General features: G+C 38.6%; 2 protein-coding genes and 1 long non-coding RNA gene across 3 annotated transcripts; all 3 read right to left on the bottom strand.

The window, feature by feature from the left end:
• Positions 1 to 7,182: 7,182 nt before the first annotated feature.
• LOC140002348 (uncharacterized) lies at positions 7,183 to 17,200 on the bottom strand. Its single transcript, XR_011808727.1, has 4 exons — positions 16,993 to 17,200; positions 16,137 to 16,184; positions 10,974 to 11,056; positions 7,183 to 9,521 (listed from the first exon to the last, which is right to left on the bottom strand). It is a non-coding gene; the product is annotated as an uncharacterized lncRNA (long non-coding RNA).
• Positions 17,201 to 79,821: 62,621 nt separating this feature from the next.
• Positions 79,822 to 112,548, bottom strand: CPZ (carboxypeptidase Z). Its single transcript, XM_005016191.6, has 11 exons — positions 112,313 to 112,548; positions 101,369 to 101,392; positions 99,738 to 100,112; positions 98,729 to 98,941; positions 96,472 to 96,668; positions 95,299 to 95,460; positions 90,155 to 90,313; positions 86,390 to 86,525; positions 85,195 to 85,334; positions 82,090 to 82,189; positions 79,822 to 80,268 (listed from the first exon to the last, which is right to left on the bottom strand). Exons 1-11 carry the CDS (start codon positions 112,413 to 112,415, stop codon positions 79,913 to 79,915), a joined length of 1,965 nt encoding a protein of 654 aa, XP_005016248.1. The 5' UTR covers positions 112,416 to 112,548; the 3' UTR covers positions 79,822 to 79,912.
• A 15,074-nt stretch (positions 112,549 to 127,622) lies between these two features.
• Positions 127,623 to 135,608, bottom strand: GPR78 (G protein-coupled receptor 78). The gene is made up of 3 exons (XM_005016228.6): positions 134,170 to 135,608; positions 133,586 to 133,699; positions 127,623 to 129,596 (listed from the first exon to the last, which is right to left on the bottom strand). The coding sequence occupies exons 1-3, from the start codon at positions 134,835 to 134,837 to the stop codon at positions 129,359 to 129,361; spliced, it is 1,020 nt and encodes a 339-aa protein (XP_005016285.1). The 5' UTR covers positions 134,838 to 135,608; the 3' UTR covers positions 127,623 to 129,358.
• Positions 135,609 to 144,179: the final 8,571 nt, after the last annotated feature.

Genomic DNA, 144,179 nt, shown 5'->3' with positions numbered 1-144,179 from the left:
GTACTTGTTATAGGCAATGGTTTTGTTAGAAAAAAATCCTAGGAATACTACATCTCATTTTTTTCACAATCAGCCCAAGAAAAGGTAGCCTAAAATAAGACCAGACTACAATCATTCTTTGAAAGTTTATTGAAAGATAAGAAGAGAGGTAACTAATTTTAAGTCTTTCAAAACTGATTACAAACATGAGTCCATTTTAGGAATGAGATAGTTTAAGTGGAATAAGCATTTTTTCTATATTTAGGATTTATGACAATTTTCTAAACAAAGCTGCCAAGTAGGAATAAAATTTTACTTGGCAAATTTAGGCTATGTTTTGTTTCAAAGCATATGGTGTAGAAATTTATGAAACTCATTTCACGTTGCTCGAATTCTCCCTTTGACTTCCCTTTATAATTAGATTAATCTAGATAAGCTCAGAATATTTTACCTGAATATATCGTCTTTCTCCCTTCGTCCTTCCTTCCCCTCCTCCCTGCCTCCCTCCCTCCCTTTTTCCTTTTCTTTCTTTCATTTGGTTTCTTTTCCTATCTTTCTCTCTAAATTATTTTTTGTGTTTTCCAGTAGTCTGCTGCAATTTGCCCCTATCCAACCTTTTCTCAAATTCCTAAAAGAATCTAATTCCTAATAGATTCCCAAAATTTAATTCCTCCAACTGATGGATTGTTGGAAAGCTGACAGAAGAAATGTCATAATTTTCTTTAAAGAAACCAAACTGATTGTCGAAGTGGGATTAATTACATGTACAGTATAGCTATGGGTTTTCTTCATTTGGGGTTATAATCTTACATTTGCAAAAATTCTGGAAAAAAAACAAACACCTATGTACTCTCATGTAATTCCTTCCACTTCAGTACTGCATAGAGCTACCAACATCACTATGGAGAGCAAGGAATATCTTCTTCAAAGGGGAGAAACTTACTGCAGTAGTGTTCCTAGCTGTTCCTAGCTGTTTACCTTTTCTAACATAATTGTCCACTGATAATACTAGCGTTTATGACCATGCTTCAAATTTATTTTTTATTTTATTTTATTTTATTTTATTTTATTTTATTTTATTTTATTTTATTTTATTTTATTTTATTTTATTTTATTTTATTTTATTTTATTCTGATCCTGGTATTAAATGCACAGAGTTTTTTAAATAAGTAAGAAATCACTGTCATCATTGTTTATCTAATTCAGCAGGAGCTTAGTAACCACTAGACTGCATTGGTGGTGGTATTCTGGAATCACTTGAAGCATTCACAGAAGGTCCTTTGCAATCTCTAAGTAGCAGTGGCTGGTGAAGAAAGGTGTCCAGGGAACACTAAGTCAAGGCTTGGGTGTAGCCATTTATAGTCTGGACATCTCCAATTGCCAGATGGCTTGTTTGGAAGTTGCTTTGAAAAACAATACTGCTGTTAAAACATCTTTTATTTTTGTTATGATTTCTTATAAATAAAACTGTGGCTTTACTTTTTCCCTCAAGTACTTAAATCTGCTTTTCTTCTCTTAGAAATTAACAAAAATGTCAACATCTTCTGGCCTCCCACAAATTAGACTTTCTTTTTCCACTTCCTTTTGCCAGAGATGATGTCCTAATCCAGTAACACATTGTTGTGTTCCTCTGCTTTTTGTCATGTCCAGGTGTTGGCTGTCCCATTTCTTTCACTTCCATTGGAAATTATCTTGAGCAATGGCCAGATACTTGTTCTTTGCTCAGTGCCCAACAGGCAGAAGCCTGGGCAAAAGAGATTCTGATTTGTCCTTATGCACAAATATATAGGTTGGACATCTTTTATTTTGGGTAGACATAACTCTAGAGTTCTTCTTTATCCTCCTGTTTGCATGTTTTGCAGCAGTGGAACTTGATACTAGCAAAACTGGTAAGCATGCTATAGACATTCGTCCACAACATTACAATGAAGAAAAGGATCTGCTTGGCTAAAATGAACACATTCACTGCAAATTTAATTGATAAAAACTCTAAACAAAAGGATTTTTTCCCAGCATTTGTTTTATGAGAACTAGTAAATTGGAAACTTTTGCTTTGTTTCTTGCAAGATCTTGCTGCATTTTGTCTACTTACTTCTATAAATACAGCCAAAAAACATGGAAAATTGAAAGGCTTAAAGTCAAGAAGGGAAAGGAATGAATTCCAAAGCTTTAAGGTTGTATCTTTTGGTCAAAAATGAAAAGCAATTCCATGTATCAACTGACAATCTATTCAAAAAAGTGAAATAAAAATTATATAATAAATTATGATTAAAAATAGTTATAAAATATAATGATTATTATAAGTAGGAATATTCATTAAATCCTTGAATCATACTGGATTTGGCTGCAAATATCCCAAAAACTTCAAAAACATGATGTTTCTCTATAAGCTCTTGTCCTGTTTACCACAACAAAAGTACTTCTTCCTTATTAAATAATAAAAGTACAAAACACCAGAGAAAAAAAAAAAAACACAAAACAACAACAATAACATCAAAAACTTCATATTATGTTTCTCCAAAGAAAACCAGAACTGTTTGAGCAGACTGGCCTTGATGAAATATTGGAAGAATAATGAAGTATGAGGTCAAGTTTTCCACTAGAAACATTTGTGTGCGTGTGTGTGTGTGCATGAGACTGTATGCGTATGTTATATTTATATATATATACCATATACATGTTTGGCAAGATACATCCAAACACAAAGCCTCAGCTGATTCCACAGAAAGCTGTGGAGATTTTCTCTATTTAAAAGTGAAACAACCAGGAAAGAAAATTTAAGGCTATGAGTTGTGTATTTAAGGTTCCCTGGTGTTTGTATGGGAACATACCAGAGTATAAATACCAATCATTCCTTTATGCTTCTGATTTAGAATGTTTTATTTATTTATTTAATTTTCCTTTGGTTAACAACTCCCCCCCCCACCTTTAAAAAAAAAAATAAAATATTTCTTTATTTTAAATTTTATCCTTGAGAGAAGAGAGGGAGCTTTTACACAGCTAATGTTTATTAGTGAACTAATTGACTAGTTCCCCTCCCCAGCCCTTAAGTGTTCTCACATTTTAGACAATCACTCTGTGTCTAATTTGTCCACTTGGCAAATCACTTTCCCAACTTTCGCTGATGAAGTCAATAGGTTGCAAGACCACCATGACTGCTTCTGCTGAGAGCTCGGCATGGGGAGAGCGCTGCATGTTTCAGCCCTGATAGCCTGGAGTAACTATTAGTTCTAATTGTTGAATGGTTGAACGCTTTGAAGGACAAACGTATGTCCTAAGGCTGTGGCCCTGATGAATGCAAGGGTTTCTTTCACTTGTCATTAGTAATTGAGGGTAAATTAATATTTACTAAGCAGAGTTTCACAGGAAAAGGGAATGCATGAGAAATCTAAGGCAAAAAAAATGCCATGGGATAAAATGTTGGTTCCTTTAACACTTTGAACTCAGTTGACAGTAATTAAAATACTACTAGTGGAAATGTAGGATAAACTTAATCATTTTATCATTTTTTTCCCTCTTACTATACCAATCATTTTCTCTCCTTTGGTCTACACAGACATTAATTTAGACATTATCAAAATCAGTGCATAATGCATATCTTTGGTAGGTGATATCCTGCTAGTTAGAATGTTTACTGAATAAATTTTCTTCATAATAAGTGAAAATCCATCATATCTCTATGTATGTACGCAGAGAAGCTACATAGGCACGCACTCCTATGTAGCTTTCTATTTATTTAATCAATCTGAAAGCACTACACAGACATGTTTAGTAGACCTAAACCGTGACCACTAAACATCAGAGGTCTTGTCATATACACATATGCATTCACACTTTTGCTTGATATTTCATTAAAGTATCATTAAAGTCCTGAAGTGATCCATATGAAGACTGAATACTTAATGTTGATTGAATTAAATACGGAGTAGGCACTACACAGTGCAAGTCTTCATAGTCAGCTCTGTAAGATTTCACTTTTATGTTCAGCTATTCAGTAACATTAAATGAAGGGTCAGAACTAAAACTTGCAGTGTGTCCAGGACTGCCTGATTACTTCAGGGCTAACCAAAAATTAAAGGATGTTATTGAGGGCATTATTCAAATACCTGTCTAGTATGCCTGTTCCAGGATTTGACCAGACTCATGGCAAATAAATTGTTCCTAATGTCCAGCCAGAACCTCCCCTGGCTCTGCTTTGTGCTATTCCTGTGCATCCTATCATCAGTTACCAGTGAGAAGAGACTGGCACCTCTCTTTCCACTTTCCCTCAGGACATTCCAGAGAGCACTTAGGACACCTCCTGGCCTTCTCTTCTCCAGAATAGACAACCTCAGAGTCCTCAGCCTCTCCTCACAGAACATAACTTTGAGCCCTTTTACCAAATTTTTGCCCCCCTCTGGATGCCCTCAAGTATCTTAACTTTTTTTTTTTTTTTTTAATATTACAGAGCCCAGAACTGCACCCAATACTCATGGTGAGGCCACAGCTATGTTAAATATAGCAGAAGAAGCACTTCTTTTGGTTGGCTATCCTGTGTTTAAACCAAGTGCTCTTGGCTTTCTGGGCATGCTGATGACTCATGCTGAAGCATTCATCTCCCAGTCTGTACCTGTGTCCAGCATAACTCCATCTCAGGTATAAAACCCAGCATTTACATTTGTTGAACTTTCTTACTGATGATGATTGTCCAACTCTGTACCTAGATCTCTCTGCAAGGCCTCTTGTCTCTCAGAAGAATCCACAACACCTCCCAGTTTAGCATTCTCAGCAAATGGGATCATCCCCATTTGAATGGGATGAAGCAGTATAGAGCAGAAGCAACACAGGTGTATGCACCCCTCATACAGTCCATAAACCCAAGCCCAATCAATGGAAACCAAGGTCACTTTGCAGAACCAGGCCTTCAGTTGGGTTACCTTGAGAGCTAAACCATGCAGAGTTTATTGCACAAAGAGTGAAAGTGGTCAAGTTCAGGTTGGACAGGGCTTTTTGCAACCTGATCTAGTGAAAGATGTTCCTTCTCATGGCAGAAGGTTGGGCTGGATGATCTTTAAGGTCCTTTCCAGACAAAAACACTCTGTGATTCTATGATTCTGTGATTCTAAAGATTAACTCACTGAAGGCTTCCTACAGGTCTCAGGTCTGTCTGCTGCAGAGGGAGAGGGTGCTAGCCTGGAGGCCTCAAAAATATAGAGTTCTTGGCTCATACCTGATTTAACATTGAAGATATAAAATGGATCCAACATTATCATAATTATTCACCCCAATGTGAACTTGGCTCAGTAAAAAATGCAACTCCAAAATAGTACCAAAATACAAAGGTGCTTCTTTGGAACCATGTCTTACATTATTCAGTAAACTCAAAAGCTTGACTCTGCCACTGAACCTCTGCTGCTCAGCATTGCTGACTGATGCCAGAGTAGAAGAAGCCCCTCACAAAGGCTGACTATACAGTCAGGAGCAGTTTTCTACCAGCAGCACAACCTGTCCTCCAGACAGACACCAGCTTGGACGCTTTCCCTTGGCAGGGACACATCACATCAGGAGCAGGACTGAAAAGTGATAAGATATAAGGGATTTTCTGTGCTCAGACATGCCTATTTTATACAAATTTTACAGCACTGATATGTTGTAAAACAAGGTAGGGTACACTCTTGAGAAGACAGAGAAAGAAACTTTATATAACCTGTACATTTCCCCAGTCCTAGCAAGACAAGAAACCAGTATGTCCCCAGTACCACAGACTTAATTGAAGCGTCATGAGGACATTGTGGCACCTGACAATCCATGTATTTAAATGTCTTTACAGCCACATCCTTCTATCCCTTGACAAATGGAGCAGGAGTTAGGATTACACATGTCTTATGAAAGCAGAAGATATTTTCAGATGAATGAAATAAATCCTGGCCAGTTAAACCAGATCTAAGGCTGCTATTGCTATGAAAGCCACATGAAACATCCTTATTGGAACTTAAAATCCCCAAATTAAATGCCGTTATACAGCACATACATTGGATTCTTCTGCATGAACTTTTTCAGAATAAATCAAAAACTTTATATATATATATATATATATATACATACCTATATATATATTTGATTTGAGAAGAAAGATTTTTGACAAAGCTGGCGTGACATTGCCTCTTTAATGTGGAAGAAGCAAAAGTCACTGCTAAGACTGTGTGAAACCTCAGCTTAATCCTCATTAGTCATACAAATCTGTTCTTTATTTCTAGTTATTTCTGCTCCTTAGTGAAATGATTTCACAGGTAGCCCTGTTAGAACTTCACTTCCAGACATGTGAAATCCCCAAATATTATTATTTTTTTTTCCCCTGGTGTATATGATTCTATGATGGAAGATCTTCCCTAGGTTTCTCTAGTTTAGAAAGAACAATACAAACCCTCCATCCAAAGTCACAGTAAAAACCCATCAGACACCACTATGTCCCGGTCACTAACAAAATAAATGTTACATGGGAAGCAGTGAAATTTACACCCAGTACCAGCTCCTGTGCCACCCTGCCTGCAGTGCTCCAGGCCAGGTTTCTTGTTGATCAAAAAGGTACCTCTCATTCCAATGCAGTACCTAACTTTTCTTACAGCATCTTTTTTTTCTTTTTTTTTTTCTTTCTTTTTTTTTTTTCCCCTTTTCAGACATTGTAATTGTTTTTTCTTTAAAAGTGGAAAAGTGAAAATGTTTCCAAGGGTTCCATTAATATAGTATAACAAGAAATTAGCCAAAAATGAGGAGGAAAAATATAAACAACAAAACCACCACCAACAAAAAACAACAACAACAAAAAACCCTCTCACATTAACTCCTGACACTGCGCTACTTCAAAAAAAAAAAAAAAAAAAAGTGTCTTTCTAGGGGTTTTAAGAGCTCAACTTCCCATTAACACCACTAATAAAAATGTAATTAGAAATGTAGTTGCATTTTCTCCCTCCAGCAGAGCGTTATTGCATTCCTCTCCTGCACAAGCTCAGCCTTTTGGAGGTTGTAGTTAGCAGCCAGCAAGATGTGTCCTTTTGGCGGAACTTACCACTTTATGAAAGATGTGGTCAAGATCCTGAGAAACTGTATTGATACCAGATGTAGTCTTGTCACTAAGTCTTAAACCAAGACTCTCATGAATCTTAAGTTTCCATTTTCTCTCTCTGCTGTTACATGGAAAAGAGTCTAAGTGAATTACTCTTGATGTCACTATCAGAAGCAGTTTTTATTTGAAAACAGACATCATAATGGGAAAATGTTATACAAGAAACTATGTCGAAACACATTTTTACTAAATTAGGCAAGCTGAAGTTGTATGGTTTAATTAAATGAATGCTTGCATAAATATGCTAGTATCTCTGGTCAGAATCAGTAGTCCTCAAACTCAACCCTGTGTTGCCAATTTAGTTTCCAGACAATAAAGGCACTGGGTTTTTAACATTAGTGCTGTACGTGTTGCAAAACAAAACAGAAACAATTCTTATTGGTGAAGGATTTCAATAAACGTTAATAATATCCACATGTACAATAAATATTTCTGGGCCCTCAAGCACTTATATTTCCTTTTGAACTTGTGAACAAAAATTGATTCAAGGTGACAAATTTGTAATCTATTATGATGGATGGAGCTGTGCTTAAAAAAAAAAAAAAAGATAATGGTATATCATTTATATTTTCTCTGTGAGCAGATTTGTAAAAAGATTACCTAAAGGAATGCCAGAAAGGGAATTCATCCATAATGGAAAAAAGTAAATAGAAGTCAACTGTAATATTATTTTTTGTTAAACCAAGTGTCAATTAATTGCATGTTCAAAGAAAGGCAAATGGTACAAATATTGCTTTTGGCTACCACAACAATCCTCACAGTCACTCGGACTAAAACAAATTATTAATTACATATCTAGCTTTAATTAAGTAAATGATAATCCTGGAATTAAATTTTCAAGCTTGAAAAACAAGTGTCATGATATAAAACAGAAATAGCTGTATGAATATTTTCAAACATATTTGCAAAGTACAGCATTTACCATTATAAACTTGGATGCTATAGCTTTGCAATAGATAATGGAAAACAACTCTTGCACATGTAGATTCATAACAAAACTTGATTTCTTAATGGTATTTAGAGTATTTACATATCTATTCCCCATTACCTTGTAGTTTTACTAAAGCTTCTTGCATCAAAATATAAAACATTTTATTAACACATTCTGAAGGCAGAGGAAATTGCACACAGAGCTCATGGTCAGGGTACACACAACACGATGCTGAAAGACTTTCAAGGAAAAAATTATGTTACAAAGATGCAGGATGGCAGGAAACGAGTAACTCTCAGTTCACTTCTTTTCACCCTGATGATGAGTGGGTGTCATGTTGAAATAAAGAGAAGCAGAGTTTGACCACAGGTTTGAGAGAAGGCAGGCCCTGCACTGCACTTGTTTATAAGAGAATAATAATATGCCCAGGCTAAGGTGACTAGAATGGATATCTGTCAACACAACATGCTTTTGTTTAAATAGAAGAGGAGGCTTTCTGAGAAAGATCCCATGAATTAAAGGCCAATTGCCAGGTAAATGCCACTGGCTTGTTGCACTGCCTTGCTCTATGTGAAGAGCAGACATAACCAAGAGGCTTTTCCTTCATCTGTGTTCCATAATATAATATAATATCTAAACTAAAAAGAGAAGATAACTATAGACTGTATTTTTAACTAAGTTATTAGAGGTGCCACACAGTGGTGATCTGAAGAAAATGTATGTGCTCCCTATTCTGCAAGGCTTTTATGGGCTTTATGTGAAATACAAGAGAAAGATGTAAAACCAACAATTATGTGTAGCTAATAAGAGCTAAGAAAAGCATAGGAAAAGTATGCAATAAGTAGTCAGTGATATAAACCATTACAATGAAAACTTCTTATATATCTCAAGCCAGATGCTGTTCCAAATTACATCACTGTAAATCCAGAATAGTTCCACTGAACCAAATGAATCTACTCCAGATGAGAGAAGAATTTTGTCTGCGATCTATTCACTTCAGATCAGTTCGTGTCCATATGTCCATAGTTTACTGCAGTATTTTTTTTTTTAATGCAGAAAATGTCTGAAATAATACAATGATCTCTAGCATAGTGTTTGTCTGAAAAAGCAAGTTTCTTTAACAGGTGAGTTTCTGCCTACCACATCACTATGAATTTATTGCCTGAAGTCAATAGAAAAAGTTCATGTTGAAAAAGGGGTAATATTAAACAATGTCTTGTTTCTAATTTCATACATATAGTGGCTTGAAACCAGAATCCAGAATGGGCTAATTAGAGAGCCTGCCTGCTATACATGGCTGTCAAGAGTACAGCAGAAATTGGAGAAGTTTATGGCATGTCACAGCCTTCTGCCTTGCACATGCAGTACATTCAGATCTACAAAGACAGTGTAATTGCAGCAGATCTTCTGTTCTTTAAGTGCATGTACATAGATGCCAGGGCTCCCTTCCATATTGCTTTCATGGTACTGCAGAAAATCATCATCACAGAAGACTGCAGACTTTATTTCCTGCGGAGAAAATGACAAGAAATAAGGTACAGACTACAGAAACTCAAATGTATGTTCAGCATACATGATGGTGAGTGATGTCATGTTCTGTCTATGTTCACAGAATGATTTTCTCCCTGATTTGCTCATAGGGTTGCCCAGCTAGACATTGCATTGCACAAAGTAATTTACTTTGCATTAACCCGGCAGATGAGATGTTTTATTAGGAGCAGAGAATTAACATGGGGATTTAGGATGCTTAAATTAGGAATCTTTCTCTCCTGCCATTATTAATAGTCAGGTGTCTCCAAAGGGTTAGGGGACTATGAGTAAATAGCAAAAATTGCAGGAGTATTTCTTGTCTGTACCTTGAGGGAGTTCAGACTTCTCATAGAATCATAGAGCGTCTCAAGTTGGAAGGGCTCATTGAACTCCTGGGTCCACACTCCAAAGCCAGACCAGATGCCTGACAGCATTGTCCAACCACTTAAATTCTGGCAGACTTGGTGCTGTGACCACTGCCCTGGAGAACCTGTCCCAGTGCCTGACCACCATCTGGGTGCAGAACCTTTTCCTAACACCCAGCCTGACCCTCCTCTGTCCCAGCTTCTGGCACGCATTTCTGCATGAAGGCTCCCTTCATGCAACCTGAGCAACTGAGATACTCTCAAGTCCCAAATGGAAATGCAAATGTAAGGAAATCTAGGATTAAAGATTGCTGAAGACAGTAAGGCCAGGTCTGAGGACCTGTACCCCCATGGTCTCAGAGTGTGCATTCAGGTGCACACCTGAGAAGGAAACTGATAACTACAGCCCAGGTGGGAGGTATGGTGCACTTTGGCATTTAAGGGTCAGAGAAGTAAGACTCCAGCTCCCTTCGAAGCATTTAAATAGATGTTAAAGAGAGTTACTGGGTCCATTTCCCTAGTGTTATTAAGTAGAGGTTATTCCTCTAATCTCTGAACTCCAAGATGATTGTCTAAATGGAAGTGTCTACAAGATATCCATCTTTATTATAACCCTATTATACAAGACTGAATTCATACAGCTTTGTGCACAAATACAGATATTATCTTAAGCTTGGGCTATTACTTTTCCTTTCCATTGTTTTGCAGTTTGCAAGGCTCACAGTCAGTTTATCTCCCTGCAGAGCACAGATAATTCCCTTTGATTTGAGAGGAATTACATGTAACAAATACAGGAGAATAGCACCTTTACATCTCCTTTAACAGCAATCAAATAAATGCAAAACAAAGGCTTTAGTTTTACACTGAAAATTAAGTTTGAATATTTGAGTTGTTCAATGAAGGAGACAGAACTGTGATCTTTTTCTAGTGCTTCTGCTATTAGACTGAAGTTATATGATTCTTAAAAACTCACATACAAAACAGCTTATGCATTTCTCTGTTTTGTTCTGTAAAGTTGTGCTGTTGAACGTCATCTTTTTGGCAACACATGGCAACAACAACTTACAGTGGCAGAAAATATTCTTGAATGCTCTTGTAGAAACAGAATCTATTCATGGTCTTGACTCTGGCTGGAATTCTGCTGGACTCCTGCAACATCAGCACAGAAAAAAAACACCTCTGTGTGCTGATTTTCATCATTTTCACATGCTGCACAATTCAGCTTCAAATTGGTCCTCATTCCTGGTAGAACACTGATTTTTTTTTTTTCCTACTGGGCTGCTAACCAGAGGGAAAAAAGATAAGGTAAGTAATATTACCTCCCTAAAACTCTGAAAATGTCTTTTGAGAATAAATACAAAGAATGAGCATAATGCATGAAACTTGAATCACACAGAGCTTGATGTAATTACCAGTGACAGCTGAAATGCATGTGCTCTACTATATGATGCTATTAAATAGCAAGAGAAAATTCCAAATTTTTATCATTTATAAAAATTAGAGGAGCCAGAAAGTCCTTCAGGGAGGAATGCCTAAATATTTTAAGACTATATTAGAAATCAGGAAGGTGAAGAAGAAAGCAGAGGAAGGAGCACAGCACATTTTTGCAGCACATTGAAAATTCTTTTTCTTTTAGGTGATATTTTTATCTTTCCTTTAAACAATATTTTCTAACCATAAGTAATCTAGGACAGTATTTGGCTAAATATTTCACTGGGCATACATTTCAAAGTTATCTTTCCTTATGTATTACCTGCCTGATGAAATAAACAATCATTGACCTTGTGGCTGGAGGCAAGGGTGATAAAACAACTGGATGTAGATTAAAAATATTTTTCTGAAGCACACCAAGGTCATGCATTTTAAGAAATTTATTTCAAGCTTTACAGCAAAATCTCTCGTGTTTGTTTCCAGAGTTTTGTGCAGAACACCTACTTAAAAGTAAACCTTAAACTGCATCTATTATTGGCTTAAAGTTAATAGTTTGGCTCTCCAACTAATGTGACCACAGTGCAGTAAAGTATTTGATGATGAATTATTTTTTTTAAGCTGATCTTTGGCCACTTTTATTTCTGCATTTTTAAACTCTAATAGCTGAAAGGCGTCTGTGATGCTTATGTTACATTGATTTTAAAGACAAACACGCTTATTTTATTCATTAAAGATTATGGAACCATATTTTTTCCTAAAGGAAATTTGTATAGCTGAAATCATCTGGATGACAATCTTGGCTTTAGGTATGATTGATGAGGACTATAACTGATGTGCACAGCTATGTGCATCCATCTCATGTGCTTTCAGATCTAAATCTATTTGGAGAGTATTCTGCCTGTTTGCCTATGTTTGCTCATTCTCTCACTTTTTCTTAACATATATTTGAATTGTTAAGACTTCAGCTGATAAAATGTGCTCATTAATATACAGAATATACCCTAGGCTGGTAAAATCAATCAAGCTTTTGAGGGTGAACTGGCAACAGTTTTCTGCAGTTGGTCTACTGGGACAGATATCAGGTATTCAAAAACAGGCATTACTGCAGTTTCAGATATGACAGGGTATGCTGGCTGACCTTCAGAAGAGTATAAGTCTCCTATAAAACACCATATATCCACCAACCTCAAACACGTCCTAAGTAACACAAAACATCCAACAACAGGGTAGGTGCTTATACATAGGCTGGTGAATCCAACACTTAGCATCTCTAAATCAGTTCTGACTTGAATTAAATTGTCTTCATGGTAAATGAAGGCAGGTGGTGATTTGAAAATTGTATATCATCCCATGGCGCAGTGAATTAACTAAGCCAGAGTCTACACAGAAGGTCCTTCTTTTCCATCTACTTTGGAAAGTGATTGTGATGCAGATCCTGCTCAATGAAGCAATCAAGAGGATCAGGGATTTCCTGGTGTGTCATTTACAGAAACACACTAATACAAAAATCAGCCACAATCTTTTCCTTACTAAGGATCTTCAAAATGCATTGCATTGTATTTTGGGACTTTTCAGTAAAGAGATTTTAAGTAAGAAAATGTAAACAGAATTTATCATTGGATAATAACACCAAAGGGAATAGCTGTGAACAGACTGGAAGAGAATTTATAATTTATGTATGTCACATTGTCTGCTCATATCTAGTGCATATTGTAATCATCATTATTTGAATTATTCTTTTTCTTTCTACTCGACAGGCCTATCCATTATGAAAATTGTTATTGTTTCAATGAGAATACAAGTTGTTCTGAGTTTTGGGAAGCAGATTATAGCTATTGTTGCCAGTTCTTAAAATGCCTGTTGGGCATTACTATTTTATTCAGTAAATAAAGAGTTTAAAACAATAATTGTTATTTGTTAGAATGAACATATTTGAATCCCTTCTTCTTGTCCCTTCAGCACAGGGCTTTCAGTCAGCATTTTCTATTTCTAGCTGTTCTTGCTGGAAATCTTACCAGTATTTGCAAGCTGAAAATGCTTTAACAACTGGCATATAAAGATGAGAGATGCCATAAGTTAGTGATGAAGGAATAGTTCATTTTCAACTACTATTTTTGACATCTGCCAGGAACAAATGTTGGATTTTTAAGAACCAAAACTTCCAGTATTGAAATTAGAGGCCAAATTCTTTAAAGTAGGAATGGGAGAAGCCACCTCCACTGCAGAAAAAATCATACTGGGTTGGTGGTAATTTACTTGAGTCGGTACTGCTGTTTGGTAGTAGTATCACCTCTTTGCCTAGATTGCCAGTTATGTTTGTTCTTCTCTTGATACTGATGGGAACGAAATACCCCAATATCTTTAGAGGATTTCACTACCTAGAGATTTCTACTCCAGTCTGCAAACCCCCTGGGAGGAGCTCCCTATGGTCTGATGAAGTTCCTTACACAGGAAGTGTGAACCACCAGACCTTTGAAGAGTTTTTGTTTTTCAAGACATTCTTTAAAGACATTTTTTCTTTGGTATAATTCAAAGAATCATCCCTTCCCTTTCTCCTTCCCCTTCCCCTTCCCCTTCCCCTTCCCCTTCCCCTTCCCCTTTCCCTTCCCCTTCCCCTTCCCCTTTCCCTTCCCCTTCCCCTTCCCCTTCCCATTCCTTTTCCCCTTTCCTTTCCCCTTCCCCTTCCCCTCTCTTTCATCCCATTCTTCTTTTACTTCCTCTTTCATGAATAAGCGAACCATTCAAACAGTATTAAAGGAAATTAATTGCACATGGTGTTAAACTACAGGAGGCCAGCTCAAAGAATTTCCATTTTTAATTTAAAAAAAAACAGTCCCCCAAACACTGTAGCTGGACCTCACCTCACTTGAAGTCCAGTTTCATAACCATTTGATAACATTGAGTCTGAAAAATCGTTGACATACTTGTTAAATTATGGGACTAATCCATACAGGTTTTTCAAAACACCAGGTTATCCTACAGAGCCCTGCTGTCTTTAACTGTACTACAGTAAATAGTTAAATGTATTTAAAATCAAGTTGTTCATCAGGACAGTATCAATTGTGAAACTGCCAACTACATCTCATAACACTGAAGTTTTTCATTGTATTCAGAATTTAGGAAAAGGTAATGACATAAGTAGGCAAATGGTACAAAACCACGTCTGAAAAAAAATGAATAAGTAAATGGATGCATCTGCTCTGGACCTGACACTGAGCTCAGTAAGTGACCCTCAGTGAGAGACTGTCCTCAGACAGCATGGTGAGAGAAAAAGAAGTGTGGAAATTCCTTGTGGTAGAGGAATTCCAGCATGCCTGTGGATGATCTATGCTCCACAGAGCTTCAGATGTTTCCAAGCAACATTTGTGTCCTGACATCTGGATCCGTGCAGTTCCTATCCAAAAGAAACAGCACAGGATGACCAAACTCTTAACTTCAGGATTAGAGACACAGATACCTGCAACAGGTGGTATGGCTGCTCTCATTAAGCTGGCTAGTTGAAGAAAAAAAGACTGACTCTCAGGACTCCCTAGAACAAGAGAGGGATGGACATGTTGCAGCAAGTCTGGTGAAGGACCACAAAGATGGTTAAGGCACTGGTGCATCTGCCTATGAGGAGAGACTGAGAGAGCTGGGACTCTACACTTTTGTCTCATTCTGAATATTTAACTATCTAACACAAAAAAGACTCTCAAAAGACTTTATTCATTTCCAGTTAAGCATGTTGACAAATAAAAAAAATAATGCGGAGCTTGTCATTAATCTATTTTGAGAGAAAAATGTTGTGAAAACGAATGTGTTTACCATTTTATTTAAAAGGAAGACTAATATTTTGACCTCAACACATTTACTGTAACATACTTTGAAGTCAGAAAACTGAAGCTGTTAAAAACTGGAGTTTCATAAAATCACCTTAGAAACGTATTTTCCATACAGAAAAGCTTGCTTATTTTTTTTTTTTTAAATAGGCTGGCCAAAGCAACCAAGCTCATATTTATAATGCCTGTGGTAGCATAATTCTATATGCAGTGTTTCTACTACCAAAAAGGTAACATAGGTAATTCATAAGTTGCATTTAATTTCAGCGTACAAAATTGCTCTTTAAGCAGGAATTGGGATAGAATAAGCCAAGAAAATATCAAGGGCAATACATTCCTCTGTTGTTACTGGTATCAGCTGTTGGCAGTGTGAAATCCTCAGGGGGATATGTACCCTCAAGGTCTGATTCTGTATTATTACATACAACATACAGGTACATTACTTACACTGTCTTTCTCCAACACACACCATGTGGTATTCGAATACCAATTAGCATTCTACATTAAGCAAAGAGCATCCTGGGGCTGCCTGTATTTAATTATTTTAGTGTGTTATTCTGTCTGATTATACTTCTATCCGTTCAATTTACCTTGTGACATATTCTGTATGAAACAGTTAGTGAAGATGATCTTCAAGTTAAACACTCTCCCTGTGGGTAACACAGCAATGTGAGTGACAGAGGCAGATATCATAATCTCTACATGGCCCTACTTTTTCAGCAGGCATGCTCCTGAATAACCACGCTGTCCTTGTGTAATTTTGTATTTCTATGCCCATGTCTCCTCACTGGGTATATGTTCATTTATAATTTTCCACTTTCATTTTTCCTGCATTTAAAGCTCAATTACATATGGTAATAGAACCTTATACTGGTGCAGCTTCTCCATTACCTCTCTCAGGACAGGTATTTTATGATCAGTTTAGTACCTCTGAAGCTTCTTCACAGCCTTTAGCAGGATCAGGCTCATCATAGACTCACCATGGCACAGTGTCCTCTATTTTTGCCCCTGTGCTGGCATTGTAGCACCTGTGACACACCATCAAAACATCAGAACTACTGTTGTACATGGCATATAGAGAAAATAACAAGGAGAAACTAAATAAATCACAGAATCATAGAATCATTAAGGTTGGAAAAGACCTCCAAGATCATTACCCCATTGCCAATGTCACCTACTAAACCATGTCCCTAAGCACCACGTCCAACCTTTCCTTGAACACCCCAAGGGACTCCACCACTTCTTTGGACAACCCATTCCAATGCCTGACTGCTCTTTCTGAGAAGAAATGTCACCTAATTTCCAACCTAAACCTCCCCTGGCATGACTTGAGGCCATTCCATCTATCACTAGTTATCTGTAAGAAGAGTCCAACCCCTAGCTCCCCACATAACAATACTGCAGAGAGGATGAATTAGTCTCTTCCTGCTTAGAAGAAAGAAATGTAATCTTTAATTAGAGATGATCTCCACATTAGCCTAATAAATATCTTTCCCTAAAGGAGTTTGGTATGTAGATTGGAAAAATTACTAACAGCTGACAGGGAAAACTGCCAGTGCTCAGTAGCACCTCTGAAAGACAGTCCTTAAGGACATATTTCTGTTGACATTGGACTTGCTCAGCCTGTGCTGAAAGCAAGCTGGATGCCATACAGCTGCAGCTCACATGCCAGAGCCATTGACCCATACAGTGGCACGAGGCTGAAGGGGACCATGGACACCAGGTCCATGCCAACCTCTGAGCAATATAAAGTCACCTCCAGGGCACAAGGGATGCTCCTCTGTTGGACTCTCTCCAGTTCATCTAGATATACTTTATAACTCAGACAAAACTTGCCTTGGTTCCTTTTTGCCACCTTCCCAACATCAGCTATCTCCTCCCTCCTCAGCATGCTGTCTATGGAGCTAGGTGTCCCAGAGTCCCACATTTGCTAAGCTTGGCAACGAGGAGAACCAGTAACTACATGGAAAATGTAGCACAGGAAATGGAGGGCAAGAGCACAGGAAGTGGAGCACACAAAAATGGAGCACAGGAAGTTCCACGCCAACATCTGAAAGAACTTCTTCACAGTGAGGGTGATGGAGGACTGGAACAGGCTGCCCATGGAGGTTGTGGAGTTTCCTTCTCTGGAGATATTCAACGCCCGTCTGGATGCCTACCTGGGCAACCTCCTCTAGGGAACCTGCTTTGGCAAGGGGGGTTGGACCCGGTGATCTCTGGAGGTCCCTTCCAACCCCTACAATTCTGTGATTCTGTGATTCATACTATATTCCTTGGGAAATGTAACCAGAAGCTTCTCTGTGTATCTCATATTTCTGAAGGCATTCCTTGTGTCTTCAGAAATCTGCAGAATGATTTTAACAATGAATACTTGTGAGGAAGAACCCTTTGATTTTTCTTTTTCTTTAATAAAATGTTACCAAATGTCACTTCCAGAATATAAATATTTTTATGTCATAACTCTTATGTGTATTTGTAGAGGAAAAACCTCTCATTTAAAAAAAGGCAGGCAACAACAACAACAAAAATAAATCAATTACTCAAATGCCATAGCAAAAAATGCTAAAGTGGCATAAACTTGTGCTCTAAACCTGATCTTTCTGTTAAAGGACAGAAGATTTCCTTATACCATTAGTTGGAGAAAAAAGAAACCCTGAAAGTGTTCCATCCACAAACTAATTTTGTGAGGGTGACTTTTGGTTTCAATTTTTTATAAAAGCAAAAGTCTTATTATTCTAAAATTAGCAATATTATCAAAACTCCCCCTTTGTTTCATGTTTTCCCCACATTAATTTGTCTCCTTTTTATTTTTACTATTGTTTCACAAAAGTGTATTTTTAGTGATGATTGAAAAAAAAATATTACAAGCTCATTGGTTGAAGGTTTAGTTTAAAAACCGTACAATAGAAAATGAAAAAAAAATAAAAATAAAAATCCACAAAACAATCTAGTTTACTCTCTCTCTCTCTCTCTTTTTTTTTTTTTTTTTTTAACATAAACACTTCCAGTTCTTTCAAAATAGCTTCTTTACCTTGGCTTCTTCCAATATTAATGACAATCACCTCTTTATCAACTCTGAATTTGACCCATATTAAACCATTCCTGTACACTTACTTCCTTGTATTTACTTCCATTTTTGCACTCTGGTAGAAAAATAGGGATACAGAAATAAAAATATATATGGGAAATGCAGTATAGTTGCGTATTGTGTAAAAGAAAAAGAAATAATTTGTGAAGCCAGAAATAGAGCAAAAATCATGTTTGGCTTGAGCTAGCAAAATGCTTGAAGGGTCTGAAAATTGAGTCTAGGTAGAAATGAAATAAAAATTTGAAAAAAGAAATAATAATAAAAAAATAGTGCAATGTTATGAAATCTTGTCAGGGTTTGAACTAATGGATTTTTGTAATAATTTTAGCTAGAAAATTTATGTATGGCTTTTGCTTGATCAACCCTCCATTTTGCCTGTTCTTAAGACCTCTCCATTAATATGTAGGACATCCTAAACTTTAAACACTAGTGTGAAAGAATGTGCCAGAAAACAACTGCTTGCTAGGAAAGGGGTTTTTCCTCCCCCACGGGCAGAGTATGACCATATGGTTATAACACAAGCCCAAGATCCAGTTGACCAACTTCTTGATACAACTCTGATCAGACACATAAAAACTGCACCAAGACAGAGCAACTCATAGCAGATATTTATCCTCCTGGGAATAATTTGGGGAATAGGTGATTCTGGCAGTGTTTCTCTCTAAAAATAGAATTCTATTCTATATATTCTATTCTATATATATATATTATATTCTATTCTATAATAGAATTCTAACCTCTGTTGTGGACATGGATGCCACCCACTAGATCAAATTGCCCAGGTTCTCATCCAACCTAACGTTGAACACCTCCAGGGATAGGGACTTCTCTGGGCAACCAGTTCCAGTGTCTCACCACCCTCTGAGTGAAGAATTTCCTCCTAACACCTAATCGAAATTTATCCTCTTTTAGTTTAAAACCATTCCTCCTTGTCCTGTCGTTATCTGACTGAGCAAAAAGTTGCTCTCCATCTTTTTTATAAGCCCCCCTTTAAGTAGTGGAAAGATGCAATAATATCACCTTGGAGCCTTCTCTTCCTTAGGCTGAACAGCCCCAGCTCTCTCGGCCTTTCGTCACAGGAGAGGTGCTCCAGCTCTGATCAACTTTGTGGCCCTACAATTTCTGTACAAAATGTACAGTTCTTACAGTTTTTGTCCTTAGTTTCTCATTAGCAGTTTTCTTCTTTCCATTCTGGTCTTTTCTCCACAGCTTGTCTACATTTGTTCCTACTTTTGAAACATTTTCTGCATGTTCACCCCAGAAATGCAAGCTCAATATTATTTTAATTGAACATAAAAAACAAAAACAAAAACAACAACAACAACAACAAACAAACAAACAAAAACATAATTTCTGCAGACTTGAAATCAGGATCTTGCTTCCTCACCTACATGAAAAATACTAGAACTGAGTGCTATAAAATGAAAAAAAAAAAAAATCGGTGAAAAGCTCTAAGCTTCAAGCAAGACACAATATCCTTTTCCACCTTTTGACTCTAAGGTTTCTATCACCCTCAATGATTTCCCCAGCTTTCCAGGGCATTTATATTTTACAGATTTTCCCACAGAGTTATTTACTGCATAATGTCTTCACTGAGGACACTTAACTTTAAGTCATAAATGGAGACTTGTTGTTTTTATTATTCTGTAAAAGCCTTTTGTCCACTTTGTTTAGCATCATGAGCCCTTGCCTACAGTAAATTCCACTAGCACTACAACTTGAGTATCACAGCCAACAACTCATATTATACGTGAGCCTTGAATAAGGCTGTGGACTAAGCCATGCAAAGAATCAGTGAGTGGTGTTCTTCCCTCAGTTGCTTGCCAGCATTATTTAAAATCGGTGCCAGAGCATTTTTCACTTAAACCCTATAAATATAGCCCTTTGAACATGTTCTGTTGTTGATTTGAAATTTAAACATTTCATTTAGCTTCCCATTAAAACAAAATCTTGCAGGCTCCTCTGAAATGGAACATGCTCTGAGACAGCTTTCCATTGTGAGGGAGAGCAACAGCTAAAAGAGATTTTTTTTCCCCCTAAACTGAGATTTGGAAATTATTTTAAATGGCATTGTTTACTGTAGTGAATAAGTAAGAGCACTAAAAGGATGGTTCTGCATTCAATATACTCTGGCAACTTCTACTTGAAGGGCTTTTCATTTTTTGAGTCACTGAAATGAAGGACAGGATTGCTACTGATTGAAAAATGAGTGGTACCATGCACTACGAGCTCATGGAAAGCTTTACACTGGCAGTGCTGGGAAATGAGACACGTGTCCACTGGATCATCGTGGAAATACATCTGGAGAAGGGCAGTGAGTGGGGAAGACCCCTCTCTTCTTCTCTCAGAGCTCTGAAGTCTGCTGGGAATGTTCTCAAAGGGGATCAAAGTTTGCTCATCTCTGAATAGTGCAGGAGTTGGGAGTGGGGAAATTTGGATCAAAGCCTCGAGACAGAAGAAAGACCTCTGCCAGGTTTGCCTTCCTCCTGCGGTGTGCTTTTGTTGCCTGTTCCAGAGCACTCTAATTCTTCTCCATAAAATATAAACAATCCACTTTGAAAGCATTGGGTTGGTTTCTTACTGAAACAATTCCAGATCCTGCAACTTTTCCCCCCACCCCCCACCCTTTCAATACAGAGCAATCACAATTTGAAAACTTCCAGCCTTAAAGAGTAGACAAGAATATCTTAGATATAGTAGTCTCTTTTTCAAAGGGTGTTCACTTATGGCTGCTATTATTTGCCTAATTTCCCTATTCCCAGAACAATTTATATATCCATCTAGTGTGCCAAGATGCAGTGAATGAGCAACTGCTTATGCTTTAATGAGTACAAATGAAATTAAAAACCTACATGCTGCATCTTGTTTCAAATTATAACGAGAGCACAGACCGTGTCTTTCTGTGTTCTGAGTCTTCTGCCAACTTGAACCCAGCGTGTAGTGAATTTGAAGTTGAAGTGATAGGAACTCAAGGAAGAAATTGTAAAGGAAAAATACTGGTTGAAACAAAAGTATAGGAAAATGTACAAGTCAGTGAATATGATTCTGTTTTCCTTAGGAGTTCATTAGCAAGTAGTGGTAAGAGATGTCAAGTATCTCTGCATTTTATGTGGAACAAAATTTAGGATCAAGGATATTTATGCCATATCTAAGGTCTGATTTTAAGAGACACACTATTTCCAGGATGGTATTTGTTAAGATGAATTCAACTAAATTTAAGACATCTAAAAAGCCTTTATGTCAGCTAATTTCTCACACAAAATGTTTCTTACATCTCTCCTTCAGAAACAGTTATTGGAAAGACAAACAGTCTTTACAGTATTTTACAAATTATATAATTGCATGTCAAATATGTTATACAGCCTTGTGGCGCAGCTTAACCCTGCAGAATACTAGAAAGCCTTTTGACAACTCCCACAGAAATGGTTCAGAAGAATGGCCAACTTGGTTAGAAATTCATCTGTGGGTTCAGGAACTGCTACACCTAACAGCTCCTGTATATAACTATAAAAAGAAATATAACTATTTCCCACTTGTAACTAGATACAATGAGTTTAGGAGCTCTTGGCAATACCCATGTCTTGCAATTGAACTGTTGGCATGGACAAACATGCTCAGGGTCCCAAACAGCTGAGCTCAACCTCCAGGGTTAGATCCAATGCTAAAAGCTCCTTCTCTCTGTTTAATTTAGAGGTCAAAGTATTTTCATCTCTTTGGAAGTAGGAGAGGGAGGAGGGAGAAGAGGAGATGGTAACTGGTGGTAGGCAGCTCTTGTGTTTCACAGTCTTTTTTCCTAATCCAGACTGGGTTGGTGGTTTCAGGAATATGAAGGTCTTGAGAATTACTGCTTTGCATATATATTTTTTAATAAGTTGCTCAAGTAGACTAATTGCATATTGATGTTTACAAATATTTTTGTGCACCTGGTGTATAAGACCAAACATATTTAATCCCAAATATTTTGGAACATGCTGGCTGTCATTAGCAGTGACATTTCTATTCATGCAAAATAATATGTTATTATCCAGTCAAATGTAACCTGCTCATCCTAGTGTACAATTTTCTTCTGACAAAGAGCTAAAAATTAAATGATAGTTCCCCTGTGTTGCAGAGTTTGAAAACACACTGTGTTGTCAAACAGCCAGCCATCCTGGACCTGGCAAATCCAACAGCTCAGATGACCCTACCACATGACGCACATCCAATGAAGGAAGTCCTCATTTGAAAACAAGTCATGGGCTGAGAAAGACCCCCATTGCAGGGTCGCTGGCGTGATTCCCTCGCGGGGTCACATGGTGGGGGCGGTGGGCACACCTTTCCCTGTTCCCCACACGGCAGCTGTCATGGGAATGATCAGCTGCCTATTACACGCATGCATGCACTTCCCTGCCTTGCAGCACACAGCCGTGATGTGCTCTGCTCACAAGGAAAAATTTATATCCCCAGTTTGGCACAGAAGGGCAGCATCCCCTTGCTAGGCAGCCCCTGCAGCCGCCAGGCAATTAATTGAGTAATTTTCCCTGCTTTGTTGAGTGCAGTGGGGAGAGAAGGACAAAATCTGCACCATCGGTAGCAAATTTATTGTGGGATGAATTAAGAAGCTCAACCAGCCCTGAAGGATTACTGTGTGCACATAAGTGTCAACAGACTGGGGTCCACCAGGCTCCCTAGTCATCCCAAACGGCGGAGAAAAGCATTTTGCTCCTGATCTGCTTCCTCAGAGTAGCAAAAAGCCTCCCACTCCTCTTCATGTCCTTTTTTTTTTTTTTCTTTAACCTCCTATTTACAGTAATTCATGCCATATAAAGAGGAGGGGGCCTTTTAGGGGTACTGTGTTTTTTTGCAGTAACCTTGTGAGACAGAGCTGTTAAGGGGATGCAGCACACGCAGAGGCCCCCGATAATGAATTGCAACTGAGAAAAATGGTTTGAGTGGGAACTCACTTGGAAAGCAGCAAATGGGGGATATTCTTTTCCTTCGTGAACTGAGATGTCCTGGGGGCCTACAAAACTTTGAAAAATAATCCTTTTTCATAAAGCAATGCTGCCTAACTCAAATTGAAAACAGATACAGGTGTACAGTAACACAGACCTGCCCTCCAAAGGACATGGCCTGAACACAGAAAATGGAGATCAAAGAAATCAGCTGGGCACGAGGCAGACATCTCCAGTGGCAGGCACGTGCACTGCCAGCAATCTCCTGTCATGAAGTGTACTGGATGGTGACCATGCATCACGGGTTAAGGCCCATAAACTATCTTTAGTGTAGGAAATTGAGCAGAACATGTTTAAACTGCACAACCAGATGATATTTATGCTACTACAAGCTCTGTTTGCACAGTCTAACCACTTTTTTTTTTTTTTTTTTTTTTTTTTTTTTTTTTTCAAGGGGTGGAACAGAGTCCTTTTGCTGCCTTTGTAAGTATTGGAAAAATATGTCCAGGTATCTAGCTAGCACCTACTGGCTGGTAAGACCTTGACCTTTCAAGGGATGGATAATCATTTGGTTCACCACTGATTTTAAATTGCAACACTAGCAGACTTCTCTTCCTGTACATAGTTTAAAAATTGAAGGAGCATGTTTGCATATTTCTGTTAACTACAGGGGAACTGTAATCAATCTCCTTATCTGAAAGCTGTCTTTTGGTTCTTTCTGTAGCTTCAGAAAACTGTGAGGCAAAGACAAGGTAAAACGTCTACCAGTTATATGCTTAGCCCTCACAGTTCATTTCCACAGCAGTGCATGTAACACTGATACAACCCACTTTTTCAGGGGAAATGAGAGTTACAGGCATGTGTTACATGACTGTTGTTGAAGTTGTGAACTAATTACAGCTGTAAATCCTAAGAGTAAAAAAAAAAAAAAAAAAAAAATCACCTTCTTTTTGGGGGATTAAATGCATGAAATAGTGAATGTCTGATTATTTGTGCACACACACTTCTTAATGATTGCAGTCCCAGCTCTGCAATTACAGTGATCTTCAGCATCTCATAGTTAGCAAAACAGCATACTCCTCCATTGAAAGGGCTCAAATCTGATGAGAAAGGAAAATCTGTGATCTTGGTTTCCCTTGATTTTTTTTGCTGTTAGACCAGAGCCGGAAGAATGAGCAGAGCCGCAACTCCGAGCCTAGGGTAACATGTGGTTTCTGTCTACCAAGATAAGTGACAGACCAGTCATGGCCTGTTCTTATCACCTTTGAAATTTGAAGGGTTTGACTTTGGTTCAAATGTATCTCTGTGTTTTGTGGGAGGTTTTATTTTTTTATTTTCTTCCTGGTTGCTCAAAAGGAGTTGGCAAATCCTGCTGATACAGTAAAGCAATATGAGACCATATACTTCAGAGTCTGAACCCAGAGCCCTGGGCTTGAAGTTATCTTTTGTGGAATATGCTCAGCTGATATGCATGGTTGATTTTGATTAGTGCTGTTGATTTTTTTTATTTTAATTTTTATTTTATTTTATTTTATTTTATTTTATTTTATTTTATTTTATTTATTTTATTTTATTTTATTTTATTTTATTTTATTTTATTTTATTTTATTTTAATTTTCCTCAGGAGCCAGGTAGAGCTTTTGCTTAGGGAGCACCACAAAGCTCTGGGCAGACAGAGCTTTTCTCTTGCCCCAACATCCTGTGGACCAGTCCTAGAACAGGGCACAACACTCTCGAAGGGAGCAATGGCTACTGTTAGAAATGAGCAGCCCGCTCTTGGTGATTACTAAGTTCAGACCAGTTTGGTCTGCAAAATCTGGCAGCTAACTGCATGCAGTCTGGCAGGCCAGTCTGTTGCAACCTCCTCCTGCCTGGCTGGGAACAGTGAATGCAGAAAACAGACAGAAAAGACTTTCCTTGAGATAAAGTCCTTTTGCTTGCTTTCTGGTTCTCCCGGCACTCTTCCACTCCAACTCAAGAAAAGCAAACCAAGCAAACCCCCAGATGTTCATGAGGAATTCCAGGGAGGTAGAATGCTTCAGCATCCACAAGCTGTGTCTCTCTATATGGCGATCTTCTGGCAGATAAATATGAGACAGACTGTAGCTGTTTCTTTCTTGGTTGCTGACTTTGGCCCTGTCTCACACTGAGGCACAGGCAGAACATTTCTATTCCTACCCCTGATCTTGAAGAAATTGTAGATTCCTATGAAAAAATAATCATTTCCATGGGAAAAAAAAAAAAAAAAAAAAAGCAAAACAAAAACACCATACGCAGACCAATTGCCTGATCTTATCAAGGCACAGAAAAACTTCAGATATGAACAACTTAAAGTCACTCCTGATTCAGCAAACAAACTGGAAAGTATTGATACAAACATGAACAATTACTCTTTGAAGACTGATCAGCAGGGAAAAAAAGTGTCTTACCTTTTTTTTTTTTTTTTTTAACTGATTGTACTAAAGTGTGAACAGATATACGTCAGTTATTTTCTATTTTAAAAGATCCTTCCTGTAACATTGATCCAGGAGGTCTTGACTACATTTCTGCAAACTTCTATGCTCTAAACTGTGTCTAAATGAAATATCTTTAGCAGCCCCAAACTTGGGTTTGGAGCAATTTTATAAGATGGTCTTAAGCTGCACAATTTAATTTGGGGCTTGCAGAATTTGAGCCTGGATCTAAAATCAGATTTTGAAGGTGATCTGCCTCTCCTTTCCCTCCTTTCTAAAAAGTTGAAGAAAAGGGAAGTTCTAGCTTATGATATGATTTGGGAAAATTTGACACCAGGCAACCTTTGCCAGATACTGTTAAAGAGCAAATGGGGCAGTAAGGTGGAAATGGTTTGTTACACAAAAACTGTGACTGTGCTAAGCTTCATAGGTTGGAAGACACATTTTGAAAGTCTGGGCAAAAATGTGACAAGAAGCCAGTTTAAATACGAGCACATAGGTGTGATATGTTCTGAGGGCCAGGTGTGACTTGGGAGCCTGGCAGCTTCATGCATGTTGTAACTTTGACATTGCAGATGAAGAGAGACAGGCTAACAATGATTACTGATAATAAAGTCACGAAAAGATATGGCCCACAGTGTTATTACTCCCATGAAACATGGTGAACAAATGCACTATGAAGGGTTACTTGTGTAAAAGGCAAGTGCATTATTTGTGGCATACCCACGAGCAGTTTACAAATGCACTTATTTTGTCTTGGTACATCTCTACTTGTGAGCACTTACCTGGTAATAACCAGATTTGAATAATGCTCCATGCTCCCAGATTTTCTGCATGAGGAAGAGGACAAACAATAACCATCATTCTCCTACTCTGCTGGCATTCCTTGCTGCTGTTATAATTTACTGTTAAAGAGGCTCTGAGCACAAACAAGCTTAAGGATCACGAAGAAAAATATTCTTACATGAAAGCATATGTGGCAAGAGTACATTTTTAAAAAACAGTTTCGTAGCTTATAACTAAGCCAAGTGGTACTGACACTGGTAGGGCTCCACAGGCAGAAAGCTAGCACAAATTCAACCATATGAATATTCTGTTTCTATTCCAGTCATAGAAAAATGATGTATTATCCATCTATGTTACTTTATGGAAAAAATACCCCTGGTGTGATCTGGGCATGAGGAGCTGAAGGTATATCTGAGAGGAACATCTGTTTCTCATGGCAATATTTCCCATGAAAAGCATTATCAAAAAAAAAATTTATGGTGTATATGTCTGTGTGCATTTTCACTTTCCCTTCTGTCAGTTCTCATCTGCACTCAGAAATATTCCTACAGCAAGGGAGGGCTTTGTCTTGCATAGCCATTGGTTTGGAAAAGTTAGGTGTCAAATCTCAGATAGTTATTTAGGCTCTCTCCATAGTCATTGGACTATAAGTAAGTGCTAAGAAGATGCTGGAGGAATTGTCCTCTGCAGGTGATTTCATTCAGTGCAGAGGGAGCTTAGATAGCTGGTCAGAGGAGGGATGTATGTAGTCAGCCGAAGGCAGGAGAACCCAGAGTCTGCTTAGACATGGTCAGCTGGGGCTCTGGTTATATGTACAAGTAACCAAGTGCATACAGATGACTAGCAGAGCTTTTTGCTGCAAATCTTCACTGTGCAAAGAGCATAGCTTCAAAAAAGATCTAGAAATTACTATGAATGTATTAACATTTTTGAAAATAATATAACTCATTTTTTATGTCTGCAGAGTAAAATAAATAAATAAATAAATAAATAAATAAATAAAATACCACACCTCAAACTTAAAAATGTAGTCTAATGAAAATATATTTGAAGTTGGACACATAAACAATATTACTTATATTTATAAAAACTTTTTTGATTTTAATACAATACAAAAACTAATACATTAATACAGTCCAAAAACTGAATGTGTCAGTTAGGTTAGGTTAATAACATACAGCTCAACCATTACACATAGTTGCCAGCACTTTTTGCATATATATTAAACACTTATAAATCAATATAGCATTGATATATGTATTTGACTAAATATATATTATCCATGTGCAAACAGTTGATTGGAGAAAGAGTATGACCAGCATGAGAAAATGAATTCCAGAAGATTACTACGCGGTCCATTTCTAAAAGGACTGCATTAAGGAAAAACATACGCTTATCAAATATTGAGACAACTTGGGCTCCATTTTCCATCTCTGGAGTAGGATTGCTGTAGTCTGAGGAATTTTTTTTTTTGCTTTTGTTTTTTAATCTTTCCAACCCTGAAAATCACTGTATGGAGGAAGAGACACAGATCTACTATGGAAAGAAATTAATCTTCATTACTTTACATGGGTAAACAACTTCCTTTGCTTCCTGCCTTTCCTCTTCCTCCTTTGTCCTGGCCTGACAGCTCAGTGCAAATGCACTAGGCACGGCACAATGTGACTACACACAGATCAGAGATCAGGATTATGTGTGTGCAGCACTCGGACACTTGGGCTGGGTCACCCAGGCACTCCTATCAGGTCTGCTATCAGTGATATGGGTTGAAGTGATGTTATTAATTACAGTGTACAAAGAATCAGGGTCCAGAATTTTGTGCAGAAGGTAGGCTTTAATTTTTGGCCCTAGTGTGAGCTCTGAGAATAAAAAAAGCACACCAGTGTTCTGACGATGTATGTACATGCTGAGCTGTTGAGGTTTTTTCTTTTTTTCTTTTTTTTTTTTTTCAGGCTTCTTTTTCATGCTTCAGAAATTCCTGTTCTTTAGAATTGCATTCCATTTTACATGATCTTAAATTCCATCTCCTAGTTTTTATAATGCAAACACTGTTTGGTGACTGTAAGTTTCACATTGCTAAGTATATTTCATTTGACACGTCTTATTATTGTCAGTTTCTTACATGCCTTATATGTTGCTCTCTCCCTCCTGGTGTTCCTCTCTGGATGCTTAATGCTCCTTCCTGGAGCTTCCTTAATTGATGCGTTTGGTTATGTGTTACATTACAATAACAACAACAACAAAGCTCTGACTTATCAAGTTCCAGCACTTCTACTGTCACTTGTTGTTGGGTATTGTCCACTGCTTTCTTTCCTCAAGGATAAATGGAGTGAAATTACTAATATGATTTCCTTAAACAGCTATTCTGCATAAACTTTCTGAGGGGTCAACACTAGCTTCAAAGGATTTCTTAATAAGCACAGAAAAACTGTCTGAGTTCAGTTCCTGTCATGTTGGAAAAAGATGTGATCAGCATTGGATTCATGAAGTAATACTTGCTTTTTGATTAAAGACGTGTTCAGATTGGAAACAACTTCTTTTCAGTCCATCAATGGTGGGCAAGAAACACCATTGTGACTGTGAGCTATGTGGAAGAGGCACCGTCAGCTCTGAATTTAGGCAATGCATAGGAAAAAGTATTTGACTGGTGAGTGGATTCTTCTGATCGTCATAATCAGCATTATTCATAATAACCTTTAATCCTTTGTAAAAAAGGGCAGCTGTTTCCTCAAGCATCTGGAGGATGACTCCCTAGACAGATTGCAACACAGAGGCAGCAGCTGGAAAACCAAAGCTGAGCCACTGTGAGCCCAAGACCGGGAGAAGTAGTGGAAGTTTGTCCAAAGAAGAGAAAACTCTACTGATCCAAACCTTTCTGTTTCACCCAGTGGCTTGCAGAAAATAAATAAATAAAATTAAAAATAAAATAAAATAAAATAAAATAAAATAAAATAAAATAAAATAAAATAAAATAAAATAAAATAAAATAAAATAAAATAAAATAAATAAAATAAAATAAAATAAACAACAAAACTTGTTAACAGAGAGCTTGTACTCTTTACTTCTAAGCTAACTGCTTAGAATTCATACATCAATATTCAAGCATTCTGGTCAAAAATCCCTTGTGGGTCAGTTTTCTTAGTTAATTTTTAGGAACTTACAGATTTCCATCTCTGTGGTTAGACAGGACCCAAGTACCTTATCCTGTTTGTTTTTCAAAGATCTTTCTCAATGTCTTGGTAGATCAACATGTTTTAATCAGCTTTTGGTAATGGCCTGTCAATACCAGATTTTTTAAAATATTTTAATATAATGTAGAAATACACCACACTGTACATATGTATGATATTGGCAGATCTTCATTTAAATATGCTCATCTGCTGGGACTGTGCTCCTTGGTACAACAAGCATATGGGTCAGCTGGCAAATTACTATGAGCTTGTGGTGAAAAAATTAACTCCATTTGCACACTTAATTCAAGGGTAAGAACATGGAAGCTGTGCTCCTATGTCAAAAGTGCCATTTTTTCTGAGATGCAGAAAAAATCATGCTGGAATCTATTCTTACAAACTCACACAGATTGTTTGAAAACATTAGCAAAATGTGTTTAAAAACATACACCTAAACTCTGCCCACATGAAATCCTTCTCTAGAGAAATATAATACATTTTTGCATGTTTAGATTACATTTTTAATCTCATTTCTGGGTTTCTTTAGCATTAACATCAAACACATGTCACTTATGCAGTCCATTTGTATTTTAATTTAGTGTCTGCATATCGAATGTATAATGTACAGCTGGATTCAGCACAATATTTTCTATGAAATGCAAAAGGAGCTATTATCCAATAAGAAGTACATCTGGCTTTGGTGTAGCAGAGCTTTCCCAAAGGCAGAGAAATCAGTGTGGTAATTAAACCTGAGACCCAGAGGAAGGACAGGATTCCTGCTGGAGTATTAGAAATTGCACGAGGAGCTGGATCCTGGTGAGACATTTTTATGGCTACAACCTATTGCACATTACTAAAATACTTAAGAAAAGGCACGGCTAATTATTTGCAACTGACACTTCATGACTCTGTCTAGGTATTAAACAATCTTTTACAAACTGGCTTAGGGATCTGTCATATTTTTGCTTGTAGTCAACCGAGTCCTGAGCAGATGACTGTGTTAAGCTGTCTGCCCTAGTGCCTCCATACAAAAGGGCTTTTAAGTTAAAGTAAAAATTCATTTTAACGGTGAGGTTGTGTTTTCCCTTGAGGTTTCTAACACTGCTCACTATCAGTACTGAGGATGTTTCCTCTTTCACATTAAAAGCTTTTCTTTTTTTTCTTCTTGTCACAGCCATTGTTAGACTGTTAGACTAGACCAAGGTGCTAGTGGCTTCATATCACTGAGGGGCCAGATCCTACAGCCCTCATGCCTGGCTGGGGAAGGCAGCAGAAAAGCTGCGTGCTTGAGGGGGCCACAGGTAAAAAGAAGATAGAGATAGAAAAGGCAAATTGTTTATTTTGCCTTCAACTTATTTGCCAACATTTACAGATTCCTCTTAGTGAACTTCTGGCTTTGTTATTAAAGCAACATTGGCTTCTCTGGAAACACTGAAGTACTTTATTTGGATTGCTAATTTTTTATGCAAGAAATGTTGGTTTCTTCTCTCAAACACCAGTAGACAGATGGCAGAAAATTATAGTAGACTCTGGACTCCCACTGAAAGCTGACCTAGTCTCACCCCTGGCTTTATTGTTTTCCTTTCATAATTAGCTTTTGCTCAGCTTTGTCATTTTCATAAGCCTCGATATTCTTCAATTAACAAAACAGAACAAGAACAACAAGAGCTTAGGCAGCTCATGAGGTCACTTCTTGCAGGGGCTGGATTATGGCACCAAAAGAAGCCTGAAAAGCATGTATTGATCCAGTCTGACAGTTCCTGCCACATTAAGCCTCACCACAGCTGTGATATAAAGGCGCTTAGAGCTGTTATCATAAATACCATCCACTATCTTTAAAGATCATCAAAATTGCTTCACATTGTATAAGAGTTATTGTCATATAATTTGTTCAATGCATTTTAACAGCATAAATTGGTTTAGCATTTTAATACTAGCTTAAAGGTCAAATGCAGATAATTTAAACTAACATTTATCCTATGAAAGTTATCATCTAAGCTCAATTTACTGAATATGTTGAACGAAAGACCATCTTCTTCATTTTTCCCTTCATTTATCCAAAAGCTAAATACATCCAATAAAATTTGTTTTTAAGTATTAAATAAGACACATTTATTTAAATTGTCAAATAACATATTTGTGATTATTTTGTGAATGCATATAGTATTCAGGATATCTTCTTAAAAGTAAAAATGAATTTTCTATCCTTCTTTCTGTAGAAAATCTGTAAGAAGACAGTTATAAGAGAAAAATATTTATAAATAGGAAAGGAAAAATACAACTACAGCCACTAACATAAACTGAAGGAACTTATTAAGAGTAAACCCATCTATGTATCTCCTAACCCAACCTACAGCTTAGCTTCTGCCCATCCATGGTCCTGTTAGGCACAGAAAATTCTCTTCTGACTTGTGGCTCCTTCCCTCTGCTCATTGAACCAGTAAAACATGAAATCAAGTACTTGTTTAAAAGAGAGGAAGGGGAAAAAGATAACTGCATCTGATCAAGCATAAGAGGGTAATGGTGGAAGGTATAGCTGATAGCAGCAGTAAGGACAAACAGGTAAACATTTATAAGAAAGTCTTGCATTTTTCTGCTGTAAGCAAGAGATGTAAGATACTGGTATGACCTCTAATAAAATTTCCACTCAATAGAGGTGGAAGAGCTCTCAGATCCCAAATGAAATGCTTAGTCTGACCTTGGATGAGCTGGTGGCCTGCCAATTACACTGTCCTGATGGGACAGGGTGGAATTCTGTAAATGGAATGGAATGGACAGGGTGGAATCTGTAAATGTCGGCAAATAAGTTGCAGGCAAATAAACTATTTGCCTTTCCCATCTCTATCTTCTTTTTACGTGTGGCCCCCTCAAGCACCCAGCTTTTCTGCTGCCTTCCCCAGCCAGGATGGGACAGACCAAGACGGCTTCTGTTGAGGTACAGTCTTAAATTTTACTTTTATCTTGTAAGGAGTTTGTCCTAAGGATATGGTTTATTCTGGAGTCATTACCTAGAGTCCATTTTGTTTGCATAAACAAGCATTTGGTGGAACAGGAATTGGAACACAGGTGTCCAGCATCTCAATGGTCTTTAGTCATTAGGTTACAGAAGTCATTTCTTAAATGAGTTGGTCAACTACACATCTGTTTTTTTTTTTTTTTTTTTACTCACTGCTTGGAGCAGAACCGGGTAGAGCACTGAAGTGAGCCCACATTCTTTATGTCTCATGTAACTTCTGAAGCCAATTTCTTGGGTGGATCTGTCCTTGTTTTCTTTGGTTGCATTTTTCCCAAACCATGATATCTGTCCAGTACCTGTTTACAGCTACAGTGCTGTTTCATTTTCTGGAGTGAGAGGCAGCAAATCTGTGCTGACCAAAACTTGAACTGGTATCCCTGCAGCCCCACCAGTCTTGTAGGGCCTCTCTGACTGACTCATCTTTCCTGGAGGGGGTGCAAGTCCCAGGACCTGCGTTTTAGGGTCATCACCAAACCCTCGTGCTCCTTGTGAGGATATAGAACTGTATGCACAAATGTTCAGAGTAAAAGCATCTATTATGGTGAGGTTTGTTGAAAGACCAGAAACAGTTGTTCAGAGAAGAGTAAGAAAACAGGAAAGCCCACGGTGATGCTCCCCTGAATACTTGTTCAGCCTTCAATGGTTCGTAGTCTTTCCAAGCCAGAAGTGTTCCCCGGGCAGAGCAGAAGGATAAGGATGTGGCTGATGGGTGCAAGCTGGAGGAGCTTATGCTAATGCATAGCAATATCTCTTGGAAGGCTCCTTTGCTTGCTGCTTCATCTAATTAGCCCTAATTTCCCTCAATCTATGCAGAGATTTTTATTAATTTTCTACTCTCTTTCTTTCACTGCCTGAGCAATCTGATCTGCTCCCCGTGAGTCTTACCCTCACATATTTTTTCTAATGTGATACTTGTGAGCATTTCTAAACAACTTTAAAAAACCATACACATTAGCTAATATAATAAGTATTATAAAGGAGTGTGATTGTCTGCATTACCAGAGGATCTGGTGAAGATGGTTGGTTATGATATTGTGAAATGAAAGATCGAGTTTATGAATTATTTGTAATTAAAAATATTACTTATTCTATTCATGAACGGTCCCCAAACCAAGGCAGTTATATCAAATGATTGTATAGTTGGAATTCTTTAGATTTTTTTCTACTTCTCATTGTTTTTATAGCCCTGAAAATGCAGGAGTGGGTGAATAATTTCCTTGTTTGTTTTGTTGTTGTTTTTGTTGTTTCTTTGTTTTGGTTTGTTATTTGTTTCATCTCCCCCCATTAGAGATTATAAAAAAATGAAAGAAAATCACTATAGAAATAGCTTTCCACCTTTAAATTTCTTTCACAGTGATTAAAAAATAACAAAAATAACACTCTTACTACTTTATCTAGAGGTAATAACAAAAGAATTGAAGAATTATCTCATTGGAAAAAATAATTCACAGTATTGTTATTTTATTTTTATTTTCAGAGGAAGTTTTTTGTATTGTTCCTTCAGTGTTATTCAGAGATAGAATCAGTGTTTTCCTAATGATATGCAATATTTACTAGTATTCTGGTTAAAATAGTGAAGGTCAGTTAAATTCAACTAAAAAATAATAAGCCCATTTTTATAAATTTTATAAGTTGTAAATGGAAAACTAAGAAAAAAAAAAAAAAAACAAAACAAAACAACAAAAACCAAACAAACAAGCAAAAACACAAACTCAGCTTAATCTAAGTAAAACAAAATAAGCTGTGGAATGTTCTAAGAGAAAAGACCCTTCACTTGGATCTTCTAAAATTAGATTAGACAAGACAATGAAGCAATGAAGGATACACTGTAAGGCAATGATTTTTTGGGAGCTAAAGAAACTTTTCTGACACACTAATAATTCAATTTGTCTCAGTATTCTGAGTTCCTTAAAATATAACTTAAGTGTAACTTTATCATATTTTCAAAGTATATTTTGCACACTTTTATCAACTTTTGTAAGATGATTCTGATTAATGGCAGATTTGCAATAATTTGCTGCAAAGCAGTAAAGAAGAATAATTGGAAAAATTGAGAAGAAATATCAAATTAAAATGGATGGTATAGACATGATCAGTACTGTTTCACCAGTTTAACAAATTACTGCCCATCAGCAAAACTAACATCTCTATTGCTGTACATGCTTTTTGTCAAAGCCTATGGTGAGACTGCAGTTTAGCCTAAATTTTTATTGGCTATACTTTTACTGTCTCTGTATTTTGCTCCTGGATAGGAGCCTTTTCCCTTGGCCAACTGACCAAGAATACCTCATATTGACACTGAGAGCTGTGCCTGTTTTCATTGTGCAGAACATTTTAATAGTTCCTGACTCTGCACTTGACCCACACACCCGTGTGCCTCTTCAGAACAAGGAGTATATCAAGTATATCTCATGTCTGCTCCAAACTCCTCACACACTACACCAACTCTCTTTGTAGGATAAATTCATTCAACATTGATTTAAAGTGAACGTTGATCTCAATGCTAAGCCACCTCATTCTGACTGTATTAGTTATCAGATAAATTTTTGTAGTCAAGACTTCGTTGTTTTCCTCAGTTCTAAACTAGATCTCAACAGGGCAGATCTGTTGTCCTATGGGACTGACCTTTGCCATGGGTTCCTGAGACATCTGAATAATTAGAAATATATATGTATATATACTTAAGATTTAATATTTGTTAATAATAGACTGAAATAGTAAGGATTGCCTCAGAGTTTTCACTTCTGTGTTTTTGTTTGTTTGTCTGTTTGTTTTAATTATTGTGTTCAGAGCAGTGAGGTAAGCAAATGCATGGGTGAAAAGCCTGCAGGAGTTGTAATGGAGACTTTAATGACAGGAGCAAGACATGGAGCGGTGTCTGTTTCATTTTGCTGTGGTAGAAAGTTATTTGCATTTCTAAACATTAGAAAGTAAGAAGCAATGGCACATTGTAGAGGTCGATGCACCCATACCCTTCATTCCTCCGGCTGAATGGCTGTCCAGAACTGATGGAGCCTCAACCCCTTGAACTCACATGGCAAATGCTACTCACATAGACCTGAAAATTTCAGTCGGAATTGGCCCTTACAGTTCACTACTAAATTGATCACAGAATGTCCAAATGGTTGAGGTTGGAAGAGACAATCCCCCTCCATCCCCTTTACCCCCCACTCAAGCAGGGAGGCAATATAAGCAATCAAATCATCATTTCAAAATTTGGAAATTTTATGAATATAATATTATACATGAATTAGTGTTAGAATACAGAAAGTGAAATTAGCCCATGTGTAATCATAGGTATAATAGATTTAAGGAAGCAAGTTCCAAACTTGTATCTTTCTTTATAACACCTAGGGCCATAACAACAGATGAACATTTTCCATGTCTTCACTGCCTCCCCATACCTTAGAAATACACACGTGTGTACACACGAATCCATACAGCATTTCACTGAGACAGAAACCAGTTTTGACCATCTATGTTCTTACCCTACGTCCCATATGTTCAGCTGTCACGTCGCCTACGGCACAATCCGACATGCAAGGATGAGAGAAAGAATGAGAATGCTTTGAAGATACTCTGTCAATGTTTGAGAGTGAAAGATTATCCAACTGTTCTCAATAGTGTAACCAGCTGCAATGTATTCTCACTTAGACATTGTTGAAAGCAAAGGGGGCTGGTCATCTGGAAAGGTGAAATATCCCATCATTTTACTCCCTCACTGAGGGGACATTGAGACTGTGATTGATATGAAAAGAGTCCTAAAGGAGAGGTCCCAGATGATCTCTGAGGTCCCTGATTTTTTTCCTTCCATCTTTGTTGACCAAGGAATGTAGGTGTCTTATGACTGAATCAAAGACCTTATGTATGACTTACCCACATTTTATTATCCACCTTACCCACATTTCAGGGACATAGCAAGGGAATCATGGTTTGGTAGGAAATGTGAGATTTAGTTAATAATTTTTACTTTGTTGTTTTGTTGCATTTTGCTTGTAAGCTTTTCATGAGAAATAGATAACAATTTTACTAATTCGATATGGAGTTTGTCTTCAGCACCTTAGGAGTAAAAGGGACATGCAAGAGTGGACTATTTACCCAGGGGGAAAAAATATATATATTGCAAAGAAAGAGATCATCATTCAGGATACTGTCACAAGGTCAAAGACATTTACACAATATGTTTGGGATTAAGAAACACAATTTTAATACAGAAAATGGAGGTGACACACAGTGATGTTTGAGAATGATGGATCCCTCACACAAAAGACCTTTCCAGACTCATCACTTTTCCATTCTCTTGCTGTGCTCTTTCAAGCACATCCCCAGCATTTCTCATGATGCTTCCTTGAGGTATTTCAATTTTTCATCTCCTCCTGCCTTTGCTTTCTTCACATACTTCCTCAATCTCCTTTCATCTGTCCAACTCTCTGGCTCAAGATCTTGTGCCAAATAAATGATAAAACATAACTAAAAATATATATAAAAGAATAGACATTGACTGCAAGCATAGAGTAGATGTGTGTGTGTTACAAATTGGTGAGCTCGAGAGAATATTATTTGTAATCCTTGACCTCTCCTTTGCTATTCCAGTCATGCTTATTTCTGTCCTGGACATTAAATCATGACAGCTACATGTAGAGGGGAAGGCATTTTAATTATTGTTTTTAGCCTTTCTGATCCTTTTGTTCTGGCTCACATTTACAGTTATGATAATGTATAATTGCCCCTTCTGACACACACATTCCATTCTGACAAAAGTCTCTTTCCACGGAGCAACAGTGTAAGCCTGAGGCCCTGTAAGTCCACTTTGCAGGGGTGGAGAAGCCAGGGACAAAATGTCACTGGGTATGTTCTAACTATACATTGTTTGTTTACATATAGAAGCCAGGCCTGGTATTAGAAATGGTAAAACAGCATTTTGGGCAATTATTTCTTTAAGGAATGTTTGCATAACACCTGTGTTCTCCGAGAATAGCTATCTCAATTATTAGTATTTAATCAGAGAAGAAAAGACATAAATACCAGGGCCCTCTACCTTTTTCCAGACTCTTATACAAAAAAAGCAATGTGACATGTCTTCTCAAATTGAAAATTTGCACACATGCTGAGAATATGGAAAGCTAAATGTAAAAGTATCACCTAGAAACACTTGCCATAATACTATTTTCTTTTTTAGCCAATATTCCAGAGCATTTCTTGCTAGTCATTACTTCAAACCTTTGGACTTTGACCCTCCTTTGAAGTCTGTGGCATATGCTGAAAATTAAGCATGTTCTTAAGTGCTCAGAGGATTGGTTTCACTTAGAAATAGTCAGAACATTTAACTTCCATTGCTAATTCTAAACTTCTGTCTTTAGCAAACTGTGTCGCTAGATGACATTAAGTGCATCCATGTTGTAATGCCATGACTTCTTGAAGTCAGTTGTGTCCACCGCTTTTACTGAGATTGTACCCAAAGGGGCTTATGATCAAAGTGTAAGATAGTGCAAAGCCGTGGTACAAAAGCTGGTGCCACCTTCAGCTGACAGTGACAAAGCTTTTATAGGAGTGCAGAGAGTAGGAGCACGGAGATCACAGTATCTAGCAAACTACAGCCTGGGTCTCCTAATAAATACATTTGATTAGGCAAGAACTAATATGTGGAGATCAAAATGTCAAGATTTCTTAGAAGTAGCTAATAGAAATCAAGATTTGAATTGAAAATCACAGCAGGTTTTTTTTTTTTTTTTTTTTTTTTTTTTTTTTTTTTGGCAGAGTAATAATATCTATCTCCTATTCCTCCCAGTCCTTGAAGTTCTTGCATCAGATTTTTTTTTTTTTTTAATTATTATTATTTTTATTTCACCCTCCCCCCCCCCCCCCCCCCAGGATAGTTTCTTTACTTCGGGAGACAAATAGGGAGCCCACTCCCTTACTCTAATAGGTCTCAGCTGAACAAAGATCCTGTTTATCCTTTGAAAGAACTGAGGGTATGGGGTAAAGGGGGAAGCAGCAAAGAGTCTTCACTGATTATCTGCATAAATTTTCTCAGGGATGAGCAGAAGGGATGGGTTATGCCTTTCTGGATAAAACTTTACATTTTCTAGTCACTGTGCCCTTCAATGTCATTTCCATCTCTATGGCACAGATGGTGGATTAAGACTTGGAAGGACTTCAGCAAAAGTGGTCAAGAGGATAGGAGTTCCTTATTCCCATAGTTCCTTATTCCCTTTTCACAGGACTTTTCTCCACAGGAAGGTGCAATCAGAAATGGAAGACCTAAGTTACAAGCTGCAAAACAGCTGTTTTCTAGTGTGATGCATTGTCTCATTCACGTCAACAAAATACCTCATACAGGGACCTCACAGTTGCATTTAGGAACTGAGCAATGTAGTTTTATGAGGCTTGTTGTGAAGTCTGAAGTCTGTTTTTCTATGTATATGTTGCCATCCAAGCAGCATAGCACTCAAATCCTGTCCTCCAGATTGGTACATCCCATTTCAAAGCAAACTGTTTTCCTCCATAAAGTCACACACCAGCTGAAGACAGTTGGCCATAAATAGCAAGTTACATGCCAAAGTGTCCTAAGCAGAATACAAAGATATTGAAGACAATAAAATGATTGCAAAATCCTTAAATCTTTTCCTAGCATTAAGTCTGTTATTATCCCACTGAATAAATGGGGTTGCTATCATAATTGAAGTCAGGCATTGCTTTGTTATCTGTCTATCATCACTCAGCATAAACAAGATGGTTACGGATTACCTTAAAAATATACAGCATTTTATTAGATTTATTTATTTATTTATTTATTTATTTATTTATTTTCACAGTTTCACAATTTTTCACTTGGAAAACCTATGTCAGCCTCAAGTCACAAATAGCCCTTCTGGGTATGGATATGGAGCATCTACTTTTGGAGATAACATGAATGTAGAAGCAAACGGACTGCTGTCACACCTGGAGGCCTTTCATTTCTTGTCCTTATTGACCTGGAACCCTTATGGTGCTGTCTGTATGGGCACCTGTCCAGAGCTGCACTTAACACGACTGAATGTGTAGCAAGTTGTGTTATCCACTGTGGCACTGCATCTCCTCCTCTTGGGCAAATGGCAGCAAAACCAAGGTGCAAGAGTTGTTCCAGAACCAACCATTTCATGAGTTGTTTCATGTTCATTTTTGCAAGTTAAATACTTCAAACGAGATATTTGAACTGAATAATGTAAATCACCTTAATTGTCTTAAACAGTGTACAACAGTCAACAAATACATGGCCTGGGGTTAAAATGGTTAATATGAATGCATATGTATGCATTCACATACGTATTTATTCAGTCACTTGGCAAGATTTCCTGTGTATAGCATAGGCCCTCTCCTGTAGTCAGGGAAATCAGCAACAAACTTCCCCACAGATTTCACTGTGCTACAGAGGTCTATTGGTTTCTGCTGAACACTGCAAAATGAAAAATGACTTAGACAATAAAATCTAATTTAATTCTAATTTCATCGAAGGTATCCTTTTTTCAGCACTGAAGTACCCCAACATGGTTTTATTTTAGATAGGTTAAGGATGGAATTTTTTGTCTTGTGACCACAACAGAAAAAATCTGCTCCATGTCAGAATCAAAAAGGGTTTTTGTTCCACACATAGCAACAATATATGTGAACCAGTAAAAATGAATGGTGAACAAATGAGAATTGCTTTGTTCAACCTAAGCCCTAATTGTTTTTCATTTTCTTTTATATCTTAGGTCAATTTGAAAGCTAAAAGTAAGCCACTAGAAATTAAAAGACTATCAAAAATAATAATAATAAAATATTTGGTCATTTTTATGTTAAATGCTTCAATTTGAAAATGCTTCTATTATTTCTTATTTCTTTGACTAGACTGAGCCTCAGTGTTTAGACGTTTTGCTGTTTTAATCAAGTGATGATTTCTGTTGCATGTCTCACACCAGAACTCAATTTCTGAGAGTATATTGCTTGCTTACAACCTCATCACCAGCTCAACCTCTCAATCAGAAAGGATATGTAAAATGTGGAGAAAACACTTTGAAAAGAATAGATTTTATGAGTAATTAGAATAACCCAAATGTGTTTTTGTGAACTGGACACTATATCTTATGAGTAGTAGGTGAATGGTAATTTTATTAAGTAACCTGAAGCCTAAATACAAGGAGGAAATTAGAAGATTTAGAAGGCCTTCCACCTTTGACAGAACAGCCAAGTACTAGGACCTGACAGGTACGATAAAGAGCTTAGATGTTCTTCTGATATTGTTCTTAGCCATAAGCCCTCAGGCTTTGTTCTACATGCTTAGTTAAACTGTTTTTATCTTACATAAATCCTGGTAAGCTACTTTAAGACCCATCAGACTACCTCAATTGCCATTTAAGTGTTTTTTTCTGCACTAACTGCTTCTTGTTAAATAGTTTGACATTTATGTGTCTAGACTTGGGTTGTTTTGATATTGATTTTGTTCAGAATGATAATGGAGCATAGTGGCAATATTACTTTTGCTGTCATACCTAGTAGCAATATATCTCTTTGAACTTCTTATATTGGAAGCAAAATCTGCACACACGTAGGTTTAAATTTAGTGAGATCTTCAAAGCTAGGATTTTGCCTTGCTAATTTTTTTCCCCTGCAACTACAATTTATTCCCTTACAGTGCCAAAAACCTTTCCTTATGGTGCCATAACCTTTTATTTTTATTTAATCATTATTATTTTTTTAATTATTATTTTTTTCTGTTTGAGGGAAATCTCTGAAAAAGTGAAGATCCAGCTCAGCGTTTGAATGGGAAAGACTATTACGGTATCTGCTAACTCTACCTCTAACTCTCCCTCCCTCAGTAATGACTTTAATGTGGGCATGGAAAACTGTTTTCAGATGTTTAAAGTATCCATAATAAGCCAATTACTTTTAAGATACTTACTGCTATCTGTTAAATAAGATGAGCTTTAGGCTTCTTACTCTTTTTTTTTTTTTTTTAATTTTATTTTTCCCCATTCATATGTCTTGTTGTTTGGCATCCTCTCTGTTCAGTTGTTACTGCAAATAGAGTTACATAATGTACACCACAACTCAGAATAAGATTTTTAGGTAGAATTTAATTAAGAAGCTTAAGTCATTACTTTTCAGTAAAAAAAAGATATACAGTAAATAAGATTCAGTAAAAAAAAAAAAGTATATACAGTAAATATACAGTATATACAGTATATACAGTAAAAATGATTCAGTAAAAAAAAGATATACAGACCAGTAAAGCTAAAGCAAAAAGCCATCAACGTTTTAGGAGCAAAATAGGTTTATTCTTAAGGTGTACACATTAAATATTGTACTAATTTTGTATGCTAAAACCTTCAGAACCAAGCTGATGACAATGTTGACCTTCAAACTGTCCTGGTATTTACCTCAGCATTTGTTTCAGGCCTTTGATAGTTTGAGGATCTGGAAGTCATCTTCTCTGAGTGGAGAGAAAGAAATTTCACCTGGAAACAGCTGAGTTAGACCTTTTCATGTCTTTCTTTTCTGTTGCCTCTTCTCTCAGTGTAGAGGAGTTTATGTTCTGTCCTTCTCAGACTGATGTCCTTAGGTAACACAGTTTTCCATGGTGCAGTTTGTTGCAGCTCTGCCTTCCCCACCAGTAAGTAGATACAAGCAATGTCTGGACTAAGTTGATATATCCCAGATAAGACAGCAGTAATTCCAACAATACTAAACACACAAATTGAGGAAATGAAAGCAAATAGTCTCATACCATTTACTGGAAGTGAAGAAAATCATGCACAATCTGCCTTTTTCTTCTCTGTGCTTCTCTTCGTGTTAACTGGAAGATATCTCTATCCAAGGTAGAGATATAATTTTCAGCACTTATATATTTAGTACTTTTTATCCTATGGAGATGAAAGTACTGGCTCTGACGGATGAGGTCTAGCCAATCTCACTGAGCAATTTAAGACACTTTAAAAAGTCCTTTAGTAAGGCCTTGTGTCTACAGAATATAGCAGGTGGGAAACTGAGATAATATGACATGATCAATTTAGTCTAATTATCAGAATGAAAATATGGGAACAACAGGTCATTTTTATATTTGCTTTATTTAAGAAATTGGAATGACAGTAAGTCCTGGTTAACCATTACCCAATTGTGATCAGTTTGTGAATTCTGTGTTTGTATCTAAAAATAAAATCCTGTGGATATCTTATTTGACAATGGAAATATATAGTTTGCAGTCAGTTCTAGCTAAAGCTAGCCTATGTAAGGAATTCAAACCCCTTAAATCCATGCAGTAAGTCCAATGACCCCATCTCTATTTGTGCATATTAACATGCCATTTTTTGTTAAAATTTATGGTACTTATAAAACTATATTCAGTTTTTTATTGTAGTGATCTAAAACAGCTACTTCAACAATCTTCATGGCAATTGAGAATTTAGTTTTCCACTAATTTTAACAGCATTTTAGGGCTTAAAGACCTTCAATTTTTATTACTTTCTTTCTTTCAAGTATGATGTGTTGATTGACAGCCAAACTCACTGGACATTTTTACATAGCTGTACTTCAGACTGATGGCTTGACCATTTTAAATAGGAATAAAATTTCCAAGGAAATATATCTATTCCAGGTGTTCTGATGACTACTCCAGTTTCCTTTAATCCTTGTGTAAACTTGATGGCTTTGACTTCTAACAGTAATTTCTCTCAGACAAGGAAATGCACATTGCTTCTAGCTTTAGCTCAGCCAATCTTGCTTTTTTTTTTTTTTTTTTTTTTTTTTTTTCCAGAGCTACCTAACTGTTTTGGTCCTTTCTAGTTTCTTCTTAGACAAAAACTTTATGCCTGTGAACTTCAGTGCTCTTTGTAACTTCAAAAAACACAGGCCTTTCTTGTGTTGAATATGACAGATCAATATAGGTAGCAAATACATACAGAAATGAGGAGTGTTTCTGTAAGTTAGCTGTGAGAGACATATTGAGATATTGAGGCTAGCTGAAAATAATTGTTATCAATTATACATTCTAAAAATTATATACGACATCATAGGAAATACTGCTTTTTGTATTTAACTTTGAGCAGGTCTGTCAATGTACAAATCTTCTTTCATTTACAAACCAAGTATGGCCACTTGTTCTGTGATTCCCAGGGCACAAAAGGATCCAGCTCCTTTCACAGCTCCTGCCACCAGGGGAAAGCAGCCTCCCTTCCTTCCCTGTTTCCCCAAGTCCTGTCTTTACTTAACTTTCCCTTAATCCATTTTATGAAGAAAAACTCATCCACAACTGATCAGTATGCCTCATGTGATAAGAGATTACCCACTTAAATATTAATGTCAGTGTGACTCAGTGTTCTGCTTTTCTAGGCATTTGTCTGGAGCATGTCTGTCACTGGAAATGGGACATCTTCCTCGTGTATGGTGATCAAATGCGAATGGTCTTCAATATTTCTTTAGCATATCTGCTTAACCAGCAGGCTCCAAATTTGAAACTGTAGTTATGTCGTCAAAGGACAAAGCCCAAATCTTCAAAAATAAGTGAGAAGCAGACTACAGTAAATGGGATCTATTCCTTTAGTAATGTAATTAAAGATCTTTGAATCAGAATGAGCTCATGGGCAACATAAACCCATGTCTATTTACAGCCTAACACATAGACATCTTTACTGCATGGGTAATAGTCTGTTACTGGAGAGTGGTACAGGAATAAGGTTTATCATCATCCCTAATTCTGGGTAAAAACTTAAAGTGGTTGCTGGTTGTAATAATTGTGATATTTTATACAGTTGTGTGACTAATTTGACCTCAAATTGTTTTAGCTTAAGTAGTTTTGTTTTCATTGCATTATGTATTTTTTTTTCTATTTAGTTGCTTAATGTAGTTAACAAAATAGATACAAATGGAAACCTTCATGGACCAGATGTTTCTTTCGTAGACTGCAAAGACCGCAGGGTACATTAGAGACAACTTAATAAGCCTAATAACACAGTGGTGGTCCACAGAACCTGCCCATTTTAGTTCTCATAAAGTCCTATTAAAGACATAGTCCCATAGGATTTTCTGAAAAGCTCAGCCTTTTAGTCCATAAAATTGCTACAACAATTTGGAACTTCTGAAGCTGGTTTGTAAACACTTGTGAAATCAGTTGAATACAGAAACTAGAATGGAATAATTAATTTAAAATGAGTCAGTTTGCCATTTTTTCAGGCTGAAAATACAGCCATAACAGTCTGTGGGCTTTCCGCAGCACCTAAATGTCATCTTATGCTTTATCATATAAGAAATGACCTGATAGCAAAACACATTGCCATTTACTTTGGTAAAACTTGCAATATATAATTGTGATGAGTATGGTAGCAGGAAATAGTAGACCAGAGAAGAACAGTATACTTCCTAATGGCTCATATGGTCATCACATGGAGAACTGGAATTTTGTAGGGTCTGGGACAACCCTGGAGCCTGGATACCTTTGACATCTGACTCTCACATAAACTCTATGTTATATTGCACCATCAATATAACATAGTACACCTGAGGGTCATGGGCTGCCTTGGAGCTGAGAAACCAGAACTCTTGGGGTGGGATCTTAGGATCCACTCTTCAAGGTCTAAGGGGAAGCCATGTTCTAAGCTGAAAAAATATCCCAACTCCACAAGCCTGGGTGGCTCTGGCTGAGGTTGGCTCACACCCTCCCATTATGGATCCTAGAGCCCTGACAACACCTTAGATGTTCATAGTGACTGACAACAACCACCAAGTTTCACCTCATTCAAGTGACATCCTCATGACAAGCCTTTTGTTTTACAGATGTGTTGATTCCCCCAAACAAAGATGTTATTATTATTATTATTATTATTATTATTATTTTAAGCAAAGAATAAGAGGGTGTCTTCCTTCCAGGCTGAAATGAAACAGATTTATAAGAATGAAAAATCTCACTACCTGGAAGTACAATGTGGGGTAGTGGATCAGCAAAGGCCAAGGGGAAGATCTTAACACGGTGGTCTCTGTCTCCCATCCGCCCCAGAGGGCCAGGGAGAAATGCAAGGAGCTTGGGGGCTTGCAAGTGCTACAGCCTGGGATCATCTGAGGTCTTGAATATGGTTGCAATTGGAAGCAAGTCTGGGGAGACAAAGACCGCTTCTGGGGAAGAAATAATTGAGAGTGAGACAGGGAAAATAGATAGAAGGAAAACAAAGCAGAAGACAGAGATATCAAGGGTTCATCAGAAAAGGACTGTTAGATGGAAATACAATGAAGACTGTGACTTTCAGTGAAAATACTAATGAGCATAGAAAGATAGGAAAGTTTGGAAAGAGTGGATAGACAGATGTGAAAATAAACAAACACAAAACCAAAAAAGAACAACAATAAAAGCATGGGGAGAGACATGTTATAGAAGACCAAAAAAAAAAAAAAAAAAAAAAAGAGGTGTTCAACTCAGTGATAGCCAGAGCAAGGAAGGGCTGTCACAATAGAGCCTTGACCAGAATGTACTAAGTAGATGTTAGGAATGGCTATTGTCTTCAAAGGAGAATTTGGATTCTGACTGCCTTTGATGTCTGGATAATCATGAACTGTTTAAGTGAGCCTCAGGAACATGTCAGGGAAATTTTACAATCCAGTAATTGAACGATCTTGCTTTTTAATGTGATAGAAAAAAAAAAAAAAAAAAAAAAGTATCAAGTGTGGGAACAATTAAATAATAATAAAGAAATGAAGAATATAGCACTTGTTCCTTTCTCCCATCCAAAATAAAAAATAAATCTCCTTGTTGGAAAATAGACTTCTGCCAGCAGACTGCAATGATAGATAGGAATGGGTGTAGTTAAAATAAAAATAGCTATAAGAATAGCAGTTCTGGTTCTTTGTAGTCCAGTTGGAAACCACTCTAATTTGAAAACTGGACGTATGACAACAGCAAAACACTCTAACTTGAGAACTCGCAGGCTCTACAGGTGAACCATCTACGGAGTTATGAGACCCAATAAAAATAATGGTTGGACAGATATTGAGTCAATAAAATGATGGCAGCCAGGCACACAATCTAATACGGTACAGATGTAGGTGTATTGCTCTAAACAGTTTGCACTCTGTTTCAACAATAAAAATGTGTGATGTTTCCAGTACCCGCCACCAGCCATATGAGCGAATAAGTTCTCCAGCTGTTTTCAATACAAAACACTCTATCCTAAAATCAATTGATATTTCATACTCTTTGTATTCTTCTTTCCTGCACATGCAGGAAGTATTAATGGTGACATGATTGTATGTTACTGTAGTTTAACAAAATGATCAGGAAGACAAGCTATGTTAGCAACATTATTCAGACATTTAATAGCATTTATCCTTTTAACTTCATTATAGTGGAATGCCCCAAGGCCCAAAGAGAGTTATTTTTAACATGACTTCAGACAGAAGGGAGTAACTTCTCATATGGACAAGCACTGGCCTCTTTACCGAGATATATTACCAAGGCTCCAGGGTACAACAATAAGGGGCTGCCACTTCTGTCTCCCCTCTGTCCTCACTTTTCCGTGCAACCACTCCATGTGGTCAGTACTCTCCTGTTTCTCCCTAAGGTCAGAAATAAAAGTCCCTGGCCCAGAGACCTTCACAGCCATTACCTCTCTACTGATGTCAGCACCATCCCTTGCCCCTCTTTCCTCCTCCAAAAATACAAACCTATTTAAGGTTACATCATTTCCTGTGTCCCCCTTCAGAAGGCAGTATGATCTATTCCAAGAAACTGAGCATATGAGCGTGTGTGTATTCATATATGCATGTGCATAAGAATTTTTTTCTTAGCGAGCATTCCCCCTCAACTCTTAAAAAAGAAAGAAAGGTGATAGAAAGGAGGAAGGAGAGACTTGGTCCCCTCCTATACACAGCAGAGCCTTTGGATGCCATCAGATGCTGGTGAACCCTTTTTTGTCATCTGACATTTGCCCCACATTACCCCTTCAGCTCAGCTGTCACCACTTATCACTTCAGGGACAGGGCAAAACTTCCAGGCAGCACAATTGTTGTTCCAGAGCAAGCCACTGATAATATTTAAGCAAGTTTATAGACCTTATTTTATCCTTGTTCTACTTTTGTTTCTCTTCTCCCCTTTACTTACATCATTTGCTATGCTATTTCCCTTCCGTCTTCTTTACACTTCTTAATTATCCTTTGAGTTTTCAGACCTTCAACCCTGAGTTCTTGTTGTCCTGCTTTCTTTGCTGAACTACTCTGTTGCCTCAGACAATTTTTATTTTATTTTTTTGGTCTCCCCCTTCACTTCTCCTCATCCCTAAGATGTACAAGTCCATCCCTAGTCTTTGTTCAGTTATATGGTGTTTAGTTATCTGGCATGGCTGATGATGTCTCACTAATAACAACCACCAGTCCCAGCAGCTGCTCTTTTGATCTTCCATCCTTTCCTACCCACTAACTTATTTTCCTCTTGAAACATAAGCTCCAGTACTGATATGTTTATACCTTTTCACCTCTTGTGTGAGACAAGGAAAATGTGATTCTCTGTTCCTAAAAGAGTTGTCTCTAGTTTTTCGTTTGTCTCTAATAACAGCATTCACTTCTGATGGACTCTGCTTTTATTTCTGTAATGCAAAGGAGGAAGAGTGGAGCCTAAATCAGCATTGCCATTCACAGATACTTTTCTTGATTGCCCTTTCTTTCAAGCATCTATGTTAAGATATCCATTATCCATGCAAAGAACTCAGCAGTTTTTATGGCAATGAAACACTGCACATGTTGCTCTCAGGCCTGTCTTACTCTTTCCTACTGTGATTCTCTTGTATGGATTTATCTATTTCCCACAGTATATCTTTCTAAATCTGTAATTTTCATCATTTTTCACAAGGCACTCTCATTGTTCCTGGTTTTGTCCATATTCTCATATGGTTCTTCTGTGGAGTTAACCAGTCTGACATGCAGTGTGACACTTTATATTTAACTGTCTTTCCCTTTGCATTTAGGTTAACATTAGATGTAGTTGCATGGCCTTCTGCATGGTCAGAAGACCATGGTTTTCTAAGACCAGTCTGGTGAAGTAAGGGAAAGGTGAAGAGGATGGCTGAGGACCTCAGGAAAAGCACTGCAAAGGGTATCAGAAACCACCACATCACTGTAGCACGGGATAACACCAAGGAAATGAGAGGGTGAAATGCAGCTCATGAGTGGGAAATAGCAGATGTTCTCCCTCACGGGCATAAGCAGAACTATAAGTACGGATAACAACGACATCCTATCAAGCAGAAGGACATTATCTATGCAGCTGAGAATGCCACAAATAAATTGACAAGTATTATTATTTGCCTATGCTGAAAATAAGTAAAGAATAAAGACATGGGGACATCCCCAGGCACAAAGAAATGGGCATAGGGCAGACAGAAAGAGCTAAGAATACAGGAGATAACATATTCACTTTCAAGGATACAAAATGTTCAAAAGCATATTAATAGAAAAACTGTACATGGAGTACTGCAGATGGAAGAAAACGTCATAAATACCTCACCAGACCACAGAGAATTAGTCAGTCTACCCAAATCACATTTTATGTAAAAATAATGTTCCAGAACTAACCATCAGGTCACAGATGTGTCAGTGTAGTCGCACTGTGTTCGATGGGAATGACCCTGCATGAAAGGCTACTTGTATGTATTTTTAAAGGATTAATCCCCAAGACTGCGATGTTAATATATTTAAGCACCTACTCCTTTTCTCATCTAACCAAGCAAAAAAGCCTTCATGATAAATTAACCTGACATGAAACTACATAGTTTCTTTTTCATCATTCCTTGAATAGGATTTTGTTTTCCCAAACAAACACATTCAACAGGCACAGTTCCACTGCTATTTGCTATATTTATAAACATTTGGAAATTTGTTTTATTATTATTATTATTATTATTATTATTATTATTATTATTATTATTATTATTATTATTATTATTATTATTATTATTATTATTATTATTACTATCAGAGTCCCATTCTGTTATCAAAATATTGATATGAGACTGAAGTGGTACAATTCAGAGTAAAGCTGTCCTCAGCTACTTAGCTCCACATCACATTTCATGTAGATAAGTCAGAGGTGAGCTTGAGCCAGAGGATGCAGAAGGTAATCTCTGTTAGATCTATAGTCAGGAAGATGTACAGACACCCTTTTCTACTCCACAGCTTATACGGAGGAACAAAATGAAATCTGTCTTTTAGGAATTATCATATTTGTAACTGTTTAGTAAGTACCAGTCAGTAACAACTGTGATATCCTACCAAATGCAATAGACATCTGTGATACAGAAGGTATCTGAAATTAGTAGAGTTCATAGCTAGCATTGTTTGGCTCGTAGAGTCCCCTTGCCTGGTGTTAATATTGGAGAGAAAAAAATAATAATAATAATAATAATAATAATGTATCTGAACATTCAGAGCTGTCTCTGTTTTCAAGGTGAGCATTATATTTTACTTTTAAACCAAGCAAATTGACATGATGTCACTGAAATCAGAGCAAAATGTTGTCTGAAAATAGGATTCAAGATGGAAAACTGACAAAATTTTTACAAAAGGCACCAACTAACACAACAGATCTGCCTCTTCAGTGCATTTGGGGTCATATTTGCTTGTTTCCATAGGAAAAAAAAATGTTTTAACTATTTTTTGGTTTTTGTTACACTGCAGGCTCAACACAACTGTGGGAGAGGGAGCTTGGCAGAAGTCAGTTCTGAACTAAAAGTATGGCCAGGTGACAAATGGGGACAAGGACCTTGAGCGTGACAGGTACTGCTGGTCCAAGAAGGCAGTATTGGTGGTGGGGGAATAGGAAATAGGAATGTAGTGGCTGGGCTGGAGGAGCCTAAGGACAGTGAACTAGGACTGAGTACTGTGTCCCATCCACTGAGTACCTGTTGCAATTGATAGCGCCATGCCAGGCCATATTCTGCTGTGTTTGTGTGTGTACATGAATTACCAGTCACCACAGCATGATCACGATGCTCACTGTTCAGATGCAATATCTCCAGTGGAAGGGACAAATGTATGTGCTCACAAAAATTTTGCCAGTAAATGGAATAGACAAGGACCAAATAGACTATCACACCTTGTGGCAAAATAAGAGACACACTGATAGAAAACGTTATACATATCTAAGCAAATGTATGGTTTTAAATACCTTAAACAGGTAAGCCAATTGTGCTGCCTTAAAGTCACACTGCAGAATACACTTTTTAAATCATAAGATTAAAAAGAAGGCACTAAACACTGAGGTCAGCTGAGTCGTATGGGAACATTGGCTAAATGTCCTTAAGAACTGATGAAGGCTACCACTGTGCTTTGTTAACCTTCATGTGCAAAACGTCCCCAAACAGCCCAAGGAAAAAAACAAACCTGGAGCTGTTTACATTTCACTTCCTTGTCTATCCACCCTATTTTGATGTGGGATTGACAAGTGCAACTCCCACCCCTGAAAAAAATAAAAATAAAAATAATAAAAAAATCTTTACAGACAAAAGAAAAATCCCTCATTCCATAAAGTATTAAATCGGCAAAGATTATCAAAACAATATCCTAAGGGGAGAGAAATTTTCACTGGCATTCTGTCAGCTGTCAGTCATACACTTTTACTATCCTTGTCTGGCTTCTATAATTTGCCCTCTATGTGGGTTAGGAGAGAAACTTTAGTCCTTTTACTTCCTTTTTTGGTTTGTTTGTGAAACAGAAATTTTGCTGTCAGCATCCATACGCTGATCTGTATGCGCCTAAAATGCGGGACAGCACACAATACAGTAAGATGGAAGAACAATAAAAAGCATCCACAAAACAAATTTGTTTTCATATGCAAGCACAATCAAAAGGATCACAAATATCCTGTCAGTAATTGATTAGTTAACGGGCATCCTTGGAGTTCAGCATGCTTGATGTACCCTGTGGTTATTCATCATTCTTCTGTCTTCAGAAATCTCTACTCACTGATTCTAAAATCAGATGAAATATCTGCATTTCCCAGTATTCAGAGGCAAACAGTCAAAGAGCCAAACAAAGCAGACCTTGCAGTCTGCTTTGCAGTAAGAAAAAAGTTTTTAAGAAGTATCCACCTTTGCTTGAAGAGAGTTGTTCAAATGGTCTTTGGAAACAAAGTAATTTTAAAATATTTTAGAATTATGAGGGAGTATGTGACATTAAATTTGTTATGCTTGTTTGTTTGCTTGTTTATTTGTTTTTGTGTGTGAATATTAGTGTTGGGCAATGCTAACTTTATATTATCAAGAAAGAAATGTTTTTTTCAATTGGAACTATTATCCTGAACTACATTGGAAATTTATTTCTTCTCTGACTTTAATGAAACCCTAACATTTCTGACTATTTTCCATTCATGAAGAGAAAACTTATAGCAAATATTCTGCATAGGTCTAGAGTGAATAGCAAATATAGCATGGAAACATACTGTAAAAATCTGTCCATAATTTGCTATGTTTTAGCCAAAAGCCTCTGCCAAGGTTTAATACTTAATTAAAAACAAACAAACAAACAGAAAAAAAATATAAAAACCAAACAAACAGAAAAAAAAAACAACCACCACCACTACCAACAAAAACTTGTGTTTTAAAAGAAAATAGATATGTAAATTGTGGAATACTTCTTGGCAAATTATACTTTTAAGAGCAGAGCTGGCAAGCTAGGCTGCCTCTAGAGGCTTTGAAACCTATGTTTGGTTATTATTAAAAAGAATTTAGTAGTTTAATCCTGCTGTCCAGTTGTCAACAACATAAAGTCACCACACAATCCTAAACTACTGCAATCTGTGGTAAAAAGGAGCACACAAGTGAAAGTTCAGAGGTGTTATTATTATAGGTCACAACTGACATGGCAGGTACCGGGGCAGAATTACACACATGAGAGATTCCATAACATCTGCTCACATTTTGTGTTGCTCAAGTCTGTGTTACTGGGTTTGCTCTTTAATGAGCCTTGAATTCACCCATTAAAAGGGCAAAATATAGCTCAGAGAAGCTAAAAAACAAGACAGCTTTGTATTATTCCACAATGAATAGAAGTGCCCTGATTTCCTACTTTATGAGAACCCACCACAAGCTTTGATGACCATCTCTATCCTTCTGAGGTCTCTGACTATCAGTGTCCATAGCTCTTCTGCTGTTCTTAGGCCTTTGCTTCCTCACCTTGTCCACTGTGCCAGCTGGGGGAAGAGCTCTTCCTTCCGTGTTCCCGTCTGTTTTTCCTGTCTCTCTTCAAATTTCCTTCTGCAAATTCCACCCCATTTACCTGCTTCACCTGGCTATTTCAGTGTCTTCCTTCCCTAGCGCTCAATGCCTCGGAAGAAAATGCACAGCTTTCCTCCATTTTACATGTATGCATTTCTAATCCTATGCTTCCATATTCCTTACAAATGAAATCATATCCACAGAGTATTAATTCCCACTTGTTATTTTCTGTCGATTTCTTTGGTATTCGGCAATCCTGATCGATAGACATGCCCAGAACCACTCAAAACTGACAATAAAAGTTATTAATAAATTCGATTGAACTACTGATATAATGTTCATTGGGCAACTGTAAAATACATTTTTTTGAACAGTATTTAAAAGCTTTCATTATGGTGTATCTCAAAAATCAAGAGGAGTCATGTCGCTGGTGATTAACACCTTGTAGAGGTTGTTTATCATTATACATAATTTCAGTCAGGAGTCAGTAGCAGACTGCTTTCTGTATAGTTTTTGTTGCAGGAAGCACGGCCAAAAGCACGACAGACACCAGTAGAGTCAGATCATGCTCCCTTTTATTGCCCAAATAGACTAACTTTTATAGTGAACTTAACAGGGGCAGATAGTGTCTCACACAAGATTATTGGTTAAAAGCACTCAGACAAACAGCTACAAGAAAACAACCCCACCTGCAAGAAAACAACGCCCTTGTGATTAGCAGTCACATAGACCTTGTCCTTGAAGCCAGCTACTGGTAATAATATTTTTCTAAATTCCTCAATTGGCGATGTGGGAAGACTGTCATGGGAACTTCTCATTGTTGCCCTGGTAGCTTGGTTTGCTCAGCTACAGCAAGCTATGGGATTTTTGCTATTTCAAAAAATCCCTCAACAAGTTTTCAACTACATATTAATGTGAGCTATATGATCTGAAAAATAGAGTTTACTCTGACATTTGCAAAATACCTTATCAGGCACAAACAAATACATTGCTTTTCATCTGCAGGAATTATTTTCAATAATCTAGTTTGCCAAATACATTGCAGTTATTTCCAAAAGAGTGAGGAAAGTTAATAGTCTAGAAGTTCAGAACCATCTTCCAAACCAAAGTCCAATAATCTGAGGAAGAAGAACTGAGAAGAGGAAAGATGCATAAACTCTCTGAAAAACCTCAGGCAAAGAGGAACATATAAAAGTTTGTACATAACTAAAATGGAGAGTCTTTCTTGTAAATGCCCTCTGAAGTGTTTGTAATAACCAAAGTCCTTGGTGCTGTGGGTTACAAGAGCATCTACTTCTATGCATCTAGGTTTGGAGAGGTAAATCTCCTGGATTTAATTGGTTGTTTGAATAAACATGACTTTATTTTCTGTCATTTGTATCCACATAAAACTTTGTAGCTCTGTTTTGCATTTCACAAGTAAATACTGTAGGCTCTAAGGACAGTAGGTTAACATTAGGGCATCCCATTAAGAACATGGTGTCCTTAAAAACAGTATCCCAAAATATTTTCCCAAGGTACCCAAAAGGTAGGAAAAATCATCTCCATGAAATGGCAGAACTAGCTTAGAAGTTGGTAACACTGAGATCAGCATGGAATAAATGTCATCTAGACACCGAAGTCAGCAATGAAACCCCCTGGTATGCATCCCAAAGGCCTGAAGGGAATTTGTAACAGCCTCACACACCTTCTTTTTAAATAAATGTCAGTTTTGGAAATTGGAAATGGGCTAAAATAAACACAACCTCACTGCATCTCTTCATAACACAAGGTGCTGAGAATCCTTATTAAAGCTGCAAGAGGTTGAGGCATGCTGGGATATCCTCTGCCACATGTATGTGTCCCTTACCTCATCTAGCTTTTTTTTTTCTTCCTTTTTTTTTTTTTTTTTTTTGTTTTGGTTTGTTTTGTTTGCTTACAAGCCGTCCATATGGCAGAACCATTAAACATGTCATAAAAAGACTACTCAAGCGGTTGTCTTGTTACTCTAATGAAATTACATGTTTTTTAAAGCGTTGCCATTCCAACTGCCTTATGTTATGAAAACTCAAGCCTGTTGGGATGCCATTTCATGTAAAGTTTAAGTGCCTCACCGGTGAATATAATTAACCATAATAGCATTTTATTAGCTTTAGTTATGACTGCAACTAAAATAACACTTTGTAAGTCATGCCAGTACACATAAAAGAGAAAGCAAGCTCAATGCATCAGCTAGGAAGGAGACAGCTATTCTTAGCAATTGCCCTTTTGTCTGGCCTAGCCAGCAGGAGTAGAGGATAATCCTCAAAAATCGCTGCTATAGGGCAGAAGCACTGCCATCAGGAGGAGAGCAAGGCGGGGGGTGACTGTTGAGGAGTGCTACAGGAAGCCAGAAGCCAGACTGAACTGCAGGAGGAATGTGCTGGAGAACCACACAGGGCAGAGAAAGTGATGGCTGCTACATGCTAAAAAAAAGAAAGGGTTTAATGGCTAATTTTGCAGACCAGGCTTCTTTACACCAAAAGAAGAAGCAGCGCTAACACAAGGAGCTCAGCTGACACTGGGAGTAGGGTGATGTTTCAGAGGATGGCCACAACATCCTCTGAATGTGCGGGGAGGCACAAGAAGCAGATGGTAGCCTCTCCAAGTGGTATAGTTGGAACGATTGTTGCTATTAAAATTCCACAAGGTTAGATTTTCCACTATACAGCTTCACATTTGCCTTTGCAAAGTAATCCAAACATCCTGATTTCCTTGTGTCCGACCCAGATCACAGTTGGGAGAAGATAAGCAGGAAAAAGATGATAATACTCACAGAAGGGAAGAGAGCATGAAAAAGTGTATGAAGTAGAACAAATGGAGAGAAAGTGAAATACTGGCACAAAGGTAAGCAGTTACACTGAAGAAAGCACCAGAACGAGAAAATTTCTTAAAACCTGTATGCTGATGATGATGTCCACAGGTACTTGCTGAGGCTGCTGAAGACAGTTATGTCTTTTGTGTATGTAGGAGACATAAGACTATATGTGACTGGTTTCTTCCTGACTAGCAAAGAGCTAAAATACTGTGGGATGGATCTCATTACTCTGTTCTGAACCTGGGAATACTCCAGAAAAGAGCAGTTTGGCTATATCTGCCCACTTCCCACTTCCCTGTGACCCTTTCCTGCCTTCTGCAGTACCCACTGTAACATATTACTGTCATCATAGGTCTGTTTCTACTTAACCAGTTACTACTAGTGAAAAAAAAAAAAAAAAACAACAAAAATGACAATAAAAGCTGCTTGAAACACTGGAAATAGATTGCACATGGCAAAAGGAAGCAAGATTTCAGCTGAAATCAACCCCTACCTCTTTCAAAACATACATTTTACAAAATAAATTTGATAGTGAATAATACATTGAAATATAAGGCTAGTCAAGAAAAAAATGTACCTCTATAACTATTTTAAAAAATACCAGTTTACAATTTATGTCATAAGCAGGGTTCCTATTCACTTGAGTGAGTCTTCGTGTGGTGAAACATGTAGTGGACAAACAGTGTTACCTTTGATCATGTCAGGTTAGGTTTTTATCTTTATATATGTTCAAAGCACAGAAAAAAAAAAATATATATATATATTGATCTTTTCAAACTCAGTTTATGTACTACGGTCATGCAATTACATAAAACCTTGCTGTGTATTCCTTAAGGTTCTGACAGTCGACAAAAATATCTTAGTTAAAGGACAATTGAGAAAAAAAAGCAACAGGTGAGGTACTGCTAGCCACTTGGGTGGATGAGTGTCTGAGACATTTGCTTTGTTGTAATTCATTCACTATTGCAATAGAGTTGGAAACTGAACCCAGATGTCCTGACTTCCAATTTCATAGCAGAAAAGTTGGGTATATTTTGCATCTGTTTATCCCCTCTAAAAGGTTTTCTGTCATCATAATGTTCCTGGAGAATAACAGAAATCAGATCTATGTGATGGTGCCCAACAGATGGAAGTTTCTGTGAAATTGTTGCTGTGTCAGCCTTTGGAATCAAAGGATTTTAGTGGCTGTCGCATTTTCTTTGCGTGTGACTGAAAAGCCCAATGTGTGCATGGCACCATTTCTCACCACATGTACACATGCTATAAAGGGAAATCAGAGCTTCAGTCCTTTCAACCTTCCTTTACTTTTTCTGCTGCCTCTCTTCCCGTGGCTCAGCGTGGTATTTTAAAAGAAGTCACTCTGTACTGAAACACAATCTCATGTTGCCTCACTGCTACCAGTACTTCTCAGTGGTGTGCAACAAATGTAGTAGAACTATCATTTCAAAGACTTCATTTGATCTAAATTTTGATGCCATCCAACTTCCTCACTTTGATAAATAAACTAAAAGCTTTCCTGGCTCTCCCAACACCATCTAGAAGTTACTCATCCAAGATCGTGCATCATTTAGGAGTCTGACACTACAGTAACAGTGATTATTTCTTCTTTGTATTAGCTTAACAAAGATCAGCAGACATGATGGTGATGTTAATGATTTTATCTTCAAAGGACAGGGACAGTGTAAAAAACACCCTGTAAACTGTACCTTCTTACCATGTTCATTTAAATTTCTCTGCAAATTTTCATGAAGAGAAGACTAATAAATTTTACCAATTGAGATAAAACAATACTTTGAGACTCTTAGGAACAATTAATTCCATTTGAGAGGTCCAAGAAAAGACTTTTCACTATTGTTTTGAAGTAGCATCATGATCTTTAAATCCAGAATTTGGGAAGTTTGATGTTCTATGCCAAATTCACTTGCATCCCCTTGAAGCATACCCATAAAGCTTCAGAAAGCTTATCCTAAGAGCTTGAGGGACATCATACTTGCTTTCTACTCCCCTTTTTCTCCCCAACCATTTAACAGGCTTTTGGAACCTTCAATGTCTGTTTTATCCCTCCACATTTTCCCTCTGGTCCACTGAAATGTCAATCTCTCTGTGTCAGAGCCTGATTGATATATCTTAGGCATTGGTATCATCTGGACTGCAGACAGACATCATGACAGATCAAAGCTGACTCATTGGTCATAGACCTGTCACAAGTGGAGCCCTTGCTTTCTATTGATGGGCTTATTCTTCTGAAGTGGTCACTAACTAACCAGGGAAATGTTTTCCAGTGAGAGGTTTTAACAAACACGTTTTTTCAACTGTTTCACCTTTTTTATTACAGTATTATTGACATCTATTTTTTTTGATCAAGTGACAGCAACACAAGGTCCTACCTAGATAAGAGATTTATTTATTTATCTATTTATTTATTTATTTAAGAAGAAAATAAGAAATAAGGAGTTTACTGTGTAATTTATACATAATTTCTCTACTATATTTTGATCAAACACTTCCATGTTTCCAAGGTCTATCTCCTGTCTGCTTCACTTAGCACCTGCTGGCACAATGAAATAACTGCCTTTTCAAGCAGTTGAAAATAGTGTGTGTCCTGAAAAAATAGGGAAGAATATTACTGACATGCAGTGCCATGTATCATATGTATGCAGCGGACATTTTAATTTTATATTTTATATTTAAAATATAAAATATAAAAATTTTATATTTGCTTAATATTTTTATTTTGACTTTGCTTAATCATGAAATTTGCACTGTTAAAAAGAAAAGAAAACTTGGAGATAAGCAGACAGATAGTAAAAATCTAGTCTTCAGTACTTCCTGTGCTCTACAGCAGCTTTTCTTCAGCTATCCAGGGCATTATCACAGAAACTCTATGAGACCTCCAAACTGGCTCCAATATTTGCAATTATATCTGGTAATACATTAAAGAAATCCTTCTACTTTTTTTTTTTCTTCTTCTTCCTTTCATAAGTAGCTAAATTAATGAAGCCCTGTCAACCATATCACACAGAATCATAGAATCACACTAAATTTCCAATCTTCCCTTAATTATTACTAGACTCTTCTGCTAGAAACATTTCTCTCTGAAACACTGCACTGAAATGTGTCTTTTGACAGAGATTTCTTTAAAGCATACTCTTATAAAGCATACTATTATGTTTTTACACTGATTTTCACACAGCATAAGAAGGTCATATTAAGTTAATAATGTTAGCATTAAGGACCTCCCTCCTCACTCTGAATACAAAATACAACTCACAAAGAAGCCCAGATCACAGTTTTTCCATTATATAAAGTAACTATAAATAAAGGAGCAAAAGAATGTTTTAACATTAAATACAGAATAATATTTTACAACAGTATTACTTTCAATATTGTGCTTATGCATAATAGGGCATGTAATCTAATAAATGTTCTGTTTAACAGAGGATAATATAAAACAGATAAAACAACATCTTCCATCTATTGCAAAGCATCTAAATTGGATCTCTACTTGTTATATCTTGTTGTTTATGCTTCTAATACTCATCCAAAACATATCTCAAATTTCATGCACTTTCTCTTTTCTTTCTGTAATCTTCCTTCTCTTCCATCCAATCATTCAGTTTTTATCCTCATCTTCAGCTAAATACCACTCATTCTCCTTCCTTGCAGCAATCTGTCTTGTCTAGACTCAATCCAAGCAAGCAATGAGCTGAAAAATCTCTTCTGCAGGCCCTGTTTTCCAGGAATATTTTCCTGGCTATTCACTTCTGCAGCATTCTCCACATTCTACCTGAAATTAATGTGATGCCTTGAGTTGCATTGGATAGTGAGGACTGAAATTGAAAAACACTTCTGCAGAAGGACAAACATGCTTAATATGTCGCCTTGAACTCGGTGGGAATTTTTCATGAGAAGGTTTATTCATATATGTGCTTTGGCAGGATCATGATGATCAACTTCAAATTTCCAAAGATTTTGAAGCATGGGTTGAGGCTTCCATGGTGGTGCCAGGTCTGCAAGGAAAGGACCAGGATTGGGCATGCCTTCCCATCTGGGTTAGGTTTCTGGCCAACTGCTGGGATGGCATCCAACTGCTCACCAGGAGCTTCCCAGCATTGGTGCACTGAGCAGCAGTTTATCATGGGATCTAGACCACTTGAAAACAAAAAAAACAAAAACAAAAAAACAAACAAACAAACAAAAAACTTTTCTTGCGCTTCCTTTCTTTTTCATTTGTAAACCCTATTTAAAACATCTATTACATTATACTGTATAATAGCTACAGACATTACAATTTAGACCATTACAAGCCTACAGACCCTATAAATACAGTGAACATCATACCCTGGCCTTTTTGAGAATTGTTCAAGCTTTTTTTTTTTTTTTTTTCCCTATGAAAATTGAATTATTCTAGCCACAGACAAGTTAAGTGGCTCCAATAAGTGGCTCCAATTCCATTTATATCAATGTATAATCTCACTTCTCTTAGTAAACCCACAGTGGCAGGACTAAATGCCCACAAAGATTGGCCAGTTAAGGTTTTCTTAATAGTGAAAATACCAATGGAATTTTTCAGGAAGAAAAATAATATTTATTTAAAAGTAAAGGTGGAAAATAATTACCACCCCATTAAAAATCATTTGGTGCACTGAAAAATAAAAATAAAAAACCTCATGTCAAACAAACTGGAAGATTTGCAATTTATCTATTTAAATAAGAACTTATACAGTGCTATGAGACAGAGTCAAGATTTAAATTCGTATGTAGTATTTTTAAAGAAAATCAATGCCCATTGTTAATTTAATGGTGAAACATATCTTTGCAAGTTTCACGTTTTTTATTTGCATAACAACAGTTACTGCAAATCTCTGATCTGGTCTGATAATATTAATGCCTGTGGGAAAAACCCAGCTACATTTAGTGGCAACAGGTTCAAAACTCTAAGATTTCTTTAGACTTGTCTACATACATCTGGAGAAATAATGTTTTCTGACTCTCAGCTGTCACTAGTACTTTTCACATAAGTCTTAGCAACTGTCCTGTAATTCTCAGGATGAGACTACATTGTAAATAGTAGCTCTCTTATACCACTTATATTCACTAGCATATCAATAGTACCAAACATATTAAATTGTGCATGTGTAATTTTTGCAGCAAAGTAAATATTATGTTCTGGCAAATGAGGAATAACTGACCTTCCAGACATGGTGGCAGAAAAAAAGTCAATGTAGATGGATGACAAAATACAAATTCTGGGAAGAAAAAGCCTACTCAAAGGGAAAGCTGTTTAGTTTGGGAAAAGATGTCAATCTCAAAGAAAGGGAAAAGACCAGCTTTTGAAAAAATAATGAGTATATTGCAAATATTTCCCCAAATATGTCAAAATCTCTGCCATGCAACATGACATGCTGTCTGACCAAGATATTCCAACTCTATAATTCATATATTGAAAGCACTAGTGCTTATACTTGCCTGATTGCTGTATGGAGAATATGACTTACAGTAAGCTTGTAGCATCAAATGACACTTGAGAAGTCGTGTGAATCATATATTTATTTTGTGAAAAACTGTTTAACAGTTACCACCTTTTACCCTAGAGGAAACTGTTAAGAGGAAGAGAAGAATAAAATGAGGTGTAAATCAAGGATAAAATAATCCCAGTTGCATTCCAGTTCCCACTGCAAAACACACTGGGAGCTTTTTAAATTTAAAATAAATAAACAAATAAATAAACATACATAAATGACTATATATATGGGAGGGCAGGGTATGTGAAATAGTATATTCAAAATCTAATGCCAGGCTGCTTTTGCCTTTCAATGTAAACTCAGATTGGTTCATTTCATTTCCTAGAAAATTTCTTCACTTATGTGAATATTTCCAAACAGAAATGTACTTATTTTCCAGGGAAAGTAAAAGGATATGTAATCAAAACCAGGCTTATTTTTGAAAGGAAACTGGCTCATTTTTAGAATGAAAATATGTCTTGTGTTAGGGAAGTGTGATCGTTCTTGATTTTGTGACTTTCACAAAGCAAAAACTCCAAACCCCCAAATCCTATTTGTGAAACAGAAAGAATAGGAATTTCCATACTGCATCAAACCAGAGGCCTGGGTAGTTCAATATCCTGTTTGTCACTACCAGAAAGCAACTTCAGAGGAAAGCATAAGAGCTCCGTTAGGGAGCTCATTTGACACAATCTATCCCCCATAGATAAATTCTAAGAGTAACTCTAGCTTCAAAAATTGGAAAATTTAATAAGCTTAATTAATAAGCTCAATTAAAAGCTTTAGATTAAGTTTCAGATATTTAATGTGACTTTCAAGATGTTTATTGAAGGCATTTTTGTATACTTCTATCATCATAAGGTTCTAAGTCATCCTTGCTTAATTTGTTAGTGTTAGTTAATTGTGTGTGCAGGCACATATATTATTTTAACATTTGTAAGACAGAATTACCAGAAACCGCTCAAATCATCTCAATATCTGCAACTCATTAAAGCATTTCTTTCATTTCTATTGATGACCCTGACACATTCAGTGATGGAAAAAAAAAAAAAAAGAAAAAAAAAAGAAAAAAAAAAGGAGAGAGACAGAGAGAGAAAATGATGAGAAAGAAAAATGCTACCCATCCAACAGCTAAGCAATTAAAGTAATACTCACATAGCAGGGGTGCAGCTATGCAATCTGTGGATGTGTGGGGATGCTGAGCAGCTCTGGGCAGGCAGATGCTATGCTGCTGCTGCAGAAATTGCAAGCTGAGAATCATCACTGACCATAAGTGCAGCATTAGCCACAACGGTCTACCTGCAACTGGCCTGATACTAATGTGAAATGGCAGCTGAGAGCAGCTCCATACAACTTTCTCAGCCTCCCTAAGTAATTGGTAACCTCTGAACCCCGCTCACATGAGTAGCAGGGGAGGGCTGCTCCCAGTTAAGCAAAGAGGTCAAGCCAAAGACTGATTGTCTGGACCTTCAAACATGTGACCTTCTTCCTCAAAATTTTATTTCTCACACCTAAAGATCATGCCACTGGCCCCCTGAACTGCACTTTGATCGGTGCACAGAGTGCTTTGTTTACCTTGCATATTAAGACCAGCCAAATGTGCTTGAACCATACAGTATCATTTTTTCCCCAGTCCTTTATTTTTGGGCAAAGAGAAACTAGCCTGTCTTAGCAAACTTCTCCCTTACTTAGTGCTGATCTTGGACTTTTGCAAAACTGACAGTATCGCTAATCTAATCCTGATGTCTGCAATGAGATTTAACACTTGGAACATCCAAGTGGAGTTTAACTGGAGCAATTTACTGAACTTTTAGGTCCGACATCTTCTGGGTCATATTCTGCTTATAGATTGAATATGACAGCATGTCTTGATTAGCCCAGTGTTGTGAAATAGGGAACCAAAGCCTCATTTCAAGCTGGGAATCACAAAGTAGGTGCTTACCAGGTACTACAGCATTCATAACCATACTGAGAGTTTGACCATGAATGCACTAAAGATTTGCTAGGGCTTTTGAGGAACCAATTTTTTTTTTTTTTAATATTTTTTTTAATGGAAAACTAAAAAATGGATGCCAATCTCTGCTTAGTATTATCAGGCTTTAAATATATATATATATTTTTTTTTTTTTCCGACAAACTCACCCAAATATTCTACTAAGCGCAAAATGGTTATTTTTTCTCTACTTCCTCTACCCACATTTTCTGGAAATGCATTTCACTTCAAGATAAAGCTTTTGCTGCATGCTTTTCTCTGGTAGAAATGCTTACACTGCTCAGCGTTCTTGATTCTGGCTTTTAAAGTATCTAATTTCCTTCAATAATTAAAAAGACAGTTTAGAAGAAATTATTTCTGTTTCCTTCCTACCTATTCATCTGCTCCCCTATCAATTTAATTTCCAGGATTTTGATCTCTGTTTTGCTGGAAATCACTTTTAAAGCAGACCATTAATAAAGTAGCAATGCTCCTGCTCAGAGTGGTATTAAGAATACCAATTCTGGCATTCTGTAACACTGAATCTAACATAGCAATAACTGGCAAGCCCTAAAATTGCTGCAAGTTTTGCCAGTACAGTAGGACACCCTGGTACTCCAAAAACTGGGTACTCACTTAACCTAGTCAAACTCTTTTACAGTTCAGAAAGCCAGCTGCCTTGCAGTGACCATCAATTTTATTGTACAAATCAATTTGTCTCCACTGACGGAAAATAATTGCAAAGCAAACAAATTATCCATGCTACATTGAACCCTATTCACTCCAGGGACGCTGAGCTTACAGCTTGAGAAGATTTTCCCTTGCCTGTCTAAAAAACAGAATTTATGATTTAAAACAAAACAAAAAAAAATCATAATAAAAATGTATTTTTGTTCTTATTCTTACTGCTGCTGGAGAACTTCAGTATATTAATTTTGCATTTCTCTAGGCATTAAGATGCCATTATGTGGAACTTTTCTGAGTGTATTCAAGTCCCAGTCCATGATATGGCTTTATATACTAAACTTTTAGTACAAAGAGCACTGTTGTTGAAAGTGAGGGTTTTGGAAGCTGCTGAATGCTTACAAAGTCACTCAGGATCTTATGCAAAAACACAGTCCAGCAACTTTGTTTATAGGCCAATATCCACAGAGGGTTTTAAACTCTTGAATTGAATGTAGGCTTGGAGTGAGTTTACTCAAATTTCACTCCTTGAAACCACCGCCCTCTTGTTGGCTGCCACTGGAAACATTTAAATTCTGTTAACACACATAATACCCCAGCAGTTCTGCTCCCGAAATCTCCCCAAAGTATGTACAAGTCTGGCTGTCCCAATTGGAAGACGGAGAACTTTAATCTGTACAAATTGTGAGTACAGGTGTTGTACCCCAGAAAATTTGTTACTGGTAACTGTGGTTCCCCAGTACAGACTTGTGGACAAGGTGGACAGACTTGTGCAATCCCCTGTTTTCTTCTTTTTCCCTCTGGCATTGCAACTCCATAAGTACTTTGGTCAAACAGAACACACTAAACTGCCGAAGACTGGCAGACACAGGCCTGTCCCCTTCTCCATGCCCACATGAAGCCTCCCTGAGGACAGAATAGCCTCCAGTGGGGTGGCTCCAGCTCCTGGGACGATTATGATGATGTCAGCACCAAATTCCAGTAAGATTTTTAATAAAGTGACCTACCTTTAGGGAAGGGTCTGACTGTAATCCCTGAGGAGGGGAAGCCAGACAGCTACCAGAAGAAACAACTTGCACCTTCAGCGCTCACTAAGGAGTTGGGAAAGTCCATGATTCAAAATTAGGTGTTGGAAGCTGAGGTAATGTATCTACTGGAAGTACAGAGCATGAAGGTCAGTTCACAGACCTAAATTAAGATGTCTGGTTTTGGATATTTACAGATTCTTGCCCTAAATTTAGTGAGTGGGGAGTTCAGATCTTGCAGAGGCCTCCAATAGCCAGTGGATATATACAGACATAAACACATATATGCATATATATATACATACAATTTACTCTCTTCTGCTTAGATTTCAGGTGCTGAAGGTGAATATTTTTTTCATTTGAATTACTTTGTCACTTTCTGATTTAATCTACCTGGGCTTATTTATTTATAGCAAGTCTTCAGCAGTATGGCAGAAAGAAACCTTGGTATATTTAAGGGTTTATGACATCTATAAATTTCAAAAGAACAGTAGGATCACGTCATCTATTTTTAAATAAAACTGAGGGCTATATACAGGACTACTACTGGTATTCCCAGTCTCTCCTGAAGATTGCCTGGGTGGTAATTTCTTGTCCCAGTAAATCAGCTTTTTATGCTGGTTTTCATTCCAGAATTAGCTATTTCATTTCACTGCTGCATTTCAGATAGAAATGTTGTGCTAAAAGCTGCATTTTTTCTGAGAATGACATTAATGACATGGTGACATACAGTGTTTGATGAAATGTATCCCACGTGGTTTATTTTTTTTTTAAGGTTTTCTAAGAGAATGAATGCTGTTGTATCATTCTACATGAATATTAAAGCCTATTGTCCATTTCTTTTTACAAATTAGTGGAGAAAATTAGCAAAATTTACCTAATTGTATTGATGTAAATTTGACAGGAGTACACTGGAAGAGATCTCAAATTTTCTAAAATATGAAAATAGGCATTCATTATTAGGAAAAAAAAAAAAAAAAAGATTTAAAATTAGCTCTGTTAGGAAATAGTTACAGCAAAATCCCTACCTCTTGTTTCACACTGTAAATCCTCCCTGAAAGAAAATCCTTAGGAAACGTCTAAATGCACAAAATGGGGCATGGACTGGGGTAGAACTTCCTTCTTCTTAGGTATCAAAGCCAACAAACCTTTAGACAAACAGCAATGAGAAGCCAGACTTCCTAAGTTCCAATGTTTGTGAACTACCTCATGTTACTCAACAGACATGAAAGAAAAAGAGAGGCCAAGAAGTCAGTGGAGGGAGTTACAAAATACTTGGTAGTGTACAGCCTAAATTCTTTAATGACATTTTTAGTAAATGTTCTTGCTGCCAAATGCGGTTTGCTTCACCATCAGACCTGTCTGCATTAATAACATGTTACTCCACTTCAAAATTATTCCTATAAAGCACTTTCTTAATAGCATACACCAGCTTTTTCATTGCTACAGAAGTCAGTAGGACTTGATTTTTGTGAATGTATGGAGTTCTTTATCTGAACATTCACAACTTAAAGCATCTCTAAGAACTACAAGCATTCCTGACAGAAATCCATCTCAAGAGAGAGGCTAATGTCAAATCACTGGAGACACATTTCTATGATACTGACCTGGGAAGAACATTACCCAATCTAGTCTATGATGGGCAAATATTTGAAACGGGGACAAATTTCTCATTGACCTCTTCTTCCCCCCACTGAGCTCACATTCTTCACCTTCACTTCATAATTTTTCATGAAGCCAGAAGAACATCACGTATTTTCTCCATGTGTTTCTGCTCAACCTCTAGTTGTGTTTGCAGAGAGGTTAGCTTTCCAAATAAGAGGAAAAAGTATATGTCCCTTAGATATTTGTAGGAGTAGAAGGTCTGAAAAATAATTGAAAGATTTTCAAAACAGAGCTTTCATGAAATTTCCATGAGAACCTTCAACTGCTTCCTAGATAAAGTGAAATATTTTTGCCTATCTTAATCATGTGCCACTTTATATCTACTTCCTGCTGAAATTATGTGAAGTTTTGAAAATTAATATCTGGGAGAAAAAAAAAAAAAAAAAAACACAAACGCAAAACAACTGTGAGGAAACAGGAAACAAATATACAGAAGAATTACTTTCACTCACTCATTAACATCCCAGGAAAGGTCTGTGAACCATCTTTATTATCATCGTAAGCTAACACTAAATATTATGTAGGTTAAATTATATGTTAATTATCATAGCCCTTAGTTGGCATGTCAAAATAAATTCTATCTGTACATCTGACATTTCTCTCTCTCTTTTTGTATCTCATTCATCTGCTAAACACTAAAAAACATTAATTATGTGGTTATCATAACATCATTATGTAAAAGTGGCCAAGATGAGTACTAAACTCAATCATGTATAAAGTAAACAAACCACAAACGTGCAGATGGCACATTTGGGACCTGACTTCGCCCTGTGAAGTCATTTACTGTTTTAAAACAGAAACAGCAAATTCTGTATGGTCTTTGTCACTGGTTTAGCAAAACCATTTTAAAACCACCTTTTCACTCCAACTGGTACAGCTTTGCTGGAAATGGCCATGCTTCACAGGCTCTGTACATAAATTTATGAAGCATAGCTCTTAGATCTACACTTATTTAACATTCAGGTAACTCCTTTACCTTTAATGTCTTTCCTCCCAATTCCCACCTGCAACTCTGAGGGCTAAAGAAGCCTATTGCACTCATTTAATATTTCATTAATTGCATTTTAAGTCCATTGTATAACCATGCACCGCTACTGGGAGGATGAAAGGAAACACTGTATTAAGAGAATATTGATTCATTTAACCAGCATAAAATGAACAAAAGGTCAAACTGGGGCAAAGCTGGTGCAAGCAAATACATCCTTGGTTGTTAACAGTTGTGACTCAGCTACCGACAACTGCAGGAAGGACATGGGAAGAGACTCTCCAATGCTCAGTAAAGTGTGCCATTAGTGTGTTGTTTGGAGTCATCAGACTGCCTTGAGTTGGTTTTTGCCCCCTAGGCAATCATCACAATTAATTGGACATGCAATTTATCATAGACTAATTAAGTGGCTTCTACTGCATTTATCACTGCTTGTAAACTGAAGGGAGCTCATTCTGGCTTTTTATTTTTGTATCACTGGCAGAGCAGTTTAGAGCACATGGATTCATCACTTCTTAATAGATCCTAGATTCCCAGCAATTAAGCACCCTTGCACCTAGGAGGAAATGGCAGCCCGTCCCAGTAGTAAGGAGTAGGTGGTTTTGGATTTGTAAGAGTATTACACTGGCTTCTGCAGGAAAATACCTTGATATACTCTTGGCGTTTCTGTTTGATTATATCTACAACTCCTGACTTTTGGTCAATTTCAATCAAAATTTGGGAGAGAAATATCTCAAAAGAAAGAAACTCTGCTAAGGCTCCCACTGAGAAGGCAACTTTACAGTGTGTTTAGCCCTTCTTGGGCATGTGGGAATCTTTGTGGGAATTCTCTACTGTGTCACAAATGAAGAGATAACAGGCAGCCTGGGTTCCTGTGGTCATGGAGTAATCGGTACTCACTGCTGCTCTTCTGTGCTGTTATTGCATTCTGATTTTATTGGAATATTTGCTTTGCTCATGCATCTCTGGGAGTCACTCTGCAGTCAAAAAGAAGATAGCAATTTCAAAAGAAATCTCCAAATATGACCAAGACCCCAAATCTACAGTTATATCTCTTTTAAAGACAAGCATGTTAGTGGTGCCCACATAGTCATGGTGGAGTACAGTTGCTTCTGAAAGGTGTCATATAATCAGAAAGTTTATGAGCAGAAGTTCTGGTAGCTTATTCCTTATTCTGGTAGCATTATTAATTAAAAGAAAAGCATTCACATTTGGCTGGTGCAGTATCCTGCATCATCGGCCAGTATAGGCATCCCAGTCTTCACAACATTATCTAAAGAAATAAGATTTGAGCCATTTCCTTGGTCCACCACTCCAAGGTCAATGTTGTTTTAGCTAGTCAGACACTTGAAAAATTCCAGGGAAGGGTGTACAATTTTTATTTTTATTCATCATTATTTATTCTAGAGGTTAGCTGACCAGAATCATACACAGGAATGAATTACGTAACGTAACTGAGGATGGAAGAATTTAAATCTAAATGATAAAAGGGAAAAAAAATAAATGTTCAGCATTGTTTTTGCTATTGGAACAGGAAAGCAAACCTCTTTCCAGCATGATAAGGCATTTTAGCTACTTTAGTCAATTATTAAGGCATCATACCAAATACCAAAAGTAGTCCTCATAAGGACTACTACAACGTGCCCCAAAGGGTTGTGCTTCTTTTCTCAGTCTGTGCACTGCAAGGTTGACTGCTGTTCTTTACAAAAAGAAAGTCAAGATTGCAAAAGCATTTCTCAACATGGAGAAATTTCTCATTTGGTCCTCAGCTCCTCATTGTATTTCCTGTCCATTTAACCACAACATTTATTTTTATAAAACAAACTGCCAGGAGCAGGCCGGCACCACCCTTCTGTGTTTTTAACAGGCAAAATAGAAGAAAACTGTCTTGTGTTATGCCAGCTTCAAATCTCTGCAATTACCTCTCAATACAAACAGCTTTCCAGTCATCACTGAGGGCAGAGGATGTATTTAATGGCATGGTTATACTGCATACTACTATGTGAGGTGAGTGATGGTGAGTTCCTAAGTTATTTTTAAGCCAAGTATATGTGGGCACTGAAGGTCTCTAACCAAAGCTGCACTGAGCGCTCTAAAGCTCTCTTTTTCCTTATGTTGTGCCATGCCACAATTTTCTCCCTTTTGCAGCAGAACAGAAGCAGGATGGATATCAGCAGCAGTAGGAGGAAAGCAGAAGAGTCCTTATCCTTTACTCTACCCCATGGTGTGTCTCTTAAGTCTTTACTTCTTCCTTAGAAAAAAATAAGCAGTAGGATGCATGTTCATTAAAAAGCGAGTACGGTAAGACACAAAGACTGAGGTCTGTTTCTTCTTATATTGATTGAACATAAACTAGACCAAGCTGTGTTCTCTTACCAGTGCATATATGCTTTGTACTTATGGCTGGGTTTTGTTAGAGTTTTTTTACGTATAAGCATATCTTTCTACATGATAAAGTGATATAAAAAAGACTTGAAATGGTCCTCAGTACAGTTTGACAATATCCATTGAAGTACAAGATCTTCAAAGGTCACCTAACACCTAGGTATTTGAATACTACAGATTTCTTAATTTAGTCAGTAAAGTTCTCCAGTAAACTCTATACCTACTTCTGTGTATGCCAAGGATTGTGCTAGAAAGAGTCCATGTTGGAAAATGCTTTATTCCCTACTTAGGACCCAGTTAGTGTTGGTACAAAGATATATATATACATCTTAGTTATTCAACTCATAGCCTATGGAGAGAAATGCATATACTTTTGGGCCAATCCATCCTCTTTCAAAGAAGACATGAAGCAGACCTCTAGGTTAGACAGTTAAAAATGTTTAATTCCATACATTAACTATATACTCAGCCTACAGCTATTATCTTGGTCACACACATTTACATTAAATTCTTGTGAGATGAATCTCTCTACAAGTACTCCAAGTCCTCACATGTCCAGTCTGATAAGTATATACAACACAGTGTACTAAAATTGAGCAACCCCTTGAAAACAGAGAGCCATGATACACGGTTCTTCTGTCTTTTTGTCTTTTTGTTGAAAACATATTCATGGAAAATTATAAGTAAAATCAAGTAGTTTACCCAGCATGGCTTAGTGATCAGAAAAATGGTCCAGTTAGAGGGAAAAAATGGGACCAAAGCAATTTTCACGGAGAGAATAGCTGAACGTGTAGTAGCTATATTATTAACATTGGGCTATTGAACACATAGTTCTGCCTTCTCTAGTTGGGATTTAAATGAAAGTTGACACAGATGAGCCACCTGAGCACTGAATGGACCAAACCTTTCAGGGGAGATAGTAAGAGGAAAATCCAATTTGTGAATCCCAGAAGAGACTGAAATTGGAGTCTTATCCCTGAGCACGCAAAGACTGATGCTTTTGAGCAAGCTGACAAGTAGACATTTACGTGAGCATTATTAACATTAGAAGAGAAGCAACAGGAAGACTATCGGTACAGAGATGCAAGTAGCAAAGGTTCCAAGAATTCAACATTGTCTAATTCCTGTGACTGGAATGAAGTGGCATCCTAGTCAGAAATGGCTTTTTACATGCCTTCTGCACAAATAGGACAAATGTATTCTTAGTGATTTCAACCAACTGCAGTGACCAGAAAAACTGGTCTGTGTTCAAATTTTTATGTAAGTTTCTCCTTTCTCCCTTCCTTCCCTAACATTAGCAAAAGAATAGAGATTTTGTCAAAGCAATCTTCCAATTTCCTAGTTCCTTACTGGAGGGCAGCAGCATTGCCTAGAGCATTACATTAACCACATAATAGTGTCATTTTAGGTTGCCATGTCTCCGCTTTGTTTGCTCCTAGAGCTCTAACCACTAAGCCTTAACACTGCTTTAAACTACTAAGGTTTCACCTTTGATTTCATTGGCAGTCTGTATACTGAAGGATTGTACCTTGTGAACTGCCAAGATTTGATATTTTACGTTAATAGAATCAGCAGAGCTAACTAAATCACTTTTACAGAAGTAATTTTTGGCAAGAAACCCACATATCCATATTTTGGCCACTTCAGAGTTTCATTCAGTTTAAAATAAATAAATTCATGAGGAAAAACACCTTAGGTTTCATGATTCACCTGCTTTTGAAGCCTTGTTTTGGCTTCAAACAAGGCATATTTATCATGTCTTCAAAAATCACAACCAATGAAACAAAGGCAATATTTTTATTTCAGAGGGTCAAATATATTTTTGATGACAATAAAAACATGAGTAGTATGTTATGTAGTATTTTACTTGTACATTGAGTAGTATAATAATGTAATTTATGTCAATGTTCATGTATTCATTTTATATAAATATATCTCTATGTCTGTGTGCATGTGTTCATGTGTATGTATGCTGTGTGTGTAAATTAAGAGATGTTCAAAATGAGCATTCTAATTTTTGGAGTTCTGGTTTTTGATATTTGTGTTTAGTAAATATAAAATCCTTTTTCTAGTCCAGCTTTTCATTTAAAGAGCAAAGCCTGTTGTGAGTTAATAGAAGCTCATGAGATTTCTTAAAGCCTAAGAAGGACTCATGTCATGGGCAGAGGGACACGGACGGAGACACACAAGAACCTGTCTCAGTGTTGTCCCAGCCCTGGCAGCAAAGCATGATGCCATCCAAAGCTAAGCCTGGCAAGGCTGTTCTATCAGTTCAGTTGAACACTGCGCAGACAAAACCACCTTGCTTTCTTCTGCTCTCCTCAAAGGGCTGGTAACATCAGTTTAAGCATCTTTTCTTGGGAGAAGCAGTATCCAATGAAATTTTAAACCAAATGCAGCCACATTCAGGCCCTGCCTGAATCCTTTAAAGGATTTTTTTTTCCATGGTCATCGCCTTTCCCACCTGGCTGGGGAGAATCAGCTGCCATCCGCAGGGAGCACCTCATGGAGATGACCACTTGTATGATTCAGACCAGAGTTTCCTTCATCCCTCTCCACTGACCTGACTGTCTCAGTAGACATTACTATTTTCCAGCTGAGGCAGCAAGAGCTTGCCTGTGGATGCAGCCATATCAGCACACAAGTGTATTTTGTCTTCTTTCCCCAGGGAAAGTAGATTTATGGATTATTTTAAAATTACATTTGTGACTGACATTAAAGTTGACCGAAACATTCAAGGTATGACTTAATAATATTCATTTGAATACTGAGTTATATGGTTCAAGTATATATTTAGCTGAAATACTATTACAGACATAAAATGCTAGTTAATGTCAGTGTAAGAGCTATGCTGTCTTGTTTTTTAATTTTTTTTTATTTTTTTTAGTTAGCAGTGCATTGCTTTCTACAATATACTGCTGCCTACTTGTCTGTGATTTTTATCTATGAAATTTTATTTTCTGATGACAAATGTTATCTTTATTCTTGTTAAAGATGAATAAAGCAGTGAATTCTGAAGTCATTTTTTATTAATATGACTTACATAGGTTTCACCAGTCTACTCATCATGAATCATGTATTACTGGTAGCATCTGCATTAGCTGTTACACATGTAAGTTTAATAGGAACTATAAGTTTAAAATGGATGGCTACTATTTGACCTAAACAAATATTATTTTGTACCTGATGACAGCAGGCTACAGCAACCACTGCACGTACCTGAGTGAAGAATAAGCACAGGGCTGTTTCAGCTATTTTCCTGGTTAACAAATGAAACAAAAGCTAAGAGAAATACATGCTGGAAGAGCCATCATTTCCATTTTACTGACTCTATATGGTAATGTAAAGTGGATAGTTAGAGTTTTTTTTACAGTAGACCCAGCACAGAAAAGGCCAAAAAGCCATAAGATCCAATCCTTATTCTATCACCTTCATGCATAGCCTTAAACATTCCCTTAGCTTTGTCAGCAGCCAGTTTTCCCAAAGGACTGCCAGCAGGAGACAGTAGGAAACACCTCAGAACTATCTAAGTAGATTCACAAGCAAACTTCATCCTCATCATTGCAACACCTTATTTTCTAAGACCCTGCAGTTTAGGGGAATCCAAATCCCACATTAAATACCTGCTCATAATACACAGGACACATCACTTGGTGCAAAATTCATTGATCTGTACACTAAATTGATGGAAAACCAAGAGACGGAGTTTCCACTTAAGTGTACAAAGTATGTGCTGGATGTGCTAGAGATTACAAGATTACAGTCCCTTCAGAGCCTTTGTAAGTATTTTATTGCAAGCAATCATTAAAATTGAAATTAATTAACATTAAAGTTAGGGAAAATGAGAGTCACAGATGAGGAGCAGGAGCAGAACTCTCCTGGAGCTGAAATATCCTCATTCAAAGCACACAGTGGAAAAGAGACCCCTGAGCATGGAACAGCCACTGCCTTGCATGGACAATGCAGTGTGCAGCCTCTGCACCCTGTGGCAAGTGCTTGCACTCAGCAGCAGAGGGAAGCAACAGGCAAAACTATTGTGGGATGTTCACAGGTTGTGTGAAACAGTCATGATACTTCCCCTGCTGCAGTGCTGGGTAAGCCAAGCAGAAAAGCTAAAATAGCTATGGCATATTGACAGCTATAACTTAGGAAAAATAAAACCTTCGAAGTTTGGATAAAACCTTCGGCAGAGATTCAGAGTTTTTACTTAAAAGCTCTGTGCCAAAAATGACAATTATGTTCTTAAAGTTACTTGTAAATTTATTCCTTCACCTGCTTAAGGTTTAATCATTGTAACACCACTCTCATTTTTTATAAATGTAGCTGTAGGATAAAAGGTAGTACCTAGGCATATATTGCGTAGCATATATTACATTGACAGGTCTGAGGCTCCATGGTGAATTTTTAATGAGAAATTAACAGCTTTTGCAGGAAAAACCTTTCCCCCAAATGGTAAAATGAATCAAATACTGCAAATTAGGACTTTTATCAGATTATGCATAATAATAATTATTAATGAGGTGAAAAAGAAAAACAAACCTATGTTTCACACAGTAAATTACAGTTCATAAAAGAGAAGGAGTAGAAATTATGAAAATACTCTTCAGAATGTAACTGGCTACGAGTTGCAAAATGAAGTTGCAATCCTGCAGGAAACCAGTATTTCAGAATTGTGTTTCTGTGTGAATCATGTAAAATGAAATATCCTGACTTCATAAGAATGGAACTTTCCACTCCCTCCTTCTTGCAAATTTCATTAAATTAGTAGTTTTTTTTTTTTTTTTTTTTTTTTTTAAGCAGAAAACATCCTAAAATGCTTAATCAGATCCAGTGTAGAGCAATGCCAGTACTAATTGTATGAAAATAAACAGCATGTATCTTGTGACAGACAAAGAAAACTGAAAGGCATGAGTGTGCATTACATTACTGAGTGCACCAAAAATACTTAAATTCCATTTTCAAATATTTAAAGTAAAAACAATGTCAGCATCCACTACCACTATTATTTTAGCTTAGTGAAATTTGCCCATGTTGTTAGAAGGTGATATAATTCCTTAGAGAAATATTTAACTTTGAAGACTCCTCTCCTGATAATAATTCCTGATAACAAAATTTAATTATGGGTGTAAAAAAATATATATATATATATAAATATGCTACTTCTCTTTCCATAATTTAGTTGCACAAGACACCGCAGCAACAAATATCTGTCAAAAATTCCTGCATTTCATATATTTATAAAATTATTAATTTTCCTATTCACTGATACGACCACATTTTTTCCAGCTGGCCTTATGAGCTGCTAATGTCTCTGAATGAGATATGAAAATGATGTTATACTTCCAAGCTCTGCCCATAAAAGCAATCCAAATCATTCCCAGTAGTACGATGTACTTACTGATTGATGGTGTGTGCTCTTCCCTTTTAATGCCATGGCACCAACACTGGTGCTGCTGTATCTGTGTGACACTGGTAGCTGTGGGAGCTCTGAGTAGCTGCCAAATTGGGGGAAAATCCCCCGTTCATCAAACACTCACTCAAACAGACCTACAGCCTGAAACAGGCCACCAAAAATCCCCTACAGAGAAACCCTTCTTGTGTTCCCCCCCTCACTCAGGGCTCAATGGGTGGCTGGAGGCAGCCCGCCTCCTTGCTGAGGTCCAGCTGCCCCATCAAGAAAGCCAACTTGAAGCCCTCTGGCAGCACTACTGGAGACTGCATGACATCAGAGAAGACAAATGTCAGACAATCTCTCATCCAACATGCTGCGAAGACAGAGCAGGGAAAGGGTATTACAGACTCCCCATCTACTCCTTTTAAACTTTGGTAGCTTCAGAATACAAATATTATGCAGCAAAGGAAGAGAGCATGAGAGTACCTCTGTCAGGAGCTTTGTTAGGAGGTGTATCAGCTTCGGCTCACGTTTCCATCCAGGCCACCCGAACATCTCCATGCCCTGTTGTTCCTTGGCTCCTGAAGGCAGACTGCAATGCCTCCCTGGAGGGGGGAAGCCCACCCACTACAGACACCTTCCAGCCTGCCTGCAGCCATCACCACAGACACGTACAGTTTTGTTTCCTCTTTGCTCTTTGATGGCCGCTTTCATAACCATTAAAGACATCTCTGGCTTGTTTTTGAATTGCAGTCTAAGACGAGAATGATAGACACAAAGAAATGGCACTGGCCTGGCAAACCCTGCTTGACAGCTGGTTTGCAGGACTTCCAAACAGACTGCAATATTGCTTTGGAGTGCTTTCATTGAGCTGTTAAGCTGAGGCATGGAGAGGACAAGAACAGTATAAGCACTATAAAAAATGATGGCAGGAAAAGCTTTTTTAGTTAGCGATTTTTACATAACTTCTGTTTTTAGACGGTTAGCTTAAAACACTGTTCTCTTCTGCCTTGTGGAAAATAAAGATGCTCTTTCCTATGTGTGGGTGGCCCAACAGTGGAACATCATTTTGTTACAGGAGATGAAAATGTCGACAGCTGCAAGCTTTCCTCCTTTTGTTTATTGTTATTATATTGATCTAAATTTTTTTTCTGAATGGAACAGAGACCCAAAGCTTCTTTGGTGTAATTCATATATGCAACTTGTAATTTATCTCCTGATATTTTCTGTATGTACAGAAATGTATGTATTTTCTGTATGTAAAGATAAATTGTACATATGATATAAACATACCTTCCTCTTTGTTGCTTATGCTTGTAATGGTATTATTTAGATTTACATACTTTGACTTGTTGGGAAGATTGATTGTTGGCAGACTGACAAGGTCTGGATAGCTGACAGGTTGGAGCATTTATTAATGTTCTTGCTTTGTGCAGAAATAGTTTGGCTCCATGGTAGAAAGATCCCCTCAAACATGGAGACTGGGAAATTAATTATTAAGAAGGATGTTACGAAAACATATGTCAATACTGTTCAATATGTGGCTGGAAGGTAATTGAAAAAATTATGTAGACTCTGACTTAAAAGGATAGGAAGTCTCATGAATACACACTGTAATTCCTGATAACACAGCTTAACTGCTGAACATGTCTCCCTCTGGAAAAAGGCCAAGCCAAGTCTGTAAGGCATGGTTTAAGCATGGTGGAGACTGTTGGGGTACTTTAATTGTTTTTTACTTCTTTCCTATAATACTTGTACTTCAGCTGTTGGAGCCGATGTTTCACTGAAGCATTTCAGTGAAATGCAATGAAGCATTTCCTAGTCAGAAAGTATTTAATATGCCCCTAACTTTATATTGCATGAACTGCTCCACATAATCATCTTCCTGAGAAGTGCACAAAAAAGCTGATCATTGTGTTCATTTACATGCATTTGTTACAGATCTTCTGCTTATAGCTTCTATGATGCTTGGATTTCTTTACTACAGTCTTTTAAAGCATATTTTAGTTTTTAATTTTTTTTCTTTATGTGCCCTATCTGATATTAACTACACATTTCCTGATTGAAATGAGAATTAAAGAAGATTTTTGTAATCCAGCCCAGGGTAGAAATGCAATCCAGTTCTTTCTCTCCCAGATAGATGTAGAACTGAATCGATATCTATATCTAATCTCAAATAAAATTTGAAAGGTGATACTAATTTTGGCTGCATTGTTTTCAGCTCGTTTTGACCAATGCTTTTTTTTTTCTTTTTGTAGCCTCAAAACACCAATAAATACATCTTAAATCTAATCTAAACTCAAATGGATTTTTGAGAGCCACCCAGAGAATTCTGGCAGTCTTTCCCACTTCTAAGGAGCTGAAAATGGAAGATTTTATCTTACAGAAAAATTAAGTAGTTCCAGAAGACTGAGGCATACCTTTCCCCAGGAGCCTCATCGTGGTTTCAATGCACTTTTATACATCCCATCTATACGGGTTTCTGTGTACAAACCAGCAGAAGTCTGCTCTTAACCTTCTGTCTGCTGGACACCTCCGTTTATGGATGATGTAGAGAGATGCAGGGAGGTCAAAAGGCACCTCTTTTTCTATTGTACCAATTTCACATGAGGAATAGTAGTCTAGAACAGCTTCTTCTCACACTCTCTCAAACTTAACATATCTTTACAATCTTCCCAGGAAATCATCTTTCCACAGTCTTGACTGCCATCTACTATTTCATCATGGGACTCAGGGAAAGGAATGGATTTTCTGCATAGTCATTCTATTTTGTGTTTCAATTGGATTGGTTTTACTCTGGTTACTTGAAAAAATTCCAAATAGCCCTGTGAGAATCTGGGATATACTTATAGAAAGCATCTTTCTAAGTGTGCAAGAGATTATATGCATAAAAAGAACAGCTAATAGCCAGCAATTTAGCATATTGTTCTGATTTTGCTAGCTTTACCACTGTTTTCACAGGATACTGGCTTTGAAAGCATTACCATAGTAAACAGTAGGAATACCTGTTACCGGAAATACAGTCTGAAGGTATTTCTCCTGCTTGCTTCTCTGTGACAAATGTAGGATTAGGTGTTTCTTTAAGTTAGCAAGCCTGGGAAAGGAACACATCAGTGTGCATGCAGTACATTTGGTCTGATATAATTACTTTTTGTTAATGCTATGAATTTGTTTTGTTTAATTTTTTATATAGTCTTCAGTCCTGCAAACATTCAAGCACATGAACAACAGACTCCTAACTTCAATCAAGTTACAACAGGGAATAAGGTATTCAGGCATGTGCAACATCTGTTTGCAGAATTAAAGTCATTCATCTCCTGGGTCTTCCTAGGCAATTATAGGTTGGACACATGTATATGGACTATAGGATTCATGCAATATGTTTTTTTTTTGTTTTTTTTTTTGTTTTTTTTTTTTTTAACCTAAGATAAGGAAACAAATTTTTAGAAATCAGAGGGCAATCTAACAGCTAATGCAGCAGTTCCTGCAGGAAGTTTATCAGCTCCAAACAAACACCCTGTAGATGAAACTACGCTTCATCAAAATTAAGGGTATCCAAAGGTATTAAGGATTTCTGAGACTGCCATCTTTCAAGACCACTATTTACCTAATGAACTATCTTGAAAAGAACATAATGAATTCTTTGATATTTACTAATTCCATTAACAATCATCTGAACTAAAGACACTCCATGTTAACATCTGGATAACAAGATGTTAACATCTTTAGCAAACTATGTCACATTTGAACCTAAATTCCTCTCATATTATCTCGCATATTTTTCTACGTCATAAGTTGTGCACATTTCCAGCAGTAAATATGTATTTCAGTTTTTTGCTTTGTTTAAGAACTTTAAAACCTTCAAATTATATTAATATTTATATTTCATAAAGATTGGATATTCACACTGCTTGGAACAGACTCTACTTTCCAAACATTTTTCTTGATTTTGCCTAGTGATGCAAAAGAGTTCAAGAGAGGAATAAAAAGTATTTATCACTTTTGTTACTTATGACTTCAAAGCATAATTTCTAAAAGAGCACTTGGGAAAATATGGTATTATTTAATGATCTTTCATTGTTTCTTACCTGTCTGTGAGTACCCCATGCTACTGAACATGTTACTTATTTGGACAAAGATTTATTTCCATACTCTTAATGATTTCTTTTACTGCCCCCAATCAACACTTATATCACATGATGGACTTAAGAAATCATTGTGAGCTCTGTCAGAAGAGTTAATGAACTGAATTTAATGTGCTAAAATAACATAAAAAGAGAAGAGTTTTCTGAATGCTTCTGAAAGTTGTTTTTAGTATACAGTCATTAATGTGTTAAGGCATGTACAAAAATACATTAAAGGATCAGGAATATATTCCTGCAGGTACTTAGAACCTAATAAATAATGAATGCAATGATTAACTACATGGGCAGAAGTACAGCACATTGCTATGAAAAAGGCTACATACAACCCAGCCTTTGGATGGGTGTGCACCATTGTTTTTAATATATAAAAACACTTGAACAGACTCAGTTGTATGTGAAGAGAAAACAAAAGTAAGAGGGCTTGAATTAACATTGTATTTTCACATGAAACATTTAGATATTGCCAGGTGGAAGGACAGCAGAACAAGGTGAGCAGAGCACAATGGCACCATTCAATGCTGTTTAAGCAGCCAGAGAGGTTTGTGCAGGTCTAGAGAGCTGAAATAGGACCACCACCAGGGCTTCTCCCTGGGCTGTGGTGACCCTCCCCGAGTCCCAGGCTGTGCATGCTGGGCATGAGGATCAAACAGTTCCAGTGGGTCGTATTGGTCGTGCATGTCCTCCATGGGCCGGCGGAGAAGCTTGTTAGGCCAAACCTCAACAGGTCGCAAGACAAAGTCAACTCTCCCAGCCCGTTTCATCTTGGTGGGAAGGGTGACCCTCTTCATCACCTTGCTGTATCCCGCAGCTTGGGCACTGATTATGTATGTTCCTGGAGGCAAGAGTCGCCAGTAGTCACCATCGGCAGCTTTGGAAAGGCAAATTCACAAGAAGACAGTTTAGTTGGTCTTTCTTTCTGTATAGATGCATACTCATGTATACATGCATCCAAGGACAACACAAACATTTAGGGGACAGGTTTTTAAAAGAGTCTTAGAATAAGGTCAACTCAAACTTTGAAAAAGACTCAGCCTGTGAAAATCTGACCATTGGAGCTAAAGGAGTAAAACTCGTGTACAAACTTTCAGCAACTGCTCTGCCTGTATAAAAAGGAAGTGAAGCTTTCCTTCTTACTGCTTTCCCAGGGGCACAAGGAATAACTCCAAAGAAATCAAATGAATGAAAAACTACGTGAAACTTAAGAAAGTGAAAGCAGAATCCAAGCTGCAATATATATATATATATAGCATGTCTAAAGAGCTAAGAAATCCCTTTTTTTATTATATTACATTCTATTACTTTGCAGACATTATAGCACATAAGACTGTGGAGTCAAAGCTGCAGCTGGTATAAATTTCCATTAGTGTAAAATGGGTGTAAATTTCCTCCAGCTGAAGGTTAGAGCCTGCAGGCAAAAAGCAAGGAGTTTTAAAACACAATATTTATTCTCCATTTTATATTTCCTTTATTTTGAATGTTAATTTTCTTAACTTAGTTAATGTTGTATTAATGTTTATTTTATTTTATTTTATTTTTTCCATCATGGAACTTCTCAGTCTTTTTTTGACACTGAAGTTAAAAGACATTTTAATCATATGACATTCTTAACCCCACCTAACACAAGAACAAATTCTCCTTTTTCCTTCAATGTAAACACATTTTTTATTCAATTCTTAATTCTTTAAATGTCGATTGCCATGGACAATGTCCAATGGAAAGCCATTGTCTGGGAAGAAGTTTGAAAGAGACCCTAATTCATGCCAGAGTCTCCCACCAGCCTCAAAAATCTGCATCATCTCCAGTATTGTATCCCCTCTAATGTTAAGTTAAAAAAAAAAGAAAGAAAAAAAAAAAAAAAAAAAAAAAAGCTGGAAAGCATTCACTACATTATAAGTTATTCTGGCTTTCCAAATTGATTCAACAACTACCATTAGAGTAAAATGTTACCATTCACGTCTTCTGTTTTGTGCTACTATGGCCTACCATATTCTCACTAAAGTCAGTAATAAAATGGGAGCATTGGTTCTAGTGAGAGCTCAGAACTTTGCAGCTGCACATGGCTCAATACATGTTTTTCAGCTGGTGACAGTGACCATAATTCAACATTCTAGCTGGCCTTTTGGTTGGTTGGTTTTTGGTTTTGGTATAAATATTGTTCACAAATTGCATATATTTATATATATATATTTTTTTAATGTTTGTTTGTTTGTTTTCATGAACAAAAGAGGTTGCTTGCCCTTCAATCACTACAGTCATTCCAGTTGTTAAAATCAGTGTTTTACACCTCAAGTTCACAATATTTCTACTAAGTAATTTAATCTGCTCTGTGAGTACAAGATGGACAGAGTAGACTTTTCCCCCCAGAAGGGCTATTGATCTATTCCCCCAAGCATGAAATATGTATGTCAAGGTGGATTTCTGAATTTTTCTAATACATGGGGTCTTTGATGGCTGGCTGACAGCTTCAGGTGATTTTTTTTTAACTGCAAGGACTGAGTCATCCCAGAGACATCACAGGCTTAACAACCAGTTTGATGTCTTCTCTCCTGCTTTTCTAGAAATAAACCCACAGATGAGCCCTGAATTCTCCATTAAGGTGAAATTTCCATCACATATGACAAGACTTTGTGGGTTCACTTCTCAACACTTTCACTCTGCAGCAGGAAAAAGCTGGAACAAAAAATATTACCTGTGGTGACATCATGCTGGATGCCCCTGACTGAAATGCGAGCATTTTTAATTGGATTTCCAAATTTATCAGACACAATTCCTTTTATTCCCCGATGAACCTGGCAAGGCAAAGCAAAGCAAAGTTAGATGGGAGCCATTTGTTATATTACTACCTCCTAATATTCTACAAGAAAACCATGTAGAGAGGAAAAAACTTTCAACAGATTTGGTGCAAGAGATTTGGAACCTACAGAGGTTCTTGGGTGCTAACACGCCTTCAGATCACATTCTCTGTTTTGGGCACTACATAGTAACAGTAACATCTCGGAGGTAACTGAGGAAAATAGCTAACTGAATGAGTGCTTTCTTGGGTATGTGGTCGTGCATTGCATTGAGGGTCCTTTTGCACAAATCAGTAGCATCTCATTCTTCTGTACCTAACACATCACCTAACAGTAACAGTAACAGAACAGTAACAATACCTAAAGACTGTTTCTAATTGCCTGCCATAGATCCAGAACCAGAAAGAAATGAAAAGTTAAGTCTGTAAAAACAATCTGATGCACACAGTGAAAAGATGTCATTGGTGCTATGAGCAGAGTCAAATCAGGATGAAGTAAATGGCCATTTTTGAGTACATGGCCATTTACTCAAAGTGCAGCATTAAAATTTGTGTGAAATAAATCAAAATCATGCATAATTATTAGCTTTCAGACAATACTATACTTACATACAATCCTTAATGCCATATTTTAAATCACTTTCAATAAACATTTATGAACACAAATCGATATATAACAATATAGTTATGAATCTGTTCATATTCTTATTTAATATCAGTGAATATGAATAGTTCAGAGAAATCTTTAGCTACTCATCAACTCCATGTTGCCTACACATCACTACATGTCAGAATGTCATGATAGAAATACGTACATGTATAATATCCTTTTTCTCTTGTCTACATGCAAAAAACTCAGTTGTTTGAGCCAATGAGAAATGTGTTTGGTGACAAACTAATGTGAATTCTGTCAAACAAAGAGGTGCTCAAACAGCTCATTCTATTTGAAGCTCAACAAAACAAAACCAGAAAAACAAATCAAAACAAAACATTAGAATACTTAAAGATTTTTTTTTCAGCTTTCCAAAATGAAAATATTTTATATTGGAAGTTTTATGTGAACTTTTTAAATGAAAAGTAATTCCATTTCAGTTTTTCCCATGAACTACTAAGGTTTTTTTTTCTCTTCCTCTTATTTTGCCTTCTCCATTTCCTTTGTCACAGAAGATTGCAAAAGAAGAACAAAGAATGAAAACAATGGAAAAAAAATGGTGGAAAATACAGATGTTTAAAAGTAAGCAGTAAAATACCTAACTTTACAGTAATTCTTAATATAAAGCTTTGAAATTATTCAGTATGATCCAATGACGTCAGGTTTTTATTCAAGGTGAGACTGTGTTGTCATTGCTCTTGTTAAATAGCTATTCTGTATTGAGTGGAGCTATTCATTGGAGGATTTAGGAACAACTCAGTCTAAGGACTTCAAAACTGTCCCTTAAGAACTATTATGATGAAGCACTGCAATTTGCTTTTCAGCATTGCACTTGAGGATTTATCATATGGATAGTGGGTATATCTGGTCAGAAGAGTCATCTCAGAGACAAATTTAATTTACAGTGTAGACATACTCAAAGTAGTATGACCTCATCCAACTTCAATAATAATTTCACAATTAGAACATGAGGGGATAAAAATGACAAAACTGAAATTTCTTTAATGTTGTTGATTTGTTTTGCTTTAAATACACTATTTTTGTTTTTGTCTCAAACCTGCGCCACATAAGTTTGGGAGATTGTTTTGGTACCACTAGCAATAGGGAGAAGAGATCAACGTTTATGAAAATGAATACTACTTCTGCGTGTTAAGCCAAGTAGATTTGTACACACACCAAGCAGCCTGGTATATATCAGAATAAGAAAAGTTTGAATTGGTTATGGCAGACTTAATCCTTATCGGGAGTAATTCAGTCATCCTTATCTACAAAGTTGTTTTGCTTACTGTCCTGCATTTACTCAAAAAGCTTTTCCAGCACAGACTTCTCCAGTATCTCACACTATAAAAATCTTTACATCTTGAAGACTTCAAGTGCAATATATATGGATTTAACCCAGCTCCATTTGGATTCTCTAAAACTCATTTTCATCAGACAGCTGTAAAATGAAATGAGTTTGGTGGTCTGTACTGTAGACTTTATTGAATGATGATACTTACCACAAGTAGCAAGAGGTTGCTTAGAAAGGCCATAAAAACACTCCTAACAATTTTAAATTACTGCATACTCTATCAAAATAAGGCATGGCAGAAAGCTAATCTACTAATGGCTGAGAGAAAGATGAGCAACTTCTGCTTCTGTGTTCACTTACTTATTGTCAGTGAGGTATTTGCTTTTGCTGAGCTCAAACTTATTATTAAAATAATATTACTATAAAATAGGTTGGTTTAATGCTTACAGGCATACAGTTGTCTCTTTAGAAGATAAGACCTCCAATCATTTTAAATATCAAGAAATTGAGGTGGAAAGTGAGTAAACAACATTTCTAGTAAGATAACTATAACCTCCCCATTGCAACCAAATCTTCATCTCCTGCTCTTGTACAGTGGGTTTAAGTCCAGGAACATGGAAAATGAAAATGGAAAAATTCCCAGAGGCTTTCTGGAAAGTATCTCTTGGTTTACTCTCCAAGAGAAAGGATGATTTTTAATTTTCTGAATATATATATTTTTTCTTAGCATTAAATTTCATACAGTTGATTTGTAATATTGCACAAAGTATTTACAAACAATTTCCTTTTGGATTGTTTCTAAATCATTTACAAGTTTCTAAGTCCTTTACAAGTCCTAAGTTCAATCATTCCTGCAAGACAACAAAAACATTATCTGTGTGTCCTGTCAGACAAGCAGAGGCCCCAGAGCTGCAGGTGAAATGTGATGACTGATTCAGTGCTATCTCAGTGATAACTAACAGGTGAAACAGCAAAGAAAGGAATATCAACAAAAACAAAAAGATTTTATTCCAAAAAAGAAAATCCATAAGCACTAAGGTCTGCAAAAGCAGAGCCATACCATCTCCATATAGTTCAGAAGGGCGTCTCTGTTTTCATGCCAGATTGTAAACAGTTCTTCTTCCAAAGGAAACTTTTCGCATCCTACCTCCACAGTAACTTCAAAGCAATTTGTATGAAGGTAATTAAAATCTGCCATACCTACAGGTTTAAAAAGAAAGAGATCATGGAAAACCCATTTAAACCCTAACTGGAATTTTGCTGTTGCAGTTAGTTCAATGTAATGGCCTATGCATATAAATTATTCTACAAATTCAGAATATTACTTGTTTCATCTGTGAATTAACTAATGACTGTGACACTTCTTTCAGGTGAAAAAGCATCATTTTAAGTTATTATTCACCTGACCAAGAAACAGCAATAGAAAGATAAGGATTGGCTAATCACAGTAATTGGATAATCAGCTGTATCAGAGGTGATTGCCAAAGGTCACAAGCAGAGAGATGACCTTTTGCCACTAGTACGTTCAAAACTGTTTCTACACAAAAGACATTGGATATAATTTTCAGAAGAATGTAAGCCTAAGATATTTAAGCCTGATTGTCCCTCATGCCCCAAAGCTTCCTAAATGCCCAGTTTCAACAGAATAATTTGGGGAGCTGCTTGAGTCTAACTGGAAAATATGATTGAAACACTTCTGAAATTTTTATGAACATTAGTAGTTCATCCATGAAATCCTGAATAAAAACAAATACTATTATTAAGGAAATCAAATTAGCAACGTAAGCACAAATTAATGGGATATTAATCTTTCTTGGTTTTTATACTTAAAAATAAATAAATAAATATATTTGAACAACTTGAAAAAAAAAACACACAACTTGCACGAAGCAGAATGCAAGTCTGAAAGATGGAATCAAACTCATGCTGCTAAGGAATGATAGCAATGCATTAAGTATTTATTTAAACTTTTTCTGATTTTAAAACTAGAAGAATCTTGTATATGCAATAATGTATTTGACCATTGGATAGCATAACTTCTATAAGATCTTATCAAGGCTGAATAAGTCCCTTGGTGTCTGAATATAACTGCTACCAACATACATTTGCTACTTAAATCCCTAACAGGTTACTTTTTGCAAGTATTTGACCTAAAATAAATTGATATGAATAAAATTATCCTGCCAAACCCTTGTGTCTCAGAAAAGTCATATAGAGGTTTTACCTCACTTGATATGATGGTAAAGTGGTTTTACCTCCAGTAAAGCTGTACCACTCAGCACCATTTATAATACCTCCGCGTTTTACAAAATTTCCACCACAGCGAAGTTCTGATCGGTCTGAGATGACTGGATGTGCATCTGCATAGGCTTTTGCCAGCATTTTAAACATCTGTAACAGAAGAGGTTGAAATACATTTGGTTTTGAAACAGTAAATATGTTAGCCTTCAGTCACTGTTGCTGCCAGTAAGTCTTGCTGTTGTGAGCCCAGACAATGAGCCACCCTGTGTCTCTGAGGCTGATGAAGGGGGAGAACCTCTGTGCAAGGATATTCCACCAGGAAGGTTTCACATGCCTTATTCTCCAAAGTGCTTCTTTGTAATCCAATGTATTTAGCCAGAAATAACACTGAATACTTCTTGATTTTGTGATACTTGGCTGCAGTGTATCTGGAGCAGAAGTAGAGGGCTTGTTTTGTTGTACTTAAAGTCATGGGTTTCAAAGCCAAAATTAGCTCTCCCATTATGTCCTAGCTGCTGGGTTTTCAGAAACACCTACACCAGCCTCAGCCCCACCAGATCTTTGCATTAGCTGCTGGTGTTTAAAATAGACGGCGTTGATTTGCTTTGCACTTATCTCTCTCGCAGGACAACCTGCCAGTTTGATCTCAATGACAGTCACTTCTTTGTGAGGCAGAAGCCATCCCCCAAAAAGTGAAGGATAGGATGTGGTGATGGAGGATGTCACCACTGATTTCCTAAGAGTGTTAATAATGATGAAGAGCAGATGAGTCACGACCCAGAAAGGAAAACTGATGGGTACATGAAGTGAAGACAGAAGAAAGAGCAGTGATATGAGGAAACCATATCTTTGGATCTGTTTTGTGCCATTTTATTACAAATGTGTTTGCTACAAATTTGAACAGAAATGATCTCCTTTTTTTATTTTATTCAAATCTCATCTACCAAACCTATCACTCCAGATTTCAATATTAAAATGACAGCAATTGTCAGGTGCTACTAGATCAGCTCAGCATCATAGGTTTCATTGCACATTTCTTAAGATAACACGTGCAAGATGTTGGGTGGCTAAAATCCTATTTTTGCAAGTGGCTTAAGATTTTATGCTTGAAGCTGTATGGAGACCAAAATGACTATACATATAATTTTGGTGTAATATTGAGGAATTATTCAATAATCACAAAGTTGGACCAATTATGGGATCAGGTAGCTAAGTAAGAAAAGGTGGAAACAGTGTTATGTAAGTGTAAAGACAGTTTTCTTTTTTTTTTTTTTTTTTTCTATTTTCTCTTTCCCCTGATGAACAGACACATTATGACTTCAAAAAACTCAAATGTTTAGGCATTACATAGATGAATGCAAAGGAGAAAACAGAGGAATCCTTGTGACTTTGAAAGTGTGATGTTCATTTGATAAAATGTGTACATATTGCTATGTTGGCTAGCACTCTGACTCCACTGACTCTCACAATTTGTTTTTTGGGGGACAGAGGGAAGGAAGTGTTTCCATTTGCCAAGGGTAGTAAGGTTTAATTGGTGTGTATCTTTCTGCCCCCATGAACACAAACTTCAATGTAATTTTTTGTGTAACACAAAGCAACAAAAGCCTGCTAGAAAATTCCATCTTCACAAAAGCCAAAAAAAAATTTGAAAGTTCTGTATTAGGAGGTGAACCAGATGCAGGAATGTGAGAGGAAGGACATGGAACAGTTTTGAGACTCTGTGGTCCCAGCAGTTACCAGACCAGGCTGTGATAAAGCTTAAAGAGGCTTGAAATCTGCTGCTGCTAAGAAGATCCCCATGCTACCACACATTCATCAAGAGAGACTGCCACAGTGGAGGTGGCAGCATCCAGGAGCCTTTGCAAGCTGGGCAATCTGGTTTGAATGTACTTTGCAGAATTTGACTTTTGAATTTCTGGCCATTATCTGCATTGCAGCATTTCACCCTGGGCTGCAGCTAAGTACAAACTTTCCTTTTTTCCCCTTGCATTGTGAATTTCGCAGATCAGCACAGAGAACAAGGATTACAGCTAATATATGGCAGTTAAGACAAACTGCAATATTTCAGGATGCCAATTCCCCAGCAGCAGATGATGATGATGATGTTACTTAAATACAGGTCTTTTGTAACTTTCTAGACAAATGTTAAGGTGATACTGCTAGTGTTGTTAAGGTTCCGATGCTGACTCCCTTGAAAAGTTGGTTTCAATTGAGGACACTCCCAGCCCTCCCCTGTATGTTTTAAATTTCAAAATTTGCGCTACTTTCTAGGATTTTTAGCTACTCACTAGTCAGTAGATATTGTACAGCTCAGAACAAATGAATTCATATAGAAAATGTTTAATAGTGACAAATATTTAAATATTGAATAAATGCTGGTGAAGACTGTCACTTTACACAGAATCACAGAATCACAGAATTTCTAGGTTGGAAGAGACCTCAAGATCATCGAGTCCAACCTCTAACCTAACACTAACAGTCCCCACTAAACCATATCCCTAAGCTCTACATCTAAACGTCTTTTGAAGACTTCCAGGGATGGTGACTCCACCACCTCCCTGGGCAGCCCGTTCCAGTGCCTCACAACCCTTTCAGTAAAGAAATTCTTCCTAACATCTAACCTAAAACTCCCCTGGCGTAACTTTAGCCCATTCCCCCTCGTCCTGTCACCAGGCACATGGGAGAACAGGCCAACCCCCACCTCTCTACAGCCTCCTTTAATGTACTTATACATAGCAATAAGGTCACCCCTGAGCCTCCTCTTCTCTAGGCTGAACAAGCCCAGCTCCTTCAGCCGCTCCTCATAGGACTTGCTCTCCAGGCCCCTCACCAGCTTCGTCGCCCTTCTTTGGACCCGCTCAAGCACCTCGATGTCCTTCTTGTAGCGAGGGGCCCAAAACTGAACACAGTACTCGAGGTGCGGCCTCACCAGAGCCGAGTACAGGGGGACGATCACCTCCCTAGCCCTGCTGGTCACAGTGTTTCTGATACAAGCCAGGATGCCGTTGGGAGAGCTTCAACCCAGAGATGTGCTCAAAGAAATGGATACTTCAAGTCAAAGATCAATTTCTGATGATTTTCAACTGCTTTTCACTATATGAGTAACCACTTTCCCTTAAGAGGTCAGGGACAATTTTAACATATGCTAGAAATCTAAAAAGCCGGCTGTTCTCCTAGTGGGCATGTCAGCAATGAATACTAGATTGAGGAAATCAAAGTGAAATAGGAAAGGTGGCAAAAAATTTCACAGAAGATTAACACTGAATCCCAACTGGGGAACCTGAGAGAGGAAAACCGTTGCTGTTCGTCTGACCTGGAATAAATATTACAAGGCTGCCACCATATGGCAGCCAGCCTTTTTATTTCTACAGATTTCATCAGAAAATGTGAATTCTGATGAGGTTTGTTTCTTCTCTCCTGGAATCAGTGGTAAAAATAGCTGAACCTTCACACTTTAAATAGTAAAATCCTGACTTTTCCTAAACTGTGCCTTGTGAAATCATGTTTGGCCTCACAAAAAATGGGTAAATCTTTACCAATCAAACTGGTAACATATATTTTAAAGCTAATGAAGTAACTGTATAAATCATATTATACATATGCATATATACATGCGTATCAATATGTAAACATATGTTTTATTGTATATTTAATACATACATAACTGTATACATATGTATAAACTCAATAAATCTGTTTGTTACTTGTTAGAAGAAAATATTCCTACAGTTCCACATATGAAAATTATATCATATACCTACCCTACAAAACAATCTTACCTTCTCATCAGGTGTAGGGGAGAACTCTTTTTCTTCCAGGGGGTGCCTTGAATAGTCATAAGGGTAGGTAACAACCAGCTCACCCCCATGGAGGCTGGCAGAGAGCACAAAGGGGATAGACCTCAACCACTTCATGACTGCCTTAGTCTCAGGTGCTACCTGAAATCCAGGAAAAAAAAAAAAAAAAAAAAAAAAAAAGTGTGACTGAACATTCAGCTCTGAAGGAAGTTGGTCCTGAGCAGGATGAAGCCCAGTGGAGAAGGTAGTATATCAGGAAGGGGAAAGATGTGACTCTTCAGCTCTTCCATCCCAAAAGTTAATGGGGGAAGAGCAGCAGTGTGCTCCAGAAAACAGATGAGACATTCTGCTCCTACCTCCCCAATAACCAGAGGTGATCACTGGAAAAGCAGAGAAAAGACATAGAAATTTTGATGGGAGAATAACTTTTTTATTACAGAGACATTTTCAGCAGTTCAAAATGATGACAGAATTATGTTAGACCTGAAAAATCCTGGTAGTGTACCATTATTTGCAAGCCAGACCCCTTTTCTAATTTTGTTTCTGAATCAGCAGGATTGACATTGGATGGATAAAATAGGGTATGGAGATTTGCAATGCTCAGCACTTGTTGGAAAAACATTGTCTCATTTAACATCCTTTGGTCCAGGTTTATCAGCAAATAAATGAAAACTAATGTATATCAAGCACAGCAACAATTGCACTTTACTCGCAGAGAACTGCTGCAAATAGGTCACAAAATTTGTGGGAACGGGACCCCGGGGGCACTGGGGCTCCCACCTGCCCATCCTGCCTGCTTCCTAGGTGGGGTTTCCCGGACCTGCTCCGGAGTCAGATCATTCTTAGGGGTAACAGTGTCATCTGGTGGCCAGCCCCTGCAAGCCCGCAGGCCAGTGCCTTTGGAGGAGGTGAAGCTCTTTTCTTTGCCACTTGGGAAGATAGCAGGGAAAAAGCACGCTGCCAATCCAGACTCTGCTTTGCACAAGTGCCGACAGGCAAGTTTGAATAAGTAAATAAATAAACGAGCAAGGTTTGTTATGGTGGATTTACTCCAGCATTTCTATAGGGCTGCTAGCAATGCACATCACCCTTTACTTTTATTCAAGATTTCATTAGGAAATCTGTCAGGCAGCATCCTGGCATGGCTAATAACTAGAGTCGGTGAAGCAAGTGCCTCTAAAGTTTGTGCCATATACTCCAAACAACAACAGGCCTGGAAAAGTAAGCAAACAAAACCTAAAGAGCTAAAGATTAGGGCTACAACAGCAGCAATTTCTGTTTTCTTTGTATCAGTCCCTCTTCTGCTCCACAGGCAGATCACAGCTTTGGGAATGCAATGGGTAACACACAAACTTAGGAGAAGAGCAGAAACACCACTGTGAAGCAATGGTTCACTGAAGACGTATTACAGCTCCCCGTATGAGTCCAAAAGCAAAGGATCTCAGGGACAAGTCATATCTAAATGCAGTTTTACATATATCAGTATAATTATAGCCATGGTAGGAAATCACACCTTTCTATAGCCATTTACTTTATTCAGCCATTTGTAACTTCATGTTCATCTGCATGTGATTTGAGTGCATTAGCTGTGCTATTTGACAAGGCTATACTTTGTATTGGAAGTAGGAACTTGTATAAGAACTTGAGGTACAGTGATCAAGGTGAATCATTAAGAAATGAGTAGCTCATGGTCAGCATATGTACACAAGCCAGGTTATACCACTTGTTCTCAGGCAAATCAGACCAGATCCATTTTATCTATCAACCTCACGGCAGCCTCTGAATCTGTGTCACAACCCTTTCAACCTCGGTACTATAAAGAGGCAACTTAAACTTGAGATGAGCTGTAACCACCAACTGAAGAACACGGAGAATTGGGTTGGGTTCATAACAACTACATTCTTCATTTCAGAACCCTAAAACTAATTCATTTTGTATAATTGTGAAGATTAGACAGTGTTTCCAGGAAGGGCATAACCTGAAAAAACATTTTGAAAAGTCAGATAAAAGGCATTCCAACAGAAAACGGTAATCCTCTGCACTTTTTGAAGTCCTGCACACCTGCTGGAACAATCAGATGTGGGAGAAGGACACAGCCCACCAGGCTTCATGACAATGAACTTGACAGTGTCTCAGAAATGCTACTTGCTGATCTAAGTATTGCACAGTGCCTTGAGATAGTCCAATAATGATCTTTATCATGAAGGAATATAGGACTGAACATGCCACTCCCACCTGAACCCTGAAAGCACTGTGCTCATCCTTTGAGTTCATCTCTTCTGAAGAACAGAAGATCCCAGCTGGCTTGTAAGGGGTTGCAAGCAGCACTCACTGCCTTCCCTGTGGGTTCTGCATGGGGGCTTGTGGGGTGGCTGAGAGCTGGCTCTGTGCCCATGTTCTCCCAGCCCCACAACACCAGGGATCTCACAGAGGCTGCTGCCCCAAAATCTCAGTGGCTCCCTGCACCACCTGCAGCAGCCTGGCCAGAGAGGTCATGCTTGAAGCCAGAAACAGACCTGCTTTCAGTACTGTCAGATCTCAGTAAGATTTTTTATGCTGTTTCTGCAATTCATTGGGTAAGGGTGAAATAAAAAGTTTGACTCAAAGAGTTCCAACATTCAGTCCCTCCCCCTGATTAGCCAACTTGCTTGCTAGGTACCTGCGTAAGCTGCAAGACACTGCTGTGTCACAAAGCAAACGTCTTGTTGAAGCAAATGTTGTGGAAAAACAGTAATCTCAATGCCACTATTTTTATCCTAATAGCATTTCAGTGACTTTTTGTACCATGATTAAAGCTTTGAAATGTGCACATCCTTTTTTATCTTGGTTCAGATCCATCAGATGATGTCAGATACTATCTGTGTCACTCTGGCCTTTGACAATTTATAAACTTTTATTTTACTGTGGTTTCTGTGTTTGTTTTTCTTTCTCTCTCTCTCTCTCTTTTTTTTTTTTTTTTTTTCACCAGGGTTCTTGCTTCTCAGTCAGAGGAGATCAGTCTTAAGGTATTCATCTCACAAGAACAATTTGGAACACAATTAGAATTAGAAAATAGCTAAATTATTTGGGCACGAGTACAGTGAATGGTCACTACCCTTTTTAAACCTGAATCTCACTTATGCCAATTATGGTGCAATTAGTTACTGTCTCCATGACTTTCAAAGATTTATTTTCTCCCTTTTATAAACAACCAGACTCAGTTTTCTAAACACTATTCCAGCCTCCACTGGCACAAACCTCCAAATCCCAAGTCAAACCAATTTAACTGAACTCATCTCAAATGAAACCTGAAGTCTCTCAGTCTTAACTCTCAGACCACTTATTACAATAATTCATAATAGCAGGGAACAAAAAGCACTGTACAGCAAGGATTATGGGGAGGTCAGACCTCTCCTGACTTTATGGGATTGGCTGGGACCTCACTCTCCATTTTCTGATCTTTATGCAATGCCCTGCAATACACAGATAATTACTTTAATAAGGCAGGTAATAAACATTATTAAGTAAATGAAAGCTGAGAGCCTGGTGTTGAAATGCACAATCTAATGCTTTTGTATGCACAAAGCCAACTTGTGTAAGAGACATGGGTTTGTCTGCCTGAAACTGAAGCTACTTAAGTGAGAGCTTCTTACATTTGTCATCCAACATGGTCCTGAACACCTCCAGGGTTGGGGCATCCACATCCTCTCTGGGCAGTCTGTGTCAGTGCCTCACCAACCTCTGAGTGAAGAACTCAGGGTAAAGAAGAGAGAGGTCAGAGCTATAAAATCCAGAGAGTTATGGGGACTCTGGACTGCACAAAATGGGACAAGCTCACAGCTTGCACTGGGTACTGGCACAAAGAGGGGTAAAGGAAACTGTTATCTCTTCTTGGTAGTTCTTGGGCCTTCAACCCTGCAACGCTGGTTGCAGTGAGAAAGCCTATGTCTGGAGGGAGATCTCCATCCCTTCCTTCATACCTCAAAGTCTGCTGCCCAGCCACTACATCCAAACTTAAAGGGCAAAAGCAGACTTCTTGGACACCTCTATGGAAAAGCAAATGCATTTTCAATTAATTTTTCAGGTGTGCTAGGCACGTCTGTATCCTGTCTGCACATACCTCAGGGGAGACTACAGCCCATGAAAGAGCTCCCAGGAGACTGGCACTCTCATTACTGAATCTGCAAAGGGTCATTCAAAGAAGGGACTTAGTCTGGTAAGATGTTACAGACACAGTTTAACTCATCATCTATAACTTTATGCACAGGCATAAAGGTAGTACTTGATGGCTGAGCCACACAAATATTGACAAGAACTGAAGTTAGTGGCAGCAGGTTCATAGAACTGTAGAATCACAGAATCCTTAAGGTTGGAAAAGACCTCCAAGATCATCTGCTTCAACCATCCCCCTACCACCAATGTAATATGGGGTTTAGAACAGCCCTTATATGAGATCACCTGCAGCACACTAGAAAGTTGCAGTATGGTCTCTCAAATCTGCTAGTACTGAATACAGCTACTGAAATAGTTTTTCCCTATAGGAACCCTGGACATTATGCAACGTAAAGCTTAGTGATGGTAAGAATGAGGTCCTGCAGTGCTGCCTCCATCCTGCTCCCTGAGATTGGAGGTGGCAATGACTCTTCCTTCCAAAACCATTGCGACCCATCTAGATTTTTCCATTGCCCTAGCTGTTTATTGTCATTTGAAACCACTGTTTTTGTGGAAATCTCATGCCACATGACTTCCCATGAAGCCTTTTTATGGTTTCCAAGGCAGAAATCACTGTTGCATCAAACCTGTGCAGAACTTAATGGAATGAGATCCAAGTCCCCAAAAAAGGCCTTTCAACATAGTGCTGAAATCATTAACATTGAATCATTACACACTTCTGATCTCTCCTGTTATTGTTCTTAATTTAAAATAGCAGAATCCAAATTATCAACAAATTTTCCCAGTGATTTGTGACACTTGCCTCTTTGGCCAGATGTATACCATTTTTTTTCATGTCAATTCCTAGTCTGTCCAGTTTAGTCCTACATATAAAATTTTATTACCAGAGAATAACTTCAGACAGAAAAATCTCAAGATCTTAATTTCTGAACTGTTCTGTAATAAACGTGATTTATAAAATTTGTAATTCATACCTTACCCCACCAATAGGATTGTGGAATGGGGATGTGGTCGAGGCGTGCTCCACGAATTCCGGCTCTTCTGTAAGCCTCTGATGTCAGATCAGGGAAATTTCTGTTCAGGTCCAAGTTCTGAGCTGTCTGTCGGCCAATGACCCATCCATTGTAACCAGCTCCCTAATTTGGAATACAGAAACAAGTTCAGTATAACTTCTCATCTCAAAATATCACTTTGTGGAAAAAGGGAGTGTTTAAAATGTCATTTTATAATCAGCAAGTATTAAAAGACATAAGAGACAAGTCAGAAATGTCTATACAATTAAAAAATAAACAAACAAACAGCAACAACAACAGGGAAAAAGAGAAAAACGCAAAACATACTTATTACTCATTTTTATTTCCATGATTACACTTACTAGCATACAGGAATCATTTCACTCACCAGTGATTTGACTCATGAGAGGAACACAGCGGTTTCTTACTCAACTCAGAGCAGCATGCAGAGTGGGTTAGAAGAGAAGAAAAATAAAAATAATAATAATAATAATAAAAAAAATTACAGCTCTCACTCCAAGAAAAGATCAGGCAGAATGTAAAACCCCAAATATCATTCTAATAGAGCTCACTGCACAAGAAGCTCAGAAAAAGGTCCTATTTTCATGTTAATGATGTTAATGATAGAAGTGAGGTGAAAAGAATGGCAGGTATATAATAAAAGTGCTGCTTTTGTATGTCTCCTTCAGACACCAGCTGATCTCTGAAAACTTGCCATCCTTATGAAAGCTAGATAGTACAGAAAATATTCCCATTTTATTACACCTGCTTTTCTACAAGAGGAATAATATCTATTCCACAGTATTAAATTACATTTCCTTGCAAATTAATTTAAAAGTCATTAAAGTGAGTCAGTGGGCATTCTGTTCTAGAGCTGATAGCAGAGAGTGCTAAATGTGTGAAAAAGTAGCAGTCATTCCCACGTCAATGCATGCAGGGAGCAGGAATGACAAACATAGCTCTGGTTGATTTCTAGGTCTGTTCACGTTGTCTTCAGAGAGCAACCTACTGCCAAAGCAGCCTGGGAGCCTAGCTGCCTCCCATACATGACACTTCACTCCCAGTTTGTCTTTTCCAAAGGGTAATTTTAGAAACAGGAAACACTGAACTTTTTCTTTATAAAAAGTCTTTTACCTCTTCTGCAGCCAGTTCATATCCATCTGGATTGAGTGAAGGCAGGAGATGAATTCTGGTGTTATTAATCAAGGTCTGAATGCGAGGATTCCCAAGAAGATATTCTGAACATAGATACTGTGCAAGGTATATCAGCAGCTCTTTCCCCACGACTTCATTTCCATGCATATTGCCAATGTACTTAAATTCTGGCTTGACTGTGGAATATAAAGTACTGAGATGCTTTAATTTGATTATGCCTGGATGGTTTCCAAAAGCAGAGTAACACAGACAGATTACTGATGAAAGTTTTATTTACACTAATTTAATGCATACGCTGCTGTAAACAGTACAACACCAGTTCAGCAACAATTTGAACAGCTTTCTGGATGTGCGAAAAAATAAAAAAAAAAAAAAATCCATATCTTCAGAATCCCAAACCTTAAGTGGTAATCATTGCTCTAAGCTTTTGCTGGACTCATTGTTAATTGCGAGGAGAAAATGCTGCAAACAGAAATGTCAAGCTGGTTGGGAAGGAACAAAATACACCCCTGGCACTCTCACTTACCTTGGGCAGCTTCAGTGCCTTGTATTGTCACACATCCTAGAAATGACCTGCAGATCTGTAATATATTATCCATGTGTTTGGAACAGAAATTAGGTCGTGCATAAAAAAGTGGCTTTTAGGCTAAATAGACTTGGAATAAGACTATTAGAAACATAGCCTCATGATTCCCTGCAGTTATTCTCTCAGTTTCCATCCTTCCTTAGAGACTAATGGAAAGTGGAAAATAAATGCCCTTTGGAGACACCCTTTCTTGTCTAGCCCTTCATCTTCATCTCTGATTCTGGCCACCCTCCCACACTAGACCCAGGAGGGGAGCTGGCACAAAGCTATTATGCCAGCTAACTCAGTCTTGCAAAATCTCAGCTGTCCTGAGCAGCATGAAGCAATAGATTTAGAAGGAAATGTTAGGTAATGTGTTAAACTACCATCTTTTATCATGCCATATCACAGTTTTAATTTAAAAGCCTGGTTCACAGGCTTTGTGTTATCATGGCAAATGGAGTATCAACTAGAAAAGACACCTGAAACTTCTATTCTTTACACAAGAGAGGAAGGACAATGGGCCAGGAGGTAGGAGTTTAGATCTTTGGTCTGTTAAAGACATCTGGGATCTTGGTCAGAATATATCTATACTATGTAAGTCAGCATGGGAGAGAGTAAAGAGAGCTAACACCAGGCTCAGTTGCCCTCTCTGCCTCCCCAGTGGCATAGTGTACAGAGGATACAAAAGCTTTACCTCAGGTAATAAGCCTGAAATATATTAAGTCAGATGTACTTCCATTCTGCTACACTGCTGAGGCTACTTTGATACTGGAGCTAGTTTGATGAGAAGGAACCAGAGGCTATTGCCATATAGCAGTGGCCGCAGTAGTCTACCCAGATTTAATTGGATTCTGTATTTGAGCTGGGATCTGTTAACTGGAAAATAACATCTAATACCCCCTAAGAAAAAGATCTACATTTTTGAAAGATTATATATGTTTTAAGATCTGATCTCTGCTGTCTCAGTGATGAATCTACAAAATCAGAGAATGAGAATGAGATTATTCCTCTCTATACTGACAGGTATAACACTGACCAGAAGCTCTGTCCAGAGGATTGTTTTCTGTGCTGAATTGCCTTTTCCTTTATGCATGTATGTATGTATATATTTATTTATTTTTATTTAAACATTCTATTGTACCTGAGGCTTTCTTGCAAGTTCTAAGGTTTTTTTTTGGTTTTTTTTTTTTGTTTTTTTTTTAGTATGTGAAGGGTTACATTTAGACTAGAAACAGACATGAGTTTCAGAAGTATGTAGGGTTTGATGGAATGATGGAATGACCAAAAGGTGACTGGGGAAGTGGTAAATGATGGAGAGGGCAGGTCAGCAGCCAAAAGATCTCCAAGCTTCTTCATAAGCTGCGCACAAATAAATAATAGTCACACCACTGCACCCACATATATGATCACATATCTGTGGGTGATCAAGGAATGTCAACCCTGGTCATAAAGTTAGTTTATAAAGTTAGGACATTGCAACTGTGCAGTAATTGCTGCAATGACTCATCAGCCATCACTGTAATTCAGGAACACAATGGATGACAAATATTTTTGAGTCAACCTTTTTTACAGTTTAAGTGATATCCTGTTCAAAGAACCTGTTTTCACTCAGTGTGATAATCTCCTGCATTTCCCTCAAGCAATGCAATCAACATTGATATAACTCACGTAGTTCATGATGTCCAGGCTTGGTTGAAAACTCAATCACAAAAAGGTCCTTTCCTTCAAAACTGCGACCTATGCTGTAAGTTGTTGCAATGTGGGAGCATCTAGAAGCAGTCTTCTTCAATGTGCTCACCATTTGGGCATATGAATGGTGTTTAAACTGAATAAATGTTGCTGGCAAGTCTGAAGGCAAATCTTCTTCAATTTCTACTTCTCCTGAAAAGAGAAATTGTAAATCAGTGTTTAAAAACAAAGGATTTTATGAATGCCTATACTTTTCCACAAAATGTCTTTTTCAGTAGTAGAATTTTAGAAAATACATCTGCAGTCAAAATCTTAAATCTATGTAGTTCATCCTACGCTGTTTATTTTGGCATAATTTGCTGGCTGGCAAAAGAAAAACAAAAAAACAAAACAAAACAAAAAAACAAAAAAAAAAAACATACTAATGCATATGTACACTGACACATATTTTGCACAATCTCTGGTTATAATTTGTTCTTTGGCATGCTTAGCACATTTTAGTGACAAATGTACAGATTTTTTCCTTTGAATCTGGTGGATCAAATTCATTTCTGATGTGATTCAAAATGTCTTGAGTTATTTGGATCTTCTTCATCTAAACAAAAATCTGTACAATCACCAATGAGATAATTTTAATGAGCTTGTCAAGTAGTCATGAATTTATGAGTGCATTAAAGGTTCAGTTTTTAAACAAAGTATTTCAAATATATAGACAGCTGTCAAAACTGCTGTCACAGAGGGCAGGATTTATCTAAATGCAAAGCAGCAGTCCAGACATCTACTGCTGATCTGTCAATCTTTGTATATGAGAGAGAAATTGATGGTTCTTGAGCACAATTTATTTAATTGTTTAAAATAAGTGGCACAAAATGAATCACAACTTACAGGTGTTTATAAAGATGACAGCCTCAGAGGTTTTGTGCTGTAGACATGTCAACCTCAGTGAGATGATGTAAGATGTGTCAGCAGAGCTTCCCTGCTTCCTTACCTCGCAGCTTTGCCAGTGGGTCAAAACATCCTTCCTCTTCCCCAGCAAAAAAGCGATCACAGTCTAAGAAGTAGGGCCAAGCCATGTCTATTGCATCAAAAGCCGGGAGGCAATTTTTTTTCAGGTTTTCACAGACATGCCTGCAGGGCTTTATAACTTTGTCCTTTTCGCACTGTGGGGCCAGCACCGAGCACCCCAGGAGCCTCAGATCTGGATTGCATTCTCCCTGCAGCAAGTTGTGCAGAACACTTATGAGAATGTACTCAGAGCTGTACTCAATCACTTCTCGAGACTTCTGATCCAGGAAATTAGGATACATCGTTTGAGTATAGGCAACATCAGTACAAGAACTTAAAGAGATGTCCACGCATTTTGCTATGAAAAAGAGGTAAACATATGAAAAATGACTTGCTTCAACAACACTAAATAGGTAAATGACAAAATAACAACATATTTAATAATCTTTTAAAGTCATTATTATTCACAGGTAGACTGGAGGCAGTTTGCAATTCACTCGAATTTGACGTTTAACACCACTTGTACAAAAAAATGATGGAAAATATGCTTAGTCTGGAGATTGATTGTGAACAATTTGATGCAAGTAGATGTCATTCAGAATTCAAATGGCATCTGATAATTTGCTGGGGCATCAGGGTTGTCTGATCAATAACCACAGCTCTTAAGATAAGATTTATTTGGATAATTCAATACCTAATCACCACTGAAAGGGCAAATCCTTGGCCAGAAAACACTGGAGTACCTGGCCCACATGGGATTTAATTTAACAAGTAGATTGGAAAACAGCAAAATTAACAAAGCCTGGTTTCCAAATGAAAGGTTGTCTTATATTCAATTAAATCTTATCATATTTAAATTAAGAGTACATAATGAGTTTATAAAATATTCAAAAATCCATATAAGAAAAAATCCCTTTTGGTGGTGTTAATTTTCTGGTGTCCAATAAGGTGAAAACTCAGATTTCTGGGGAAAAAAAAAAAAAAAAAAATGTATTTATGATATCAGTCTCTCCCCTGTTCTTACCTTTGAGTATGGATTCACTAATAACTTGTGAGATCACATAGACTTTTTCTTTAGTGGTGAAGGCATTAGTAAGATATCTCTCTTCTTTGCTTAGCCACATCAAATCTGTGAGTTGAAAATCTCTGAAACTTCAGCCCCTCTGTGAAGTTTGATTGACATTGCCCAAAGCATTCAAAAGTCATTCTGGGTATTGACTCAGACATGCAACCCCATAAATGTGTTTACATTTATATTCTCATAAATCTAATATACTTTAAGAAATCAGGTTAAGGGGTGTTAAGAAGCAAAAATGCTCTTAATATTTACAGCCAACTCAGAGGTAAAAAGGAAGTAATAGATGTCTGATAAAATTACTGGATATTACAGTAGTGGGCCTGTGTTTCAGCTTCCTTCTCTTGCTAATGTCTCTGGCTTGTAACAAATGATACCACTGTCATAACAGCTAAATCCTCCCCAGTGTGAGAGAGATCATTCTCTCTTGGAACTAGAACTACTATATCATCAACATCAGAAATCTTGTCAGAAAACAATGAAAAAAATACTTAAGGTTTTGAGATTTTCCAAGGAGAAAAAGAAAAGTTACATCATACCTTTCTGTACAGTTTGGCATTGACCTGCAAATAAAGAAAAAAAAAAAAAAAAAAAGCATTATGGGACAGCAGCATCCATGGTACCTTATGTTAGGAGTTGCCCAGTCTCACTGGGGCTGCTGCAACTTCACATACACACAGACATACACACAAACACATATATGATCCCCCAGTAGCTAGGCTCAGTCTACCCAGTAGCAGGCCCCTGGATCCACTGGTGAACCGGTTGGCTCAAGCATTGACACTCACACTGGTCTCACTGGTAGCTGGCTCAGACCTAGGGCCTCACTGCTAGCCAAGACCCAGGCTCCATGGTCTCCTCTCTAGCTAGCTTGGACCTCCAGGTCCCTCAGTTGCCAACTTTGAGATCCTCCAGTGTCCCCAGGATAACAGTTATTCACATACCTCTTGTTCTGTTGTCCTGCTAATCCAGCTGGATGTTTACTAGTAATTATACACACTGACATACACACAAAATACTCCCACACTCTGGTCCCTCCAATTGCTGCACATCCAGGCACAGGAGGCACTCTGACCTGTGGTCCCAGGCATGCTGCTGGCAAGAGGAGCCCCATTCACCCACAACCATGCAGAAAAGAGGACCCTCATCCAGGCAAAGACTTGGAAATGTGGTTTAATAAGAAGACAGGACATACTGCAGTGATCAGGCACAGAGCACAGTCACACAAGCTCACTGATCAGCTGGTCTTTGGCTCGATTTAAAAAAAGAAGGACTTGATAATATATATATAAAGTGTAGTTGTATAAGAAATGTGGCCTATGTTTGAAATAAGCATTGTGCTGTGCAACCCTGACATTTCTAGACATATTTAAAAACTATAAGTTATGTGCCTAGCAAATTTCACTCATGGAAATTCAGGAACATGGTTTAGTCCAAAAGACCACAGGAGTCCACTTGTACGTATCAAGATGCTTCACATATTTTTGCCTAAAAAATCCATTGGTCCCACATAATGTTGTGTGTGTAAATTTCTCGTAAAGAAATAAAGCCTCTGTTGGATGTGAGGGGACATGTTTCTTCCCCATACTACTTCATCCTCTCTCTAGCAACTGCATTTTATAATCCATTTAATAACATCTTGAAACTAATTATTTGCCTTTCCAACTACTCTCACAGGAAAGCTTTTCCAAAAGCTCACTCATCTAATAGCTAGAAATTGCCTTTTAATTTCCTGCCTAAAAGTATTCATGGCCAGTTCAGATCCATGTGTTGTTGTGCCAGCATTGTCCTTCAGCCTAAATAGCTCTCTGCAATCCCTGGTGCATGCTGTCTCCACGTGTTCATGGAGAGCAGTTAGATCCCTTTAGCCTTCTGTTTACTAGGTCACATAAACCAAGCTCTTCTGACTTTAAGGAACTTGATTTGATGACCCAGGAGAGTCTTTTTTTGCTCATGTAGCCAACAATTCTATATTACCCTTCTCTGATTCTGGCAACAAAAGAAAATACTGTTACTAAAGTTGCTTTCATCAGTGCCTCATAGGAGCTAAGCCATTATGTTTAAGCTTTTTAAACATTGAAGGGCCTTGTGATGTATTGGGGAATCTAGCTATGTTGCTCTTTCTTCTAACTCTCACTGAGAGTACAGGCATCTAGCTCTTTGCTCAGTGAATTGAACATTTGTCCTCATAAGACATTTTTTATTTAAAAAAAAAATATTTTCTTTTTTTCCTACTACAGAAAGTTTAAACTTCTCCTCCCAGCATATTTGTTTAAATGTAATAATCTGCATTATGTGTTGCTAATCTGCTGATCATTCTTTAGCCAAAATAGAATCATTATAATGAGAATAAAATTAAAACTTGGAATTTTATCTTGGAGACAGACATTTAATTGGAAATGAGTCTAGTTCTATATTATGAATTGTCATTGATCCACATTATCTCATAAAAGAAATGAAGGATCAGACCTAGCAGAAGCAACCTATCTCCAACACCAGTAAGTTCTGATAATCAGCAAGCTGGAAAAAAAAGTTATAGCCAAAAAAAGTCATTTCCTGGACTGTTTCATTATGCTAATAGCAATAAACAATACCTGGTTCTTTAACAGTGCCTTCTGTCATAGAATTTGAGTATGTTTCCCTTACTTTGGAATGATCCTTCAGTGAGTTACCTACTAAGGTCAAGGCATTTGTAAAACAGCCTCAGCTCATCCAGATCATGTATGTAGTGTTACACCTGGGGATAATCAAAGGAGATAATTTTGTGCAGTGTTAGTTGGGAAGGAGAAAAGAGTGATCACTTCTTAGTGTGAGCTCCAGCTGTTCTCCCTGCTTATAAAATTGGATGTCACTTCCTCCTGGAATCTGGTTAGTTTATATCCTAATGCCATCACACATAAAGCTACTCATGGGGCCTTGGACACAAGTCTGGAGTCAGCCAAATGTTCCACAGAGGGAAAAATTTGGTGTGGATGGGATCAGCTGGAGTTCAGCCAGGTCCCAGTAAGAAAAGTGATGCTACTTCTGGTTATAGCCAGTCATTAGCAATTAGCACCCTTCATTACATTGAAGGGTAGCTAAGAAAAAGACTGTATTGTTGCTACCCTTATGTTAGACTGCAAGGTTGTGTGCTGTGAGTGCAGTTCTTCATGGGTTCATTTGGGGAGTATGAATGGTCTTTCTGCATGCCCTCATGTTTTCTGACAGATAAGAGCCATTTCCCCTTTGCCATGTCTGTGACCCACTACAAATATCCTTTTTGTTTGTCTCACTGACATACAATGATCAAATAATGAAACTGAGGCATACACAGTTTTCCATACCACTTGGTGTGCAGGAGTGCTATACCCATCAGTTAGTTTGACACGTTGCACAAACCTATTTTCAATGGTGTCCCAGTATTCTGCTTATTCAGCTGGAGCAGAAAGGTATTCTGGCAACAAGCTGGAACAAGCAGAGTGAACCAAAGGGAAAATGCAGCAGGCAGGGTCTGGGCATGGTGCTTCCCCCTGCTCTGGCTCTCCAGCAGCAGTCTGACTGCTTTTAGCAGATGCTTCTTTCTGCCCAGCTGGCCAGAAGGAAAAGTGCTGGGAAGCAATGGATAGCTGATGGGAGACGTGAAACTTTGCTAAGTCATATCCTGTAGTTGGGTTCACGAGAGGTCTGGATCACTTTGTGAGCAGGAAAATAAGTTAATACAGGAGAGACAGACAGCTCTTGTTCCAGATTTTCTGCTGCTTAGTTTCTACACTTTGTAGTTTTTATCATATTTATTAGGAGAGGCAATATTACTCATTAGGAAAGACACTGCTTTAAGATGATAGATTTATTTTGCAGGTGAGAAACACAAATCCACATAAACAGATACTTTTCCTGTGGCAACTGAAGTTGTTCACCTCAGGATGTGATAAGCAGGGGCAACCTTTCAATAAAGGATAAAGCTTTTTAGGATAAACCTATGTTTAGATTCTGTGTTTTCAGCTACTTTTTGGCCTGAGATGTTTCTCACAAACTTGGAGCTACTGAGCCTCGCTGACTGACTAGCAGCAAAACTGACACCTTCTTCCTAGGTCCTAAACTTAGATTAAGCCCCACATATTTTCAGCATACAATGCCATTTTCTCACTGTCTGCCTCTGCCAAAGACGTCTATGCAACTTCTGCCATCTCAGAAGCCAGCTCTGCCCAGCCTTCTCTCTACCACAACCCCACACAGGCTGCTATATAATCTAAACATCAGCCACATCTCTGTCATGTAAACACCCATGAGTGAAACAGCTTGAGCTTCCAGGTTATCAGGAGTTAATATACATACAAGCAAGAGAGAAAAGGTCTGGCACAAAGCAAGCCTTAAATGTGTATGTGTGCTGATGTGGTGTTTGGACATTTCCTATGTTTTCTAATGCCAATGCTTGCATATGTTTGGGAGGGTGTGGCTCTGTGAGGGCCAAAGATAATTCTCCAGTGCCTGTACTTATATAAATAAGTGTGGATGCACGTAGCTGGGCCAGAGCCTCCCCGCGTGTCTCTCAGAGGCCAGCCCCAGAGCTGCAGCTGCATACTCTCCTCCTGGAGCCCTGCATCCATGGGCTCTAGGTCCCTGGGCATAGAAATGACAAATCCCCATCCCTACTTGTCACAGCTTGCTTCAGCAAAGACAGCTAGGAGAGTTCAGCCTCCCCCTTTCTCTTTTTTATAAGAAGAATGACAAGCAATGATATACAAAGAATTTCTCAGGCCTCTGGATTAACTTGGCAGGCTTCAGCTGCTGTTTCTTGTGTGCTTGAAAGAGCCTAAAGCTCTTCCATTTTTTGAGCAGAGGCTTCTCTGGGCTCAGAGGAAGACAGTGCTACCTCCTCTCATAGTCCCATTTGTGGGCAGGTTGCTACAGAGAGACCTTTTTCTTCCTGACCTAGAACAGCCTTTTCAATTTTTTATGTTTACTTTTCTACTTTAGCTTTTCCACCAGAGGTACAAAAACCCTTTCAGTAGCACAGCTTCTATTTAAGATTATGGACAAAGTCACTTACTGAAGAGGAGAAAAGCCATTTCAAGCTTTCTGAGCCTTCTCTATAATATACGCTTCTGGTTCTAATTTGCAAAAGCAAGCCTGAAAATCTACAATGCAGCACATACGTATTTTACTGCCAAGCTTACATTTTTTCCCCTTGATGATTCAGCACGGAAAGCAGAAAGCTGCTGTGATTAACCCTAACCCAGACAATAGAGCTCAGCTGCTACTTCCAGTGCCATGTCTTGGCTGTTTGCCTTTTCAAGAGCAATGCCAACAGGAGACTCATGTGCTTAAGGATATGGAATAAGCCCAAGGGTCAATCTTAAATTCAAAGTATCTAAATCATTCAGTAAGGCTTACACAATTGCATTGTTATGACTGACAGATTGAACAAGATTAGATGATTTATCTTGTACAGACCAGTAACCCCCTACCACGTTTCTGGTTTTCTAACATTATTTTAAAGTGGAAGACATATGTATTCATTTTAGCCTGTTTATAGTCAAAGCCCCTGCTTTTCCAAACAAAATGTTTCAATTTCTAATCATGTTAGTATTGCTGTCTCTGTGGTTCTACATGGTTCATGGAGTCCCTCTATGTTGTAACACTAAAGAGGTCAAACTTACTACCAGCTGCAAGGTGTGAACACTGAGGGGCTGCATCATTTTGTAAAAGTTTGCAACAGCACCTGCAAACAGCAAACTACAGCTGGACTCCAGAGCTCACTCCTGGCTAAGGCACATATGCAGGGGCAGAAGTGGACAAGATCTCCAGCCACAAAAAAAGGATTTCCAGCAAACTTGGAGGAGATAGAATAATAAAGCAGACCATGTGATTAACTTATTTTTCTGGATACATCAGAGCCTTTGTGAGAAGAGGACTATATTCCTGATATTAATCTTCTGCTCTGGTAATTACTGTAACTGCCCCAGGAGAGTGACGCTTCTGCAAATGGACAGTAAGTGGTTTGCAAGATCCCAACATGTGGGTGGTAATACAAACCTCTTTTCAACCCTGTTCCCTCACATGAAGAGGCCTGAAAGCACCTGAAAGAGATTAATGCCTAATCTGCCTTCACTTTGCAGAGCAAAATCACTGCAGGAAAAGACAAGCCGATGTTCATTATTAATCACCCTTCTTTCTAATCCACCTGCACCTTGGCATTCAGTTAAGCACCTATTTTTATTGAGGTGAAGGTGTTCCCACATTGATGATGCTTCCAGGCTTGTCTCTATCACAGGTCTGTGGCTTCCTACAGGTGACAGGAGCTCATGTAATCTGCAGACCTCAACCCCAAATCTGTGAAGCTGCTCAGGGACCTGCCCCTTGGCAACAGCTCTAAGCCAGCCTCAACAGTGGCCTGCAATTCTCTGCTGTTTCTGGTTATCCAGATGAAACTCAAATAGAGCTGCAGATACAGGAACCTTAAACAAACTGAGGAAGAGCACTACTGCCTGTCCCAACAGACTGTCTTGGTGCCTTTAGTAATGGGATTTCTAGTGCTAGCTCAGCTGTGTCTGTCTGGTAAGTGCTGCTCCAGGGAATCAAAACCCCCCAAACAAAACCCACTAAATGTGGTGGGTGTTTTTTGTTGTTGTTGTTGCTGTTGTTTATTTGTTTTTTCTTCCCCTCAGCTGAGATGCTTTCCCAGTTGTGAGGGAAAACCTACCAGTTGAGAAACAAAAACACAAGAAGAAAAAAACAATACCAAAAACACCCAGAAGCTGCCAAATTGGCTGAAGCCTTGCTGGGCTGCACACATGATGGGACTGCCATTGAATACATATTTACTGTGAACCAAGATGAGCTGGCCATGTATAGGAATCATCTCTTGGTGTCTGGCTAGTAAAAGAAAGATAAATCAGCTCAGATATGGGGAATCACAGAATCACAGAATTTCTAGGTTGGAAGAGACCTCAAGATCATCGAGTCCAACCTCTGACCTAACACTAACAGTCCCCACTAAACCATATCCCTAAGCTCTACATCTAAACGTCTTTTGAAGACTTCCAGGGATGGTGACTCCACCACCTCCCTGGGCAGCCTGTTCCAATGCCTCACAACCCTTTCAGTAAAGAAGCTCTTCCTAACATCTAACCTAAAACTCCCCTGGCGCAACTTTAGCCCATTCCCCCTCGTCCTGTCACCAGGCACGTGGGAGAACAGGCCAACGCTTGAATTTTTAAGCCATGGCTTAGCTTCGTATTGTCTCCCAAATTGTTGTGTCCTCTGATAACCCTGTAAAACTGAAATAGTGCCAACTAAATCAATGGAGTTACAACAGGATAAACAAAGGGATTGAAATTTCAGGGATTGAAATTGCAATGGACAGACCAACCCTAAATCATTAAACTCCATTGACATGTGACTGTTGTGTCCAAGTGTGATGATCATTGTCCAAATGAGATTTAGCAGTCATGAGAAGGGGCAGAAGCCTTATAGACAGACAAGGACACAGCCCACCAGCCTCAAACACCGTATTCACAGAAAGATAGTTGACTTCCTGGCACATCTGCATGCTCAGCACCTCCTTGCACAGTGACATCCGCAACATTTATCCAATATTAGGTCCTGTTTCGATGAGGGGATGGCTCTCAAATGGCCTGAGCAGCCCAAAAGGGAGCATGGTAGTTGTTAGCCCTGGATAATCCCAAACTAGCTGTGTGACAGGAAAGATGATGTCAAGAAATGCTAAAGAGGATTAATGATTAGTGCTATGGAGTCTTTCTAACAGCCTAGTTGTGTCTCACAGCACTAGATTTTTTTTCCTGAGGTTTTGATTTCTGTGTGTTTACACACCCATACTTTAAAAACATCTAAGAAAGTATTCTGCAGAAAACTTCATCTTCAGATTAAATTCACGCATAAACTATTTCAGCAGTAAAAAGGTATACCCACATATTATTTTTCAATATAAGCTTACTTTCCCCATGTAAGCAGTGGTTTCTGATCCCATTTCCTGTGTTAAATGTAGCCAGAGATCAGTGTTGCTGAAATATTAGTGTAAAAAATACTAGAGCCACTGGTGGGAATCCAAGCAGCTCGCATGACTTGATGATAAAATCTGGGTTTACGAGAGCTGGAATTTCTTGTCTTGTGAGCATGCATGATGTAGTTCTGCATTTTTTTGTTTTGACAAGACTTGGACGCATCTTTCTCAATATGTCTAAGTAGGCAAGGCTCTCACAGCTTGGGCTTCCCCACACGGGTGTCATGGCTACACTTCTGAACCATTTCTGCCCATGCCAGGCATAGTGGGGTAAGGGACCCAGGTGGTACCACTAGCCCTGGTGTCAAGGAGCAGCACATGAGCAGCTGGAGAAGCTCTGTCTGTGTGAGGACACAGGCATGGTTTCAGCAAGGGAGGAAAAAAAAAAAAAGTTAAATAAATAAATAAATAAATAAATAAAGGGGGGGGGGGGGGGGGGGAAGGCACAGCAGCTGAACTAAAACGCTCAGGTCCCATGAGGCTGGGGCCAGCCTGAAGCTCGTGAAAGGCAATGGCGTTTCTCTTTGTCACTTTGCAGTGAAGCAGGGCATACTATGGAGATTGGAACACTGGGAGGGGAAAAGCATAGTGCCTGCATGTGAAGCTGCTTTTTCAGTCAGTTTGGCTTTGCAGAAGATCTTACTCGCTGCTGAAGTTTAGGGAGGAGGGGGGTTGGTTAAACTCAGAGACCTTGGTTAAACTCAGAGACCTTGGGAGGGGGGCAAGAGCACAGCGGTGGGAAACACCAGGGGGTGGGAGAGGAGGTGGTACTCTGGTGCCAAGCTGCTCTTCCACCTCAGCAGCGCTGGTGACAGCCTCATAAGTGACTTCCAATGAGCAGTCCCATCTATCCCCCCACCCAAAAAAAAAAAAAAAAAAAAAAAAAAAAGAATTATGGATCAGGGGATGGATTTTACTTCAAGGCAGCTGCTCAGGCATCCTGTTTGCCTCCAGAGCCGCTGTGCCTGCCCAAAGCCCACACGGTGGCACCCCGGGGCCAGCTCGCGGGTGTTCCCATCACCCTGCCGAGCTAAACCAGCTGCCTTTTGGGTTTCGAGGCATGTGACCTCAGCCCGCTTCTGCTTTGTTTTGGTTTTTGCTCTCCCTGTTGCATTTAACTCATCCCTGCCGGAATACATCAATGTTCAGAGAGGTGCGTGACGCTCAGATAAAGCAGGAACCTGTGCATTTAGCCCCCCCTGCCAAAGGCTGGTTACCTTTAGGGCAACATGCCAGGCTGTGCTTTTCTTACCCGAACTACAGGCTAAAAGGCGAGTAAAACTCACTGGAGTCTGGAAGTGCTGCCTCCCCAGGGACACAACACAGAGCTGAGATGGGATCTCTCCTCTCTCAGTGCCGTGGTCCCCAGGTGTTACTTAAAGTGCTCTCCACACACTGTATGATGCCTGTGACACACATTAGTGCGTGCCCTGTTGTAGGGCTGGATGACAACAGTCATCTTGTTATTTTACTAAGCAGGAGGGCACAAAGCATTTTGAGAGGATCTTGGTATTGTTAGCCTAATTTGGGATTGATTTCTTATTAAAAAAAAAAAAAAAAAGGAAGAAAGAAAGAGTCACAGCACACAGCAGAGCAAATATCATTGAGAAGCCTGGAAAAGCAGCTTCAGGCTTGCTGTGAGCCAGGCATGAGCACTGCTTCCCTCTGCCCCCGCTCCTGCACAAGCAGCTCAGGGCTTTACTGCTGCTGCAGGGCACTGTGACTCTGGGAACTGAGGTCCATCAAGATCCACACCTGACATGAGGGATCCCTAAAGAAGGGAGACACTCACAGCACTGCAGCTGAAGACATAACCTACTGCTGCTGGGTGTTGGAAATGGGTTCAGCACTGCAGCCCCATCTGTTTTCATGTGGCCATACATGACATTACCTTCCCTTTGGAAAAGGAAGAGGAAAGCTGGCAGGTCTCTGGGTGTCCAGGTTGCTACTTCATTCCTGGTCCAACAATCCTTATCACAGTGTCCCCCATGCTCACATTGCACACCCTGTAACGATGCTGTCAGCTCACTTTCCCTGCCATTAGCCATCCTCTGGAGTTGTATTCAGCAGTCCAGTCCTTTCACGTGCAAGCTGTGTTTCCATCTCCTGCCTCTCCTAACACCCTCCCCTACAGACAGCACAGTTGCAGACACACAGAAAACAACCTGCCACGGAGTTACCCCTTGATGCTCCCTGCTTTTGCAGTCACCAGGATTAATAATACCCCAGAGCACAACTTTGATCAGCTGGAGCTGGAGCGGAATCAGAGCGCTCTGAGAAAGGGCATGCTGCAAACCACACAGCCTCTTCCTGTAATTGGCTGTAAATAGTCAACAGCGCTTCTCTTTGTGCAGCTTTATCCAGAAATAAAATCCCTTCAGGCTGCGGTAGACCTTACTTTGATGTTCATGGGAACAGCACTCTCAAATTATATGCAATACATGGCACATGGGTTGCATCGTGTAGCAGTTCAGTGTTAGTGGCAGTCTGTGGCTTATATTTAAGAACTGAAGCATAGCTGAACTTCCTTGGGTAACAAAAAGGTCACTTGCACTGACTTTCCTGTATTCCTGTAAACTGAGTCTTTTTCTGAATCATTTTGAATTGGAACCCTCTGAAAACAGTTTTCCTCTCCCTTATAGTTTTCCTGGAACTGACCTTGTCACTACACAGGAATTACTCCGCACTCACCTCCTCACTGTCCCCACATAAAAGAAATCTGAATTAAGCCAACTTGTTAAAAAAGCCACCACATATTTCTAAAAGTTATTTGATTTTTTTCTTTATTAGTCAAGTGGTTCCTGAATTGAAAGCTGAAGCACTTTCAATTCATTTAGCAGCATGTTCCTATCTCACCTCTACTCTAATGGGCAAATCTGTCCTTCCAGCCAATCGATTCATACAAATTCCATGTAGCTTATAGCAAGCTACAACACACCCTCCAGCTGTCACATCCTAATAAATCTTCTCATACTTTGGACTTGAAAAAAAGTGACCTAAATCTGAATATAAGGAGATTTTTTTTAAGCAGAAAAACACACACGAGGTCGAAAGTTCACCTTCCTGTAACCTGACTGCCACATTCCTAGAAGGCAAGGCCAGAGATGGGGAGAACCCACGGCATTCCCCAGACACAAAGAGGAACCCTACTGACAGGAGACTCTGTAAGTTGACAGAAAGGCATATCTGCACATGGCCTTAAGACAGTGATGGGAAAACTTTACATTCCCTTACTTTTCAAGCTTGCTTTTCTGTTTCAGAGCCACACCGCTGCTTTCTTTCCCATCCATGCTTCCCAGGCACAACCCCAATTTCATCACTGGGGAGGGGGGTGCAGATTCCCAAAGAGCTGATCCCCCCATCTTTAGGTGAGGGTGACATCTCCTGCCTCTCTTGTCTTGAAACCTGAGCTTTTTTCTCTGTTCATCAGCAGAAGAAGGAAGGAGAAGGGAAAGGGAGCTTTTGGGGTGGTTATCCTTACCTAGGGTCTCCTGGCCGGTTTCGCAGCGGGGCGCTGGCTCGGTGGCCCTAAGCAGCCCGGTGAGGAAGAGCAGGAGCCTCAGGACCATGCTGGAACCCCTCATGCAGGCAGCACAGTGATGTGGCACTCGCTGCCTGATGGAGTGGCTCCTCCACTTTGAGCCTCAGCACGGCTCTGGCTCTCCAAGCCGCGGAGGAAATCAGTGCACCACGAGGGCATGCCCACGTCTCACAGCATATGCAGTCCAGGCGTCAGATTTCAGCTAGCATTTGAGCTTGGAAAGCAAAAGGCTTTGAGGCAGAGAGGGAGGAGGAATGAGCTCTCCCTCCCCTCTGCCTCCCCACAGCCTCCCGGTTGCAGCCTGGTTTGTAATTTCATTAGCGGTGTGAGCAAAGGGGAGTCCTTGCGGGGATGTGCTGCTTTGGCTCAGGGTCCCACACACTGGTCTTTGGGCAGTGGTTCTCCCAAGGGAGAGGGGAGCTGCATTAAAGCCTGTGACACTGCAGCCAAGAGTGACTGCCTGAAGAAAACACAGGGAAGAGGCAGAAAGAGAGAGAAAAGGAGACAAACAAAAGTAACTTTCTTCCCAAAGAACAGTGTTTCATAAGCAGCTTAAACTGTGAGTTTAAAATGCAGCATGACAGCATAGGGAATCCAGGCTGCATGTCCTCCAGCACAGCAAGAGTGGGAACCCAGGAAGTGGGATCCTCCTCCACAGGCTCCTCCTGGGCTTGCCAGTTGCTTAAGATAAGACCCAGTTTACACGAGTAAACTTGGAGGGTTATAAATCTTTTCTGTCTATTCCTATTAAAACAAAATGAAAGAAAAAAAAAATCACAAAAATCTGGGGAATGTAAAAACTAAACAATATGTACTTTAACTGGATAGTTGTTCTATATTAAATGTATTTTAAATTTATTATTTCTTTTTTGTTATTTATTTTTTTAAACAGAAGAATTTTTACAGGTATAGTGGCAAAGCTTGCCATAGGTAGGATGTGAATTCCTTCCTTATTTTTTTTTTACCTACACATGAAAAAAAATCTTTTTTTTTTTTTTTCCCATGGATTTCCGAGGATTTTTTCTTCAAAACTGTGGACTAAAATAAACTAAAGTATCCTGTCTTTCCAGGCAGTGAATGTTCCCCTGAGGAAGGATACCTGCTTACACATAAGAGCAGAAATCCTCACCTTGCAGTTAGAGTACACCAACTCACCGTGATTGCTATCAGAGGGATCGGTAGGGAGTTACGGTGTTGCATGATAATGTAATCAAATGAACCACCCTGCAGGGGAAAACACAAAACAGGCTGACAGGGCAGGAGAATGCTGTATGCCTCTAAAAGTAATTGATGCCTCATCATGTTTGGGGGGTTATGCTGAAAGAAGGATTTGGGAGCTCAGCGGTAAAGGAAGTCCTCTGCTGATGAGTTCTGCAGGGGAGGGTGACTTTTCTTATCTCCAGTATTTCCTACTGCATCTGGAGACTGCAGAGCCTGCCCTGGGAGCAAACAGCACCAAAGCCCATCAGGGCTCAAAGAACCAACTTCTAAGGAGGAGAATAGAATTTGGCTACCCTGACCATACAGCAGTGCACCTGGGCTGTCACAAGCACAGTCCTGAAGGGTCTCCAAGGGCAGGATGTGTTCCACCTCCTGTCCAGCTCCCCAGCACCCTGCAGTCAAGCTGCTCAGAATACCAATCTGCTACGTTCATGCTTGACGTGCTCAGGATGCATGTGAGCCCTTGTTGTGCACCTGGGCTGTCATTAGTATTATGGGATGACTGAAGAGACTTCAGAGGCCATGCAAAAATTATTATGGCATGCTTAGGTGAAGGGTCAAAAGCAGTGCAGGGGAAGAACCAGAGTGTATCAGTGCAACAAAACAAAGAGGAAGGGAATAAATGGGGCAGCTTCATGATAGCAGGCTGCCAGCCTGTGCACTTAGGTGACTGAGCCCTGTATGTCACTGCAGTCTTGTCTACTATCATATTAAATCCTGCCTTAGCTACTCTTTTTCTTGTGCAGTCTCCCTTCCTATCCTAGACATGAGTGCTGAAAGGTCAAAGTGCCTGCAAACAGAGAGACCAAGGTATAGTCTGCAAGGTCTGGGCATCAGCAACTGGAGAGACGTGTTTGTATTTCCCAAGTGAATATAAACATCCGGCCATGTATGTGTATGAATAGTTTGTTAGCAAACGTCAGTCTGGATTAGCAGGCAAGAAGGAGAAGACCCACATCTGGAAAGACTCAAGATCTGAATCAGTGCCTGGATGAGTGACCTGTGGTATGGACTGAGAGCTTGTGCTGATAAGTGAGGGATCTGTGAATGTTGGTGGCAAGCCAGGGGATGCAAGCACCTGTGTTTTCACTAGTGAACCAGAGGGGGAAGAGGACTGGGCTCTCTGCACTTAAATTTCTGAGCACTGTTGCTGCAGGGCTTTGTCTGGCAGCATGCATGTATGTATGCAAGCCGCTGTGGGAGATGTGCTCAGCTTTGCTGCTGGCTGAGCCTGCAATTGGGAACAGCAGCAGCAGTCATGAGCCTGGCACAGAAAGACCCATGGATATCAGAATGCATCTGGGTAACAACACCCATGTCTCCCAAAAACCTGGACCTGGCACCTGCATCCTGGTGTATCACATCATGAACAAACTCCACTGCACCAACTAAACAAAACCCTCAGCTGCTGACATAAAAAAGTTTTGAATTTCTTTGTTTTGCAGCTTTCATGGACCTTTTATATTAAAACAGTAATTCCATTTGGTACCAAGATAAAAAAAATATATTGCATTAAGTAGGGTAGATGGGGCCCAAGCATGACATTAACATAGCTAGCAACACAGGTAAATTTATTAGTTTGTCACCATTATCATTTTTTTTTCCATGTTTGAATACAGTAAATAAAGTATAGAGAACAGAAAAACAAAAAAAAAATGTTATTTTGTTTACTGTTACAATGTTATCTGTTCTTTTCCTCCTTTTCAAGGAATTTGATCCCAGTCTTTATAATGTCTGTCTGTGAAGTTTTGTCCATTCCAGTGGGCACAGTCACATCCTCTGGGTCCTCCTTTAGACTTGCATCTTTCTGAGGTGGATGGTAGTTCAGCTACTGCTGCCCCTATCCATTCAGTATTTCCAGCCAGTCAGCATTTCTACCTTGTTTAGTTATTTTTCAGCCTCATTAATGAAAATCCACTAATTAAACCCTATTAATTAGGGCTATGTATAGAACACTCGTCCTTCTCATATGTTTGTTTTGTGACAACACTGAGTATATCAAATGGCATTACTAACATGTATAGTTTAGGTATACAGTTGAAACCTAAAAATATTAAAAACAGGTAGGGAAAAGACGGTTGAGAATATGTGAATGTACTTACCCATCTCTGTCATATCACTTCTGCGTTTTATCAACCTTGTAGGCTTTCCAGGGAGCTGACATTGGGTTATGGCTTACAATATATTCATCCTGATTCTAAAACAATCTTTAATAATAATAATAATAATAATAATAATAATAATAATGAACAAAGAAATCCCAGAGTTACAGGCAGATGTAACAGCATCATCTGGGTTTAATCATTTTTATTTGAAGCATTACAATATCGTTAAGTGTTAATTTAAATATTTTTACGAGATCTTATTGGGGACTACCTGTTTTCTGCTCAGACCTTATCCCCCTATGTCCTGGCTGTGCTTAATGCTCTAACAGAGATCTGAGAAAGGTCCACCAGGACTTCTATTTCAGCTTCTAGAGCTAAGTTAAAAGAAGGAGTAATGTTTGTTCTTTAAATATATTTTACGCAGATGCGAGTTAACTTTTAGCTAAGAGAAATGACTATTTTACTCTAAGGATATATAGGATATTCTGCTCTGCATTTATTAAGCAGAATATATATTTGGGGATTTTCTTTGTGTCTTCTGGGACCATCTACATTGTACTTGGGGAGCTTTTAACTTTCTCACAGAATTTTTTCAGCCATGCCTTTCATCTCAACTTTCAATTTGTTCCCCTTATGACCCACAAGATTAAACCAACTTTAGAAACTACCACACAAATATCCAGAGCCAGAAATTTGTTGGAGAGACTAAAAGTAGAGAGAGGAGAAAAAGACCACACAAGAATTTTCTTCTTTTCCTACATTGCACTCTAAGAGTTTAATCAAGAATGGTTCATGGACTGAAACTTTCTCCATGTCTCAAATATTCCACAAATTCCCTGTAGCCTGCAGCAGTTATTTTTGATCATTATCAACCACATCCACAGTTGTACCAGCACACTAGGGAAGGAGTAGAACTCCAGTAGACCACCCCAGAGTGAACCAGCCTAGACATGATCCAAAAGCTAAACTCCCTTTAATGGCTCTAAAATTGAACTTTCCCTTCCCTTCCCTTCCCTTCCCTTCCCTTCCCTTCCCTTCCCTTCCCTTCCCTTCCCTTCCCTTCCCTTCCCTTCCCTTCCCTTCCCTTCCCTTCCCTTCCCTTCCCTTCCCTTCCCTTCCCTTCCCTTCCCTTCCCTTCCCTTCCCTTCCCTTCCCTTCCCTTTCCTTCCCTTCCCTTCCCTTCCCTTCCCTTCCCTTCCCTTCCCTGTTATATTTAGCATATTTTGCCAATTGCTTTCCCACAGATTTTTTTTACATGCTGGAAAAAAGTAAGCATTGACTGGGTGGGTTTTGCCCTATTAATATCAAGCCAACAGATATTTCTTTACTTCCTAGTTAAGTATAATAATTGTAAAAGGAAAAATAAAATACCGCTCTTGAGAAAAATGCAACTTGTTTAAATTCAATACAAGTACAGCCAGTGATAACTAAAGCTTGTTTTCATCTTCTGTCTGACTTGTCACAGTTGGACTAAGTCAGTAACCCACAAAATTTGTTCCTTGTACTTCTTCCAGGTGATCCAAAGAACTGACCCTATCTTAAAGCAGAGGAATGTAATTAAAGCAGGAGAAGGCCTTGCCATTTTAGAAAGATTCATCTGGATATGTGCCTGTATTTTAGTACACCATTCATGTGATCTTTGTGCTTGCTTGGGCTAATCAGTAAGAAATGGAACCACTAAGGAAGTTTTTTTTTCTTTTTTTCTTTTTTTTTTTTTTTTTGATGACAGGTAAAAATGATATCTAGTTAAAACTCAGCCATGATCAAAGGTGCAAGTGATACAAAAACTGGAAGGAAACCTGGCACCAGATGGTAGAACAAGACCACAAAGGAACTAAAGTAATAAACATGATGCTATATGCAGGAAAACATGTGCGAAATAGCATGCACCAATCACCAAACCCTACCATCAGGGCACAACATTATTTAAACATAGTCATTAAAAAGATAGAACTAACATGAGGATCTTGTTATCCTCTCAAAGGCTCCCTTTTATTACTCCCACATGCAAAGTAGCAAAGAAGGATTACTGTTATAGGGTTGCTTTTTGTGGTCTTAGATCAAGATGAAGCTCAGAGGTGACTCTGACTCTCACAAAGCAAGAAAAATAATAAAAATAAGTCAATGAATCACATAACTGAATATATAATGTCTACAAGAAAAAAATAAGTGTGCTCAAAAAAGATCTGTGCTGAGAGCTAAAGGTCTTTCTTTTCTTCTGATCGCAGATGGAGTATTAAAAATTAATATCAGCTCTACCAGAAAAGAACTTGACAGTCCTATTTTGAGACTCATTTCACTTTGTCTCTCTTCCCTGTCTCACAGAACATTAATGCCAAAACATTCAAAAAAAAAAAAGTCCTCTAGGGTTTGCTTTGCACATTTTCAGAGGTGCTGGGAAGGATTTTGAAAAAGTGACTTTGAATACTTACTTCTCTTTGCAGATACCCAACAGGAGAAAGACTTAACAGACCCTGTTTCCTTGAAGACAGATCCTCAGCACTTTCCAAAGAAATATCATCCTCTAAGGCTGACATTCTCCGGGTAAATGGGTGTTAAACTCAAGCAGCAGGGACCAGTAGTCATTTCAGGTCTGGCCTGATAATGTTGAGGATTTCAACTTCACATTTTGAAATAAGCTCCTGAGTCAAATAAAAAGTAAAAACAAATAAGCAAAAAGCAAACAAACAAAACCAGCCCCCCCCCCCCCCCCCCCCTCCAACCCCTGCCTCCCCCTCGGAAAAAAATTCCCCTAACTACAGAGTCTTTTTAACAGATCCAGAACTTTAGTCCAGTTTTGATTTTCCACATTCAAGAAATAACAGATCATTAGTGGAAACTACAGAGAGCCACTGGGCAAAGTTGCTATTGTAAGTTCCACTTTTCGCAGGAGATTGCCTCTAACCTCCACTTGCTATGTTCATATAGTCTTTTGTGGGTGACTTCAGACTAAAGGTGCTCGATAGAAATAGCAAAATAGGTGGAGCAACCAGGTTGGAGACCATTCCTGGGATCATGCAGCACCTCATGCAGCCAACACATTCAGTATCATGCCACTCAGCCCCACAGATAAATCCCAAACAGACTGCCTGCTCACAGAAAACAAGCAGACCTCAAAGCTGTTCTCCCAGCTGTTCATCAACATCTACTGGGCTTAAAACACAAGCTTTTTAGCCAGACCTATATGCAGCAACTTAGTTCCCTAAGATTTTTGTAAGAAACTCATTGGTTCCTGGAAATGGATATCTATTTCTGATGTAGTCCGTTACTGTATCTCTGGGGTTCACTGGCTCAGGTCTGCCTCATGCGACTCTTCCAGGATTCAACTAGACTCCATCACATCACTGCTTTCCATCACCCTTATGTCACATTATTGTGCATCCAATGACATTAAAAACATTAACAAATTGGAAGGAATTTGGAGAGGGGTAACAAATAGGATGAGGTCTTAAGCACTGACTCATCATAAGAAATATGAACATAGGTTTGTCTTGGCCAAAAAAATGACTAATTGGATATTCAGGAGTCATCTGCAAGTATTTCAAGTATGTAAAACACTTCTGAAAAATAAGTTGTATAGGACAGGCCAAGCCATAGTTATCAAGAGAACAAGAACAGGACAGTGAAGAGTAGAATAAAATCTATAGTGTGGGCAGCACCAGCCAGTGGGATACACTGTGGGAACAATACCAGTCACAGTCTATATTCTGGGAATGGCACCATCAGTTAGTGAAACCCTCCTTCCAGCCTTTCAAAAAGGCTAATATTTTGGATTAAAACCTCTGTCAGTGTAATTTCACCTAGTGATACTGATATCATGATGCTGCTCTGGTTAAAGACCCAATCCGCAACTGCTAAGATTTATATAGATATGAGAAATGCTGTGTCATCTACATATAGAATCATAGAATGGTTTGGGTTGGAAGGGACTTTAAAGACCATCCAGTTCCAATCTCCCTGCCATAGGCATGGACACCTCCCACTAGACCAGGTTGCCCAAAGCCCCATCCAACTTGGCCTTGAACACCTCCAGGGATGGGGCATCCACAAGCTCTCAAGTCACTCACAAGTGGGGGTTGAACTTGATGATCTCTCGAGGTCCCTTCCAACCCCTACAATTCTGTGATTCAGTGATTCTGTCTGGGCAGCCTGGGCCAGGACCTTACCACCCTCAGTGTAAAAAACTTCCTTATATTTAATCTAAAATGACCCTTTTTTTTTTAGTTTTAAACCATTCCTCCTTATCCTATCTCTACACTCCCTGACAGAGTCCCTCCCCAGATTTCCTGTAGGCCCCCTTTAGGTACAGGAAGTCCACTATAAAGTCTCCCCAGAGCCTTATCTTCTGCAGGCTGAACACTAAACACCATGGGAGAGGTTCATTGTCCGTTTTTTCAGCCTACAAGGATTCAGAACATGACCAATATCAGCTCAAAAGCCATCATCCGTGGTCCTAACCATACTATCAGCTCCCTGAATTACTCTGACAGTGAGCTCTCTATGACTGCTGAGAATCTGTATTTTTCTGATTTTCCTAAATTTTTAATTTCAATAAGTTATCCTGTAGTGTTTTACTGTGATAAGGGAACAAAAGAGAACCACTAATTCATCAAAAAAGTTAATTTTACTCATCAAAACTTTGATTAGTCAGGGTCTTCCTTTAAATCACTAATAAACAGGACACTTTTGGAGTACAGATATCCAGATAAATACCTGAAGGAAGTAAGTTTTTTGATTTTTCTACAAATTACTGTGCTAAGCACAGCTCTCAGTAGCTACTTCTGTCTCCTTGAAAGAAACTACTTTTCACCAGGAGGCAAGTCCAAATTCCAGCTTTCCTCTATGAGCAAGATGTCAAGATGTCAAGAAACCTTGCTAACTAAGAACAAGCCATTTACATAATATATTTAAGTTGGACCTGTTTAGTTTCAAGTTGCCAAGCAACAGCTACCCTCAAGATTCATCAAAACAATGCAATAACAGTATGTGAAGTTACAAAGCAAAAGGTTCTGGGATCCATTTCTCTGTTTTTTGCAGGTTCATATCTTGTACACCAAAAGGTGACTGACACGAAGGGCTGAACCTGAGAGCATCAGCATTAGAAGTGAGGCTATTAATCTGCCAGTGTAATAACGGATAGTTAACCATTGCAGAACAAGCCCAGAGGAAACCAGGGTGTGTCCTCACATTGGGTAGGTTGCATTTCAATCCAGCCTTCCCTTCACAAGGTTTATCGGGACAGTAGGTTCAAAATTTTCTTGAAGCTCCAAAAATAAAATTATTTCTCTGAGGAATTCATGCTGAACACCTTTTGCTTCTTGATTCAGACATAAATGAATATCTGGTAACTTTATGTTAAAATGAAAATGCAGCTAGATATGACAGCAGTTGTGTGCTACTGACTACAGCAATTTGTAGACTGTAAACCCAAAGGACAAAATAGATTTGGTAAGACTTTTGGTATAATTTCTTTGATTGCCTTTTTTTTTCCCCACACCTTTCCTTCTAGTTTAATCAATTTGCATGTTACAATCCTCCTCAGATGCAAAAAATTAAAACAAAAAAGGCTGTGAGTGGAAAACTAATTAAAAAACAAAACAAACAAACAAACAAACAAAAAGATCACAGAAAACTAAAACCACAGGGAAAATAAAAATAATAATAATTAAAAAAAGTGAGAACAGTGAGAACAACATAATAGTCCATGAGAACACATCAAGAAAATAAGTGGTCTGCATTTCAGGTGTCATGAGAAAACAGAAGGAAGAGAGAGACTTTCAAATGTGTTAAAGGGGGAGGAAGTGTGGGGATTGAGCAAGCATTCAGCATTTGCAAAGGGAACACAGGCCAGCAGAGATACAAAAAGAAAATGCTGCTGTTCTTGTGTCTGTTCAGATCTCTTTAAACCCAGAGATGAAAGTAACTAAGCAGAAGGGAATTTATAAATACTTACAAAAAAAAACACTTATGAGCAAAGTGTGCAGTTAGAGAGTTTATTCCTTGTTCTTTGCGATAAATATCTTTCAAGAAATAAACAAGATTTTTAAGAAGGAAGGAAAGAAACTTCTGAGTTTGAATTACTTTTTAACACCACTGTCACAGTGTTCTTCTGGTTCTTAGAAAATAAAAAATAAAAAATAAAAATAAAAATAAAGAAAAAAGGGAGCTTATGAGTGTCAAATTCAGTTGGCTGGAGTGACTGGCTTCTCAACAGCAAGCCCAGGTATTCATCAGAGAGGATACCCAGGGAGCTGTGAGAAAGCTTAGGAAAAAAAGCCAGACAGGTGCATGCAACTATCAGAGTTGTGGAGTTCTGATTGCACTATAGCAACACTATCTGCATTTTGAGCCTGTTTAATATCTTTATTTTATCGTTTGAAAGAAACCTATACCTCACAGATTGTATTTCTATTCAGTGTCATTAATGTATTTAGTTAGGATATGCAAGAATCAAAGGATTTTTTTAACGTATATTTTTATTTTTAAATTAAGGAGTCTATTCACTAAATTAGTCTTTACTGACATGGTCTTATATGGCATTTTGCAAAGATTTATGCAAATTCAAACCTGAACTTCAAGTAAAATTTTGGTTTACATCTCTTTGAAGTCAGTGAAACAAGGATCTTACCCTTAACATGTTTTCCCCTTCCATCATGCTCCTGCCCAGTAAGAAAAGACATCAGATGTAGTACACAGATTGGATTTAAGCAGCTCCCAGAGGAGCAGGAATATCATCTCTCCCTTTCTATCAAAGGCCCCATCCACTTAATTTCAGCATCAAACACAGAGTCTATGCTGTCTCACAGACATCGTCTCAAATTCTTGTTTGTACATTGAAAACACTTCCACAAGAAAGGAAGTTCAGAACCCCTTTCTACCCATCCTTCATCCTGGCCCAGCTGGTGTTCTCCAAGCAGATGAGAGATCTCAGCCTGAACCCTCACACCCAAAGAAGATTCTTGAAGCTTCACCTAGAAAAGCAGAAAAGGTAGTGGCTTAAGCACTTACAGCTGTGTATTACAACAAAGGGTTGTCTGTCAGTCCATTTTTATGTGGTGTTGGTGGATCAAGCTCCTCAGGAAGGGAGGGGGCTTGTCTTCTTCCTGTACTCTAAAGAGCATTCTGTGAATTCATCTCTGTTATCATCATTGAGGTGTCTCTGTCCATAATGAGAAACATGTTTTTAAATGCCTGAGAAACTCTGATTCAGAATTCAATGTACCAACAAACAAATTCAGGATGAAAGTGTTTATCCTATATTCACAGGTATCTTCTAAAATGTGATTCAGGCACTTTAAAGCAAGGCACTTTTTGGCTGCTTGGTCGTTCATCTGTCTGTGCTTCAGATCTCCTAAGAAATATAGTTCTAGTACTTCTATGGTTTTCAACAAGGTAGTAAGAATAAAAAGGCAATGGAGTATTTGGAATACTGTGGGGAGCCCAAAGAGCTATTTTAAATGCCTAACACAGTCTTCATCAGCAACAACAAAAAGAGTGATTACCTGAAAAGTAAGATTTAGAGATGAAAGTCTTTCTGAGCAATAGACCTAGGGATCAGCAACCATTCATAAAATGAAGGTCATGTATTGTAAATCAATATTTTGTTTTACTTGGAATAAGGACAAATGTGAAACATGAGACCTAAAACACATTCAAACATTCTTGTGAACATGAACACACAAACCCAATCTCTAGTCCCATGCCATGGAGCAAGAGCACTGAGCAATTTACTAGGTTTCTGTAAAATACTCTGAAAATGTGCCTCAGGGCTGACAGCTGCAAGCAAGGAGAACAGAGTGGTTGGATATGTAAAGACAGGAATTATAAAAGTGAAAAGAAGATAGTAAAGAATCTGCTACTTAAGGTCAGGCTTTGTTGGAATACAATTAGAGTGTTAAGCCTTGAGTTGAAAAAAAATGAAATTTGATAGTGTGTTAACTGAAGCTACTAAAGGGTTAGGCATGAGGAGCAGAGGTCTTGGGAGGGGTTACAAGATTTCAATCTATTTGGTTTAGGAAGGAAAATTGGAAACATAAACATGCTGAACAGTTTGCTCCAAACTTGCTGGATACCAATCTATTTATGTCACATGCAAATGTGACATGGTGAAACTGATGAAGAGTTCACAACAAAAACCTTAGGTTATATCTCAAAGAGTACTTTGTTTTTTTGTTTGGAGAGCTCTTACTGTCCATAGTGGGCTGCTGAGCAGTTTGCAATATGTGATAGTAGATTGGACTCAGAGGTGAAGATACTTCAGATATTCTTCATAGTATTTCTGAAGGCACCTGGTTAAAAAAAAGTGGCATTGAGTGAATGGACTGGAAAGATCCATAGTTCTTATCACTCAGAAATACCCTTTACCATATGGGCCCTCTGACATTTAACATACATGCTTTGCAATATGTTTCATTTGCATAAAGAGTGTACAAGAAACCTGGCTGGGAGCGACTCATGTTTCATTCATTGCTCACTCATAGAATAGAGCAGAAAGCACCTAGTTTCCCTCATGCATCCTTAGAGACCTTTCATACTTTCATGCACCTACATGTCCTGGCAAGGCAAGCTGGCTTGTAGAGAGAAAAGAAACAAGGATACACATAAATGGGACCGGTTATTTGGCCTGCATGACATCAGTAAACCACAGAGAAAAGCAGCTCCAGCTCCAAGCAGGAGCTGTTTGCATACATCGTGCCAGGTGACATTTTCCTCTTCAAAGTTTCTGGCACCAAAAAGGTATTCATATATTTACAACCTTTCTTAAGGTCAGCTCTGCTGTGTCTCCAACTGAGCCATTAAATATTAATTGGACCTGCTTTCCAAAAATAAAAAGCAGAATCTCTAATTTACTTGTGTAATTAACACCTCCTACAAACCAGGTGTCCTCCTGAACCAGACCGAAAAAGCCATTTGCAATTCACAATCCTGAAATATGCTATGTGCTTTTGACACAGACACACAGTTACTTGTTCAATTTTGCATGCACAACTGCACATAATTACTTCTGGAGAAAAATAAAAAATAAAATAAAATAAAATAAAATAAAATAAAATAAAATAAAATAAAATAAAATAAAATAAAATAAACATAAAATAAAAACAACATAAAATAAAAACAACATAAAATATGCCTTCCATATGATCTAGTCAAGCCTTCCAGCTCATGTAGAACTGTTCTTTTCAGTATTTTTAAGCGTTTTATCTAGATGAGTTTCAACATCAACAATTTTCAATAGAGATAAATTTCTCAGAGTTTGAATTCTAATCCAAAATTGTAAGAAAAATAAATAAAATTAAATCACTCGCTGGTCCATTAGAAGTTGTGTTAAAGAGCGCTGATTTCCACATGCTTAATGACCTTTAAGCCTAACATTGCAAATAGCTCTGAAAATTAAGTTCGGTACCACCATTACTAATGTTAAAATAGGGTAAACATGTATTCATTAATTTTTGAGCAGTGTAGATTACTTGCAAATATATAATAGGTGTAAATTTATCCAGATGAAGGACACGTCTGATCTTCAATGAGGATAAGGAATTTGTGGAGTGAAAATTTAAAGACCTGAGGTCTTCATTGCCATCTAAGCTGAGAGACATATAAGTTTTCAGGATCACACAACCCAAGCGTACTAGTTTTGATTTTACACTTGAACTCAAGTACTTCCCTCTTGCAAAGACTGAGCAGGCTGGGACAGAGGTCATACTTAAACCTTTTGGGAATTCATAGTCTAAGTACTGCCTCATGTTTTTTGCCTCAGGAACTCAGCCTGGTTGACAGTCTCAGAGTTTACCTGCAGTTATAGGTGCTAAGCAATTATAATAATAATAAAAATAAATCCTATTTTCTTTGGACGAGGCCACTCTTTTTGATAAATGTTAGAGCACTAACTTAGGGAATGAGGTAAAAAGGCTTCCTTTTTCTATAATGGCAGATTCAAAACTCCATCCTGAATCTTGTCAGAAAATTTCCAAATCTTCAGGCTTGGAAATACTTTGGTGAAGGTGTGTTAAGAAAAGCAAATTGAAGTTGAAAGCCTCTTCAGTTACATAGACTAATTAAATTGTTCTGTAGAGTTTTTATTCTGACTGCGTTAGGATGAGGATGTCACTCAGGGAAGGTTCTGAGTTCCAGTCTACAGCCAAAATGAAAGTTTGAAGTAAGGAAGAGGACTATTTTTGCTGACATAGATTACAATCAGAAGCTGAATAATCACAGCCTAGAAACATTTTGGGCCCTACTACTATTACTGTGAGAAAACGATATTTCTCTTGCATACTCTTTAACAACAAACCATTGCTGGGTCACAGCTCCTTCACACCAAGGATGTCAGTGCAAGCATGACAGCTCCACTACAGAACCAAGTATCATGATTTCCAGCTCAAGAGCAGACCTGCCAAGTATTTGCCAGTCTCTTGTCTTTTCTAGCAAAACCCACTCCAGGCTGTTGGGTGATAAATCCAGATCCACTTTCCTGGAGCACTACCTTCATGTTAGCAAGTGTGCCAGTGGCAAGATGCCGTTTTGGATATCACATTTCAGGTTTTCTGGAACATCTGATCCATACTAGATCCAACTGTCAGGATTGTGTATGCAATGATTATTTTAGCTAAAATATTGGTAAGAGAATCCACAACATTGACCCCTCTGGTAAATGCTCCCACTGCATAAGATGCATGTTTTCATCTTTGTTACAGCAGTAAATACGCTGATCTTTTTTGCAGCATTTCAAAAGATGATGGCAGAGTGTATTTTCCCTCTACCTCCTTCTACCCCAGAATAACCCAGGGCATAATGAATGAAGAACCAAGCTAATAGGAGTTTTTCCTGCATCAGTAAACTGGGTGAATGAAACCATGACCTCTTAGTGAACACTTCCTACTCAGTAAGGAAAGTAGAACAAGCACTTCTCTGGTATGGGGTGAGGAGGGGATGGTGAGAAGAAGGGAGAAAGAAAAGATTACCTACAGAGCTAGCTCTGCATAATTAGCAGAAGATACCTTCTGTTACAGCAAAACAATACACTTAAACTTCACTGCAAATCAAGATTGAGAGGGGAAATTAGAAAAAGAAGAATTACAGCTCTCCTCACCCTCCCTCAGTTTCTGGTGTCTTTACTCTTCTTTTGGAGCATACTGTAGACTTCAGCTTCCTAATTTTTCATGGAAATTAAATCTAAAAGGCATTCTGTAACATGCAGCAGGCTTGAGATTTTTTTTTTTTTTTTTTTTTTTTTTTTTTTGGTCTAGACCTAAGCACCTCCAGAAATGTTCAATGCTTTGCAAGATTGAGTTGTATTATGAAGTGTGTGCATGGCAACACCCTCAACTGGCATGAATCAGCTTCATTAATTAATTTAACAGCAGATGTTACAGTTTAACTATGTTCTGGTTTATACCTTTAAAATGTGGCTTTGGTTATGCTTTAGAGGTTTATTGATGTAATAGCTTCAGAAGATTATCATTATATTTTCTCTCATCTACTATTTTGTTGATACTAAAAAAGATTATTTTTTTTTGTTTAATTTGTGTGTGTTGGAAGTGATGGTTTAATATATTTAACTATATGTAACATTCTTAAAGTGAGCAACATTTTCTTTGGGAAACTAAAGATCAGATAAAAAATTGTGGGTATCATCAAACTCATGTTTCCACACAGAGCTGTAGATTATCAAAGTTGACTCTCAGTGAAAAATTAGCATTCCCCTTGCCCCCTGCAGAGATGTTTGGTCCTTATGCTGAAGCTAACGTGAAAGACAGGAGCATCAGGCTTTTCTTGCAGCAAGACAGAGTGGGGAGGCATGTGGAGGCAGACAGGAAGATAGTAGAACTGGAAAGATTCCATATACATTTTTTTTTTCTGAAATATTGTATTTACACAAAATTGGAGAGAGTACAAATACTTTACTAAGAAGACAAAACCATTATAATACATTCAATTTAAACACAGGCAGAATTATAGATGCAAAGCACAGAAGCCTAAAGTACTCACAAGGCTAAATAATAAATAAAAAATAAATAGTTTCAGAAAGGCCTCGGAGATTAAAAGCAGAAGATAAGAGAACATAGTATTTGTTACACAGCATCAACTTTCCTTGACTTCAATGGGATTGCAATAAGGTGCTCTCCTTTTTCTATGTTGAGGATAGTGGGAACAACCCTCTTTCCATGTGCTGACTACTGAAACACTGAGTTTACAAAACAGTTAAGCATCTACTTAATTTTCAGCATGGGAACAGAACTATTAACTTCAAAGGAAATTATATTTGTACCTAATCACATGCTTATATACTTAGTTTGACCAGAAGGAGTCTTCTTAGTGCTTAATAGGGTCAAATTCATTGTTACATAAAAAATAATTGTTCTTTAACGTCTTCTCTTTTCTTAAATATATCTTAGAATTACTTTAATTTTCCCTTTATATACTAGATTAGAAAATAGTAGCTTATTGAATGCCATAGAATATTTTGAAACATGTTTTATATAATCAAAAGAACATTGTTCAAAAATAATTCCTACATTTTTTTTCCAAAGCTTTTTTAAATTTAAAAATAAATAAAAATACATATAATAACAAAGCAGCTTTGTGTTTCTGGGCATTTGGCAGCAAGTTTGTTATAATATCTCTCAGACATCTCTTGGTATCTGTTAAAATCATCAGATTAATTGATCAATATAAAAGAATACAATATTATTACAATCCACCAAATATAGCCAATGCATGAAATATTTTACACATTGTATATTCCTTAAAAAGAATTAACATATTTTAGCCTGTTTTGAAACCAGATAGCTTCTGAAGTAATATATCTTAAACACAGTGGAGTCTGTTACTTCTACTGCCTAACTGGTCTTTTTGTTGTTTTTGTTGCTGTTCTTTTCCCTCAATAAAAGCTAATTTGAATAGGACTAGCTCAGTGATGGAACTACAGTACTATTTAACTAAACTCCATATATGCCTTTGTTACTGTTGCTGCAATTATTGTTATCATCATCACATACCATTGAAGTGCTAAATAGTAGTAACTCAGATATGTGGACTTTGGTTATGCTTGATAGAATACTGGCATATCAAATATATGTACCACTTCCTAAAGGCTATGTTACAATCATGATGCCTAGTAATAAAGAATAATAATAATAACAATCTCAGATTCAAAGTGCTGACCCATATCACTTACTTGAGGCACCAATACAATTAATCAATCAATTAAGAGATTTAATTTTAATGTTCAAAACTAATAGGACAGATCCAGGGCTGCCAAGGGACATGCACAGCACGGAGGACTCTGGACCTCTTCTTCCAAGCTGGGGATTCCTGTGGTCCCAGAAGACAGTGGGTTATTACATCTGATGCAGGATGCTCCGAGAAATACCAAGTCTTCAGACTCGAAATATTAAAAGCTCCCTCTAAGCTTCTCCAAAGGCTCTCTTAAACCCCTCAAGCCTACTCCATTCACTCAGGAGCAAGGCCTTGCCTTATATCGCACTGACTGCAGATGAGGGAAGAGCCTTTCAGGAAAGTCCACAAAGACATTACGTTTCTTTAATGCAGCTTCCATACCCTGTAGACACTGTCACCACTGTCAGCATGAGAGGGAAAAGGCAGCTTTCCAGCAGTGTCAAAGGCCTGTCTCACTCAAAGGGGAGTGCTTACCATGTTGTTAGTTTGTTCTGTGCAAGCAGTAATCATTTTCAGTGTCGAGAGAGCTGTTGTACCCTGATGATGGATACAGATCCCTCTTAAGTATCCTATTGACGATGTTGATCAGAACTTTTTTATACTGTTGACGTAAAAGTGAGTAAACAAATGGATCTGACGCAGCCTTACTGTAGGTGAGGCACTTGCTTATAATTCCCCAGTAGTAGTTTATGGTAACAAAAGGAAGGAGCTCTATCAACCTGTTAAACATTAAAGAGAGATGGAAACACTTGAGTGTTATGTTCACACTGAGTCCAGTGCACAACTCATGCTTCATGAAACATTAAAGTAACACTTATTTTTATACAGTACATGGTCCCTGCAGGAGAAGGGTCCTCCTTGAATTCAATAAAGATAAAGGGAACTGTTGTAACAAAGCCACTAGGAAACAATAATAATTACCTCTATAGAAAGAGGGAAAAAAGTGTGTTTTCATTGTTAATGCTCCCATACATTAGAGAAAAAAAAAGTACTGCAGTTTATTGCTACATTTTCTGAATATATAGAGTTGTGCTGGTAAGTGACGGTGGTCAAAGTGATCCATTACCCCTCTCCCTCAGCAAGCTTGAGGCAACTTGGAGGATCTGGACTCACTCATCTCAGTTGCCTAAATGTAGCTGCCTGGTGACATTTGAAACAATTGGACATAACACCTGTGGGATCAGTTTGCTGCTTCTGGAAGCTGTGGGTCTCCCTTACATACTGTCATATCTGCCAACCTATGCAGAGGTTTTAGGTAAGTAACATGTGCTTCAGCATTGACTTACCTGTGGAAGTTTCTGTGTGTATTTGGCTGGCTGCTATTTTGGCCAAAGAAAACAAGGAGACAACACTTTTATCATCATTATATGGCCAGCCAGCTGTCTCCAGACCTGTGTCTCCTGGCCTGTGCTTCATGGATGATTAGTGGTCTCAGCACCTCAATTGAGATTGGTCCATTAATCACGGGTGGAGAAACTGCAACTAGGTTAAACGTTTTTTCCACAGAAGTGAGAGAAAACCTTCAGACTATTCCAGCAAGTGTCTGGCATGCAGTTTATCTAGATTGGACAAACTCTCCAGTAAGGTGGGAGGAACAGGGCAAGAAGTTTTCATTATCTTTACACCTTTTGTGAAACCTTTTGCAAGTGCAAGAATATGCTATTTTGTTATATTAATTCCAGAAGGGAAAAAAAAATAAATCACCATGAGATAAAATATCCCTTTTCTGTACCCTAAAACATCACAGTTTGAAAATGTGAGCTCTGAAGCTTTCTCAAGGCTTGAAGAAACTTTTGGCCTCTTTCCAATGTGCAGAGCTCCCAACTTGCAGGGTGTTGAATTTTGAAGCTGTTCCAGTCTTCCAATCTCTCTGCATAGAAAAGCTGACTTACCAATGCTAGAACTGAACTTTGCAACAAGAAGTTGAGCTTTATAAGGAAAATTTCTCGTTTGAATTAATAAAAATAAAATAATTCCCATGGCAAGTACATTTAAGAATCAGATGACTCCTGCTTGAAGCTGCTTGGAAAATTCCAGTGATTTCAAAACAGAGAGCACATGAAGGAAACGTGAGGAATAACTGAATATTTCAGACACTGAATGTAAGAAATAAATAAATGTATAATAAAGTACATTTGCTACATGGTTTCTTAGTTTATCCATTCCTGCAGATCATCATAATACAGGAAACATACACTTGATATTTACATGACTGACATTTTTATAAACACACCAAATAAGCAGAGTAAGATATCTTTCAGTTATGAAGATAGATGTATTACTATGTGTCCACTTTAATGTATCCAAATGGTCCAAATGTAATTGCATTGAAGCCAACAGGGGAAAAAAAAAAAATCACTCAGATTTTAACAAGATAAAAGGCCTGGACAGAAGGGTTCAGCCTTATAAATATCCACCTGGATGCATCTTAGTATAATTTTCTTGATTTCAGTGATGTTACAGCAAAGATGAAATTCATCTGTTGGCTTTTAGCGAACAGATGAATATATTGCTAATGATCATAATCTCATTCACATTTATGAAATGAGGAGAAAACACTGAGCTCACAACACAACCTGAGTCACCAGGCCAAAGAGCAAGAAAAGAGGATGAAATCTCTCCCAGGGCCTCCGCAGAGATTGCTTCAACACGACTGCACTGAAAATGGAATAAGAATGGAGAAGTGGAAAGACAGCAAATCCTCCAACTTTATTGCTTCTACCACCCTCTATTCAGTGCTGCCTAGACACTGTCTTGCCTTTGATGCAAAGGACCCCCAGGATGTCCTCCCCAAATGCTTCCTATTCTGCAGTCGCCGATCTCTCTTGGTCCTTGTGACTGAGGCAGAAGCTTTACCTTGCCATGCACATTTATATAAACCAATCCTCTGCCTTCTCCCTGTTGACACATGCAGTACCGATTTGTCACACATAGAAAATGTACCATCTCACTTTTGCAAAATGCAAGGTTTGAAGAAGGAAGACACTTTTATTTTAGAACTTTATAAGAAATTATTTTAGTAGTGTGTAAGAAATATCTCTACCCTAAAAAAAAAAAAAAAAAAAAAAAAAAAAAAGCGATGCTGGAATTTGCTGAGCCTGGTAATATTCAAATAGAAAGAAGATGACAAGATCCACTTTGTTCAATACAATTATATCCTGATTATGGCTAAAGTGAATAGAAAATGACTCAGAATGTACTGAACACTGATCAATTAACCTTTTAACTCTGTGCTATAATGTTAATATTTGTAATAATCCTTTTAACTGCAGAAAAAAATGCAGTTATCCAGGTAATCAGACAGGAATCCTGCTTAACATCTAAATGGGAACTGAAAGAAATGTCATCCTAAAGGTTAAAAAACATTGTCATGTTTGTGCTCTGGCCTCAATCTGTCCCACTACCCATGTAAGAAAAGGGTAATAATGATGGTTGTAAATGACCTATGTGTATATGACTGTGTAAGTTCATTGGGCTAAAGCTGGCCAGTTTTGATAAGCTGGTGTGGCTGCAGACCCTGGCAAAGTTGGAAGAAAACAGGAAAGCCTTCACCAGGGTGGTTTTGTAAAGACTAGCACACCTTCCTGAGCAGAAGTCGGTTCTCTCCAAAGGTATTTGAAAGCACGATTGAACGGTGACCAGTAAAGAAATAACTAAATAAATCACTTGTGAAAGCTGTAGCCCATTTTAATTTAGAGATAACAAAGACTAGTACACCTTCCTGAGCAGAAGTCGGTTCTCTCCAAAGGCATTTGAAAGCATTGTTGAATGGTGACCATTAAAAAATAAATTAAAAAAATCACTTGTGAAAGTTTTAGCCCATTTTAATTTAGAGACAAAAGGCTGAAATGCTGCAATTCACTATAGTTATGTTGGCTTCCAGCTCACTGATTTAGTCAAGCTTTAAAAATGATAACCATATATTGTATAAGGACTATGCAAGTACGGAATAAGAATGATATATAACTCTTTTAAAAGGTACAGACCATCAGAGTGGATGCAAATGATTCTGAATGGTTAGAAGCACGGTTATACATTCTTAAAGTCTAATTATTGGTTTTGCTGGGAGCTAACTCTCACACCTCATCACAAGTCCATGCTGCACCATTAGCAATATATTCACAGACATTAACGTTTCCAGACACAAATCTTATCTGCCAAATTATCAGCCTGGATAAATTTAAATTATATCACCTCAGCTTCCAACAGCAGCAAGCTTGGCCTTATGCCTTGAAAAAAAAAAAAAAAAAAAAAAAAGCTAATCAGAAAAAGCGGTCTGCTTTCCCCTCTGTTGCTTGGGTTGTGCTAATAAGGAGGGGTGGCGAGCGTTTTAAACTGCTTTCATCGCCCACTGGCGTGTAATTAATTCCTGGTACTTGTCCTAAAAGCCTCTTGCTCTTGGCAGAGGCTCCCAGAGCTGGCAGCAAGGAGGAGAGGAGAGCCAGAGCCCGCCGGGGCTCCCAGCTCAGCGGGCTGGGCGTGCGCGCGTGTACGCGCCTGTGTGTGCGCGCCTGTGTGCGCGTGCATGTGAGAGCGTGCGAGTGTGTGCTCTCACTACCGGCCCCAAGTCTCCGTCGGGCTCTGCAAGCCCCAAATTAGTCGTAACCCTCCCCCCCCCCATTCCGCGGCACCAGCATCCTCACATCAGAGGGCACACGGGTGTCTCGGGAAGTCCCCCAACCCACCCCAGCAGGCAGGAGATACTAACCTGGTGATAATGTAAGGACCAAAACAGATCACGAACGACCCTATAAAAATACTGATTTTCTTGGTAGCCCTCTGTCTCCTCCGTTTCTGCTCGTTGAGACAGCGCTGCTTCACACTGCAAAGGGAAAAAAGAAAAAGAAGGTCGGTGGGTTAATGCAAGGGGCGAGGAGGGGAGATCTCCCTAGCCAATGGAGAGAGGAAGGGACTCGTCCCCGGCCGGGAGCCGCTGTCCCGTGCAGGGCAGGGCAGGGCAGCCCCGGCCCCAGCCCCGGAGGAGGGCAGCCCGTGGGAGAGAGGAGCGCAGCCCTCACCCCAAAAGCAGCTCCCTGGTACAGGGACCTCAGGCCACTGAGAGCCCACCCGCAGGCTGGGACTAGCATTTTAAGGAAGCAGGCTGCAAAGGCACAAAGCACCGACTTCTGGCACTGTAAGCAGCGCCTGGAGCTGGAGGCAGGAGGGTCTCACCGGGCTGCCGAGGTAGGCAGGAGAACACGAAGGGGTGCCGGGGAGGCAGAGCATCCCCTCCGCCCTGGGGTACCCACCACAAGAGCCCCGAGGCTGTGAATGCAAACACGCGCCCCTTACCTGGGATGGATGTCCACCAGCAAAACCAGAGTCTGCATGGTAATAATGTCTATCCGCTTGCAATGGAACCGAGCAACTTTCAACACCTTTAAATAGGTGAAACACAAGATCACCAGCGACAGCATGAAGCTGGTGGAGTGAAAGACGATGGTGAACACCGTAAAGCGTCTCCGCTCCGTCTCTTCCTTCAGGTGCAAGGTGCAAGAGGCATAAACGCTGCTGTAATCTACCCACGAGTAAAACAAAGATACCAAGGGGAAGGTGAGGGAGTGAAGCCACGAGTAGCCCATCAGTATCACAGCGTCCTTATACCGCATCTTGCTGGTGTAGCTCAAGGGGAACACCACGGCAATCCACTTGTCGATGCTGAGCGCTGCCATGCTCAGCATCGTGTTGGAAGTGAGGAAAGTTTCCAGGAAACCCACCGCTTTGCAGACGCAGCCCCCGAGGGGCTGCTGGTTCCTCAGGATCCCCAGCAGGGTGAAAGGCATGTTCAGGACGGTGAGGAGCAGGTTGCAAAAGGATAAGTTCACCAGGAAAACCCCGGCGACCTGCTTGCGGATCTCCGTACTGTAGACGAAGCATAGCAGCACCAGGAGGTTGGAGAGCAGGGAGACGACCAGCACCAGCACGAGGAGCAACGCCAGCAGCACGCCTGCCAAGTCCATCTCTCAGCGGGTCGCCTGCAGCGGGCGAGGGCAGGAGGAAGGGGGCATCCGAGCCGGCACCGCAGCCTCGCAAGCCGCCGCCCGCAGCCGTCCGCGCATGGTGCCGGGGGGGAAACGAGGAGCGAGCGGGGACGGAGGAGAGGGGGAGAGCACCGGTGGGACTCTGCTAGCAAGGGGCCGGGGCACGGGGGCAGCGGCACCGGGGTCCGGAGGGGAGGCACCGGGGTCCGGGGCGGCGTCGAGCCGGAGCCGGGGCAACGGGGCCAGGGCGCGGCGGGGCGGTGGAGTCGGAGGCTCGGAGCGGAGCTCGCTGTGCGCTGTCCGCGGTGCTGCAGCCGCCTCTGCCCCGACGGCTCCTGGCTTCCAGCCGCCGCCGCAGCCCCCCTGGGCACGGCCCGGCCCCCTTCAGGCACTGAGCATCTTCCCCCGGTGCCCAGCCCCTGAAATAGCCCAGGCGCGGAGCCTCCCGCCGCGACTCATGCGCAGAGGAGGAGCGCTTAGCCAGGGATCGCGGAGTCGGGCTGAGCCACTCGCGGGCCGCAGGCGAGAGCAGTAGGAAGCCCAACTTTCCGCTAGTGCGCAGCTCAGGAAGGGTCGGAGCTGGAGACGGGTTGGTGGGAGTTGAAGCGCTGCGCTGTGCCGAGCACACCCTGATGCACCGGCTGGATCAGGCAGTTCGGGAACCTGTGGCAAAGCTAGGCTCTGTGCCCCTTGGAACGCCCCCCCTTCTACCTGATTACTTGCCCTGTCCTATTTTTTCCTTTAATTCATAGTGCCTGGAGGATTTACAGTCATCCTCCGGGTATTCACGTTTTCCCCATCAGCCAGCAACACCGGGAAAGAAGTTTCTTGGCTAGAGACTTCCCTTTGGCAGCTCGGACTCACACTCTTAAAGCCCCAAATGACTGAACAAGTGCCTACATTAGAGTGGTGCTGGCACATCCTGTGGAAAACTAACATCTTTCTCTTACCGTTTTCCATTTACAATGACATGTTAACAGGGCAGTGAGATGGTGAGAAACCTGCTTTATCAGATTGTGGAAAAGCTGAAAAGAGAGGCATGAAGGAGTCTAGAAATTCTTCCTCTGTACCTGCCAGGAAGGTGCATCATAGCTAATGCTCAGATACTGTAAGTCTTTGTCTTACAAATAAAAGCAAAAGAATGTTTTGTTGCATCAAAACACCGGTGCAGATATAAGCTGCCACATCCAATCACTGTCATATTTTACAGTTGATTGCCAGAACTGGCATGAAAAAAGGTAGCTCTCCCGCTATCCAAAATGACTATTAATATCCTAAGGAAATGCTGTATTGTATATATTGTCCCTACAATGTAATCTTGTCACGCAAGTGTGACCACTGTGTGAATAACTGTACACAAAACTGCTTGAAAGAGCCTGCAGGCAGTATGTTCTTTTTTCCAACAGCAGTTATAAGTTTTGGATCTGGCCCTAATTGAAAAGGTTGCTATGGTAAGTTATATGTCTTAATGAAAGAGCATAGCATCAAGACATGAGATGTGTTATTTGGAAGAGAACCAGTACTGTATTATTCCTCAGGATGGAAAGAAAACGAATGTTTTCTCTGATCAGAAAGCCACCATTTCCAAAGTTACAAAAGAGCAGATACATTGAGAGTGCTTATGCTTGACAAACAAAAATCCAATATATATCTGTGTGAGCATTTCAGAAAAAAATCTATAAAAGCACGATAGTTCTCTCAGAGTTCATCTGTTTCATTTCTATCATCAGGGAAACAACACTGCAGAGCCAAACACCACACAAAGGATAAGAAAGGACTGAACCATCATGGTAGAAGCTGGCTATATCCATGCAGTGGTTTTGCAATCGATCCCTCTCCCATATCAGCAGTTCTTAAGGGTCCCACTAGTAAGAACTCATCTCTGCCCCCCCTTTCATTTAATACTATCATAAGGTTATGGAGCTTTTATGTTAGCCATATGGGAATAGAGGCTGCCTGTGCAGTGATGTCAGGTGGGGTAGATGTTATTTTATATCATCACAGAGCCAACCTAGATGTGTTGTTCTCTTACTGTGATAGATACCTGAGAAGTTATTTCCTGTTGGATCCACAGAATGCAACTTCTCTCTTTCTTTTTCTCTCTCCCTTCTACATATACAAACATGTAAAATTTCTCTAATGCATCCTTTTCAGTTAGAGTTAATTGTTTCTGAAAACAAATGGAAAAAAGAACACATCAAAATATGAAGAAAAAAAAATGGTGCCAAGAAGCATAAAACCAGGAAAATAAATAAACAAATAAATAAATAAAAGTGAAGCAGCGTGTAGTATAATCCCCTCTAACAATATTCTGGGCTCAAATAACCCAGAGGAGATTACACTGTTAGATTTCTCCCTTTGTTACCGGTGGTCCTTTGTCAACCTGCATAGTTAAACATGCATGACTTTTTGTGGGATGCAGGGCCTGTGTTTGCAACCAAAAACACACCACATGAGCTTCCTTTCAGTCTAACATTCAGTCTGAAAATAGACAACCATGTGAATCCAGAAGTTTGCAAACCCACTGTGGGTTTGCGAAAGCAAGCATCTGCCACCTTAGTCCCTGAAAACACATATATCCATGCTACCTCTATGCACATAAACAGATATATGTAAACCTAAATCACTGGAAATGCTCATGTAGATCAATGTGAACACACATATTCTCCCAACCAAGATCTTACAGTATTTACTTACATAATCAAGGAAGCTGTCTTGATTGAAACTGAGGACTCTGGAGACTGTTATAATATAAATAAGAAAAGGAAAAAACAAGCAAACAAACAAACAAACAAATAAGTTGTGTGCAGTTAATTATTCTTTAATAGATATAGTCTATTCAGTTAGCACAGATTAGGTAGAGTACTTGAGACTTTAATAGCTGCATCATTCATTAAATCTACACATTTATCTGTTCTAAATATTGACCGCAACTTATTGGATTTAATGGTTAATGGACTGTATTCATTGGAAAGGGATGGGGGATGATTCAAATTCCTTTTCAGTTTCACTCCAGGAGAGATGTGTCATGCAAATTCCAATGCAGATCACAACTGCGCATAATTCAGTTCTAATCAATGTATTCTGCAATGGCTAGGAACACATTTAATTTGGTTCTAATTTTAAGAAAACACCATGATGGAAGATCTCAGAAAATTACATTGAATAATTTGCAAGTACCGAGAGGAGCAACTCCTTCCCCCCGCTTGTCTTATGACAGGTGAAGAGAAGGAAATTAAATTATATTAACCAATATAGGGGGAAATGGAACGACTCACAGAACTGATTTAAGACCAAGGCTTTTCACTTGTAGGCCACTCACTAAAAAGTGACCCATTTCAAAAGTGAGCAAGACTGGTTAATAGCCAAGAGATTTTTCAATATGTTCTGTAAACAGTTTTGGTATTCATAGTTCCCAATAAGCACAGGGAAATACTTCTCATCGTTACAGTAGTAGCAGTTGTGGCATTGTTGCCACGTTAGTTTTAGTTAGTGAAGTTTTAGTGATGCTAACATCCTTTGATCTATCAAGACACAGCAACAAACTAATATTCTACTTTCTTATTCCATTTTTTTTGTTTTGTTTTGTTTTATTCCTCCTTTCTTTTCAGAGTCTTGCATTATTATGATTTGAACTATTGGGTCTTTGAGCAAGCAGGGAGGGCATCATTATCTTCACGAGTAACACGGCTTTCATTCTTGACGGAACAATAAGACATATAAGCAAGCAGATAGTAGTAATATGATAACTGACATGCTGTTAGTCTCTTCAGAAAAGATGCAAAGCCTGACTCATCATTCTAATACAATTCTGTTACTCTGTTCCCATGGCAGAATTCCAGTGGGCACATTTACTACCTGTGGAATAACTTTGTCATAAGGATCTTCCTAATATGGAATAAAAGCAAACTGAAAGATCTTCACATTCCTCCTCCTAAAGGAAAAAAAAAAAAAAAAAAAAAAAGCATGCTTTTTTTTTTTTTTTTTTTAAATCATAACTACCTGGGAAGGGAGAAGAACAAAAGAAATATGAGGTTCAACCATGAAGCAGTTTTGCAGACTGAAATTACTTGGAAATTGCTTAAATATTACAGTGAGGAATCTCACAGTTCAACAGATAATCTTGCAGCTGTATTAAAGCTACATGCTTGCAAAAACCTTCCAGACATATTCCTAGAGTCTACAAAAACTGATCTCAAACTAATTCAAGCAGAAAATATTTGATTTTTGAGGATGGAGTCAAGATTTGAAGAAAAACATAAAAATACCACAAGAATAACCAATTCTTGATGTTTCATAACGGAAATGGAAGTACACAGGCCCTGAAGGATGAAAGAAAAACAGCAAAATATTCACAGAATTCAAATCAATTTCAGATGAGATATCATTCTAAAAATTGATATGTATGGGTATGTGTCCACATTTCCTCTTTCTCCCACCAATTTGTTTTATCTTTCTGTTCCACGGTATAAGGCAGCAGGTAAAATGAGAATTCTGTATTGCAATATTCAGTTTTGTAATAAAACTGGCTAGATTTTTTTTTTTCCTAGAATACAATGAAAAAATGTGAACACACACACACACACAAAAATGCTGTTCAACTGAGCAGAAAAATATATTGATTTCAGTGAAGTTCTGGTCGGGGGTAAACAAACACTAACTGGCTTTTCTACCCAACACCTTCTTGGCTATAATGCAGGTTTGAAACACTGTTGTAGGAATGCTGTTCTCTCAAGCAAATGGCACAGGAACTTGAACTTTTGTCTTCCATAACTCAGTGTCAGATTCTTCAAAAATACCCAGGCTATGCTCATTCTCTCATCAGACTAGTTCTAAAACAAGGTCACTCCCAATTTAATGGAATATTCATTACTTGAGCCCCAACTAAAATTTTTATTTCTGTAAAGGTACATTTATTCTGCAGTCTTTAGAAAACATAAAATTATTGATGAATTTCTATTAAATCTCAAAGCGAGAGAACTAGCCTCCTACTGTTTTAATCTATTTTGTACATTTTCTAAGGATCTAGTTTACACATAGGTTTTAGTCTGATAGAAATAAAGATTAAAGCACATTTTTCCACAGTGCATCACAAACGCAGTGTTTCATACTAGCAGTGCTATAGTATACCAGCTTGTTATAAAACTTATCAAAGCTGCAGGCATGTGGATGAAATTCCCAGGAGTCTTTTGCTGGCATTTTCACAAATGTGACAATGTTTAGCACTCCCAGGGGCCAGCAAACATTAAATGGCATTTTTCAGAAACTGCTGAGGCAATTTATTTACTGTTGGAATGAAGTTCCAAGAGCCAACATATGAAAAAATACAGCATGTGTTCTTCTGTACTCTAGAAATTCTCCTTTTTCTGCCTTATGTGCTCAAAATCCCCCACTCTTCTCACAGAGAAAGTCTGTGTCTGCTTTCCTTGAGTCAATGCAAACCCAAGTCGAGTCTCTTAAAGCCACTGGGAAAACCAAGGCAGAGTAAGTGAAAGAAAACAAACATAAGACTGTAGAAAGAGTATGAAGCTTCTACGACAGGTGCCATTTTGATAATAGTTATTTAATGCACAGAGTGCTCTCAGCAAACACATCAAGAAAACATTAACCCTACCTTCTGCAGTCAAAGGGCTGGTCTGATGGGGATCACTGCTGAGCTGCGCTGGGACAGGGATGCACCAAGCATGCCTGCCTTGTGGATGGCTGGACGGGAAGGATTGCATGCACACAACCCAGAGCTGTTTGCTAAGCTGTTTGCTCAGGAACAGTTTAAACAGGCACTCTGAATCAAAGGAGCAGAGAGAGTTATGCAGGATGGGCAAGACCCCTTGGGTTGAACTGAAGTTGCCCAAAGCAGGCACAGCAGGGGAAATTACTCCTGTGTGATGGCACAGCGCCCCTTGGCTCTGCAAAGCCCCTCCCATAGGACAGGTGTGTCATGTAACCCATCCCCTTATGGACATGCAGCAGACTGGTCCCCATCATTCAGTGCAATACTAGCAGCACTCTGTGTTGTACAGAAGTGCCCCTGCCCTTCAACCTTCACAGTAATCTTTCTGTGGTAGTTTCTTGCTTGAATGCCTAAGCAGTAATTTGCCTTCCCCTAAGCTATCACTGCAGAGAGGTTTCTTCACACCCCCGCTAACAGGTACATCTTCTATTGGTGAAGGTAATCAACTGGCACCATCTGCTTCGAGGAATAAATAGTAAGGGTTTTTTTTCTTTCTTTTTTTTTTTTTTTTCCAGAAATTTTGTAATATCTAGGTACTATCCTCCCATCACACCCATCCTTTTCCCCTGCCTACCCATCCAGCCACCCCCATATCCATACGTAGGAACAAGTTCTTGCAGAAAAAAAAAAAAAAAACTGGCTCAGAAGCAACTTCACTACTTCACTCAAAGAAACAGAGTTGGCAGGTAATAAATAAGCCTGTGCTATGCTGTTTTCATAATAAATAAATAAATAAATAAATAAATAAAAATACAACACTCACTGGGGCTAAGACATTTAAATGTGAATACAGGTTATTGTGCATGCACAGCTATCTCAGAGTCTCTATTCTCATGTACCTAACACTGTATGTTTCACTGAGTGTATTTAAAAAAAATAAAAATAAATAAATAAATAAATAAACCCTTTCATTAAGGTAAAGAAAGAAAATCAAGGAACTGCCAGGACAAAATTGACACTGTAATGCAAACTCTGTGCTCTGGCATAGCAGGGGTTCCCACAGTAAGTGATGTTGCTTAGGAACAATAATAACATGTAGCCCCAAATCATTCATCCCCTCCAGTTATTCAGGAAGAGAGACTCAGTCTCCCATCAAAAGAACAGAAGTGAAGAAGACCCCCCCCTTCCCTGGGTCTTAATCTCAGCCTTACCTCTGATGGGGTTTCACCTGGAGAACAGGGAAGAAGTGAAATGTTGCCAAAGTCCAAAAGATCTTAATAACTACACAGAAAAGGAGAACAGAAGTACATCTTGGAAACAATGGCCCTCATCCAGCTCTACACCCACCTATGTAGAAGGGCTCCTTGCCCCAAAACATTACACTGGTTTGACCTTGCCCTGACCCGTCCCATGTCTATGGCAGTAGAGGTTGAGTGACCCCTGGACTGGTCTTTTGCTTGTTTGCCAGATAGTGGTTTTGCATGTTACATCCTCAAACCTTGTTCCTCAGGGAGGATGATGGGCATGTATGTCTTTCACGGGTAGAAGAAGAAGAAATGCCACATGCTACTTCTCTCTGGGAGGGCTCTGGGAGGTCATGTGCAGCTGAAACTCTCCATTGTGCCTGCCTTCTGGTACTCAGAAGAACCAGAAGTATCCTTGTGTTCTAGGTGACCTTCACTTTAAAGTCCAGTACAAAGCAAATCTTCTCAGTATGACATTTTTTCCACCTTATGATGATGAGATCCTTTGAGTTTTGTAGCTGAGAAGCTTCTGCAATTTCTTTGGAGGTAGATTATAAATTATGAATTTATTCTGATTATTATTTCTGGTAATTATGTTCATTCTTGTGCCTCTTAAGGTCATTTAGGATTTTGTCTCTTTCCTGGATAATTGTTTCCATCAACATATCAGTAGTCTTGGAAACAGATAGCAGAGCTTGTACCCATCATCTAGCTTCATACAATGAGTTGAGCAAGTAAAAATACACTGTTCTGTTGTCATAAACAAAGCCATTCTGGACAACTGGTGTCTATAGCTGCCTTGAGCTCTCTCTGCCACTTCAAAACAGGCCTAGCTGTTGGTACATTTGACTTAAAAAACAAACAAACAAACAAACAAACAAAAACATAATAATGCATTTATCCTCCCCCACTAGCCCCTCTCTCCCCCCTCCCCCCCCCAGAAAAAAAAAAAAGAAAAAAAAAAAGAAAGAGTTACAGGAGTTTAATTCTGGCATCTTGGATTACTTTGGATTACTTTGGATTTTTTTGGTAAAAATTCTGCCCTGTTTTAACCCAAACAAGGGGTTCAGACTACAGAGGACAGTAACTAAATTTCCGGGTAGCAGAAGGAAGCTATTTATTCTCTGTTGTTTAGTGAAACATTTAGAAAGCTTTCATTTTGTTCTGATGTTGAAGAGAAACAAATTTAACATCTCGAATTGTCTCACAAAATTGCTTTCTGTCTATTCCTGATCAACAACCATCAGCCTGTACCCTTTTAGTCTGCATTTTGTTATCCATCCTTACTTGAACTCCTCACTTACTTGCACAATGTGCTGCTCCCCCTCTCATATTTGCATCTTCAAATCTATGTGCAGCAGTAGGTTTTTAATCTCTTTTCAGTAGTCTCTGCTTATAAGGAGAATCCCCGTATATCGTCTTTATATAATCAGCAGATATACAAACAGCAGATAATGATAGTTTTCATAGAACCATGGCATGGTTTCGGTTGGAAAGGATCTTAAAGATCATCCAATTCCACACCCCCTGTCCCTGCAGGGACACCTCCCACCAGGCCAGGTTGCCCAAACCCCATCCAACCTGGCCTTAAACACTTCCAGGGATGGGGCATCCACAGTTTCTCTGGGCAGCCTGTACCAGTGCTTCACCACCCTCATGGTACAGAATTTCTTCCTAATATCTAACTGAAATCTACCTTTTTTTTTAGCTTAAAGCCATTCCACCTTGTCCTTTCACTACACTCCCAAATAAAGTGTACCTCTTCAGCTTTCCTGTGGGCCTGAACAGGCTGAACAACCTGTGGGCCCACAGGCTGAACAACCCCAACTCTGTCAGCCTTTCTTTGTAGGAGACATGTTCCAGCCCTCTGATCATCTTTGAGGCCCTCCTCTGAACCCACTCTAACTGGTTGATGTCTTACTTATGATGTGACAGTGCTGTTACTATTCAAGCAACATCTGAAATGTGTAAATTCCTTAAAAATATTTTTCTGTGAGCATGAGACATCGTCTTTGCTCATATGCCTGATCATTCAAAGTCAGTGACATGAAGAAGGAAACTTATATGCCAGGTCAGTGGGGAAAGGTTTTACTGGGAGCAGGAATAGGTAGCACTCTTCATGCAGCGCCTCAGAGTACAGCCTCTGAGGGCTGCATGGGATGGATGGTAGGAATGGACCTCAACCATGGTGGATATGGGGTAATCACTGAAGAGTAATCACTGACTGAGAATATATTGCTATAACCAATTGCTGGCCTCAGTAACCTGAACACTAATGCATTCCTCATCATTTATGAAAGGATGTATCTACTAAAAATGCACCAGGTACAGCTCTTTAGGCCAGCAGCATTCTGGGCAGTAGGTTGAGGGAGGTGATTGTCCCTGTCTGCTCTGTCCTCATGAGGT

Source organism: Anas platyrhynchos, chromosome 4 (genome assembly GCF_047663525.1).
Source record: "Anas platyrhynchos isolate ZD024472 breed Pekin duck chromosome 4, IASCAAS_PekinDuck_T2T, whole genome shotgun sequence".
Lineage (NCBI taxonomy): Eukaryota > Metazoa > Chordata > Aves > Anseriformes > Anatidae > Anas > Anas platyrhynchos.
Note: the sequence above shows the minus strand (reverse complement) of the source record. Positions and strands in the feature narration are given on the sequence as shown.

Excerpts from the sequence above, each read along its gene's own strand:
- CPZ (XM_005016191.6), bottom strand. The coding sequence starts at position 112,415 with ATGAGGGGTTCCAGCATGGTCCTGAGGCTCCTGCTCTTCCTCACCGGG. Across the intron at positions 96,669-98,728 it reads GCCTGGACATCATGAACTAC|TCAAGCCAGAATTTAAGTAC; the intron begins GTGAGTTATATC and ends TATATTCCACAG. Across the intron at positions 82,190-85,194 it reads TTCTGAACTATATGGAGATG|GTTCATCGGGGAATAAAAGG; the intron begins GTATGGCTCTGC and ends TTGCCTTGCCAG.
- GPR78 (XM_005016228.6), bottom strand. The coding sequence starts at position 134,837 with ATGGACTTGGCAGGCGTGCTGCTGGCGTTGCTCCTCGTGCTGGTGCTG. Across the intron at positions 133,700-134,169 it reads CTGGTGGACATCCATCCCAG|TGTGAAGCAGCGCTGTCTCA; the intron begins GTAAGGGGCGCG and ends TTCCCTTTGCAG. Across the intron at positions 129,597-133,585 it reads GGTCCTTACATTATCACCAG|GTTGATAGAGCTCCTTCCTT; the intron begins GTTAGTATCTCC and ends AATGTTTAACAG.